The sequence below is a fragment of the Halichoerus grypus genome, chromosome 1, assembly GCF_964656455.1.
Source record: "Halichoerus grypus chromosome 1, mHalGry1.hap1.1, whole genome shotgun sequence".
Taxonomy (NCBI): Eukaryota; Metazoa; Chordata; class Mammalia; order Carnivora; family Phocidae; genus Halichoerus; species Halichoerus grypus.
Genome location: NC_135712.1, coordinates 185,840,430 through 185,951,280, shown reverse-complemented (window position 1 = coordinate 185,951,280; position 110,851 = coordinate 185,840,430). Strand labels below are relative to the sequence as shown.

The window sequence follows — 110,851 nt, the reverse complement described above, 5'->3', positions numbered from 1 at the left end:
GTCTCACATTGAGGTCTCTCAACCATTTGGAGTCTATTTTTGTGTGTGGTGTAAGGAAATGGTCCAGTTTCATTCTTCTACATGTGGCTATCCAGTTTTCCCAACACCATTTGTTGAAGAGACTGTCTTTTTTCCATTGGACATTCTTTCCTGCTTTGTCAAAGATGAGTTGACCATAGAGTTGAGGGTCCATTTCTGGGCTCTCTATTCTGTTCCATTGATCTATGTGTCTGTTTTTGTGCCAGTACCATACTGTCTTGATGATGACAGCTTTGTAATAGAGCTGGAAGTCTGGAATTGTGATGCCACCAGCTTTGCTTTTCTTTTTCAACATTCCTCTGGCTATTCGGGGTCTTTTCTGGTTCCATACAAATTTTAGGATTATTTGTTCCATTTCTTTGAAAAAAGTGGGTGGTATTTTGATGGGGATTGCATTGAATGTGTAGATTGCTCTAGGTAGCATTGACATCTTCACAATGTTTGTTCTTCCAATCCATGAGCATGGAACATTTTTCCATTTCTTTGTGTCTTCCTCAATTTCTTTCATGAGTATTTTATAGTTTTCTGAGTACAGATCCTTGCCTCTTTGGTTAGATTTATTCCTAGGTATCTTATGGTTTTGGGTGCAATTGTAAATGGGATCTACTCCTTAATTTCTCTTTCTTCTGTCTTGTTGTTGGTGTATAGGAATGCCACTGACTTCTGTTCATTGATTTTATATCCTGCCACTTTACTGAATTCCTGTATGAGTTCTAGCAGTTTTGGGGTGGAGTCTTTGGGGTTTTCCACATAAAGTATCATATCATCTGCAAAGAGTGAGAGTTTGACTTCTTCTTTGCCGATTTGGATGCCGTTTATTTCTTTTTGTTGTCTGATTGCTGTGGCTAGGACTTCTAATACTATGTTGAATAGCAGTGGTGATAGTGGACATCCCTGCCGCGTTCCTGACCTTAGGGGGAAAGCTCTCAGTTTTTCCCCATTGAGAATGATATTCGCTGTAGGTTTTTCATAGATGGCTTTTATGATATTGAGGTATGTACTCTCTCTGCCTATACTCTGAAGAGTTTTGATCAAGAAAGGATGCTGTACTTTGTCAAATGCTTTTTCTGCATCTATTGAGAGGATCATATGATTCTTGTTCTTTCTTTTGTTAATGTATTGTATCACGTTGATTGATTTGCGGATGTTGAACCAACCTTGCAGCCCAGGAATAAATCCCACTTGGTCGTGGTGAATAATCCTTTTAATGTACTGTTGGATCCTATTGGCTAGTATTTTGGTGAGAATTTTTGCATCCATATTCATCAGGGATATTGGTCTGTAATTCTCCTTTTTGATGGGGTCCTTGTCTGGTTTGGGGATCAAGATAATGGTGGCCTCATAAAACGAGTTTGGAAGTTTTCCTTCCATTTCTATTTTTTGGAACAGTTTCAGAAGAATAGGTATTAATTCTTCTTGAAATGTTTGGTAGAATTCCCCTGGGAAGCCATCTGGCCCTGCGCTTTTGTTTGTTGGGAGATTTTTGATGACTGCTTCAATTTCCTTAGTGGTTATAGGTCTGTTCAGGTTTTTTATTTCTTCCTGGTTCAGTTTTGGTAGTTGATACATCTCTAGGAATGCATCCATTTCTTCCAGGTTATCTAATTTGCTCGCATAGAGTTGCTCATAATATGTTCTTAGAATTGTTTGTATTTCTTTGGTGTTGGTTGTGATCTCTCCTCTTTCATTCATGATTTTGTTGATTTGGGTCATTTCTCTTTTCTTTTTGATAAGTCTGGCCAGGGGTTTATCAATCTTGTTAATTCTTTCAACGAACCAGCTCCTAGTTTCGTTGATCTGTTCTACTTTTCTTTTGGTTTCTATTTCATTGATTTCTGCTCTGATCTTTATTATTTCTCTTCTCCTGCTGGGTTTCGGCTTTATTTGCTGTTCTTTCTCCAGCTCCTTTAGGTGTAGGGTTAGGTTGTGTACTTGAGACCTTTCTTGTTTCTTGAGAAAGGCTTGTATTGCTATATACTTTCCTCTTAGGACTGCCTTTGCTGCATCCCAAAGATTTTGAATAGTTGTGTTTTCATTTTCATTGGTTTCCATGAATTTTTTTAATTCTTCTTTAATTTCCTGGTTGACCCATTCATTCTTTAGTAGGATGATCTTTAGCCTCCAGGTATTTGAGTTCTTTCCAACTTTCCTTTTGTGATTGAGTTCTAGTTTCAAAGCATTGTGGTCTGAAAATATGCAGGGAATGATCCCAATCTTTTGGTACTGGTTGAGACCTGATTTATGACCTAGGATGTGATCGATTCTGGAGAATGTTCCATGGGCACTAGAGAAGAATGTGTATTCCATTGCTTTGGGATGGAATGTTCTGAATATGTCTGTGAAGTCCATTTGGTCCAGTGTGTCATTTAAAGTCTTTATTTCCTTGTTGATCTTTTGCTTAGATGATCTGTCCATTTCAGTGAGGGGGGTGTTAAAGTCCCCCACTATTATTGTATTGTTGTCGATGTGTTTCGTTCCTTTTGTTATTAATTGCCATATATAATTGGCTGCTCCCATGTTAGGGGCATAGATATTTACAATTGTTAGATCTTCTTGTTGGATAGACCCTTTAAGTAGGATATAGTGTCCTTCCTCATCTCTTATTACAGTCTTTGGTTTAAAATCTAATTTGTCTGATAGAAGGATTGCCACCCCAGCTTTCTTTTGGTGTCCATTAGCATGGTAAATGGTTTTCCACCCCCTCACTTTCAATCTGGGGGTGTCTTTGGGTCTAAAATGAGTCTCTTGCAGACAGCATATCGATGGGTCTTGTTTTTTAATCCAATCTGATAGCCTGTGTCTTTTGATTGGGGCATTTAGCCCATTTACATTCAGGGTAACTATTGAAAGATAGGAATTTAGTGCCATTGTATTGCCTGTAAGGTGACTGTTACTGTATATTGTCTGTGTTCCTTTCTGGTCTATGTTGCTTTTAGGCTCTCTCTTTGCTTAGAGGACCCCTTTCAAGATTTCTTGTAGGGCTGGTTTCGTGTTTGGAAATTCCTTTAGTTTTTGTTTGTCCTGGAAGCTTTTGATCTCTCCTTCTATTTTCAATGACAGCCTAGCTGGATATGGTATTCTTGGCTGCATATTTTTCTCATTTAGTGCTCTGAATATATCCTGCCAGTCCTTTCTGGCCTGCCAGGTCTCTGTGGATAGGTCTGTTGCCAATCTAATGTTTCTACCATTGTAGGTTACATATCTCTTCTCCCGGGCTGCTTTCAGGATTTTCTCTTTGTCTCTGAGACTCGTAAGTTTTACTATTAGATGTCAGGGTGTTGACCTATTTTTATTGATTTTGAGAGGGGTTCTCTGTGCTTCCTGGATTTTGATGCCTGTTTCCTTCCCCAAATTAGGGAAGTTCTCTGCTATAATTTGCTCCAGTATACCTTCTGCCCCTCTCTCTCTTTCTTCTTCTTCTGGGATCCCAATTATTCTAATGTTGTTTTGTCTTATGGTATCACTTATCTCTCAAATTCTGCCCTTGTGATCCAGTAGTTGTTTATCTCTCTTTTTCTCAGCTTCTTTATTTTCCATCATTTGGTCTTCTATCTCACTGATTCTCTTCTGCTTCATTTATCCTAGCAGTTAGCACCCCCATATTTGATTGCACCTCATTAATAGCCTTTTTGATTTCAACTTGGTTAGATTTTAGTTCTTTTACTTCTCCAGAAAGGGTTTCTCTAATAACTTCCATGCTTTTTTCAAGCCCAGCTAGTATCTTTAAAGTGATGATTCTGAACTCTAGATCTGACATCGTACTAATGTCCGTATTGAGTAGGTCCCTGGCAGTCGGTACTACCTCTTGTTCTTTTTGTTGAGGTGATTTTTTTCCATCTTGTCATTTTGTCCAGAGGAGAATAGATTAATGAGAGAACAAAATGCTAACAGGGTAACAACATTCCCAGAAAATATACTCTAAACAAATCAGAAAAGACCTGAAGCAGGGGGAAAAGAAAGGGAAAGAGAGAAAAAAGAAAAAGAAAAAAAAAGGAAAAAGAAAAAGATAAAGATAAAAACAAACAAAAACAGACCAAAACAAAAAAAACAGAATACAATCAAATATGATGAGGCTGCTATATAGATCAGTGGCACACACTGGATTTTGGGTATATTTTGGTCTGTTAGAAGAAAGTGCCTCCCAAAATTTTAAAGAAAGAAAAACTTTTATATGTACAAAAATTAGGGTTGATACAATGAAGGGATGAAATATGACTGTAAAGACGGAAATTATAAAAAATTTTATAAAAGGAATTGATAAGAAGTTGTTTGAAAAAAGAAAGAAGAGGATTTAAAAAAAAAGGGAGAGAATGTGATCAGGCAGGGGAGCAGAAAAAAACCATACACTAGAGATTTAGGGTATATTTTGATCTGTTAGAAGAAACTATCTCAAAATTTTAAAGAGAAAACAACTTATATATATATGCCAAAAATACAGGTAACTACTATGAAGGGATAGAATATGACTCTAAAAATGAAAACTAAGAATGTTTTTTAAAAAAGGGATTGATAAGATGTTGGTTGAAAAAGGGAAAAAGAAAAATCCAAAAGAAAAAAAAAAGACAGTTAAAAAAAAAAATTAACTTTGAAAGACTAAAGAATCATGGTAAAAAAAGCCATGGATTCTATGTGCATTATTCCCCTAGCGCTGGAGTTCTGCCGTTCTCATTGATCGGTAAACTTGGTTTTGGCTGGCTGTTCTCGCTGATCTTCTGGGGGAGGGGCCTGTTGCCGTGGTTCCCAAATGTCTTTGCTGGAGGCGGAATTGCCCCGCCCTTGCCTGGTCCGGTCTAAGTAATCTGCTTGGGTTTGCCCTCGGGAGCTTTTGTTCCCTGCAAGCTTTCCGTACAGCTTTGGAGGCGGAGAGTGAAAATGGCGGCCTCCCAATCTCCGCCTCGGAGGAGCCGAGAACTCGGGGTCCCGCTCCTCAGTGAGCCCCCAGAGAAAAGCCGTCAGTCACTCCCGTCTCCCTGGTCTCCGGCCACACTCCGCGCTCACCCAGCCTGTGACCGCGCCTTTCTATCTGGCACCCGACCCCGGGTGGAGTCTCCAAACCCAGCAGATCCCTGCGGTGCGCTCCCGCACCTCTTCTCCCGGGGGAAGAAGGTGAGTCTCCCCGGATCTGCCGCTTGTTGGGTCCCTGCTGGAGGAGCAGTGGCCCGACTGTGCCGTGGATCACGGTTTATAGCAACCCCGAGCTGAGAGCCCGCGCCTGGGCTCCGTCTCTGCAGCCGGCTTCCCTGCTCTGATACCTGGGAGCTCTGCCGCACTCAGGCACCCCCGGTCTTTCTGTGACCCCGAGGGTCCTGAGACCACACTGTCCCACGAGGGTTCCACCCCCCACTTCGCCACCAGAGTGACGTCCCTCAGCGGAGCAGACTTCTAAAAGTTCCAATTTTGTGCTCCGTGGCTCTATCACTTGCCAGAAGCGGCCAATGGGGGCCCCTCCCCCGCCGTCTATCCTCCCGAATATCGTCTCAGATTCACTTCTCCGCGTGTCCTACCTTCCAGAAAGTGGTCGCTTTTCTGTTCAGAGAGTTGTTGCTCTTCTTTTCTTCGATCTCCTGTTGAGTTTGTAGGTGTTCAGAATGGTTTGATCCCTATCAAGCTGAATTCCTGGGACCAGACAAAATCCAGGTCTCCTACTCCTCCCCCATCTTGCTTCCCCCGACTATCTTCCTCCCATTAGAATTTAAGCCCTATGAAAGCAGAGGCTCTTGTCTGTTTCTTCGCTGAAGTCCCATTTTCTAAATCACTGTTCGGCACAAGTAAATGCTCAATAAGTCATTGTTGGATGGGCAAGAGAAGGAGCATGCAACCACTATTTCTATTAATTTATTTGCATATGTCCCCTTATAGTTTGTATTCCTTCCTGTTTCTGTAGAACAAACTGTGCTTTTATTTATTTATTTTTAAGTAGGCTTCATGCCCAATGCCAGGCTTGAACTCATGACCCTGAGATCAAGACATGAGCTGAGATCAACAGTCAGATACTTAACCAACCAAGCCACCTAGACACCCCCAAACTGTGCTTCTTGTTTTGTTTTGTTTTTTAAGATTTTATTCATTTATTTGAGAGAGACTGAGTAAGAGAGAGAGCATGAGTGGGGGAGAGGGGCAAGGGAAGAGAGAAGCAGACTTCCCACTGAGCAGGGAGCCCGACATGGGGCTCAATCCCAGGACCCTGAAATCATGACCTGAGCTGAAGGCAGACCCTTAGCCGACTGAGCCACCCAGGTGCCCCCCAAACTGTGCTTCTAACGTAAAGCTCTTCACCCACACACTGGATGCTATCACCCACTGCTTGCACAGGACATCACTCTGCAATTTTTGCTACCACCTCCTGCACTGTTAATCTTCTCTTCTCTCTACTGGATTATTACCATCAGCATAAAACATGCTATAATATTTTTCATTATTCAAAAATAAAAATTTCTCTGGATTTTACAACCTCCTCCAGATACTGTCCAGTTTCTCTGCTCTGCTTCTTAGGAAAACTCTTTGAATATTGTCTTTGCTCACTGTACCCACTTTCCTCACCTCTGATTCTCTTGAAGCTTCTCCAATCAGACTCTCATTCCCACTACTGCACTGAACTACTCCACTTACCAAGATCACCAAAGATCTCCACGCATTCACTCATTGAACACCTTCTATGTGCCAGGCACGTAGCCATCTGGGTTCTCACAATTGACATGGTGGTAGCTTCTGTGATCAGTAATCTTAGCCATCATCACCTCAATAACTTGGCAGTCCTGTCTCAATCCCTCCTTCTTGAAATACATCTTCTTGGGGCGCCTGGGTGGCTCAGTCGTTAAGCATCTGCCTTCGGCTCAGGTCATGATCCCAGGGTCCTGGGATCAAGCCCCACATCGGGCTCCCTGCTCCGCGGGAAGCCTGCTTCTCCCTCTCCCACTCCCCCTGCTTGTGTTCCCTCTCTCGCTGTATCTCTCTCTGTCAAATAAATAAAATCTTAAAAAAGAAAAAGAAAAAGAAATACATCTTCTTATGCTCCTGAAGGCCCTCCACTCTCCTGATTTTCCTTTTACCTTACTGCTCTTGCTCAGTCTCATTTTCTCAATCCACTTCCTCTTTCTAACTTCCAAATGTTGGGGCACCCCCAGGCTCCGACCTTGAACTTTTTCTCTTCTCTCATATATCCACACTTACTCCCTAGGTAATCTCATTGAGTCCCGAGCTGTAAACATAGTTGACCCTTGAACAACATAACCTTGAACTGCATGGGTCCACTTACACGCAGATTTTTTTCAATAAATATGGCACAGGACTGTAAACGTATTTTCTCTTCCTTATGATTTTCTCTAGCTTACTTTATTGTAAGAATACTGTATATAATACATATAACACAAAAAATATGTGTTAATCGACTGTGTATGTTATCAGTAAGGCTTCCAGCCAATAGTAGGTTATTAGTAGTTAAGTTTTGGGGAAACAAAGCTATACTCGGAATTTTGACCCTGCAGAGATTGGTGCCTGTGTTATTCAAGCTAGTGATTCCAAATTGATTCACCAGAGCCCATGTCAAATATTTTAATCTAGCTACCTACTCTTCCTGGATATCTAATTGGCTTCTCAGTCTCAACAGGTGCACAGCAAAGCACTTAGTTTTCCTCCTCAACCCCATTCCTCTTCAACGGGGTTTTGCTCCAGTTAAAAACCTAGAAACCACCTTGGTTCCTGTTTTTCCTTTATACCCTACATCCAATTGGTCTACAAGTCACTTTTAAAATATACGCAAGGGCACCTGGGTAGAGCAGTCGATTGAGCATCCAACTCTTGGTTTCAGCTCAGGTCATGATCTCAGGATGGTGAGATTGAGCCCTGCGTTGGGATCCATGCTCAGCGGGGTTTCTGCTTGAGATTCTCTCTCCCTCTCCCTCTGCCCACCCCCCGCTCTATCTCACACTCTCTGTCTCTAAAATAAATAAATCTTTTTAAAAATAAGTAAAATAAAATATATGCAAACTGCCAAAGTGTTTAGGAGTGAAGGGTGTTATGTCTGTAACGTACTTTGAAATGGGTAAAGAAAAAAGGAGCAATTGATGGATAAATACAAGGATGGATAGCTGTATGACAATGCAGATATGGTAAGATATTAACGATAGAACTTAGTGATGGGTATATGACTGCACTCTTTCAATTTTCCAACTTTTCAACTCTCCTATATGTTTGAAATTTTTCATAATAAAATGTTGGAGAGAAAAAAACCTGTAAAATCCAATTTCTCACCACCGGAATTCTAGACCAAGTCACTCTCATCTCTCACCTGGACTTTTGTCATCAGCTCTAAATGGTCTCCCTGCTCCCACTCTGGCCTCTTTATAGTCAATTATTTCACACAAAAGCCAGCACAATCTTTTAAATGTAAATAACGTTTATTCCCTTACCCCAAAACTTTCAAGGAAATTCCACATTCGTCAAAATAAGATCTTCAGACCTTACCAAGTTTAAAAGAACCTAAGCCATCTGGTTGCTGACTATATTCCAACATCATCTTTGTAACTGTCCTTACTCTTCTTTTCAGTCAAATTGGGATTTTGTAGTTCCTTAAATATGCTAAGCCTACTTCTGCCTCAGGGCCTCTGCTCTTACTGTTGCCTTGGTCTGAAATATTCTACCCCAAGATATATACATGGTTCCCTCCCTTACTTCATTCAGGTCTCTGGGCAAATATCCTCTGCTCAGAGACAACTTACCTAACCACCCTATAGAAAATAATGCACACCATCACCCCTTCTCCACACCATTCTCTTCACCTTTGCCCGACTTTATTTTTTTTTCCCACACCACTTACTAGTTGACATTATTTTATTTATTTATACTTTGGGTTGTTGTCAGTTTTCCTCACTGGACTGTAAATACCATGAGTAAACATGCCTTATTCAATGTTTATTCAGTGTTGTATTTTCAGCACCTAGAACAGTATACCCAGAATAGGCACTCAAGAACTATTCATATAATGGATACACTGAGTTTTCAAAACAGTTCTAACTGCTTTGCAAGAAATAGGTTTTCAAAATGTTTGGAAGTTCAATTTAGTACAAAATATTTTAAGCTGTTTTCCTGGAAAATATTTTATTTTATGACCTTTCTCATTGATTTGAAGTCAAATTTATTTAACACTTCACAGACACTGGATTACTGTTGTAAACAAGGGAAACCCAATCCCTGCTTTAATGGAATGCATAGTTCCACGAGAGAGGCACTTTTTAAATGATGACTAAGTGTGATCACTATTATAAAAAGGCAAGAAAAAATAATCTCTTTACTGAACAATAACCCACACTAAAAGCTAATTATTTCGAACCATTTCTACTTCTATAAATACTTTCAGGGGAATATGGACAGTTTTAATATTGACCAAATGGACAAAATAAGAAAGGAGTTTGAAATTTTCCAATTATAAATAGACTGTCTAGAACAGAGTCAAGGTAAGAAAGATTTGGCAAGTTTTGATAGGCTGATTCAATATAAATAGTCTCACTATAGTGAGAGCATTTGGCTTTGGACAGTAGTCCAGTTTCAGATGTGTCCAAAACTATTAGCTTGTAGGGACTCGAATTCCTACCATGACCTTGTTACCAAATGGAAGGCAGAAAAGACTGAAGGTCCTGGATTACTGTAGCCACAAATCTCATTAGGGTCAAGATTTCTCCTAGTTGCAACAACAAGAATCCTAATATACTTTCTGAGTGATGAAGGCTCACAAAAGGAAGAAATGGACTACTTATTAATTCTGTCTGCCAAATAGGTACAGAAATGACAAAACCTGATACTTTCAACAGTTGAATACATTTTACCTATTTGATGCGTTTTCTCCCCACACATGAAACTTAAAAAAATGGAAAATGTAGTTGCTATTCAAAAGACAAACATGGGCCCTTTCCCTAAAGTGATTATACTTAAAAACAATCCATTAATACCGGAATTTCCACCTCAAATTATAAAGCAAATTACATATTCTTGTTTCTAACTCAATAGACTCATCTTTTTCTTCCCTTTAATGTTTGTTTTACAGCTGAGTTAAAAAATAGGAGTGTATAATTAAAATCCCCAGATCTGTAATTATAAGCTCTACTGCAGTGTAATTGTTGAGTCTTTTGATGATTCCATCACTAACTGTGACTTTTAAAATTTCCAAATACCACTTCACCATAAAAATCTGATCATTATCAGTCTTCAGTCAATATACTTGACTGACTGGAAAATATTATTTATTTCCATCTATAATTTGTGGCCTACATTGATTCATTGCACTTATTTTAATCAAAGAGGGAAAATAATAAAAGCATAGAAATAGATTTTGATTTGTCATTAAAACGGTGTATCTTTTTTTTCTCCCAAGGCCTAGTATGAAATTTTTAGAAATTATCTTTTATTGGAATTAAAAAAAAATCTTTCCAACAAGTTTTTAAAATGTTGATTTAGGGGTGCCTGGGTGGCTCAGTTGGTTAAGCATCTGCCTTTGGCTCAGGTCATGATCTCAGGGTCCTGGGATGGAGCCCCACATCGGGCTCCCAGCTTAGCGGGGAGTCTGCTTCTCCCTCTCCCTCTCCTTCTGTGCTCTCTCTCTCAAATAAATAAATAAAATCCTTAAAAAATAAATAAATAAAAAATAAAACGCTGATTTAGCTGATCACTTCCTTAGCCTGTTATAAAATTTCCTAAAATTCCCAGTTTGCAAAAGAAAATAAAAGTTTGCTAATGAGGGCTCCTGGGTGGCTCAGTTGCTTAGATCCGGATCCCAGGGTACTGGGATTGAGTCCTACATCAGGCTCCCTGCTCACTGGGGAGTCTGCTTCTTCCTCTGCCCCTTTCCCCCACCTGTGCTCTCTCTCTCTGTCAAATAAACAAAAAAATCTTAAAAAAAAAGATTTAAAAAAGTTTACTAATGGAATGACAATATATAGGTAAGATCTCTATTCTGAGGTTTGTCATTCATTTGGGGGTAACTTGAAAGACATATTATACCCTAAAATGATGATATTAAACCTTTTTTCATGAAAGTAGACAAACCCCTCCCAATCCCATCTTTCCACCTTCCACACAACTTTCCTCCCTCCCCAGCGTCCCGCCATGCTGCTTGTCCTCAAAGCCTGGGCTTATTTTCACAAGGTGCTAATTAACTGTTTCCATAGACAGAATTAGGCACAACACACTTCTTTGACAGATAACTTCTAGGGAATAAGTTTATTTTACCATTAAGAAAGGAAAAGACAGAATACATGTTGAGCAAGAAAACTCTCGCCCTCCAGTTCCTGTTCATGACGGTCAAAGGCATCTGTATTGCCTCAAGAAGTAGGATTTTTTAAGCAGAGTTGAATTGAGACATTCATTTAGAGGCAGTTAGACATCCAAACCTGACTTTCAAGGTAATAAATAATAGAGAAAGCTGCATGCTACCTCCTCCCCACCCCCACTCCCATCACCACTTACTAAGGAAGGTTATGAAGGGCACATGGATGGCAGTGGACAGTGTTTGTCATGTGGATGGGTTGTGACATGGTGAGGTGGGGTAGAGCTGAGACCCGGGGAAGCATCTGGAAGACCTCCATGGGGAGGAGTAGGGAGCGCCTCAAGTCACCCAGGGATCTCATTACTGCAGTGTCAGAAGGGAAGCAGGTTTTCTTTCTGCAGCCAGTTTGTAATCATCCCAGGATGAACCTCAGCCATTGCTGACTTGCCCTTTCTGGACATTTCCTCACTGCCCACTCTCCACTCTGATTGAAATTAATATAGCTGCCCCAGATTTCCTTGGATCAATGTTAACAGCGTATATCTTTCTCTATCTCTTTACTTTTAACCTATTTGAGTTTTTATATTTAAAATACGTTTCTTACAGACAATGTATAGTTGGGCCTTGTTTGTTTTTTATCCACTCTGACAATCTCTGTCATTCAGTTAGTGCATTTAGACCATTTGTGTTATTTGAATTAATATCTACCATGTTTGTAACTCGTTTCTATTCATTGTATTTGTCCCTTGTTTTTTCCTTTTGTTTGTTTTATTTGAACATTTTATATGATTCCTTTTATTTCTTAGCATATGAATTTTACTTCTTTGAAGTTTTGTTTTAGTTACTGTCTCAGTGTTTCCAATATGCCTCCTCAGCTAATCTAAGTATAGCTTCAAAACAACACTATATCACTGTACATATAGCGTAGGTATCTTGTAACAGAATAGTCCCAGTTTTTCCCTCCTGTCACTTACAATATTGCTGTCATTCATTTCACTTATCAATATACTAATATCTTCCAATACATTGTTGCTATTAAAGTTATCTCTTAGATCAATCAAAAATAGAAAAATTATTTTTACTTTCACTTATTTCTTCTTTCATTCTCTTCCTTTCTTTATGTAGATCCATGTTTATGACCTATATTATTTTCCTTCTTGCTGATGAACTTCCTTTAATGTTTCTTGTAGGTCAGGTAGGCTAGAAATTAATTTCCTCAGATTTTGTTTGTCTGAGAATGTTTTAATTTCTCCTTTGCTTTTGAGAGATAATTTCACTGGATATAAACTTCTTAGTTGATTTTTTTCCTGCAACATTTAAAATATTTTATTCTACTTTCTTTTGACTTGCATGGTTTCTAACAAGAAGTATGTTATATTTTTCATCTTTCTTCCTCTATAGGTAAGGTGGGCTCCCCCCCCCCCGTGGTTGCTCTTAAGATTATCTCTTTGTCTTTGTTTTTTGAACCTTTAATATGATTTGCCTATGGGTGTGTGTGCATATATATATGGGTGTGTGTGTGTGTGTGTGTGTGTATGTGTGTGTATATATATATATATATTCCAGATGAGATAAGGCTCCAGAAAAGTCTTTTACCCTGGACAGTAAGCCACTGTTATGGAAAAGGCTTTGGGTTTATTTCATGATTCTCTTCTCCCTTCTATCCCAGAGACACAAGGTGATCTTTCTGGGATCAGCACTGTGAGAACCTAATGGGGTTCCCGCTGGTAAAGCCCCATAGTACTGTGGCACCCAGAAGCAGCTCACTCTCTTGCTACTCCACACTCAGCCTCAAGCAATTCACCAAAATTACTGTATCTTTACACCAGCTATGGTTCTATCAGCTTCTGCTCTAGGTAAGCAGAATTTGGCTGTGATCTTTCCGGATTCACCTGTCCCTCTAGATTATGGAGTGATTGAAAATCAAGTCATTGATTTTCAGTTTGTTCAGGATGAGAGGTCCCACTTTTTCTCCATGTTGGAATCTCCCCTGAACCATAGCGTCAGGGATCTTTAAACATATACAGGAGCAATGGTGGTATGGCTTGAAAAGTCTCAGTCCGGGAACTTAGGTGATCTTATCTAGAGAACTTATCTAGAGATAAAGTAAATCCACTCTTGTCACATTGATTACTATGAGCCAGGTCCTCACCTGAAGTTTCATTTTCCTCATTATAATGACCCCAGATATGCCACATTGAATGTCAATCTTACAGTGGGATCTAGTATAATCTTTCCACTCTGTGCAGTGCTAATTAGGCATTACACGAAATGCTAACAGGTGTCACATTTTATTTAAAAAGTGTTATGGACGAATAATTATAACAAATCTGATTAAACAAACATCTCTCTATTAGAGAACTCTTCAGGGCATTGAATATGCTGTATATTGAGAGGAGATAGGTAGATATCATTCTCCAAAATCATTTGATCACAGACTCTTATTTTCCTCATAGTGTCTCTGGTGGAACTTGGCTTTGTTGGTATGATAGGAAACACACAGGTTTTAGAGTAAAATGGTCACGGGTTTGAACCTCAATTCCATGACATATCCTTTAGGCAAACTGCTTAATCCTATTAGCCTTCTGTTCCTCACCTATGAATTAAAGACATAATAATCTAGTTTGTTGATCCACGAGTTGATATCATAGAAGATAGTAGCATCCAGCTCAAGGATTAACATGGGAATTCAATGATATAAAGTATGGGTGTGTCACATGAAAAGCATTTACAGTCATCATCAACAGCAGGCTCTAAGACAGTGGTGAGCTCTTCCCCAGAGGAGAACCAGTTTTTCTCTGAAACACAGGAAGAATCAATAGGAAGGCTCAAACAAATGAAAGTTGTTGCCCAGTCATGAATGCTTGAATAACACATCTGGTCTGATCTACTGTGTCAGAAGGATGTGTGTGGGAGTGTATCTAAATGTAAGTTTCCACAGCCTATGTCAACACCAAAATGTCATTCCATGTTTGGTAAAATTCACAAAGAACATTTCATGAGCCTTCCAAATATGGCCCAGAAACCAGTTCCCTTCCACGAAAAGTATAGGGCCGGGGCCAGAAGCATTTAATCTGTAAGAGCAAGCATTTAGGAGTCCTTCATCAGAAATGAATTACTTGTGTTAATTGGCTAGTAAGTCATTGTGGTTGCATGTTAGAGTCACAGCTAAATCCTATTGGACTGTGACATGTTTTCCACCCTAAAATGTCAACATGGTGGGTGAGCTGCCATGGAGAACGCCAAGGAAACAATTGTGATATGATATCTGAATCCCATATGGCTGGAGTTGCTCAGTGCTGGATTCAATACTATAATCTTGAACATGTTGATTTGGAGCAATATGCATGATTAGGTGGCTTAATTGCATATTGCAAAGGAAGCTGTGACCTTTCCAGTCCCATCCTGGATGTGGTATTGTGCATTTGGGAGGAGGATGAGACAAATGTGTGTGTGGGAGCTTGGCAACACCAGTGTTTCCTTGTGTAATTACTTGCATGCACTCAATACTTTTAGAAACCCTGTGAACAATGACTCAAATATCAGTGGCCATCTATTGTTTAAAGAACATTCGTCGAAGTCAAGTTGCCTTCAACAAGGATTTAGGAGCATTACCAGTAAACTGTAAATGTTCAAAGTACAGCTTCGACATGAATAGTTATCTAATTTTTAGCCAATTTGGGAAAGTAATACAATATTAAAAATTAAAGATGTAATATTCTTGTCTGTAAATCCACTAGCTAAAAATGTAACGGCCTAACAATGCCACAACCATTCCATATGGCATCAAAAATTAAGACATTAACATAAATCCTGTCATTTGCAAGATATTTTACAGTTTAAAAGCTTATTTCACCTTCATTATGAGAGAAGACAAAGTGGATACTTTTTTCCCAATTTTACAGTTAAAACAGAAAAGCGGAAATGTTAAATGACTTGCAGCCACAAAGTTAGGACTGAAATCCAAGCCTCCTGAAACCAAGTCTATAGTTTCCCACTTCCCCATCCCCATGGTATCTATAATGGGAAGACACCTATTCTGAAAATAAGCGCTTTCCTGGGGCATTATAAAGGCTAAAGATGAGAACCAGAGTTTTGAATTACAAATTAATCACGGGAGAAAAGCTGTACTGTTTCTTGACAATGTGTGTAGCCAAGACCCCAAGAATGAAATGAAATAACTTAGCATCTTTTGTCAAAAGTTACCTAAGGATTAGGCTGGGCTTGTCTTCACAGAGTGGAATGCACTGGAAGAGAAGCAATTACCCAGACAACCCGGCCCTCAATCATTTTCATCTGAAATGTCCTGATAATTGAAGCAAAAGGTATGTTTGCAACTCAAATCGCGGGTATAATTGACCTGATTATCCCTATGGCTTTATATGTGAATGCAGTTACACATAAAACCACCAGGTGTTGATACCCACTGCTCCAACCCATAAATTACCCCCCAAACAGCATCCTTCGGATCCTTGGCCTCTGCTCTGCAAATGACTGTGCCCGGGGCAGTGTCTTCTAGAATATAAATCTCAGTAACTGCCAGAAAATGTATAATAGATACGCTTGAATGAGTGTTACCATGACAAGCCCAAAAGCCCTCATCCAACCCAGGATTTGAGATAAAACTTAAGGCACTGTGCTTCCTTAGCACAGATGTTCTTATAAGATGATTCCCATTAATCATAATAATCATAATAATAATCATTAAATAGACACCATTCATCAAGTGTCTATCATGTCAGGTATAAAGCAAAGAGGTTTGTAAATTTAAACAATAACAATGTTGAGCATTTTCCAAGTGCTTATTAATTACTAGGCACTTACTAGCATTGGCGATTTTATTATTGTTTCCATTTTACTAAGGTTTAGAAAGATTAAGTAACTGGGGTGCCTGGGTGGCTCAGTCGTCTCCGTTTCGGCTCAAGTCGAGATCTCAGGCTCTTCAGCGGGAGCCCCGCATGGGGCTCTGGGCTCAGCTGGGAGTCCGCTCGAGATTCTTTCTCTCCTGCTCCCTCTGCCCCGCCCCCTGCTCATGCACGCGTGCGCGCGCGCGCTCTCTCTTTATCAAATAAATAAATCTTTAAAAAAAAAGTAAGATTAAGTAACTGACTCAAGGTCACACAGCTAATACACTAATATTGCACTGACCAAACTGTGGTTGGCAGTAACTCTACGTCAGTAATGCATTCATATTTAACAGCTCTCCGCTACTGAACACTTTCCATAGGCTGGATACTTTCTCTCTTCGAGTCTCATAATTATCCCATAGAGCAAATGCTGTTATTGTCCTCATGCTAGCAATGAGGAAACTGGGGCTCAGAAGGCAGATGCCCAAGTAACACAGCTAGCAAGTGACAGAGGAGATTTAAAGCTGAGTCTTCCGGATTCTAAAACCTGTTTTCCTTTCATCACACCCTGAAGCTTCCTGATAAGTTAATTTAATACTATAAACTGATATGAAGATAGATGGGATTTTCAAGCTGTGATTAAGCACAGTGTTCGCATAGACTCCCCTACCCAAAAAGCACAGCCTTGGGCTCAGGCTGACCCTCTGGTTTATGGTTCCCTCTACCCTGGGAGCCCCACGAGGGCAGTAATCCTGTCCTTGCTTCCTAGTGCCTTATACAGTATCAGGCTTTTCAACAAATATTTATTTAACTTTTTAAAAATGCAAATGTTTGGGACACCCGGGTGGCTCAGTCAGCTGAGCGAGCGTCTGCCTTCAGCTCAAGTCATGATCTCAGGGTCCTGGGACTGAGCCCCATGTCAGGCTCCCTGCTCAGTGGGGAGTCTGCTCAAGATTCTCTCTCTCCCTCTGCCCCTCCTCCCACTTGTGCTTGTTCTCTCTCTCTCTAAAATAAATGGGCAAATCTTTCAAAAAAATGCAAATACTTATTCTTTACACCTTACGATGGAAGAAGACAGGAAGATGGTTGAAATCCCCCTTTGGCTGATAATTCCCATCCAGGGAACAGAAAGTGCATACACAAAAGGTAACTTGGATTCCTTTTCCCATTCTGCCTGTGCAACCCCACTTATATTGCTCAATGACAGGTAGCAATTTGAAGATTACATAACCGGAGCATACCTTGTCTCATTTCCATTGATTTATCCATATAATCAGATCACTTCAAGCTTTGATATTATTTTTCCAGGAAACTAGTTTTGGCTGTGTTTTTCTTTCTTTCTTTCTTCCTTTCTTTCTTTCCTTTTTTTTTTGTTTGTTTGTTTGTTTGTTTGACACCCACCCAGCCACCCCTCTGAAGCTCATTCTTTTGCAAATCGAACAAGCATATATCCTGCAAGGAAGGAATTTCAACAAGAATAATGATAGTCTCAACCTCAAATGGAAAAGTATATTCTCTTATGCTATAACGTTGTAGAGACAGATATTAACTCATTTAGTTTTGCCTTTATCTGCAGATTTATTTATGCTCTGAAACGATTCATAATTGAACTGTTTCTAAAGCTATCTAGAACTGGTCTCTGATACAGTTATGATAATGTGACCATCTTTCCTACAGTTTTTTATTGTCTGTAATTTGACTACAATAGTGCTGAATATTGAAGTATAAATATATTTATTATAGTAACAACTACTGTGTGTTAATTGCTTGTTAAGGGCCAAGCACTAAGATGGTACTTTGCATACATTATCTCGTTGGATCTTCTTACCAACCCCTGAATGAGGGGGTATTATTATGATTATTAATCTCTTTGTACAGAAAAGAAACCTGGGGGGGGGGGCACCGGGGTGGCTCAGTCGGTTAAGCATCTGCCTTCAGCTCAGGTCTGATCTCAGGGTCCTGGGATTGAGCCCCTCATCGGGCTCCCTGCTCGACGGGAAGCCTGTTACTCCCTCTCCCACTCCCCCTGCTTGTGTTCCCTCTCTCACTGTCTCTCTCTCTCTCTGTCAAATAAATAAATAACTCTTAAAAAAAAAAAAGAAAAGAAAACCGAAGTGCAAAAAAGTCAAGTAATTTACCCAAGGTCCTGCTGCTACTCACTGGGAGAGCTGTAGTTCACAACCTGGGTACGTCAGATCTCAAAACCTGTGCTTAGAACAGCTCTGATGTACACCTCACCAAAACGAAAACAAACACAACAACAACGAAAACCAGTAAGTACTACTTGAATGATCTTTGCTGCCTTTTGCTGTTTAGGCTTATAACAAAAATCAAATGAAGAACGAGCATGAGAGCATTTTGCACTTAACTGAGGCTGAAAGCAATTTTAAAATCCGACAATAGCAAGATTTAGCAATAGCCTCCTAATGGATATCCTTTGTCTCCCTAGAATCTGTTCTCCCCAGAGCACTTAGAGCGGTTCTTTTATTTTTTTTATTTTTATTTTTTTAATATTTTATTTTTTTATTTGACAGAGAGAGAGTGAAAGCACAAGTTGGGAGACAGAGAGAGGGGAAGTAGGTTCCCTGCCAAGCAGGGAGCCCGACATGGGACTCGATTCCAGGACTCTGGGATCATGACCTGAGCCGAAGGCAGCTTCTTAACCGACTGAGTCACTCAGGTGCCCCTAGAGCGGTTCTTTTAAAATGTAAGTAAATCCTATCCCTCTTCCACAAAACCCCCAGTGGTTTCTTACATATGGGAGGTGGATTTAAATGTCCCCAATTCCTTAGTCTTCCCTTTATTCATGCCCTTTGCCGTGTGGGGTTGCAGTTGCTTCCATTAAAAGCAGTGTCTACGTCTCTACCCTATATAACAAGGACATGGGACTTGCTTTTACCAAGGAGATGTGAGCAGAGTCCTTGAAATGTGCATGTGGAGTTGTGCGTGTCCTCAGTGTTAAAGGAGAACGAAATGTAGGAGAAACAGACCGGAACCCCACCCAAAGCCCAGAGCCAAACCAGGCTAGATCAGCTAACTACCAGCCAATCCACAGACACGTGAGCAAGAAAAAAAATGCTTATTGTTGAATGCCACTGAGTTTTGAGGTGGTTTGTTATACAGCACTGTTGCAGCTAATGGTAAATAATGCCTTACCTTCCTCAGAATACATCCAAAATTCTAGCTATTTCCCCTCAGGCTTTATAAGGCCTCCCTCTGGGAACACTTCACTTGCCATTCCTTCTCGCTCACTCCTCTCAGCCACAGAAACCTCTTGCTGTTTTTTCAAAGCATCTTAATGTGCTTTACAAAGTATTTGATATTATTTGATGCCCTTAATCACTGGATGAGATTCTTAGGCAATAGGAAATTATGATCCCATTTTGCAGATGTAAACACTGTAGATCCAAACCTTGCAAAAGGAGATACAACTATTTAATGATAGTACTGGGGTCAGCCATCTGTCCACTAACATTGATGAAACCCCAGATCCTGTTTGTGTATGTTTTACTTTGGACAAATGACTTAACCCCTCTCTGTTCTCATTTTTTATCATCTATTCAGTTAGTTTCATCTGTAAGTTTTAGCTATAAGGTTTATCGATAGGGTTTTATCTATTTTCCTAGTAGGCTATTTTTAAAGTATGTAAACAACTGTATTCTAAATGATGGGTTTAAAAAGTTAAGGAGGGGCTGTACTGTATCTCCACATACAAACTGGTACAAACATTTAACTGAATCTAAATTATGGGATGCAAAGAAGACCAGACAATTCAAGCCAAGGAGAGAGTGTATCAGGGAAACTGCTTGCTGGAAGGTAGAGTTTGAGATGCACAGACCCCTTTGCTCCACTCCCCTCTGGATGCTCCCTGCCTCACACTCTCCCAGCCACCCTGGTACTTGGTTTTATGACATGCTAATTTTCAAACTTCTAGGCTTTTGCGGATCGTGTTTCCTTTGACAGAATGTCCTTGCCCTTGAGTCCTCTTGAAGGATTGTTAGCTTGTTGGCAGGCCTCTCGCAAGCTTTCTGAGTTTGAATCCTCCTCTGGGTTACAACTGCCAACAACCTCTGTGTAGCCCGGATCACCATGATACCAACATAACTAACAATGATTTAGTACTGACTGGCTACCAGGGACTCTTCCAAGCACTTTGTGTACTTAATACAGTCTAGGAGGCAGATTTTGTTCTTACTCCCATTTTACAGGTGACAAAAATTAGAACAGAGAGGTTAAGTCATCCCCTCAAAATAATACGTACAAAACCAGGACCTGAACCCAGACAGTTCGGCTCCAGAGTCCGTCCTCTTAACCACGATTTCATACTGCCTGTCATGATTCACCACGACTGATCATGGAGCTATCTATTCATCCTATCAGTTTTGGAATCTCTTAAAGCTGGGAGCCAATTCAGGTTCACCTACATAAGACCCTTTGGTGGGAATCACATATTGCTCTTAAAGACTTCATTACTCAACATGGCAAGCAGCGTGAGCTTCATGTTCACATTGGTTCTCCGAGCTCTCAAGTCCCATGAGGGTCATGCAGAGGGGCCCAGGCGAATGCTGTGCAGGCAGTGGGTTTGCATCTGATTTGAGAAACCCTGACCTTAGGAAGACTAAATCTTCTAAAATGAGCAGTTAGTCTACTTGAACACTGCCCCAGAGGGAGACAATAACTTTATTATATGAGGTGCTAAATAAAACTTCCTAATATGGCTCATAGGCTTTGCAGGCTCTGTCCTCCACCCCTGTCACAGTCTAATCTCTCACTACACTTCCCCTTCAGCTCCTGCCACTTTGGCTTTCTCTCAGCCCCCACTTCTCCTCACCATGCCCCTTCTTGCCACAGGGCCTTTGCGCATGCTGTTCCCTCTACCTGGAGTTCTCGCTTTCCCTTCATCTATTTAGTTTCTATTAATTTTGAAGGTTGCTTCTTCATGTAGCTCTTCCTCAGGAAAGATTTACTAAGTCAAATGTCTTCTTTAGGTGCTCTCATACCCCCATGGACCTCTCTTTCATGGCTTTTATTACATTTACAATTTTATATTTGTGTGTATTCACTTGATTAATATAACTCCCTATGAACCAGTAAACACCATGAGGGCAAGGACCATGTTCTGCCACCAGAGTCCCAGTGCCTTGCCCTGCGCCCCAAGAGGTAGCTATAAAATAAATGGATCGTGATGTCCCCAAAGATTTTTAGACTGTCTGGCACATAATGGTATCCCAATGAGAGGTTGCTAAATTAATAATATATGGTGAGGGGCGCCTGGGTGGCTCAGTCGGTTAAGCGTCTGCCTTCAGCTCAGGTCATGATCTCAGGGTCCTGGGATCGAGCCCTGCATTGGGCTCCCTGCTCGGTGGGGAGCCTGTTTCTCCCTTTCCCTCTGCCCCTCCCCCTCGCTCATGCTTTCTCTCACTCTCTCAAATAAATAAATAAAATTTAAAAAAATAACATATGGTGGGAGATAAGAAGGGAGGGAATGATAGTTTCATCTTAAAACCATTGTGTTACCAAGTAATAATACTGTTTGTCTACATACCTCCCACTGATGTGGAGATCTATGGGACAGCACAAATGGATGGGTTACAGGATTTGCACTAATAACAGAGAAGTATGAAGTGAGACAGACACAGTGATTATGGCAACCCATGTATGTTCAGAGGCATTTTCCAGAAGAGGGCTGGCATTTTCAATGGCAAAATTTGGGAAAGCTAAAACATCTTGGAGGAAACACAAAACTTTATTTTTAATAAGGATTTCTGCAATGTATTTGCCAAGCACAAAGGAAAAGCACACAAAATACTTAGAGCTCCTTTTTTAATTCGAAGTCTTAAAATCAGTTGAGTTGGCTTGGTAGGATCATCAAGAACTGTGAGGGGTCCGACAACGTACTGTACCTACAAGCTAACAAGTTAACCTGTTACAGCTTCATTGATATGCTGGCAGAACCACACGGCACCTGGGTCAGAGACTGTGCTGGTTAATTTTATGTGTCCATGACTGGGCGCAGACATTTGCCCAAATGTTATTCAGGATGTGTCTGTGAGGGTGTATCTGAAGAAGATTAACATTTAAATTAGGGCCCTTGAATTAAGACAGAATGCTATGGGCCCTTTCGGCGGTTCGCTGGTGCCTCCCCTGTCCTCACCCGGCCGAAGCCCGGGGAACCAGAGCGAGACGCGGGTACCACATGCCGACGCAAGCTGACGGCCCTCGACTACCACAACCCGGCTGCCTTCAACTGCAAAGATGAAACAGAATTTAGAAACTTTATTGTTTGGCTTGAAGACCAGAAAATCAGACACTACAAGATTGAAGACCGAGGTAATTTAAGAAACATCCACAGCAGTGACTGGCCCAAGTTCTTTTAAAAGTATCTCAAAGATGTTAACTGTCCTTTCAAGATTCAAGATCGACAAGAAGCAATTGACTGGCTTCTTGGTTTAGCTGTTAGTCTTGAATATGGAGATAATGCTGAAAAATACAAGGACTTGGTACCTGGTAAGACAAAAAATGCTGACAATGCTGCTAAAAATGCAGAGCCATTGGTCAACTTGGATGTAACCAATCCTGATTTTAAGGCTGGTGTAATGGCTCTGGCCGACCTTCTTCAGATTCAGCGTCATGATGATTACCTGGCAATGCTTAAGGCAATTTGCATTTCCGTCCAGGAGCGCCTGACCCAGGATGCAGTTGCTAAAGCAAATCAAACGGAAGAGGGCTTGCCTGTTGCTTTAGACAAACACATTCTTGGTTTTGACACAGGAGATGCAGTTCTTAATGAAGCTGCTCAAATTCTGAGATTGCTGCATATAGAAGAGCTCAGAGAGCTACAGACAAAAATTAATGAAGCCATAGTAGCTGTTCAGGCAATTATTGCCGATCCACAGACCACAGGCTGGGGAAAGTTGGAAGATGAACATCTTAGGATTTCATCTTCTCACCTACTTACAATTGGGAAACATGTACGCTCTGGCATGTGTTTGGAAATCAAATGTCACATTTTCGAGGGAAGAATCCTAGAAAACTGACTATGTTCTCGAGATTTACCATCATTGCTTTTTCTTTAATAAAGTTCAGGAAAGTGGAAAAAAAAAAAAAAGACAGAATGCTATGGACTGAATTGTGTTCCCCCAATTTCATATGTTGAAACTAACCTCCAGTGTGACAATATCTGGAAATGGGATCTTTAGGAGATAATTAAGGTTAAACAAGGTTACAAGGGTGGGGCCCTTACTTTTTTTTTCTCTTTAACATGTTTAGAAATGTGTATCAGGGGGGCGCCTGGGTGGCTCAGTCGGTTAAGCATCTGCCTTCAGCTTGGGTCATGATCCCAGAGTCCTGGGATTGAGTCCCACATCAAGCTCCCTGCTCAGTGGGAAGTCTGCTTCTCCCTCTCCCTCTACCCCTCCCCCCTGCTCGCACTCTCTCTCACTCTCTCTCTCTCTCATAAATAAATAAAATCTTAAAAAAAAAAGAAATGTGTAGCAGATGCTCAGTATTCTGCCCCCATTCCATCCATACTCACCTCAACTATGTGCAGGAGACCACTGAGAGCATTTACAGCTCAGCCCAGGTGGCAGCTTGGCCTGCACACAGAGCAAGCCAGAGTGCCAGAGAGTTCATGCCCCTGGAGGCATCCCTCAACCAATGACCAGCAGGGACCTACCTGGGGGTTAAACACCTTGGCTTCCTCTACTTCAGTGTCGGTAACTCAGGAGAGGTGCTTCTACCTGGGATCCCTGTGTTCCCCAGCAGGACTGAGCTCCAGTTGTCGTAGGTGCTAACAAGCTCGGTAACACACTCTAGCATCTGCCTTCCACTCCTCTCATTTCCTTATCCCCCTACTGGTGTTTCCCGGGATCACCATCCCAAATAAATGCCTTGTGCTTGAACCCTTCTCTTTAGGTTCCAGTTCCAGGAGAATCCAAACTAAGATGACATGGTAGAATCATTTTGGGTTTTTTGCAAGGTACACAAAACATAAAGAATATTTCAGTGGCCACTCATGGTAAGAGAAAAGCATCAGGGAAATCAGGCAGCCATCTTTGGTTTGCACTGAACTTTGGAAAAGTCTTCTGGTTGGCCTTGGATCCCTGCTCACTTCTCTGGCTTCATCTCTCCCTTCTCCCCTCTTTGCACTTTCTGTTCCGATTACCCTGACCTCCTTTCCACTTCTCTATGTCACCTCTGGACAATTACATACGTAAACAAGCTTCTAAAATTTGTTTTGCTTTCCAAAATTCTATTCATCCTTCAGTTGCCTTTAAAATACCACTCACTTCAGGAGCGCCTGTCTGGCTCAGTCAGTAGAGCATGCAACTCTTGATCTTGGGGTTGTGGGTTCAAGCCCCATGTTGGGTGTAGAGATTACTTAAAAATAAAATCTTTGGGCCGCCTGGGTGGCTCAGTCAGTTGAGCTTCTGACTCTTGGTTTCGGCTCAGGTCATGATCAAGGAGTCATAAGCTCGAGCCCTGCATTGGGCTCCGTGCTCAGCACAGAGTCTGCTTCTCTCTCTCTCCCTCTCCCTCTGACCCTCCCCCACTTGCTCACTCTCTAAATAAATAAATAAATAAAATCTTTAAAAAATATAAAATAAAACATCACTCCCTTCAAAAGCCTGCCCTGCCCTGCCCATGTTGGATTAGATACTCCTTCTCAATGTTTGCATGCCATCCTATCATGACATGTGACGTGTTATATTATTGCCGTTCACTTGTGTGACTCCCCAGGGAACCATAAACTCTGACTGCAAGAAATGTGTTTATCCTGAACACTAAATAAGCACCTAATACATACTTGTTAAATGAATAATAAGTAATATTAATGACTATAGAATATTCTTTCACATGAATTTTTTTAAAAAAATATTTATTTAAGTAATCTCTGCACCCAACGTGAGGCTCGAACTCATGACCAGGAGATCAAGAGTCGAATGCTCTTCCAACTGAGCCAGCCAGGTGCCCCTCCCACAAATTTTTCTATTTAATCCTCACAACTCTAGGGCGAGGGATACTACTGTTATCATCTGAATGATGCACAAAACCAAACTAAGACACAGAAAGCCCAAATGGCCTTAAATTTTACAGCTAATAAATGGCAGCAGGATTTGAACCCCAAACTTGCTGGATATCTTTAAATAATGAAGATAAGCTCATGATTCAGAGTAAACTTTTTTGGGCTAAAAACTGGAAAAAACAAAAGTCCTCAGAATTTCAAATTTTGAGAAAACCCTCACCAAACTGATAGCAATAGTTCTGGGAAGAAATGAGAGGGACACATCAGGAATGAAATTTTGAATCAAGCAGACTTTGACTTAGATACCCATTCTGCATCTAACTGACCCCATGACCACTTGGGCAAGCAACTCATCTTCTCGGAAGCTAGACGTCAACTGTGGCTTGATAAGAAGTCCCTCTGGGGCAACCAGGTGGGGAGCAGATCACTGTATTTAAGAGATAAGTGATCGGGATTAGTGATCATTATTTTAATGAAGATTTGCCACTTGCTCTCATAAGAAATGATTTTCTCAAAAGAAAAGATTTCTTTTCACATGAAGTCATTGTAAGTTTCACTGGACACAATGCATAAAATTCTGGGTAAAAATGGCTCCCTAAATGACAGTGTTCTACACAACATGTATCTAACTGCAGTGCCAGGAAATGACCCCATGCTCGAAGTCACAACGCACTCAGAGACAAAAGTCATTACATGCTCCGTTGAGCTGGGCTACTTTGACTCTATTTTCCTATCTTTCCCTCTCTTTCATTTGTTCTCCCTTCCCCCTTAATTTCAGCTGGGCCTTTCCCTGATGGTAAAACTTTGGCTAAGGTGGCACAAGGCTAGACTCCCAAAACCTCTTTGGAAAATCAAAGATTAAGATAGTGCCCCAAATTCGGGTCCTGTTGCTTCTCCATTCCCCAGTTAAAACTCTGTTCTGATTTAGTGGGTCAAGCAAATACGGAGTGCTTCGGAGGTAGGCCAGATATTATTAGGTAATCATTCTTTGCAATGCACGACAAAACGTAACAAAATACTGCAGTGGCCATTCACAGTTAGAGAATGTATGTAAGCTCTGACCCGGTGATGAATAGGGCCCCGTGCCTGCTTCTTCTCCCTCAGGCCAGGCATTCCCATCTAATAGGAGGCGTGATGTATCCAGGAAGAGCAACAAAGCAGTCCGTGCCCTGCCATATCCCTCCAGCTCTTATGGTTCCCTGCACACGGGCTCAGCTTTCATCTGCCAGGATCTGCACTTTTTTGCCTGATGGCCTGAGGTGCTGGAGAATTAATGATCCTCTTGCAGCTGCTGCTTCTTTTTGACTCTCAGTTATTTCGTGAACCTGTCTCTAAAGATGGTTGCAAACCTCTTTCTGGTCATAGATATTTTCATCATCCTCTTCCCTATGCCAACAAATTCCCTTCTGCTTCCAAATGTGTGCTTTAGGTCACCATGTAGCACTTCCATGTAAGAAGTGCTCTGATGGGCGCCTGGGTGGATCAGTTGGCTAAGCATCCGACTCTTGATTTTGGCTCAGGTTGTGATCTCAGGATCGTGGGATCGAGCCCAATGTGGAGTCCTATGTCAGACTCCCTGCTCAGAGCCGAATCTGCTTCCCCTCTGCCCCTCCCCCACATTCTCTCTCTCTCAAATAAATAAATACATCTTCAAAAAAATAAAAAAGTGATCTGGTAATTTCTGAACCATGAAATTTATAAATGGAAAATTTTATTTATTCAAAATTTGTTCTCCATAGCTGAAATTTGCATCCTGTTAGGCATTAGGGGCATGTATTGGGGTGGGGAGTTGTGGTTATTTAGCAAAGTATGACGCTAGATAGAATAACAGCCCCACCCCAAGGATGTCCACTTCCTAATCTCCAGAGACTCTGAATATGTTACCTTACATGGTACACGGGACTTTCTTTGCAAATGTGATTAAGAGTCTTGAGATGGGAGATTATCCTGGGTTATCTGGATGAGTCCAAGGTAATCACAAGGATCCTTAAACATGGAAGAGGGAAGAAGAGAGTCAGAAGGAGATGTGAAGCTGATATGAGGAATTCTTAATCTCAGGAAACAAACTGAGGGTTGCTGGAGTGGGGGGTGGGGTGGGAGGGATGGGGTGACTGGGTGATGGACACTGGGGAGGGTATGTGCTCTGGTAAGTGCTGTGAATTGTGCAAGACTGTTGAATCTCAGATCTATACCTCTGAAACAAATAATGCAATATATGTTAAGAAAGAAAAAAAAAAAGAAGGAGAATGTAGCAGGAGGGGAAGAATGAAGGGGGGGAAATCGGAGGGGTAGACGAACTATGAGAGACGATGGACTCTGAAAAACAAACTGAGGGTTCTAGAGGGGAGGGGGGTGGGAGGATGGGTTAGCCTGGTGATGGGTATTGAGGAGGGCACGTTCTGCATGGAGCACTGGGTGTTATGCACAAACAATGAATCATGGAACACTACATCTAAAACTAATGATGTAATGTATGGGGATTAACATAACAATAAAAAAATTTAAAAAAAAAAAAAGAAGGAGATGTGAAGGATAGTCAGAGAGAGGCACCTTTGCTGGCTTTTTAGATGGAGGAAGGGAATCACGAGCCAAGGAATGTGGGTGGCCTCTAGACGCTGGGAAAGACAAAGAAATGGATTTACCCTACAGACTCAGAAGAAAAGGCAGCCATGCCAACTCTTTGATTTTAGCCCAGTGAGACATGTCAGATTCCCAACTGCAGAACTGTAAGGTGAAATACTTCTGGTGTCTTAGGGCACTCCCAAGTTTGTGGTAATTTGTTACAGGTAATTATAGAAGAACGTATTAATTAGCATGCTTGACACGATTGAGCTACCCATAGTGGGGGTGACAATGTGCTAAAACTGAAATCAAGTGGCATCACTGCTTTTCTCAAAGTCTTCTAGCAGTTTTCATCTCACACAGAGGGAAAGCCACATTCGTACACTGGCCTTCAGGCCCCACATGACAGGTAAGCCCCCCGGGGTCTACCTGGCTCATATACTACCACTCTCGTGCTAACCCCCTCTGCTCCAGCCATACAAGCCCTTTTGTTCCTTAAACATAGCAAGCAGGTCCTGCCACAGGGCCTTTGCCCTTACAATACTCTGTCCAAACTGCACTTTCCCTAGATATCCGCATGTCCCATTTGCTCACTTTCTTGGGACTCTGATATAATGTCCCTGAATGAGAGAGGTCTTCCCAGGCCACCCTTACATAAAAATAGCAACATCTGCCACTCCTGCATGCACTTCCGAGCTCAGGAAGCGTCATATATTATTTATTTATTTCCTGCCTCCTCCCTCCTACCTCAAATACAAGCCTCACGAAATTGGGAACTTTCATCTGTTTGTTCCCGCTGTATCCGCAGAAGCAAGAACAGTGTCTGACCACAGTGGGCATGTGTTAAATATTTGTTGAGTGAATAACTGAATAAATGAATGAATAAGATGATTCTCTTTTTGCTAATTGAAGGAGATTGGTTAGATCCTACTGACCTATTCATCAAGACTATTATTTTGTGGCATCGTATGCATTTGAAAACTTGCAACTAAATAGATGTCATTTCATTAGTTCAGATTTTCTATTCAGTTCTACAGTTTGAGCAAAGTCACCAATGGCTTCTGCGTTCGATGATGCCTCACTGTTATCACATTAAAGAATGAATTGATTCTAAACTTTCTTTAACATATATTTGTATGCTGAGACTTAGGAATACTTAGCTTTTCGTTAAAGGTATTTTCTGAAACACAGCTCAATACCCTGAACATAATCTCTAGAAAAGAAGAGAATAATTTTCAGAACATAATCAACCAAGTTGTTAAATAAGTAGAGTTGGCATTTTATTATGCATTTCCGATCAGAATAGTTCCATAGTAAACTCCACTTTCTGCAATTAAATCAATAAATCAAAATAGAAAGGATTAAATTGATGGTAGTCCCATGGTGGGTCATAGGGAGTAATTGTGAAAAAATACTTAAAGCTATGTTAAAATGCTGGTACATGACTTCATCAAATGATGGAAATTGAGGGGCGCCTGGGTGGCTCAGTCGTTAAGCATCTGCCTTCGGCTCAGGTCATGATCCCAGGGTCCTGGGATGGAGCCCCATATCGGGCTCCCTGCTTGGTGAGCCTGCTTCTCTCTCTCCCTCTGCTGCTCCCCCTGCTTGTGCTCTCTCTCTCTCTCTCTCTGTCAAATAAATAAATAAAATCTTTAAAAAAAATGATGGAAATTGAGAGGCTACATCTTTTTACCCAAGGACAAGAGGATATTTGAAAAAACTGGTTGAACTTCTTTAATGGAGATTGTAAAATAATGGGCAAGTGCTGGGTAGAAGATATCTGGGAGTAGTGGGGACTGCAGTGGAAATGAAAGTTTGTTCCCACCTAAATGGGGGAAGCCCCCACTCAGCCCATATGGGAATGTGGACTGAGTTGTCAGATGTTCTTGTTTTTTTGTGAGGATCCTAAAATGAATATTTTTATGTGAAACCTGATATTCAAAACAACTTGTAGGCCAAGTGCAACTGAGAGTCTCTAGTTCATGATTCTAGGTTTAAGACAAAAATCTTCACCCAAACACAAAAAAAGTCAAAAATAGAACAAATTAAACTGAAAAAAAAATCTTTCTTAGAATTTTTTCTTTTTTAAGTAATCTCTACATTCAACGTGAGGCTCAAACTTACAACCCTGAGATCAAGAGTTGTATGCTCTACCAACTGAGCCAACTAGCTGCCCCTCTAGTAACCACATTTTTTAAAAGATTTTTAAAAGAAGTTAAAATTAATTTTAATATTATATTTTATTTAACTCAATGCATTCAAAGTATCATCATTTTAACATATAATCAACATTTTAAAATGTTAATATTTTATATTATCTTACATCTGTGAAATCTTCAAAATCTAGTGTTTTATATTTACAGCATATCTCAATTCAGACTAGCCATATTCAAGTGGGTAATAACCATAAGTGGATGGTGGTCGCCATGTTGGACAGCGCAGCTATAGAAGTTTGTTGCTCTTTTTGCAAATATTATTATTTATTTTTATTGGAAATATCAAATTTAATGATTCCTAACTAAGAAATTGGAAATTATCTCAGAGAGGTTTTTTTTTTCAGTTTTAAGATATCCATCATTTATTCTTAGAATATTAAGCATATTTACATGACTTTTTTGGGGCAATAATGACAGTTTGGCTTTTACTCAATGCTCAAAGTGACCAATTCTAAAACAAATGGTTAAGTTCATCAGTTGAGTTATTTTATGAAACCCATCCATGCAATAGTGAGAAAAAAATCACTTAATGTCTTGGTATTATGCATTCAATATTTGGGTAACTGATTTTTAAATTTTGGGGTTTGATTTTTTAGTATAAATGTAAAGCATACTCGTTCTTTGAAAATCAGACAATATAAAGTAAATAAAGTAACAAATTTTTAATCTCCTCATTCCTATCTCTGCTACTCTACCACCACTTCCCCTCTCAGTCTCCAAAAATAACCACTGTTAAATCTTTGGTACATATTCTTCCAGAATCTTCTATGCCTGTTTGCATGTGAATATAGAGAAAATTTTTTAGGGACTGTTTTGTTTTCACAGTTTTAGGACATCCTGTCTCCACTCCACAGTCTACCATAGATGACATTTTTACCTACACATCAGAACACATAGATTTGCCTTTTTTCTTTAATGGCTCCAATGTCTGTAGTAGGTCCATAGGGCCATTTATTCAATCTTCTATTGATGAACATGTAGGATGCCACTAGCTTTTGCTACTACAAATAAACCTACATTATTATGTGGGTATTTCAATAAAGTAGGTTCCCAGAGGTGGACTGCTGGTTCTGACATCACAATTTCAAACGCTGGTGAATATTGCCAAATCGCCCTCCAGAGACCTTACACTGATTTATACTCATATTAACTGCATCTGAGAGGACATTTTGATTAAAATGTAGTCTTTCCAATGTGGCAGGGCCCAGAGCACTAGACAACTTCTAAGACCAATCCTGAGAAGTTACAAAGGAGAGTAAAAGCAAACCAAATGATTATTTCAAAGCTATGTGATAGGAGATACCAGCCTGGGGCAGCAGCCTACATGAAAAGCAAATGAAAAAAGGGGATCATGTACTTGAGTCTGTCGCCTCTTTAGAGACACTTTGTTCCAGCCTGACTTCTGGATAAGCAGACTTCTCTGTGGAAACACTCTGTCTCTAGGCGCCCTGTGTACACTTCCTCATGACATAATTCTTGCTAACCCTTCAGTAAAGTGACACCTTCTTTCAAAAAGACAGAAGGTCCAATAAGGAGATTTGCTTGAGCAAGGAGGAAAAGTCTCCACTTCATCTTCCCCTACGTGCAAAGGCCTCCCAAACCCTGGTAAATCTGGGGTGGCCAGAATTCGTGGAAACTCTTCAAAAAATGGTCAGCTTGCTACACTCATCATTTTCAAAAGGATTCAGTTTAAAAATGACTTCAGGTCACCAAGGTATATTGTCTTGCCCTGTTCTATGTGTTTATCCCTCCCAAACTTGGAATAAGACCCAGAATCCCCGCTTACCAAGTTTTCAGAGGGCTTCCAAGTTGCTAGGTGAAGTAAGCATGCAGCCAGATAGAGGTAAGATGCAAAAACAGTTTAATAATTGGCCAAAAGCCAATAGAACGCAAGCCAATACATTTAAGTTACAATTTGGGGTGGAAATCAGCTTTAGGGCCACTGATGGAAAGGACCTGGCTGACTGAATGGAGGGTTGACCTAAAAAAATCTCTGGGGGCAGCAAATAGGTGACCCACAGGCTGAATACAACCTGCAGATCACATGGTTAAATGCACGAGGATTCTTAGAAATTTGAAGTTCAGGATCGTTTGATCGGCCCAGCCCCCTACAATTTGCCACACTTCCCACCCCTTCCTGCTGCATCCCACAGCTTCTCACAGTCGCCTGCCTGGTGCCTACGGGCATTCAGGTTGGCTATCTCCGACTTAGTGCTTTCAGTCCACTGCTACCTCAAGAGGACTCGACTGTTGTTATGATTCCCTAAATAGGATTATGCAATCTCAGGCATGTTCAATAAAAGGAGAATGTTGGGAACAGTAAAGATGGTGTTTCCGACCAGATTTTGCCCTGCTCCGTCTTTTCGGCTTTTCAGAGGATCATTTGCAAATGTCCAGGGAGTGACCGTATGGATGTGACTCCAAGCCATACCTGGGGCAGGACGGTTGAAAAGAAGATGTTATCAGGGACTCTTGCATTGGTTCCTTTCTCTCTAGCTTCCAGCAACCCCTACTCCATTAAACCACCGCAGTCTCACGCCTGAACCACTGCCACAGCCTGACTGCCTAGGCTCGTGTGTCCTGCTCTCTCCTCACCCAGCCCCAGACTCTGCTCATGTCAGCATTGTACCTCCCAGCTCTTTCCTGAATCTACACCCTCTTATCTCAGTCTGCTCCAATGCGCCATCATTTCCAGCCTGGACCAATTGCCTGCCCAGTGGCTTCTTGACAACCATACTCTGTCCTCTCCAATGCATTTCCCAGCCTGCACACAGCAATCTCTTCAAACATAAGCATAGGGGCGCCTGGGTGGCTCAGATGGTTAAGCGTCTGCCTTTTGCTCAGGTCATGATCTCCAGGTCTTGGGATGGAGCCCAATGTTGGGCTCCCAGCTCAGCGGGGAGTCTGCTTCTCCCTCTCCCTCTGCCCCTTCCCCCCGCTTGTACTCTCTCTCTCTCTCTCTCAAATGAATAAATAAAATCCTTAAAAAATAAATAAAACACAAGCATAATGTTGCCTTCCCTTGTCACCGATGCCCCCACCACACTGGTCTCCTCTCTGCCCTCAAACACCGCCTGGTCCCCGCCCATCTGAGAACCTTTGCTCTGGGAGTTTTCCACCTTTGGCATACTTTTCCTCCCAGGATTCACCCTAGTTTGCCTCCTTCTCAACGTGAAATGTCTCACCTCAATGTCACCTCTTTGAGATGTCTTCTTGATCGCCGTGGCAGAAACTCGCACTTCCCCTTGCTTTCTACGGCCTTTTCCTAGATTTTCACAGCCTTCTTTTTCAGTGCTGGCAATGCTTCATCTATTTGGTAACATGTTTGGTGTCTAGCTCCTCCACTGGGATGTAATTCCTGGGCAGAGATTCTAGTTGTTTTGTTCAAGGCTGACTCCCCTTTGCACAGAACACATACATACCGCCTAGCTCCTTAAAAGCCCTTATATAAGTCAGAGACATAAAGGCAGAATGGTGATTTCCAGAGGCTGGGGGCAGGGTGGGGGAAGGCGGGGAGGCAGGAACGGGGAGTTATTGTTTCATGGGTTCGGAGTTTCTGTGTTGCAAGATGAAAAGTTTCCGGAGACGGTGGCGATTTTGCACAGCACTGTGAATATGCGTAACGCCCCTGAGCTGTACCCTTAAAACCAGTTAAGATGGTGAATTTTATATTATGTATATTTTCCCACAATTAAATTTTTGTTCAAATGCTTTTTTAAAAACGCTTAACACCTCTCCATTGCTCTGTAGATCAAGACCAAAATTCTTACTTTGTTCTGTAGGATCGGCAGGTTTGGCCATATGTTTGCTGCAGCCGCTCTACCTCATATATTTTCAAAGACATCAGGCTTCTTCCTCCTCAGGTGCCTGCTGATTCATCTACCTGGGACGGTCAGATCTTCACACGACTCTGTTTCCTTGTTCAGTTCTAAGGCTCAGTGACTCATTAGCTGCCTGCCTTCCCCGACTCCTCATCTCATGTGGAGGCTCACACCCCTACCCCCCCTTTTCTATCGTCCTCATAGCACTTACTACCAGCTGAAGTTAGTTGATTTGGTTTCTCATCTGTTGCTGGCCTCACCCGCGGCACTGTCAGTTATATTAGTTCAGAGACTCTGGGTGTGTTGTTTCCCAGTATCCCAGGCATCTAGAATAGCACCGGCGCCCGTCGGCATTCAAGTAATTGTCAGATAGCGGAATGAATAAAGCGTTCTTGGGAGGCAGTGGTTACTATTCTATTTTACAGATGAGAAAATGGAGGTCCAGGGAGGTTTTGTCACCTGCTCAAGGACCCACATCCTGTAAGGGACAGAGCTAGAATAAAAAAAAATAATAAAATAAATTTAAAAAAAAAACAGATTTGGCTCAAATTGGTTGTCTGTGCCCTAGCTCTTCTTCTCTATTCCACTTGCTAGCTCCGTCATCTGCTCCAGGACGCCTTGGAGAAACTGTGCCATTTGTCACAGAAGCCAAAGCAGCAAATGGTTCTGCCTGTTACGCGTGCGTGCACACACGCACACACATGTACGCTCATGGACATGTACAAACACCAGACACATACTTACAAGATAAAAATCAGCTCTCTTTTCCTAATGTAGAATAATCTCATTCATCCAGATATTTAACAAAATACAACAGAATTAAGACAACTATTCCAGCGATCAGTTGAAACAAAAAGGCTCATGGTTAAAGAAAATGCTCATTCATTTATTTGTTCATTCAAGTCCCTGTTATTTATTGTGCTCTGGGAATGCCAACAGCTGAGGAAAAACAGACCATGTAGAACCACAAGCCCTTTGGGCTAAAGCACATCACGTATGCTGCATTTCATTGTTTCTCAAAGGACCACCTGCACCCAGTCTCCAATGGTTTGGGTATTAGTAACCCTAGTTTACAGATGAGAAAACAAGCACAGATAGGGTAAACGAATTGACAGGGGGGCTAGAACAAGAACCCTCTTAATCCCTCAATGTAATAAACTTAATTCTTGACCACTTTTAAGCTCTTTGTCACAGTGCTGGAACATACAAGACCCTCACTACTCCAGGTGTGGTCTGTGGACCAGCATCATCAGCATCACCTGGGAGTTTATTAGAAATGCAAATTCTTGGATCCAACGCCAGACCTACTATGTCAAAATCAGCATTTTAATAAAATCCTCAGGTAGTCATGTGCACATGAAAGTTTGAGAAGTATGCTTCAGATCACTGATGAGTACAAACACAAAAAGCAAGGTAATCCTAGTATCTTTCTCCCACAATTTTCTAGAATTTTCTTTCTTAGTATGCAGTTACTTCTGTCTGAAAACCTCAAAACGCCATTGAGCGTGATGGGAATAAATCCTAGTGTCTGCTGCCACCTTGTGGTGAGAAGTATTTGCAGGCAGAATTTGCTCTTCGGGAAATGGGGAAATGTTCGAAGGGAAGGACGGACCAGGCACTCAACTTTTTCAGCCATGAGAGACCGCTATAAAATTCTGTGATATAATAAAATAGCCTTGGGCTGTACTATAAGATGGCCAAATAACAACTGGGCTTTTTAATATGTGTCCCCTGGGGCCGAGAGAGTATTTATCAGCTCTAGCTGAGAGATGTAAAAAAAAGCTGGGATCATTGGTATTCCTCCGGGTCTTTCCTCTTTGGTATTCAAACATGCACATCTGAATGTGATAATCAATTGGTGTGTGATTATTTTATTACCAACCCAAAAGGTAGTGATTAGAAAATCAGGTTACCTTTTCTGCATTGGCCTTGCCCAGGAATCTAGAACACGTGTTCCACGAATTGAACTGGAATTTCCCACCATTCTGTCAAATGCATCATTCCCAACCTCTGTGAAGTTGGTAAACAGGGCCAGTCCCACAAATGATGTCTCTCACACCTTCAAGGGAATAAGAAAGCGATTCCAAAAATTTCCTACGTACTTTCCCCAAAACAGCCCAGAAGTTAAAAGTGCCTCTGGCCCTCAATGATTTGTTTTTGTAGTTTGGGAGCTCAAGAGCTGAAGAAATCCAAAGCAGCTACTACAGGTGGACTTGATAGCGATGGACCAGCCTCAGCTGTATCTTCCAGAGTCTTCTAAGGGTGCCTGTGGAAGAGTTGGTCAGTACCGAAGACTCCAGCAACCCAGAAAGAAAAATGGCCCGTTCAAAAGGAAGGGGATTGAAAGGTAGGCCGATGGGATTCGTTTTCTTTTCTGTTGAGTGAGATTCTTTGGATTTTGCATTACACAATATTCATTGTGATGATTAGAAAAGGGAGCATCTCTTTTTCAGCATTGCCTTTAGAAATGAACACTCTGGATTGGGGGGCGGGGGAGGCACCGCATTTCTACATAGGTCAGGAAGCCTACTGCCACAACGGACGCCTGATTTTATGAGTGTAATCGTAATGGGGAAAACCTTTCCTTTCCACCTGAATTTGAGTTTTAATGTGGCATGTGAGGCAAAAATAAGCACAGTCTCAGAATTTTAGATATCACGTGTCCCGTGCAAGTACTATGATTTTGAAAATTCAATAGTATATTCTTTGAGATGAGTCCATTATCAATGCTTTCTGTTCTCTTGCCCAGCAATATGCACTGAAATATGTACTAATTGTATTTCACGCTGTGCATGCTCTTTAATGTAATGTTAAAACTGTCTTATACCTGGTATTTCCTGTCAAAGGAAAAACCGTAAAGACAGGCAATGAAATACTCCAAACATGGGGCGCCTGGGTGGCTCAGATGGTTAAGCGTCTGCCTTCGGCTCAGGTCATGATCCCAGGGTCCTGGGATTGAGCCCCATGTCTGGCTCCTGGCTCGGTGGGGAACCTGCTTCTCCCTCTCCCTCTGTCTCTCCCCTGCTCATGCTCTCTCTCTCTCTCTGTATCTCTCTGTCTCAAATGAATAAATAAAATCTTTTAAAAAAAAAAAAAAGAAATACTCCAAACATAATACATTTTAATTTGGAAAATCAACAAGATGATTTATTTTCCAATTTCTTTTGGCTTCTTTCTTACCAGGTTCATGAGCAATAGCTCAGACATGTAAAAATGAGGTATTTTGATGAGGCCTGAATCCTCCAACACCAAACTTCTGAACTTCCACGGACAAAATGAAATATTGCAGAGATTTCCACTTTCAATAATAAAAAGAGTTTAAAGGGGGAAGCAACTCTACAAAGTACATCCATTACCAATCAAGATATTTGAAAACTTAAGAAGGGAAGGGTTCTTTTCAAAACAGAAATTGCAACAGTTCTATTCCAAGGCCCTGGAGCAAAATCACCTTAGTTATGTTTTAATAGATTGGGAATGAGGGTGGAGGGGATGCAGTGGGAGATGCATTCTAGAGATTCAGAATACTTAGAGCTGGGCTTTTAACCTGAGGGATTACGTGGATGGCCTTTGGGGTTCTTGAGCCTCCTGAAGTTGTATTTTCATTGTTTTGGGGGTGTGTGTGTGTATGTGTGTGTGTGTGTGTATTTATGGTAGTAGAAATTGATGGCTTTATTAAATGATTCTCACAGGGCTCTAGTGAAGATTAATCCTAGCCCATAAATGGTCTTTGGGCAAATTAGAAAATGGCACTCCTGGGGCGCTTGGGTGGCTCAGTCGTTAAGCATCTGCCTTCGGCTCAGGTCATGATCCCAGGGTCCTGGGATCGAGCCCCGCATCGGGCTCCCTGCTCAGCAGGAAGCCTGCTTCTCCCTCTCCCTCTCCCCCTCCCCCTGCTTGTGTTCCCTCTCTTGCTGTCTCTCTCTCTCTGTCAAATAAATAAAATCTTTAAAAAAAAATTTAAAAAAAAAGAAAATGGCACTCCATCCTCAAGACACTTTACTGCCATCTGCCAGAAAGTTATAGTTACTTAGAGCCTATGATGACTAAATGGAATAGCACCCCTAGCGTTTCTGTGTGTGTGTGTAACTGGTGGACAGCCTGTGTTCAGTCCCGAAAGGGATAGCTGGCTAGCCCACAGGCTCCCCCCTCCTTCTTTCGACCTCCTGCTTGAGTTCCCTCCTTGCCTTTTACTTTTTTCCTTCACTCATCTGATCCACATATTAATAAAAGCTATTATTTATTAGGTTCTAAGCCCATGAATTATTTCTTTTTTATGCCCACATTTCTGAAAACAGTATACCCATTTTCAAATGAGAAAACCTAAGCTTAAAGAGGTTAAATAACATGCCCAAGATCACACAGCTAGGAAGTGTGGTGCTGGGTTGAACAAGACCATTGAAGTCCAGTGCCTGGGCTCTTCTGAACGACTTCCCATGTATAATTATAGAAAAGTTGAATGATTTAGCTCCAGTTTAGAACAGTATTTTCTTGAAGGATGGTCTATGTGCTATTGGCAGTACTTGAGATATTTTAGGTACTATATGAAGAATATTTTTTAATAGTTATGAGTTTATTTTAATCTGTCTTAGAAATATATGTTACATTTACTGCAAACATAATATAACATAACATAATAGAAAACCTGGGATTTCATCCAGAGAAAAGAAGATCTATGTTCCTACAAATACCTGTACACAAATGTTTATGTGTGTGTTCATATTAGCCCCAAACTGGAAACAATCCAAATGTCTTTCAATGAGTAAAGTAAAAAATGCCCTCACAAAGTCCTAGCATAGAGGGGCGTCCCAACATTAGGCAGATAATTACATCTGAGGAAGAGTATTAGCTAAATAATGGTATCATGGTATAGATGATGTTTCTTCTAGAATGGTGAGTAACACAGACACTGGGATCAGATCACCTGTACTAAGTTATTTAATCTTTCAAGGCTTTAATCTCTTCATTTGTAAAACAGAGATGACAGGACGAGGGGTAAATTACATAAAACACAAGGAAGAACTTAGAAGAGTGCTTAGTGCATAGAACGCTATTAAGAAACATTATCTGTATTTTTTTTTTTAGATGTTTGTTTAGAGCGTGTGAGTGGGGGGAGGGGCAGAGGGAGAGGGAGAGAGAGAATCTCAAGCAGACTCCTGCTGAGTGTGGAGCCTGACACGGGGCTCCATCCAATGACCCTGAGATCATGACCTGAGCCAAAATCAAGAGTCAGATGCTCAACCAACTGAGCCACCCAGACGCCCTCATTATCTGTTTGTATTACTAAAATAGGCCCAAATGATGAAGATGGTGTATGACTATTTGGAATCTTAGAAATAAGAGTTTAGAGTTATTCTCTCTAAATGAGTGTTTTATGTACATGCATCATTTATGGGGCCTTGGAGACTACAGACCTTATTAACTACCCTAGCCGTCGCTCATCTCTCATCACTGTAGACCGGAAGCTACCAAACCCAGTAAAAACTACATCCAACCATCATTGAAAGGAGGTTACCAATTTGTCAATATGTGTTCTAACAGTCAGAGACCTGGATTAAAATCTGCATTCTATGCTCTCTGTGTTTCAGTTTAGTCATTAGTGAAGTGAAGATGATAGTGTAACCTACCTCTTACGGAGCTATGAGGATAAAATGAAGTAGGGGTCAGAACGCGCATAACTACTGATTTGGTTCTTGGTGTTCATTTTTATTTTTTTGGAATTGGATCATTTGTTCGCAATTCAAGTTTGGATTTTGATGATTTAAATTTCTTGTTTTTGACTTTTCAATTTCCTTAACACAAATTCTTTTTTATATTGTTTAGGTGGCATAGAGCTGTGTCCACCAACTTGGTAAAACAAAACGTATTGGTCCCCAAAGATGAATCATCTGCTGACAGTGACACGGAATTTCATGAAAGCCAGCAAAACCAAAAAAAAACTATGATGAAGAAAGTGAAGACTGTTTTGGGAAGGATGCTGTCCTACAAATGGAGAAGCAAGTCGGCAAGTGTCAGCAGAGGGGCCTCCACTAACCATAAGGAAACCTTCCTTTCCAACCCACAGAGCCTTCTTCCTAGAATTGTCAAGGAGCTTCCAGCCCCCAGGTTATTTACCAAACCAAGAATGAGAAAGCTGTCACAGAATGGTAATCAAAGGCAATTTACGGTTAAGTGTCAAGGCCAAGAGGAATAGTGAAGTTAAGATGACTTTCCTTGCTACCCCAAACTGTGGCTTCTCCTGGGAGCTTGTCTGAAATGCAGAATCTCAGGCCCCGCCTGGGTCTACAGAGTCAGAATCTGCATTGTAGAAAGAGCCCCGGGTGACTTGCCTGTACATACATTTTGGAAAGCTCTGAATTACATTGTCTTTGAGGTCCCTCCCAGTGCAATTGGTGGCCTAACTGTTCTAAAGTCACTTTTTATTTAAATATGCATATACAGGCATATATATATATATATATATACACATTAAAAAATTAAAATAAGGTGGGCTTTTTCTTTTATTTTGTTTCTGGAAAAAGTAGTAATACAGCCCTTCAAATAGCTATTTCCAACAGTGGAGAGTGTAGGGAGAATTCTATGAATAAAATTTATGATTGGCAAGTCAGAACAGACATTTTATTTTATTGTATCTACTTCCTATGTACCTTGTGGAAGAATCAGCATTTGAAATGTTAACTTGAAGTCTTTTTTGCAATGTAGTAATGCTGTTGTAGGGCGGGGCAGGGAGGGTCCTATGAGTTATGACTAACAATACCACTAATATTCACATTCTTCTCTGTAGCTTTTCTAAGTTAATAAACTTGATTTTTTTAGAGCAGTTTTAGGTTTACTAGAAAAATTGAATGGAAGATACAGAGATTAACTTTCCATATACCCTCTCTCCTTACCCCACCCACCCCTATTAACATCTTGCCCTAATATGACAAACCCATCATGTTATGTCCTATATCCACCATTACAGTGTCATACAGGACAAATTCACTGCCCTAAATATCCTGTGTAGCTTCTTAATGTCCTTTATAGAAGAGCATCCAGAAACCTATATGGCCCTTCCAGTACATGTAGGGAATCCACACACAATCCCACATTTCGCACAAAGATAAGGCTGCGTACCTGATGAGTACTTTTTCCTCATCTGTGTGCATTGGCTTATTTTCATCTTAGTTGGAATAACCAATCTCTATACCAAGATTTCTTCGGAAAATCTGTCTTTCAGGACACAGCTCTAACATTATTACGCTCTCAAACGTGGCCCAATGATAGTGGCTCTTCCCCGTTGACCCTCGCAACATTTTTTTTTTTTTTTAAAGATTTTATTTATTTATTTGAGACAGAGAGAATGAGAGAGAGAGAGCACATGAGAGGGGGGAGGGTCAGAGGGAGAAGCAGGCTCCCTGCCGAGCAGGGAGCCCAACGCGGGACTCGATCCAGGGACTCCAGGATCATGACCTGAGCCGAAGGCAGTCGCTTAACCAACTGAGCCACCCAGGCGCCCGACCCTCGCAACATTTTTAACAAATATTTGCTAAATACTTATTATGTGCTTGCCAAACTATTAGGGATAGAGTAGCAGATAGAGCAGACATGGTCCCTGCCCTCACAAAGTCCTAGCATAGAGGGGCGTCCCAACATTAGGCAGATAATTACATCTGACATGAAGTATCAGCACAGGGCCTTGTGGAAACCCATCACAGGTGCTCTAACTTTAGGGGAAGGGGCTCCAGAGAGGCCTCCCTGAGGAAGGGACAACTCAGTTGAGATTTGAAGGACAACTGGAGTCAGACAAGGAAAGAGTGGGAAGAGTTTTCCAGGAGGAAGGGAGAGCATATTCACATCGCAATATAAAGAGAACACAGGGTATAGTAAGGAAATGAAAGTAATTCAGCCAGGGAAAGGCTGGTGAATAAGGTGGTCAGGATGTTGTAAGTCACATTAACAATTTTTAACTTTCTCCTAAGAATTTTTAATTTTTTGCTAAGAAAGCATCACATACTTTCAAGCTGGGGATTTATATAATCTGATTTGCATTTTTGAAAGATAGCTCAGGCTGCAGAGCAGAGACTGGTTGGGAGGAGGGCCATTGCAGATGCAGGAAGAACAATAAGAAGCTCCTACATTTCAGGCAAGGAAGGATAGTGTCTTAGTTAGTTGCGGCAGTCGGGATGGGGAGGTAAAGGGAGAAGCATTCATAGGTAGAAGTTGTAAGATTTGGGGAAGAGCTGGATAGTAGAGGGCAGGGAGAGGGAAGAGTCCCTGGGTTGAGCACCTGCTCTGAGGACAGAGCCCCCATTCACTGATTAGGAGCCACCACTTCTAGCAAAGTCCTTATCAATGGACCCCAAGCAAGACAAGATAGTTGTATGTGTGAGCACAGCAGGAAGGCACTGAAACAAGAGTCAATGCTCCTGTCAATCCTTTTGACAATATGAAATAAAAGCCTCATTTCCTGCCCACTTATTTTTAATGAAAAGGAGAATAACCTCAAATTTAATGCCTTTTGCAGGCAATAACATGGTTTTGTTTTTACCATATTAATTTTAATGCTTATTTATGACACTGGTTTTTGATTTATGCTGATGTCTTAAAGTTACATTTATAAAAGCATTTATAGTGTTAAGACTTGAACTGATAGAAAGAAAAATATTAAGGAGGCCGGGGTTCACATGGCCCCTGGAAAATGAGAAAAACGACGAATGTGGTAATGTGATGGCAGAGCCTTGAGCCACATGGCTGGAGAATGAGTCACTTTAAACATTTCTTCAATCAATAACAAGTACTCAAGGGATCATCTTACACAACAGAAGGTTACTTTTTCTAATTCCACAATAGTTAAAGGAAAAAGTAACAAAGGGCAAAACTGAAGTCTCAAAGAGATGTAACCACCTTCGCCAGAACAGGTTGGTGACCACTGAGGTCATGACCACAAGAAAAGGCAAATGTGTGCAGGAACAAGTATAAGATTAGAAAAAGCAAACCCATTTTTTATCTTTAACCCCAAGGAAAAAAGCTACTGAGGTAGCATGGGATGTGGTCTTTTCTGAATACTGTCTAATAAGAAAGTTTATCGTTGTGGGGTACCTGGGTGGCTCCGTCCATTAAGCGTCTGCCTTTGGCTCAGGTCATGATCCCAGGGTCCTGGGATCCAGCCCTGCTCAGCAGGGAACCTGCTTCTCCCTGTCCCTCTGCCCCTCCCCCCATGCTCTCTCTCTATCTCCCTCAAATAAATAAATAAAATCTTAAAAAAAAAAAAAAAGAAAAGAAAAAGCTTATCATTGAGATCCTTACAGGTTCTCTCCCCCCTCCCTTCTCTCTAAGCGACTATACAACTTGATGTTGTAGAAGCAGAGACAGAGGCGATAACCCAAGGAAATACACTGCTCCGGGCCAGGAGAACCACCAAGCGGTTATCTGTGACGTCCCTTCCTTCAGGACTGCAAAAGGTACAACGCTAAAACAAACTCGCCTCTAAAGACTTATATACAAGTTGATGTTTAGGGGTATAGTAAAGGCCAAGTTCTCATAATAAAGCCTTCATGTCTGCTGCTTGCATCCTTCTGTCCAAGACTTGAGGACACAGCAAGCGGGCTTTCCGGGTCTGATTCCTCTACTTCTGAGCTCAGATGGTTCTACTTTTACTATCGTCAGGGCAACAGTGGAGTTCTGAGCTTTATACTGACTCTTCAACTATTCAACTATCAAGTTACAACTATATTAGCATCAGGTCAATCACGCATGCTGCTTGGAGAGAAATTCTAGACCAGCACTGCCTAGTAGAACTTTGAGGATGCAAGTATACACTATCCAATATAGTAGCCATTAAACACATGTGACTTTTTTTTTTTTAAAGATTTATTTATTTTTTTATTTGAGAGAGAGCACAAGTGGGAGGGGCAGAGGGAGAGGGAAAGAGAATCTCAAGCAGACTCTGTGCTGTGCACAAAGCCCCACGCAGGGCTCGATCTCATGACCCTAAGATCACGACATGAGCCAAAACCGAGAGTCAGATACTTAACTGACTGCGGCACCCAGGCACCCCAAATGTGACTTTTGAACCTGAAATGTGGCCAGTGCAATTAAAAAGTTGGATTTTTACTTCATTGTAATTGAAATTAAAAGATAGTCACATGTAAAGACAGTGTGGCAGTAGAAAATCCAAGAGCGTCCAAACCAAAGCCTGTCCTTATCTGTGCATATGTAAACTTCAGCCTAAATTGTCCAAACTATTTTTTTAAATCACCTGAACTTTTTCTATTTTTGAATACAACAAACGGCTCTGAAGCTGACTTTGTTCCAATTTTAAGTACTTTGGAAATATCAACTCAGATAAAAATTATAACAGTCCTATAAGGTAGGTAGCAATAAGGGTATCTGGCTGGCTCAGTCGGAAGAGCATGGGACTTTTGACCTTGGGTTTATAAATTTGAGCCCCACATTGGGGGGTAGAGATTATGTAAAAATAAAATCTTTTTAAAAAAAGAAAAAAAAGGTAGGTAGCAATACTATCTTATTTTAGGGATGGTACTGAGAGGTTACCTTATTTTAGGGATGGTACTGAGAGGTTAAATACTTTGCTTAGATAAGTGGGAGAGATAGGTTTCAGACCCAGGAAGATCTGGCTCTAGAGTCCTTACTCTTAATTACTTTGCTAAATACTAATTGTACTGTCCAAAATGGTAGCCACTAGGTATATGTGACTATTTAATTAAAATTAAAGTTCACTTCCTCAGTTGCACTAACTGCATTTTAAGTTGCTAGATAATGACATGTGGCTTGTGGCTGTTGTATTAGCAAGTAAGGAAAATTTCTGTTTTTGCAGAAAGTTCTATTGAACAGAGCTGCTCTAGAGTATCATTGTCAGAAGGCACCAGTATTAGTTTTGAATTTTGCCTTTTGTGTGCCAGGTTCACATTTGCTGCATTCCTATTATGTCCAGGGCGATTTCTAGGTTTGGGGGCTCTAAGGGTGATCCAATAGACATAGTTCTGTTCTGTGAAATTTACGATCTAGTAAGGGGGATAGATATTAAACCGCAGCTCTGCAGAGCACTGAGGTAAGGATAACCTTTTGAATAAGTGGCACTGGGACAAGTAGATGTTCATATGGGAAAAAAGAAATTTGATCCCTATCTCACACCATATACAAAAATTCATTCCTATTGGGTTATAGATAAAGTGCGGAAAAGGTAAAACCTTAAAGCTTGTGGAGGATGATAGAAATGACTTCAGTATAGAGAAATACTTCTTAGGACACAAATATCACTGACCATAAAAGGAAAAAATGGATACATCTGGTTACAGTAGGATTGCTGTTCAGCAAAAGACTTTAAACGTTGTCAACTGGCTGCAAAAGGTCTTATTTAGGGGCGCCTGGGTGGCTCAGTCAGTTAAGCAACTGCCTTCGGCTCAGGTTATGATCTCAGGGTCCTGGGATCGAGTCCTGCATTGGGCTCCTTGCTGGGCGGGGAGCCTGCTTCTTCCTCTGCCTGCCGCTCCCCCTGCTTGTGCTCACTCTCTCTGGCAAGTAAATAAATAAAATCTTAAAAAAAAAAAGGGGGGGGCGGGGTTTGTTTAGCTCTTGGAATGATCTCAGTTTGTCACATTTAAAAATGAGAATATTTGAAACAGATCTGGATTTTAAGCCTTCTTTTGAAAAATAGGATTTGGAAACATTAGGCCCACAATTCCGTGCAGAGGCTGCCCCTTGGCAGGAGGCACATTCTCTCCAGTTTACCACCAGCCACAACGGGTCCTGTTTTACACAACCTTCCTGGACCATCCAGGCATTTGACTCTACAATAGTGGTATTCAACAAGCACAGAAATAACTTAGGAATTACCACATGTGCTAAGTGTTCAGTAGGAAAAAGTACTGGGTTTTATGGGAAAGAAAAACGAGGAGTCCAACTATATATAGATAGATGGATTGGGGAGGGTCCTGCAAGTGACAGGTGAGCCTGGGCAAGTTGGCAGGGCAGAGTGGTGGGTCAGCAGACTCGTTTGTAAACTCAGACACAGGGTAGGTCGTAGATGTGGTCCCACATCCCACGTTGTGCCGGTTTCACAATAGTCTCAATGCGAGTTACTAAGCACAAGGGGAAGGAAGAGTAAACCCAGTAAGACTAAAAAGGACCTATTAGCCAGGAGCCATGACTTAGGAATGATTTCCAATAGCAACACTATTAAGACAGGTGCTTAGAAGAAGCAAGCCAGGGAAGCAAGGAAAAGTTATCAGGCTTGGGGTGAAAAGAACCCAGAGCCTTCTTTTTATGTTTGGAGACATGTCTGCCATGAAAATAAGGAAACCTGCAGAAAAGAGACCAAATTAACAACTAGATCCAGTGATAATGAGCTTTCTGGGGCACTGGTCCTCAGCAGCCCCACACTCTCACTGTGCTCAGTGACTGCAATTTCTTCTTTATCCCCTTGTGAGTGACCTGCTTTTTTCCTGACACTGTATAACATTCTTTCAGAACCAGACGATCTCATTTCTCTGCACCCTATAGATCTCTTCAAAGAGAGCTCTGGGCACAAAGGAGATACATGGGGCGTGGAGAATAATATGACTATGCTCTCCAACCCAGCGTTGTTATGTGGCAAATGTTCAGTTTATAAGAGAATGTCCCAAGGGTGAGAATTCTTATTTAAGCACTGTCACAGAAATATTGTTGGTACTTCTTAATCTGATGTGTTTTTGCATTTTTATGATAGGTTCCGTATTCATCAAAAAAGAGATCACACTTTCCAGCACTTAAAAAAAAGAAGCGTGGCATGGAAAACATCCTCCGAAAATCAGATTTGACAGTAGGAAAACTTCAAATGCAGGTAGTGGACAAAGGCTTTTACTTTGTGTTTCAGAAGCATTGCAGAGGGCCGAGTTTAACTGAATGCACAGCCCTGCTAGACAGCATGGTTGTGGGAGGAAATTAATGATTAGATTAGCACGAAGAAATAATGTTAGTAGGGGGCATCCTGAGAGTGACTAAAGGATTGCTAAGGGCATCTAGGATGATGCTGTGTGCCTCATAAATATTAAGTGAATTCAATTAAAATGAAGGCATGCACAAAGGCTTCTTTTGGGAAGAAATGAGATTGTCTTTACCACTGGGTGGTAAATGCATGTTTTCTTGCTCTGTTTGCCATGACTTGAATTAGAATAATACTTTGGGATTTGCAAAACGTCCACCAATTCCTGAAGTTGTCTCTCGGGAAAAAACCACCATCCCTTTGGTTTTGACAAGGGTCGGGCCTGGTTAGTACTTGGATGGGAGACAAGGCTTTCCAAAATATGGCTACATTTCTTTGCATCTGTCTGTCATAGGTGGATGACCTCATAGAAACAGTGACAGATAAATCCATGAAGTTATTGGCCCAAAGACATGCTGAGCTTCAACAGTGTGAATTTCTAGGGGACGAAATTCTTCAGTCTTCGAAGCAGTTCCAGAGGATATCCAAGAGAACCATGAGGAAGTATAAATTGAAAAATGTATGTTTCCCATGTACCTGTTGCTGCTTCTGATTTAGTTCCTGACTGCCTAAGAGTTATTTTTATAGGAATTCTTATCTTTTGGTTCATAAACCTGAATACATCTCTCTAGTGAATTAATCAGTTGGGGAGATGGATATTTCTTAGAATATTCTGTCCAACAGTCCTTAAAAAAAATCCTTTTTTGAAAAAATGATTTTTAATTCTGACTCAATGTTAGCAAATTTTTGCTTCATAATTCTTACTAATATTGGAAAACAGAAACATTTATCAGGGCATAGCAATTCTGCAGAGAAATTTCTCCCAGGATTTGCCAGATGAAATTAGAGGAATCATTTAAAGGTATTATGACACTTTTAATATGACTACTACTGAGTTAAATTTAAACTTCCATATTTAAAGATAAGAATTCTCATTAAAATTACAAAAACGTAACATTGTTTAAGGTATGATTCATGTAAAGTGTCATGTTTCCGAACTAAAATAAATGGATAAGGATGGAACCTAACAAGTATTGAACATTAAATTCACTACTTAAGAAAATTACAAGTGATTCAGCCTTAGCTTCATTTTTAAGATCATGAAATCCTTTATGCAAGACCGACCATCTTTTTTTTTTTTTTTTTTTTTTAAGATTTTATTTTTTTGACAGAGAGAGATATAGTGAGAGAGGGAACACAAGCAGGGGGAGTGGCAGGCAGAGGGAAAAGGAGAAGCCGGCTCCCCAGTGAGCTGGGAGCCCGATGTGGGGCTCGATCCCAGGACCCTGAGATCATGACCTGAGCCGAAGGCAGACGCTTAACCGACTGAGCCACCCAGGTGCCCCAAGACCAACCATCTTAATAGTCTATTTTTCTGAGACAACTTTTTCTTTGTCAATATGTTTTTTCTACTGAAAATGACTCCTAAATAATGGAACAGTAGAAGAAAACATATCATCAAAACATTTAACAACCACACTGCTTAAGCATTACGGAGAGAGATCTAGAAGGCAATGCATATTGATTTAATTTGCATCTTGTAATTACCTCTTATACCACTGATTGTTAGGATCGGGCAACCTCTCCCCAAATGAGCACATACCACAAACATTTTGTACATAATTTCACAAGTTCACAGCCCTCATGAAGCCTATTCATGAACTCCATTTTCAAAGATGGTAACAATTTCCAGATGGACTCATTTTTTTCACGTACATCCTAGAAATGCCACTTTCTCACAATCTTCAACTTATTTTATAAATGAACCAGTCTTACCAGTTAAAAACTACCTAGAATACTAATGAGCACAAACATATCTGGCTTGAAAACATTTTATTAAACATTTTTGGATATCGCTTCCTACCTTTTAAGTTTAAGAATAAAAAAGACATTTCAATACAAACAAATTTATACTGAAGTTTTTTTCCTTTGTGTAAAGAAATAGGAATGAACTGTGCATTAGTATTTAAAATCAAAGTAGTCTACTGCCAAAACTTTAAATAGCTCAAGAGCACAACAAATTCTAAACGCACTAGGAGCATGTTGTTACTTCCGCCTTCTTGGGAACGGTGAACCATTAGTCTGTTTATGGCTTAGGATCTGTTTCCATGGTGCTTTCTTGAGCTTCTTCTACCTCTGAGAGCTTTTCATCATCTGCAATTGAGAAAGAACCATAAAACTTTAGTCAAATTTGCTTAAATTATATGTTTATGAATACATGACAACATTTTTATCCTTTATGAGCCGATATGTCTAAAACAAAGATGGCAAAATGGCAGCCTATGACTGTCATCAGCCCACACAGTGTTTGGTTTTAAAAGTGCTGTTTTGGTTTTTGGTGTTTATTAGTTAAGTCAAAATGTAAAATTTATGTGATAGAATACATTAAAAAAAAATCTAGGTTTTAGGTTTTTCTTAAAAACAATAAGGAGGTCAGATAACATCGAAATTTCCAATGGGCTGATACAAATTAGTATTGACTAATACAAAGAGCAAGTCTCCAGTTCCCCAAAGCACCTTCCATTCATGGACTATGCAAATGTGCTTATGCACTAATTACTCCACTCACTTACTGCTGCCTGCCTGGGTCCTGAATTGTTACTTTATAGCAATAAACTATAATAAACCAAGAAGAATTCCAAATCTATCATCCCTGAATTTCTCTTAATGTGAACTATTGGACATGTATTTTAAATGATATATTTCTGCATATATGCAGAAAGCTGAACAGCATGAACACTTTTAACATCATCCTGCTATACTCCTGTTCTGAAACTGAAGGTGTACTCTCTCAATAAGATGTATTATTTTAGAAGGCACGCCCCTGGATCACTTAAAAGTCTTGATAAAAATTCATTCTGTGACTATTTCTACTTACTTTCTAGCGTTTGCTGAAGTTCGTGGATGGTACTAAGGAGAACGTGAAACTGTTTCCGTCTCAATTCCAGCTGTGTTAATGAGAAAAAAATTAATACACATTGATCTATACACATATACATATCATAGAGACCAATGTATGTGTACAAATACCTTATCTTCAACACTTTCTTTAATATGTGAAAGATGCTCTAGTTCCTTTCCCAGAGACTCTAGCTCCCTGAAAATAATAAAACAGTGTTATAGCTTGCTAGTTGGGGGAACAGAAGTCACAATTAATACCTAACTTTTTAGTTACTAAAGAGTTTAAAAATTAAAAAAAAATAAAATAAAAATTAAAAAAAAAAGATAAGAAGTTATTACACTCCATTATGATGAAACTTTGAAGCTAGGGATGATCTCTTCTTAAATTCTAAGTATGTACTTTTTAAATTAAAATCAAATTTTCTAGATAATTTTTAAAACCTAAGAAAACACAGATAAATAGAATATCACACCACAAGAATTGATAACTTTTAACATTTTATCATACTTATTTAACCAAAAAAAGTCTTCTTTTTTCCCCCTTGGTAAAAGAAATAAAACATTGCAGATTAACTTGAAATCCTCTTGGAACCTTATTGGCTATCCTCTATCTCAGACCTTTTTCCTCCTCTATTCCCCACTCAGGCAATCACTCTATCACTCCAATCCTTTTTCATACACATATTTGTCTCTTTAAATAATATACAGTATTAGTATATAATGGGGGGAGTTAACTTCTATAAATGTTATTCTGCATCTGTTAGAGAAACTTAGGAATAACTTAAAATTCATTATGTCTTCTGTTTTTCTTTTCACTGATTATGTTTTTCAGATCTGAGTTTTTATTTTTTTATTTTTTTTTTTAAAGATTTTTATTTATTTATTTAAGAGACAGAGAGCGAGAGCACTAGCACAAGCTAGGGGAGGCAGAAGGAGAAGCAGACTCCTCACTGAGCAGGGAGCCCGACACTGGACTCGATCCCAGGACCCTAGGATCATGACCTGAGCTGAAGGCAGACACTTAACAGACTAAGCCACTCAGGCGCCCCTGAGATCTGAGTTTAACAAGTGTATATCTAAAAAAAAAAGTGTATATCTAGTTTGTTCTTTTAAACTGTTCATTTAGTATTCTACTATATATATAGTATACCATATTTTATCTATTTTCATTTGATATATATATAATATGCATTTAGTTTAGAACTAGAGACAGTAAGATCGGAGGAAGGAAAAACTCAATCAAGTGGTATTAGAATATGTAATCTGGAAGATCTGACCCCTTCTTCTGAAACACATTATGTACTCCCATAAAAATGGAATGCATAGGCTAGTATGTAAACATTTATATAGAAAGACTGGTTCCTTTCAAAGTAAACTCTAAACTTACTTTAATGTCTCATGCCGGTCTGGATGGTGCTGGATCACTTTCGCCAAAGCATCGTATTCTGAAAGATACAAAAATATTTACCAAATTAAGGTTTTTTTTGAACATGGATATGAGAAAAAAGGTATATCACCGGTCTCTCCTAATCACTTTCTCAGTGCATAAAGAAATGAAAACACTGAAGGATGGAAAGAGTACTGCCAATATCACTTGGTTCAACAATAACTACAATGATACATGATTTCAAAACTGTTCCAAACAAGGTCTTTTGCTCCCACTCTGTTTTTCCATTTACCTATCCCTGGGCAGGATATAAGAGGCCAGCATAGGAGAAGTGAACTTAAGCCATTCATTGATCATTAAGTGGACTGATTCTGAAGAGGATCTTATTCACTATTTGCCCAACAAAGAGAAGACCAGCGAGGTCAATATATCCTACCATTCATTTCAGATCTTAACAGTGGCAAATTACACTTCTCATTCTCATTCTAAAGGTAAAGATTTCAGAAATTGAGAAACAATTTAAAATTCAGAAATGATAAAATTCCTTCCTTCTTTTCCACTGAGGCCTCCAAGTTTCCCTGTTATTTCCTGTTAACCTTGAAATGATGAATGCCAGCATTCATTTAAAAGCCTCAACTAGGGGCTCATTGGGTGTCTGCCTTCAGCTCGGGTCCTGATCCCAGGATCCTGGGATGGAGCCTCGCATCGGGCTCCCTACCCAGCGGGAAGCCTCCCTCTCCCTCTGCCCCTGCTTGTGTTCCCTCTCTCGCTGTGTCTCTCTCTGTCACATAAATAAATAAAAATAAAATCTTTAAAAAAATGAATAAATAAAAGCCTCAACTAATTGAGAAAAACACTATGAAACCTTTTTAAATGATTTTAGAATTGATAATAATTATTATATAAGTTGGTATATCCCCTTTTGTAAATTGGTCACTGAACTTGACCACATGTATTTTTGAATGAGTTCAAAAACCAATTTTTTAAAATAAGGAGTTAAATATCTCAATTGGCTCATTGAAAAGTAAAATTTATTGTTTTGAAAATCAGCATTTTAAGTCAATAAAAGTGTGACTTTTAATAAAAATATTTTGGATTACAAAATAATACATGATCAGTCCAGGGGTGACAAAAGAAAAAAAAAAAGATCCCAAGCCATAAAAACCCACAGCCCCAAAATAACCATTAACATTTTCTATTTCCTTCTAGTTTTTTATATATAGGTCACAATTGTGATTATGCATCATATTTTTTATCTTCCTTTCTTTCAGTTTACATTATAGGAGGAACAATGCCCCGGCCATTAAAATTATTTTGAAATAGTTTTTATGGACTGCAACGAGGACATACCCTAATTAAAAAACAAAAGAGGAGTGCCTGGCTGGCTCAGTCAGTTAAGCATCTGCCTTCAGCTCAGGTCATGATCCCAGGACCCCGGGATGGAGCCCCACATTGGGCTCCCTGATCAGTGGGGAGCCTGCTTCTCCCTCTCCCTCTGCTGCTCCCCCTGCTTGTAATCTCTCCCTCTCTCTGTCAAATAAATGAATAAAATCTTAAAAACAAAAAAACAAAAAAAACAAAAGAGAGTAGGACAAAGCTAAATTTTAAATGTTTGCTTGTTTTGTACTTAATAAAAACTCATGGGACTTAAATTATTTTCTTTTTCCTGGAAAGTAACTCCATGAAACAAACAAACAACCATTAAAACCTTAGGTCTAGTGTACTTGTGTGAACTGCCTTTGCTGATTAACCATAACATTACTTAGGGCAAAGGGGTCTGAAGACAGTAAAAAAAAAAATGAATACTTAAGAAATATTTGGATTAGGGGTGCCTGGGTGGCTCAGTCATTAAGCGTCTGCCTTTGGCTCAGGTCATGGTCCCAGGGTCCTGGGATCCAACCCCACATTGGGCTCCTTGCTCAGCAGGAAGCCTGCTTCTCCCTCTCCCACTCCCCCGTTTGTGTTCCTTCTCTCGCTGTGTCCCTCCCTCTCTGTCAAATAAATAAATAAATAATCGTTAAAAAAAAATATTTGTATTAAAAAAAAGAAATATTTGGATAATCAATACAATCCAGCAAAAATTTAAAAAAAGGTTTTTCAGCATAGCCTTCGTCCTCCACTATTTTAAAGAATAATATAGTTTTAAAGAATTAAGTTTAGCTCTTAATTCTTTTTAATAATTCAGATTGATTCTTGCTGAAGATTTTACCACACAGCATTAAAAGCTGCATGAAAATAGTATTCAGTAATAAAGCATTTGCACACTAAATCCCACAAAACCCTTACCTTGGCGGTTTTTTCGTATTCGCTTTGCTTGAAGAATTTGTTTTTTGCACTCAGCAATTTTTTCATGTGCTCCAGCAATGCTACATTCTATATGAAAAGGTTTTTTTTAAAGACAGTTGCAACAACATGTATAATTTTCATCCATTTTCAATTTTAAAATGTGTTTTTAAATTAAGTTCCATTGCTAATAAAATAGATGCTGGTGTTTAAAAAATAGCTACAACCCAAAATACTGTAATCATATCAGAATACATTTTTGTAGCTAACATTTACTATATTCTTTCTATTAACATTGTCATTGTTATTATTTTACCACTAACCAAAGAAAAATGCTAGTATATATTGTCTCCTTTAGACCATAAAAATTAAAATTTTACATGGACACATTAATTTCTTTAAGTTTCTTTACCTATTTCTTTGTAAATTTTTTCATAATTTTCCATTTCTCTGAGATTCATATCATATACAAGCAAAGTTTTGCCCATTGAAAATTCACACTGGGACAGTGTGCTCAGCATACGTTGGTACTGGCTATATCTAATGGAAAAGAGAGAAACAGAATAAAGATTTTTGTGAAATACCAAAGTTGAACTATTATATATTACAGTGCAGGCAGAACTATCAAGTTCTGAGAGAATCATGTGCTTTATTTAAAATAATTTAGGAGCGCCTGGGTGACTCAGTTGGTTAGGCAGCTGCCTTCGGCTCAGGTCATGATCCTGGAGTCCCTGGATCGAGTCCCACATCGGGCTCCCTGCTCGGCAGGGAGTCTGCTTCTCCCTCTGACCCTCCCCCCTCTCATGTGCTCTCTCTCATTCTCTCTCTCTCAAATAAATAAATAAAATCTTTAAAAAAACAAATAAATAAAATAAAATAATTTAGAACATCTTTCTCTTATGTTTAATTTTTCCTAATGGGATGTACTTAGATTTATAAACTGCTTTAGTTATAAGTGCAAAGATGGGACTGCTGTTCTTATCAATATAAGCTTAATTCAAACAACTACTTGTTTAAATTTTGTTTAAAATACTTTTAAAAATGTTTTAATCAAGGGGTGCTTGGATGGCTCAGTTGGTTAAGCGTCTGCCTTTGGCTCAGGTCATGATCTCAGGGTCCTGGGATCCAGTCCCGTGTGGGGCTCTCTGCTCAGTGGTGAGTCTGCTCTCCCTCCCTCTCTCTCTCTCAAATAAATAAAATTTAAAAAAAAAGTCTTAAGATGGTTTTTTATTCTCACAACTTTATTTTCACAATTTTTTCACTCTTTACAATGATTTATGTGAAAAGCTAATTCAAATGAGCGAAATTTTTCTAAGGCAAAAAAAGTTATTAAATATATATAAAACCTTGCAATCCATAAAAACTTTTTATGAGCTTATTAAAGAAAGAAAATTGGGGCACCTGGCTGACTCAGTCGGTAGTGCAGGTGACTCTTGATCTCAGAGTCTTGAGTTCAAGCCCCACACTGGGCCTAGAGCTTACTTAAAAAAAGGGTTGTTGGAGGGGAGGGTGGTGGGGGATGGAGTAACTAGGTGATGGACATTGGGGAGAGTATGTGGTGTAATGACCACTGGGTATTATATAAGACTGATGAATCACGGACTTGTACCCCTGAAACATAATATAGCTTATGTTAATTAATTGAATTTAAATTTTAAAAAAGAAAAAGTAATGCAATAAAGACTGACTCAAATATTTTATGTAAAAAAAATTTTTTTTAAAGAAAAAGAAAATTTCATTTAGATATTTTGTCTAACTAAATGCTAAAAGTGACCAAATTAATGAGACAGAATTTAATCCTTATTTCTTACCACTACACCTTCTGCACATTTTAATAAACATAAAGCAGGCCTGTGAAAGAAATAAGGGCCAGAAAAATCTACACTTGATTAACCCAGAGTTGCCTCCATAGGACATCTGAAGGTGAGTGAAAATCTGAAATACTGACAGGGCTGTTGTATACACGGTCTAAACTTTGATCAGGACATCGGCGTAGAAACAACAGTGAGATGAAATACCCCTCTTCCTGGGACCCGGAGTTGCACCATTTAATGAAACTTTTCACGAGCAGATTGATTCTCCGATCATCTCCAGCGCCGTCTCCATCAATTAGGAGACGCTTCCGTATGACTTCATCTGGAGAGAAGAAGAACAACGTGAATTAAAACGATGGTCTGGCTCTTGCTGACTTTCAGGGACAAATAACCAATATCACAACTTATTCATTCATCCAAAAGAAAACCATTGAGACGCAAATATACTTCAAGCCACTAAACTGTATACTTACAATGGTTAAGATGGCAAATTTTATGTTTTGTAGGCTTTACAACAACTTATGTATATATTTTTATGTCAATATAAAGACAGTTATTTAGTGACTATTGTGTGCAGGCATTGTATTAGGGGTCAGGGTTATCAATGCGCTCACGGAACTAGAATTCTACTCCTGGGGTGCTGAGTAGAAATAGTTTTCAGGTATCACCAAGGAAATAAGCCCATAGTTTTTGGAGAACTTTGTTTTGGAAAAACCTGTTCAGACGGAAGGAAGGCTGAAGTGTTCCTATCTCTGACTAGTGTGAGGTAGTGGTGAAAGGCACAGAAGAAAAGATTTGAAAGTTGTAGTGGCAGATCGGGTGAAAAGAATGAGTGATGGGTCAGAGAACCGGGAATGGATTTGTCAAAAAAAAAAAAAAAAAGCAAAGTGTAATTTAGTTCTTACACCTGTAATGTTTCTTTCCCCATGAAGACTTTTTTTTCTTTTTTAACAAGTCTGTTTCACTTTTGCTTCAAGGGAAAGAAAAGGAAAATGAAATCAAAGAGTAATGATGAGTAATAAGTGGGGCTCCAATCTGCCTGCCTGGCCGTGCTCTTGCTGGACAATAATGCTGGATCATAACAAGAGAAAGGCAGATTGAAACCCAATAAAACATAATTTTTTTAAAAGATTTATTTATTTATTTGAGAGAGAGAGAGCTCATGCGCATGGGGGAAAGGAGAGAATCCCTAAGCAGACTCTCCACTGAGCAGCAAGCCCGAACAAGGGCTGGATCCCATGATCCATGAGATCATGACCTGAGCCAAAACCAAGAGTCCGAGGCTTAACCCACTGAGCCACCCAGGTACCCCAAACATAATTTTCATATCAGATTGGCAAAGATCAAAATACCCAATAGAAAGTGTTGGCAAGGATACTGAGAAATTGCACTTACATACACTGATGGAATGTAGACTGGTAGGCTCTTTCTGGGACAAATGGGCTATCACAAACAAGATTTCAAATGCATTTATCTTTTCGACCCCAGAACTCCAATTCAAGGAATTCATCCCATAGATACCATGTGCATCCATCCACAAAGATAAATGTAAAGAGATGTTCTTAGTGCTGTTTGTAGTAGAAAGACTGCAAACCTAAACATTACCAGTAAGAGACTGGCTAGATTATGAAACCTTCATCTAATATAATATGATGCAGCCAATAGTGTGTATGTATATACCAATAGCAAGAAATCTTTGGTACAAGAAGTGAAATGAAAACAAAACAGGGGCAAAGAAGCACAGAGTTTGCGGTCATTTGTGTAGAAAAGGGGGAGGCTTTGTGTATGTCTGTGTGTGTGCATTTATGTATGTATGTATTCAGAGACAATCTTTGGAAAGAACACAAGAAACTGGTAATAGTGGTTTCTTCTGGTGAGCGGGACTACAGAGGGGATGAGAAAAAATTTAATTTTCTATATCATTTCACATAATTGTTTGTTTTTCACCATGTTCGTGCATTATTTTTTAAAAATAAATTTTAAAGTGTGATTAATTCCTGGAGAGCCTGCACAATGAATCAACGGCAAAATCTTTAAACAACAGTTCCTGTGTGTAGGCAGAAGTATTTCTGAGCGCAGGTGCAGCGGAGATAAACTTTGGAAGGCAGGTGGCTGCAGTTTTAAAATCTGTTCTGTGACAACATCGGATAAACATTTTTAGAATTGGGTTTTGTTCTCAGAGGCATGGCTTTGACAGGCAGCTCAAGTTATCAATTCATCAGATATTTTAATTTTACACTGTAAAATACAACCTAATGCTTTCAATTTTTGACCACTGGGGCGCCTGGGTGGCTCAGTCGTTAAGCGTCTGCCTTCGGCTCAGGTCATGATCTCCAGGTCCTGGGATCGAGCCCCGCATCAGGCTCCCTGCTCAGCGGGGAGTCTGCTTCTCCCTCTCCGCCTCTCCCCACTGCTCCTACTCTCTCTCTCTCTCTCTCTGTATCTCTCTGTCTCAAATGAATAAATTAAAAAAAAAAGAATTCTATCAATTTTTGACCACCAACACTATTATTTGAAGAGCCTGAGACAAAACAGTCCTCAAAGAGATTAAAATGCAGAAAATGAACTGATTTTATTTTTTATTACAAACATGCTTTAACTTTGTTAAAAGTAAACATCCAGCAGGTGAGCAGTCTGATGTTTGATGCTGTTCAATTCCTTTCCTTTCTTTTTGTTCAATTTCTTGTTTTCTTATCTCTGCTCTTCCAACCCCCCAACAAATCCCATCTTCCTCCCAGATACCTGGTCATTCTACTTTATTGAGGACCAGCGATAATAGGGAATAGAAAATTGGGAAATGAGTACCCTAATGGGGAAACTATTACCACAGCTCATTTTTCAAGAGATTTTTAGAGTTTGGTGACTAACTAAAAATGGTTCAAGCACATTTTGTGATCATTCCAGCTGTAGAATTAAGATCTGTGTACTTTTATATATGCAATATCCCAATTTTAAAAGTTTTTGAAAAATGTTTAGAACACTGTACAGGCCAAATAAACTTGGGGAAAAGGTTCATGAGGGCCAGTCCCGTGTCTTATTCATTGTTTCCTCCCCAAACTCTCACACTGTGTCTTTACACTTCTCATGTGCAATAAATATTTTTAAACTGGATTTGTGGTGCCTGCCTGGGACCATCTGCCCTCCAAAGAGTTTTGTCTCAATAAAATACTAACAAGGACCAGCAGGCAACCATCTTATTTTCAGGTCCAAAGCAGAGATTTCTCTTCTTGTACAAAAGACATGAATACTTGATCAATGAGCAGATGTGTCCAAGGGTACCAGAGTAGTTCTGAGGATGTGAGATAAAGACCTGAGCTCTTTTGCTCGTGGTGGAGAAATAACGTGCATATGAACACACAAGCAGAGAAGACTGAGATTGTTAAATGAATGACACGGACATGCACTAGAAGATATTAGGACAGCTTCCTTTGGCTTGGGGTAAGAGGGGGAAATGGAATTTGGGCTGCTCTTTTCATACTTAAAAATCATCAGTCACTGGGGCGCCTGGGTGGCTCAGTCAGTTCTAAGTGTCCGAATCTTGGTTTTTTGCTCAGGTCATGATCTCAGGGTCCTGTGATCAAGCCCTACATCAGGCTCCACACTCAGCACAGAGTCTGCTTATCTCTCTCTGCTCCCCACACTGAGTTCTCTCTCTCTTAAATAAATAAACAAAATCTTTGGGGCACCTGGGTGGCTCAGTCAGTTAAGCATCTGCCTTTGGCTCAGGTCATGATCCCAGGGTTCTGGGACTGAACCTCACATCAGGCTCCCTGCTCAGTGGGGAGTCTGCTTCTCCTTCTCCCCCTGCCTGCTTGTGCTCTCTTTCTCTCTTGCTCACTCTTTTTTTTTTTTTAAGATTTTATTTATTTATGTGACAGAGAGACACAGTGAGAGAGGGAACACAAGCAGGGGGAGTGGGAGAGGGAGAAGCGGGCTTCCCGCGGAGCAGGGAGCCCGACGCGGGGCTCGATCCCAGGACCCTGGGATCATGACCTGAGCCGAAGGCAGACGCTTAACGACTGAGCCACCCAGGCGCCCCTTTTGCTCACTCTCTAATAAAAATAAAATACATAAAGAAAATCTTTTAAAAAATCATCAATCAACAAAGCTAAAAGGTATTTTAACAATATTTACCTACACCTCAAATAACATATACCCTTTGGCCCAACAATCCTAGATAAACTTATATGTATGCAAAATGACTATGTCCATCAACAGGGGGCTAGATAAATTTTGGTACAAGAATATAATGGAATACTATGAAGCCATAAAAAAAAAACCCCAAAGAATGAGGAAATGTCTATGTGCTGATAGAGAGAGATCACTTAAGATAACTTGATAAAAGAGCAAGGTGAGGAACAGTATGTATGGCATGTTTTCTTTCACACATAAATGGGGGAGAAATGAGAATATATGCTTATATTCATACAAATATCCTGGAATGATATATAACTAATAAGAGGGGTTACCAAGGGAGAGGGGCAGTGTAAGTGGGATAGAGAACAGGCTGGAAGATGGGGAAATCTCTTTTTACATTATTTGATTTTTGAACCATATAAGCACTCAAAATCTGTTAGCTGTTGTTTGAAAAAGAAAGCTATGATTATGGTGATGGTATCACAGGTGTTTACATATGTCCAGATGCATCAAACTGTACACATAAAATACTCAGTTCTTTGTATAAAATTATCCCTCAATAAAGCCACTTTTAAAAAAAAGAGGGGTGCATGCTGGCTCAGTCGATAGAGCATGCAACTCTTGATCTTGGGGTTGTGAGTTAGAGCCCCACGCTGGATGTAGAGATTACTTAAAAAAGTAAAATCTTTGGGGCACCTGGGTGGTGCAGTCAGTTGAGCAACCGAATCTTGATTTTGGCTCAGGTTGTGATCTCAGGGTTGTGAGATCAAGCCCTATATGGGGCTCTGTGCTCATCGTGGAGTCTACTTAAGACTCTCTCTCCCTTTGCTACCCCCTGCCAAGTAAATAAATCTTAAAAAAAAAAAAAAAAATCTTTAAGTAAATATTTAAAAAGGGAAAAAAAAATTTAAAAGCAAGCTAAAGTCCCTTCCCCGTCCCCACCCCAGACAGGGAGAAAGCTGTGAGCTCCAACAGAGGTGGGGAATGAAAGGCTAGAACATGTATGTGCACATGAGAACGTTAAGGAGGCTGGACAAATCTTGGGACCCAAGTACAGAAAGACAGAGGTCAGAATGTGGGAGTCTGCACTAGTGAATGCCATACCTGTGGACTTGGACTTTGCTGGCAGGCAATTGGGAGTTGCTAAAGATTCAGGAGCAGGACTTTCTAGAAGGATTAAGCTGAGAGCAGTGTACAAAATGGACTGCAGCTGGGAAAAGCCCAAAGGCAGGGAAGCTATTAGGAGGCTCCCAAAAAAACATGCAGTAGAAGCTAAAATGGCATGAAAATTAGAGATTAGAATCACAGGTCCTGGGGCAGGTTAGGACCGAGCAGAGGCTTGGCTAGGAAAAGGCAGGGACCAATGCCTAGGTGCCATGTGTAGGAGTGTGGCAGTCCAATTCTGGTAGCACCATGGATTTCCTGTCCCAGGTCCTTCTCCCAGTTCAGCCCTATCCCTCTTCCTTCTAAGGGCATTTCTTCACAGCCAAACCCTTGGGCCAAAGTAAAAAACTGGGGCCAACGTTCTGGTTAGTCCACAGAGGTTTTACTTTGTGTGTGTGTGGGACCAAGTTTCACTTCATTGGTAAAATGGGAATAAAAGTTCATCTGTAAAATGGGAATAACATATCCACTTGGAAGGAATGCTGTGAAAACTTATAGAAATGAAATTATACAAAGGAGCACAATGCCTTTTCATGGTGGGAAAGAAAAAAAAAAGTTACCTGTATCTTTATGTTAAATTTAATCCACAACTTGTATCATCCTAAAAAATGTTAAAAAGTGAGTGAACACTGTGAAAGGTGTATCTATCTAGATATATCTGTATCTATAGACACATCTGTGTAACCATGTAGATATATATAATGCACTTAGGCATTCAGAGTTTTGCCTAGTTATCATTTCTCCCAATTTGGCTTCTGTCTCAAGCTTCGTATCATAAGGTCACAGTATCTCTAGCTTAAACTGCAGACACAGTTGTTGCCTAGAAAATTCTCTGGGAATAAAAATCCCTGAAATAACATAAATAAAAATACAGAGCACTGCTCCAACAGCAACAAAGTAAAACAAAAGGGAAAGACGCCAGTTTGAAGACAGCTTATTCTTTTTTTTTTTTAAAGATTTTATTTATTTGACAGAGAGAGATAGCGAGAGAGGGAACACAAGCAGGGGGAGTGGGAGAGGGAGAAGCAGGCTTCCCGCATAGCAGGGAGCCTGATGCGGGGCTCATCCCAGGACCCTGGGATCATGACCTGAGCTGAAGGCAGACACTTAACAACTGAGCCACCCTGGCGCCCCAAACAGCCTATTCTTTTTAAATGTAGATGTGATGCTGATGGTTCCTAACACAGATGACATGAGTATTAGTATTTTTATTTTTTATTTTTTTAAAGATATTATTTATTTATTTGACAGAGAGATAGAGAGCACAAGTATGCAGAGTGGCAGGCAGAGGGAAAGGTAGAAGCAGGCTCCCCGCTGAGCAGGGAGCCGGATGCGGGGCTCGATCCCAGGACCCTGGGATCACGACCCGAGCCGAAGGCAGATGCTTAATGACTGAGCCACCCAGGCGCCCCATGAGTATTAGTATTTTTAATGGTACCTCATCAATTAGCGTTAGACTGAACACACCTAAAACATGCTTTGTTTACTATATACATTGAGTTCATAAATTACCATCATGCTTGAAACTCTCCATAAGCAACTTAAATGATAATATTATTAATTCTGGCAGACCTTGGCCTACCCTTTATAAAAACAGTTAAGATGGCTTAGAAACTATTCTAATGATGTTATCAATATCATTCCTTAGTTGTCATGATTGCTTTCTCTACTGACAATGTACATCAATGCCATCTGGAAAAGCTTTTAAAGATTTTATTTATTTGTCAGAGAGAGAAAGGGAGAGAAAGCACAAGCAGAGGGAGAGGCAGGCTCCCCGCTGAGCAGGGAGCCCATGCAGAACTCGATCCCAGGACCCTGGGACCATGACCTGAGCCAAAGGCAGACGCTTAACCAACTGAGCCACCCAGGCATCCCTGGAAAAGCTTTTAACCCCAAATATCTAACATCTGCCCCGAGACTGGCGCTTTCCCACCTGATTTTAGGCTTGTAGGAAGATTTCCTACTGGATTCAGTTACACGTTGTGCTGTTATTATACCTACAAAACGCCTGCCATTCAGAATCACTTTAAAATCAGTTATGACACATATATGCTGATAAGCAAACATTTACTCATCAATTTGGGATACATTTTAGACCCCTCTTTGTCTTATATGCTGACCTATACCTGGGAAAAACTACGTCATTACTTAAGACACTAAATAAGCCTCAAAAAGTCCTTTCAAGGGGTTACATGTTTAATATCCCATTTTCCATAAACAGAGAGGCAGAAGAAATGACTGCTTTATAGCCACTAGACCAACTCTCCTGCTCCAAGCCTCTGGTCAGAGGACACTGCCATTTTAACTGCGTTCTCATTTTACCACAGAAAGGACAATCTCTCATAAACCCAGACTTTCAAAACCCATCATTGTTATTCCCTCACAGTAGCTATTAAAACAAAACAAGTTTTCAGAACATCTTGGAGCAAGTGTTCAAAATAGGAAAAAGGAAAACAATTTGGAAGATAATGGTGGGCCAACTTTCAAGACATTTCTTTACGGATGGGTCAAGGCTCGACAACCAGTAGCAAGAGTGTCACCATTAATGTAACTTCCTCCTAGGGCTAATCTACCCTCAGGTGTGCCTCTCTAAACTGCTAGACCTCACAGCACGGCATTGTCACCTGCTTTTAGGAAAGAGCAATCCTTGGACCTACCAGTGAAGATTAGCATTTTCTTTCTAAAAGCACTTTAGCAAGGAATTCTGTTAGCATGGAAATGCACCATTGTTTTTTTCTTGGTGTTCCTAAACACTCTGGATCCAAACTGAAAACCATGGGAAGGGATAATTTATTTCACACTTTGAGACAGGGTGAATAATAGTGGTGAGCATAGCTGCCTTCCAAAATTAAAAATAAATACATTCTTTGACCTGTCTTCTAGAAGTTATTCCCACAGGTGTGTGAAGACATCTACACAAATATCTCCATTGGAATACTACTTGTAAGAGTAAAAAGCTGAAAATAACTAAATGCTTAAATGTTTAGTAGAGAATTAATATTTTTAAAGATTGTATTTATTTGAGAGAGAGAGAGCGCCCACGAGTCAGTGTGCGCACAAGGGGGGGAGGGGCAGAAGGAGAGGGATAAGCTGACTCCCCACTGAGCAGGGAGCCTGATGTGGGGCTCAATCCCAGGACCCTAAGATCATGACCTGACCCAAAGGCAGATGCTTAACCAAGTGAACCACCCAGGCACCCCGATAATTAATTTTAAAAATATAATCAAATACTACACATTAATACAAAAGAATGAGGTAGAAAGAGCTCCAAGATATGATTACAGAAATAAAACACAGAAGAGTGTGTAAATGTTTGCATAAACTTGTAAAGTATATACACAATGCTTGCAATCGGCTAAGTATGTGTTTTTTTACATATAAATACACTTAATCTACACAATAGCCCTATAAAGTAGATATTACTACCCCTATTTTACCAGTGAAGGAACTGAAAGTTAGCTGCTCAAATTAAATGTCACCAGAAATATGGAGCAGAGCTTTGACTCAAGCTCACAAGTTTGGCACCAGGGAAGGTGCTTTTTACCCTTTATAAAGGCACTTAAAAATCATTATGAAAAGGTACAACAAAAACCAATTTATAGTGACTACCTCTGGGAGGAGAGACTAGCCATGGAAGGTCAAGAGGGGAGGTTTTCACTTGTCACTTGGTGCGTTTTTTTCTTGAATTGTCTGACATGCATTACTTTTCTTTTTAAAAATACTAATAGTGGTTATCTGGAGAGTGAGCTTATTGGTCATTCTGAGGTACTTCACTTCTTCTGCACTATAAGTTCTATTCAATGTTCTTTAATAAATCTATGATGTGTTAACAAGAAACAAGAAAACTGGCTTGACTTGACCTACAAGAGGAGAGACTAGGGCCATGTAAAACCAGTGAGCATGCAGATTCCTTTTAGATTTATCATTGGACCGCCACTGCTCATGGGTTATTAAGCTGAATTACTATGTCTCATTGTTTTAGGTTAGTTAAAATAACACGTAGCCCCTCCTTTCAAGAAGCTTAAAATCACTAAAACAATTTTGAAGGCCAACAACATCAAGAAGTTACAAAGAGGCAGTGGAAAGAACAGTAAATAAGATGGTTTGCTTTCTCCGTGTAAATATTGATCTCTTGTGAGATACTTAGGGCTAGTCTAAATACATGCTAATGTCAATTACTTAAACCAAAATTCAATCAAAAAATTTTTTTTAAAAAGCAAAAAAAATAGTGTTGAGGTCCTTTTGTTTTTCTCTAGATTTACTTAAGTGTTTAGAGTGTGGTGCTAATAAAGTCAAGGTTGAAACTTCAATTTTGCTTTGAAAAACTATTAATCTGGGCTAAAGAAACAGTATTTAATAGTTATACTACATCAGTAACCCCCGTGCTGGCATCACAGCCGAGGGAACAAAGTGGTCAAATCCACTGGCACTAGTGGGAAAAAAAAAAAAAAAAGGCCAAACAAACTCCGTGACCACAAATGTCCAATTGACACTGGACCAGCAACTGAAATAGGAATCACAGAAGCAGCAGGCCCTTATACAGCATTTATACACTCCTATTTGAGGACCATACATCTTGTTTGTTCCTTTCACTGTGGAGAGTGTCCTGGTTTGGACAAGAGATTAAACAGTCAATTTCAAAGTGCTTTACCTGTATTATCACACTTCACCCCCCTTGAAGAAACCCTATAAAGTGTGTATTATTATCTTCTTTTTACAGATGAGTAGTGTCCTCTGCCACAGGAAAATATACACAATCACATTATTAGAAAGTCATAGCACAGTTCCATTATTCTGTCATATTGTTCATAGGCATATTAAAAGCCATTATTTTAAGTTTTAACAAGCATATATCCAAGCATTATACTTTCTAATTAAAAAACAAAAACATATATACAATAGAGTATTACTCAGCCATAAAAAAGGAGATCTTAGTCATTTGCAAAACCACAGATGGACCATGAGAGTATTATGCTAAATGAAACAAGTCAGACAGGGAAAAACAAATACCATATGATTTCACTTATATGTGGCATCTAAAAGACAAATGAACAAACAGTACCAAAAAAAAAACCACAAAAAAACCAGACAGAGAACAGATTAGTGGTTATTAGAGGGACAGGGTTATTGCAGGGTAGGCGAAATGAGGGAAGTGGGTCAACTGTATAGTGATGGATGACAACTAGGCTTATCATGACAATCACTTTGCGGTGCATACGGATATCAAATTACGTTGTACACCTGAAACTGATGTTATATACTTTTACCTCAATTAAAAAAAAAATACTGTCAAAACCAACAAGCTCTATTCAATGGAATGTACAGCCACACCCTGCTCCCTGCCACCTCCTTCTCACCTCCCATCTGTGCTCTGGCACATCGGTGTATGTACCTAATGTTCTCTGCACGGCAAAAGGTGCTTCCGGGAGGCTCAGTCGGTTAAGCGCCTAACTCCTGATTTCGGCTCAGGTCATGATCTCAGGGTCATGAGATTAAGCCCTGCGTTGGCTCGAGTTAGGCGTGGAGCCTGCTTAAGATTCTTTCTCTTTCTCTCTCTCTCAAAAAAAGTGCTTCTGAAATGATTTCTATCAGGGTACTAACACTGTTTAACACCCTTTAAATTAACACATACAAAATACAAACTGTGAACATAGTTTTAAGTTAACAGTGACAACATCTAAACTGTTTTCAGGGGCACCTGGGTTGCTCAGATGGTTAAGCATCTGCCTTCAGCTCAGGTCATGAGCTCCAGGTCCTGGGATCGAGCCCTGCATCGGGCTCCCAACTCCGTGGGGAGTCTGCTTCTCCCTCTCCCCCTGCTTGTGCTCTCTCTCTCAAATGAATAAGTAGAATCTTCAAAACAAAACAAAACCAAAAACTTTTTTAGTTAGTCAAAATGCTGGGGTCGCAACAGGGGAGGAGAGAGACCGGCTTTGCCAAGAACTAGCTATGTGACGGTAAGTCACTCACTTCCTAGGACCTCTATTTTGCCATCTATAAAATGGTACTGTTGGTGATATCTATAGTTCAGTATCCATAGTTAAAAATATCATGTCTCTCTCCTCCCCTCTGAGGAGGGCAGTTCCTCAAATTAGCCAGTGTCCTTGTACAGGGTGCAGGGAATAAAGCACTTCTCCTCTAAGAGCTCCCAGTCCGAATGGATAGGCAAACTTGTATGGAAGGATTACATGAGGGCACAGCATCTTGCCAGGCCCCTCAAATTTGTAAGAGGGCATTAGCTGTCCTTTAAACTCCAGAGACAGGTATTGGTACTTCTCCAAGAACTTTTCAGGATGAGCTATTCAGGCCACTCCTGTCTTCTTTGCTGCCATCATCCTAATCCAAACCCACCCTGACTCTTGGAATACTTCTCGCTGGCCTCCCTGCTTCCATTCTTGCCTTCCTAGAATCCATTCTCTACACAGCAACCCAGAATGATCAAAAAGCGTGGGATCACTAATTTTTCTGCTTAAAATCCTCCAATCATATCTAAGTACCCAGAGAAGACAATCCAATCTCCTTTCCAGGGCTTAGGTGGCTCTCAGCAAGCTCCTGTTTACTTCTCTGACCTCCTTTTCTATCTCACCCCTCATGACCCACCTAGAGACCAACCCTTATCTTATTCTTTAAATTTATTCCTTATCTTCTCTGAAGGGGAGAGCTTATTTTTGCCTCAGGTCTTTGCGTTAGTTATAACCTGTCCTGAATCCTTTCCTGGACTCCACAGGGTTGACGCCTTCAGGCCTTACTCTAAGGGTCACTTTTCAGAGAGGTCATATCTGACTGTTGGCAGCCCTCCCCCATTATGGTCTTTCATATCCCATCCAGTTCATTCTCAGAACTTAAGTAATTTCAGAATTAATTATGTTCTTTCTCAGAAATTATCTTATTACTTATTTGATTGCACACTACTGCTTCTGTCCCCCAAGCAGAAGTTGGGTCTTCCTCGGTAGTTTACTGCTGTAGACAGCGCCTTGAATTGGGCCCAGAAGGTATGCAATACATTGTTAACCTATCATACCCACTACTCACTTCTGCTTGATTTTTACCAAAAGCCCAGTTGAGGAAAACCATGTTTACAGAGGACTGCCTGAAAAAGTTGTACTTCATCCATTCTTCTATGACCTAAGTATTCTTAAAACAAATTAGAACACACACACACACACACACACACACACACACACACCTTGCTCTGAATTGCAGAAGTATTGAGCAGCAGAAGTATTCAGTTAAACCACATGACCTATTGGCTTTAGGATGCCTTTCTAAATTGTGATTTAGCCTTCTTTGACCTAGTCAGGGATGTGCTAAGAAACAGTCCTATGATCATCGGTGCTGATAAGAGGTTAAGGATATGACACTAGCTTTTCTTTATGGGGACCCTAAAGATCAACTAGAAATATCTAGTGTTTTAATCAGAAAGAGCTGTTTGTACTGTGTGTCTAAAGTTGCCTTCTCTCCTGTACACAAGAGCAGAGTGGACCAGGCCCTGGTATGAACTAGTGGAGAAACAACAGTCACTTCTGGCTGTCTTAATTAATGTACCACATTTTACCCACTGCACTCTGAGGATCAACCCACTTCTAACTTCCTCTTGTTTTCCTTCCTCTCAATGCTCTTTTTGCCCTGTTTTCTCATGCATTGATATTTTATGTTTTCACATTATGGTGAACTGCCTTAAATATTTTCTACAATATGTCATTTAAGTGAAATAAGTATTAAGGGCTACAACAGTAATATGCACAAAATAATATAGTTAATAGGTGAAAGATCAACTGGTTCTGGAAAAGAGATGAATATTTGAGGTGGGTCTTGAATAAAAGGCAGTTAACGGCAGAAAAGGGCAATCTGGGGCACCTGGATGGCTCAGTCGTTAAGCGTCTGCCTTTGGCTCAGGTCATGATCCCAGGGTCCTGGGATCGAGCCCCGCATTGGGCTCCCTGCTCAGCAGGAAGCCTGCTTCTCCCTCTCCCACTCCCCCTGCTTGTGTTCCCGGGATCTCTCACTGTGTCTCTCTCTGTCAGATAAATAAATAAAATCTTTAAAAAAAAACAAAGGGCAATCTGCAAATACAGAGATGAAGAAGACACAGTCCTAATCAAAGAAAAATGGAGAGACGAGTAAACCAATTCTTACATTTCATAGTACTTGCTGAACGTTACCATATGTCGGACTCAGTGCAAACCACTATAACTTTTATTACATTTAAACCTCTAAACAACCCTATGAGATAGACTTTATTATTATCCCCATTTATAAAGAATGAAACAGAGGCTCAAAGAGGTTAATTAACCTGCACAAGATCAGACAGCTTGTAAGGGGCAGAGTGGGTACTCCTGTGGCCTCTAACATCCACTCCACTTAAGTCCTGACATCCTACCTCCTCCTCTGTATTCCCTCTTTGTCTGAGCTCCCAATATCTCTCACTAGGACTAGTGCAGCCGTGGCTGAATGCACAGTAGTGAGGAATAAGAACTCTGGAGCCAGACTGCCTGGTTTTGAGCTCAGGCTCTATACCTTACTAACTGCACAGACTTGGGCAAGTTGCTTAACCTCCTCGTGTCCCAGTTTCATTTGTAAAGTGGAGTTAATAATTAGAACACTCCTTGACACGCGATGAATTCTTTATGTTAGAGAGCACATAACTCCTCTCTTCTCTTCCCCTCATCATTCTTCACATAGTACATACAGCATGGTGGTGTTTTTTTGTTTGTTTGTTTGTTTTGTTTTGTTTTGCAATTCTGATCACACAGCACCAATGTTAACTACTCATTCCCATTGCCCTCAGAAATCTCTGGCTATAACTTTTTAAATTCTAGCCAATATTTATCATCTTTTGAGTTTTTCCAACACTTTGGGGCCTTTGCACAAGTGGGTCCCCCCACATGGAACACCAGTCCAACTACAACTATTTATTCTTCAAAAACGGAATTAACAGTAACTGTCTTAGGGAAGCTGTTCTTTGAGAATGGATAAGCAATCTTTGCTACATGCTCCCACAGTTCCCACCCTTGTACTTCCCCTGCGGTAACATTTGCCACCCTTAAAACTAATTATCCAAGGTGTCTTTCCACCAGACTGCAACCTAAGGGGGGGGGGGGGGGGAAGGTCTTGCCTGTTGGTTCTGGACTGTAATCCCAAGACCTAGCCTAGATAGGATAAATAAAACTGAAATGAAGCAAAGTTAGAATTTCCCATGAAGGTCCTGGACCTTTAAGAGCCTCCCACTTCACTACGTGTTATCACAAATTTAGGCCTATTACTCTTCTTCCCATTGCAGGCCCTTTAATGCGGTGATCCTGCCTACCCCCAACTTTTCAGAAGTGGCCTCTCCACAGGCATCTACCCTTACTGGTCACCCTCTCTTCAAATCACACAGCACCCCTAGACATCCCCTTCCCAGATGTTAAAGAACTTCCTTCCTCCTTAACTGAAAACCTTCTTAGGTTCTCCATCCAGTTGCCCATCATGCCTGTCCACCTTTCCCAAGGTGGCACCCTATTTTATTTCTGCTCTCAGTCCATAGATCACCCCCTGGGTCTCTGCACACGTGGGTCCACCTTCCCTAAACTATCCTCACAACTTTCCACAAACCCCTTATCTGCCTGCCGACCCTCCTCCCATTCCTGCCCGACAAACCACCGTCCCCAACACAAATACACAGACAAATCTTTTATTGCCTTGATCTACCCCAGGTGGCCTCACCCCTACACTGGCTCCTCCTAAATCCCCCATGCACACTCTCTGATTGCCCTCCAGATACCCCGTCCACATCTATGCTTTTTAGATATTATCTCTGTCTCTCCCTCCCTACCTCCAGTCCGGGGCTGGTTCTCAGGCCTCATTGCGATCCACACCACTGTCTGGGGGCCCTTCCCAACCTGTCCAGAAGGCTCCTCCGGGTGTCACCCTCTGTACGCTGACACCCTTAGTACTCGCGTCTTGGAACCTCTCCCTCCGTCCGGGCTTGGCCCCAAACTTCCACCCCATCCCTAAAGTCCTCACACCCTCGAGCCCACCACAGGCCCTCCGGCCCCCTGCGGCAGGGTCCCCACCACTTCCTCCCCTTCGCCACTCCTCGGACCCCATATTCTCACCAAGTGCTCCCTCACCACATCCGCCGCTGGCCTGGACCCCTTGCCGGTACCACCCGCCCACGCACCGCTGCCACCATTCCCGGGCCCCCACGTGTGCTCCCAGCCCCCCGGCCATCCTCCCAACACACCCTCCGCAGGCCCAGCGCGGCCTCCGAAGAGCGGGCCGGGAGTCCAAGGGGCTCCGAGGGCGAGCAAGGGTCCGGGGAGAGGCCCGAAGGACCCGGGGGAAGCGTCGGGGAAAGGCCGGCTCTCCGAGGGGTCTGATCGCTGAGGCCGAGGGGCTCCCGGAAGCGGCCGGGGAGGCCGGGGGGCTCGGGGGAAGCCGGGGCGGCCGAGGGGCTCGGGGGAGCAGGCCGGGGTGGCTGCGAGCGGGCCTCACCGTCAGTCACGGCTCCCATGGCGTGCGCGGCGGCGGCGGCGGCGGCGGCGCAAGCTGAGGCGGCGGTTGGCGGCGGCGGAGGTCAAACTCCCACAATGCAGCCGGGTAAACAGCCATGGAGGAGGAGGCGGCGGCGCCCGCGGCCGCCCGCTCCGACGCCTGAGCCGCGCCGCGCCGCCGCCGCCGCCGCCGCCGCGGGATCAGCGCTCCCCGCGCTCCCCGCGCTCCCCGCACTGCCCGGGGGCGGCCGCGGCCGGCGCGTGTGGGGGCGAGGCCAGCGGGCGGCGGCGGCCCTGGCTGCAGCCCCGGCCCCCGCCGCCCCCCCTGCCGCCCCCGCCCGGCCCACGCCCAGAGGCCGCCCCGGAGGCCGCCGCCAGCCGCCAGGTGAGCTCGCTCGGCCGCCGCCGGGGCTGCGGGGGCTGCGGGCCGCCCGACTCCGGGCCCCCGCGCCTTCCCGGGAAAGGGGACCGCCGTCCCCGCCGCGGCATCCCGGCTGCCGCAGCCGGGGGTGGGCTCGTTCCGCGGGGGGGTGGGGGGGGCGGTAGGGGAGGGCGGCGGGGCGCCCGGACCCGGTTGGCCTGGGAGGCGCTCAGGACTAGGAGCCCTGAGGGGGCGCGGCGCGAGGGTCCCTGCGAAGTTGGCGCCCACGCGCACCGGGGCGGGTCTCGAACGCTGGCACTTGCTCCCGGCGCGGTCGGCGAGCCGCGAAGGCCCCGGGTTCCCCTGGGGCCGCCCCCTTCCCTCCCGGGCTCTGGCGGGTGCTCGGCGAGGGGGAAAGAGAAACTTGGAGACCTCCCGGAGGAGTTGTCGGAGCGACCCGGGAGCGCTGTGCCCACCGACCCCCCGGGGCGCCGGGAGCCCGTCGGTGATCTGGATGGGGTGCTTTATTTATTTTTCTCTTTGATTTTGAAAAAAATGGCTTTGTGATTGTCCCCATCTTAAGGGGAAGTTGAAAGTGAAGTGGGGGGGGTGGGGTTGGTGCTCAAGGAGTAACGTCGCCTTGTGTGTAGAGTTAACACATTTCCGGAGTACAGTGTAGATCATATTGGCATCTTTTCCCAAAAGTCACTTTGATTCAACTTCGATGAGTTTCTCGTAAATGGCAACATTTAGGTGGTGAGAGGTGAGAGGAAACAAGAACAAGTACCGCTGATTTGATCTCCAGTGGGATAGATTCAGTTAGCCATAAGGAGCGTGTCTGAGTTTTAACCCAGGTTTGGTAATTTGTTGAACATAAAGTTATTTTCCAGCTTTCCTGTCCCCCCCAAGTACCGTGCCTCTTCACATCCGGGCTGAAGCAGTTATGTGGGTTGGATTTGGTTGTTTCTGGTTCCTTGCGAAACTTGGGTTCATTCTCCTAGTTTTCTCTTAGATCTTTCAAAGAGGAAGAGTTGTAAATGCAAATGTATGGCAGTGAAATGTGTTTAAACTCTGGCTAGAGATCAGTATATTATATGTAAAATTTTATTCACATGTATGAAGTCAAAACTCCAATAATGTTCTTCAAGAATTAGCACCTTTGACTTTTGGCACAAAGGCAAAAAAACCCAAAAATTACTTCGAGTGAAGATTCTGAGGTATAATTTGACCTCCCCAAGGGTGTGAAGCCTCCCTTGGCCTTAAAATAATACTGGTGTAAACTCCGTGTGCATGGGCATCAGGCCCTGTTCATTTTCTTGGTTTTAGAAGGAAAGAAAATACTCTTAACAAACGGGAGACTCGCTTTAAATCTTAGGTACTACACACTGTAAATTGAAACTGTCAATTGATTATCTATATATCCCAACTGCATTTTGGTGGGGATGGTTGCTGTTTAAAAGATAATTGTCAAGTGGTGAAATGATGTTCTGTGTAAGCTACTTGTTACTTCATCTTATCATATAATAATTTTGAAACAGTATCTAGTGATAGTGATTTAAAATAATCTTTGGTGTTGTTTATAGCAGAGTATTACCACCCCTTGTAACTGTTAAATTTTCATGAGACATTCTATCTTGGTATTCATAGATGGAGTCCTGGCCACACACTTTTATATATGTTCATTTTGTAACTTAAAAATGTGGACAGTGCTAGAGATTTTGTAAAGCAATGAGAACAAGAGAGATTTGAAAGACTTTAAAGTTTGAGATATACCTAAAAAATAAACATTTCTGAAAGTTCTTGATCCAAGTGGTTCAAAACATCCAAATTTGAGTCTTCGTGAAAATTTTAAAAATCTGCTTGCGAACCACATAATTTAACTTGCAACTGCATTGACATAGATCTATGTGTTGAACATTTAAGAATTCTCTTAATTGACCTTTTTTCATATCATGTATAGTAAAAGGACATGTTTTAGTAAATTTTAGTAGTCTTTTTTCCATGTAATTATATCTTAATGTGTCCATGAATGTTAAAATAGGAAGGATTCAAGCTCTAGACCATACTAATGTTTCTTTCTTTTTTAGGGAAATCTTTGGGCAGAAAGAAGTAGTAGATTCTAAGCTATAACAAAACTGATTTGGGCTTTGAATTTATATGATCTTAGATTTGGTGATTTTACTCAAGTCATTAGATTGCTGATTTCTTGGAGAGTATGGGAGTCTAGTTATGGAAGTTTGTTTATTTATTTAATATTAGCCTTCTGAAATTATAAAGGATGATGAGAGAGCTGGCTCTAAGGTCTTTTCCCCAGGCCTGTGAAATGATGTAGATATTTCTGCAGTATGTTTTTTATTTTTTTTAATTTATTTTTATTTTTTTAAAGATTTTATTTATTTATTTGACAGAGAGAGACACAGCGAGAGAGGGAACACAAGCAGGGGGAGTGGGAGAGGGAGAAGCAGGCTTCCCACAGAGCAGGGAGCCCGATGTGGGGCTCGATGCCGGGCTCGATCCCAGGATCCTGGGATCATGACCTGAGCCGAAGGCAGATGCTTAACGACTGAGCCACCCAGGCGCCCCTGCAGTATGTGTTTTAGAGCAAAGGTTGTTCTGGTGTCTTTGGACTTTTAGGGGTTCCATGAATGGGCTTCAAGAGATTCCTGAACTCATGTAGTTGCGACCAAACCTTTTTGTGTGTATGTGTCTTTCTAGGGAGAAGGTCTGTGTTATAAAAGAGGTCCAGAGTGGGGCGCCTGGGTGGCTCAGTCGTTAAGCGTCTGCCTTCGGCTCAGGTCATGGTCCCAGGATCCTGGGATCGAGCCCCACATCGGGCTCCCTGCTCCGTGGGAAGCCTGCTTCTCCCTCTCCCACTCCCCCTGCTTGTGTTCCCTCTCTCGCTGTGTCTCTCTCTGTCAAATAAATAAATAAAATCTTAAAAATAAATAAATAAATAAAAAAAATAAAAGAGGTCCAGAGCCCCAAAATGTTAGAGTTGTATGTTTTTATTGAATAAAATGGGAGTTAGAATAATTCTTAAAAGGAAAAAAAGAAAATACAGATCTTTGTGCCCAGTACTTGCTGTTTAAACTTGTCTTTAGCCTAGACATGTGGTCTTAGAGGTGCAAAAACACTTATATTTTGTTGCCACAGCAAAGCATTGCCTGTTGGTTGATAAACCATACACACACATAAAGGGCTTGACATGCTAGTCCTGGGTGCATTGTGGCTGTTTTTAAATTTAAAAATTTAGAGCAGATAGATTGATGGTCAATAAGCAGAGATTTGATCTTGACAACCAGCCCTTGGAGCAAATGGTTCACCCGGCTCCACTCTCTTACTGCTCTCCAGCAAATCTGAAATGTGACTGGGAGGTAATCATTCTAGAAAATCTGTTTTTGCCTTGCCCAAACAGCAGAGCATGATGGGAAAAAGTTTCTCATCAAAACAGACTCAAATTCAAATCTGGCTTCTTTCATTCACTGTACCTACTTAACCTACCTGACCCTCCAGTTCCTCATCTGGATAAAGCCTATGGCAGTAGAGGTGTGAGGAGGCAGGAATGAAGTTTCCTGTGTAAAAAAACCTCTCAACCCCTCATTTGGCCCATGTTAAGGACTTGGCAGCTAGATGTGATAACCACTATTCAACACCGGAATGAACATGTATAAACACGGTACATGGTAATGATATATATTATTTCCCAAAGAATAATGAAAATATTAACAAATTGAAACATTTTTTAAAGATTAGGTTTTCAGAAATGAGTTAGGATTAAGTGGTCCTTACCTTGTAGATATCCGGGGGGGGCGGGGAAAGTTGAAGGAAGATGGTGGTGTACTTGGTAAAGCTGAAGACGTGGGTGCTGGGCATAAAGTGACAGTAACCACCCGCCAGCAACATAGCTGTCTCTTTGTGTAAGATTCCACTTAACTTTTGCTCTTCACTTGTAATTTAAATGAAAAATTTAAACTGAAAAACTGCACTTGTACTTTTCAGCCCATTGTCTCTGAAAGAGTTTGCTCACCTCCTTGTGTTGGGGACCCTCACAGGTACTCCAGGGGCTTCATTAATGGAAGCTACACCTATAACTTTGTCTAGTTCTGGCATTTTTTAAAATGCCTCCACAGTTGGGTACCTGCATCGATTTTTCTCAACAGGGAAAAGAGTCTGGAAGAAATGAATTGTATTTTCCTATCTTTAAACATTGAAAGAAGAGAAGGTATTATGAGTAAGAAGAGAGATACGAATAAAGTACTTAAATGCTTATGGCTGTAAGCGCAAACTTGTTTCCACCGTTTCTGTGGTCTTTTCCTTTCCTTTATTTGTGGTGAGCATTCATGCCCACTGCCTTTAAGTGGGGTAGTGGTATGAACACAAGCTCTGAGTGGTTGTGACGCCCATTTCCTAAGCTTTCTGGTTGTGCTCAGCTTGAGCTATCCAGCCTCTCTCAGTCTGGAGGAGGTGAGCATTAGATGAGATAATAAAAGCAAAAGGCTTTGCTCAGCCCTAGGCCCCTAGTAGAAATACTTAAAGGTGGTAGCCATCTTGAGGATGGTTTTATTCTTGTCTTGTGAAGGAAAAGCTAGTATGTTCTTTTGGAATATTCCTATGTAAGCCTTTAGGGGTCATCCTACTTTGAACTCATAAAAGCCTTTCACATCTTTCTGGTTACCATGGGCAGATACCCCAGCAGCTATAGGACCTATTAGACCTGTCTGCTGTTCTTGGCCGTGGGGTTGCATTCTCTGTTAGGCTGGCAGGTGATATCTAAATCTTAGCTTTTTCAGGGGCCAAACCAACAAGCGTGCCCAGGTTTGGAGCCATGATCCATTCAAAACTACATGATTTCATGGCCTAGAACAGAGATGAGCAAACTTTCTGAAAGGACACCATCGTAAATATTTTCCAGTTTGTCAGTATCCCCTTCCCCACCCCCATATCTCTGTCACACCTGTGCAACTCTACCAGTGTATTTAGAAAGCAGCCAGAGACATAAGCGAATGGCCATGGCTGTGTTCCACCAAAACTTTGTGGACACTGACATTTGAATTTTATATAATTTTTATGTGCCATGAAATAAGTTTTTATTTGTTTGAAACATTTAAAAATGTTAAAGCTCTTCTGGGCTCATGATGTGTACAGCCAGCAGGTGGATTTGACCCCTAGGCCATAGTTTGCTGACTTCTTGCCTAGAAGAATGTTAGACTCCTAAGTCCTATAGGTCTGTGGCATCACCAAGCTATACCACCCACCCCCACCCCCACCACTGCATACACATTGTCATTTGCCTCCTCAAGTATTCCATGCTTTTGGTATGGCAGCATTATCTAAGGCCCCTGTCTTCCTCCATTAGGATGAAACTCCATCAGGTTAGTTCTTCTTAGTTATAGTATGTGGCCTTCCCTTCTTAGCACATGTATCGTTATATCACCAGGAAGTTTTATTTATTGCTAAAAATGTTCTCACCTTGCCCAGTTTTCCATAAAGCTTGATGTTTGAACCCTGTCCTGTGTGATGGTTTTGAAAGGAATCTATGCCTTTGGAGCTGTCTCATGCTTCAAGTTCCTCTTGTCCCCTTTTCCTAGAAAGGATATAACTGATACTAGGCCCTCAGGCTGCTAACTAGACACTCTTACCTTAAGGAAATCTGTATTTGGACTCCCCCACTCTCTTTCTGCATGATGTTTGGTGAAATAAAGCACACAAAGATTCCTCTTGTGCTCTAACCCCTGGAGATTAGCTCCAGGATTGATGTGTGCAGAGCATGTAGATGTCTATGTCTGTGTGTAATTTCATCCGGCCATCACTGAAGCTCTGAGGGCTGCTGCTTTTAGTTTCACCTTTTCTCTCTCTCCTCTCTCGACCCTTCTCTCTTGGTCATTGTATGGGATGCAGATTTGGTGACCTGGTAGTTGCTGTAACTGATTGGTTTATTTTTTGCCTCCCTTCCTGCCTTTTAACATTCTCTACTAATCTGCTTGTTTTGCAGCAAGTGTGTTCTTTTTGGAGTATAACTTTTCAAAACAATATTATGCTGAAGTTATTGGGTATTTTAGAATCTTCCCCCTTCCAATTGTAAACGTAATGTAGTATCAGAGTTATGCATCAGTATTTTAGATATTTATTTATTTATTTTTTTAAAGATTTTTATTTTTGACAGAGAGAGCACAAGCAGGGGAAGCAGCAGGCAGAGGGAGAGGAAGAAGCAGGCTTCCCGCAGAGCAGGGAGCCCGATGCGGGGCTCGATCCCAGGACCCTGGGATCATGACCTGAGCTGAAGGCAGATGCTTAACCGTCTGAGCCACCCACGCGCCCCAGTGTTTTAGATATTTAGAGATAAGATGCAGTTTTAAAAATATTTTGCCATTTTATGTAGATAGTACTAATGTTATTAGTCTTAAATTTTTAAGGGTTTCCTTTTTTTTTAAAAAAAAGGTAAATTTGGTATATATTTTCTAAATGACAATTTGGGCAATATGCATCCAAAGTCACAAATGAAATGGCAAGTCAAAATCTAGAAATTTATCTTAAACAATTGGTCAAATGTGCATAGATGTGTGTACCAGACTGCTCACTGCCTTTTCTTTTTATAATAGCAGAACATTGAAAGTAATCCAAATGTCTATTAATAAAGGATTGATTAGGTCCATTAGGACCTACCCATGCAGTGACATACTGTACAGTCTTTAAAAAGGATGATGTAGGGGGCGCCTTGTTGGCTCAGTCAGTAGAGTGTGCAGACTCTTGATCTTGGGGTTGTGAGTTCGAACCCTACATTGGGAGTAGAGATTACTTTAAAAAATCTTTAAAAAAAAAGTGATGCAGGTCGATATTCTTTGATGTGGAATGATGTTTAGAAGAAGGTAACATGAGAATATAATGTGTGATTTTTTTTTTTTAATGATTTTTTAAAGGTGGGCAAAAGCCCTGTATATAGAAACCTAAAAGAAGGTATCTTAAAGGATATACAGAGTAATACGAACTTGTTATCTCTAGGTAATAAGATTGTGGGTGATTTTTTTAAAAAATGTTTTTCTCAAAAAAAAAAAAACTGTCTTTCTCAATTTTTCTTTTTATGTAGCATGTGCTGCTTTTATAATCAGGAAAAAATAATAAAGCTATTGAAGAATAAATATAGTAATTAAAATATTTCCTATTTGTGGCTAGTTGAACTCTCATGACTGCTTTCATTCATAGTCTGTGTTGTAATAGAAGTGAACTACATTTCTCATATACCTTAAAAATGTTTTCTGTTTTACTAATAAGCAAGAATGTTTTCCATACATTTTTTTTTTTAAGATTTTATTTATTTATTTGACAGAGAGAGACACAGCAAGAGCAGGAACACAAGCAGGGGGAGTGGGAGAGGGAGAAGCAGGCTTCCCGCCGAGCAGGGAGCCCATTGCGGGGCTCTGTCTCAGGACCCCAGGATCATGACCTGAGCCGAAGACAGACGCTTAACGACTGAGCCACCCAAGTGCCCCTGTTTTCCAGACTTTAACAGGAAAGAAAAAAAAATCCATACAGGACTAAATAACAGTTTTCAGAAGAAACGCACTGAAACAGACATTTCATGATAGTATGTTGTGCCTCATTTCTTGCTGTGAAAGATTTTCTTCCATTGAGATTCCTGTAAAATCATTAAGGAGTTCAGATGTATGGAGGCAGTATAGGGTAGTGTTTAAAAGCCTGAGCTCCGCTACTTACTGTCTGTGTTACTTTTAGCCATTTATGGCCTCGGTCTCCTCCTCTATAAAATGTGGGCAATACTGGGGCACCTAGCTGGTTCAGTTGGTAGAGCATGCATGCAACTCTTGATCTCGGGGTCATGAGTTCAAGCCTCATTGGGTGTAAAGCTGAATGAATGAATGAATGAATGAATGAAAATGTAGGCAATACCTCGCTAAGTTGTTGTGAAGATTAAACGAAGCAAGTGCTTAGCAGAGTTCCAGATACTTAGCAGTAACTAAGGAGGAAGAAGTGGTGGGACAAATAAGGGTATATAATAATAATAGTAGTGACAGTGATGATAATAATATTGGTGATGATAATATTGGCTGCTAATATTTCCCTCCTTCTAGAGGCTTGCATGAGGGCAGAGCCTTGTTTGCCACATTCACCAGCCTAAACCCTCTGACCAGACCAGGTACCTTGGCCAAGACAGGAGTGTGGTCTAGGTTCACCTAGTCATCAGTCATGCTCCCTTTAGCGTGCTATCTCTGTGTACACTGTCAAAAAAAAAGTTCCGGGGCTAACAGCTCACTAGCATTTACGGAGTTGTTACTCCGTAAATATTTGTTGTATGGATGGTGACCTAAAGCAAGCATTTCCTTCCTCTTGACAGTGCATGGTGAACTTTTAAAAGAGGGTTTTGGTCATCTTTATAAAGTATATGGAAGAAAATGTCAGGTGCAAAAACTGTTAAAAGGGGAATCTTGTTTTGATTTCTCCTATTTGAATGAATCATACCAATTTTGTTTCACTTTTTTTCTCTTAGCTAGTTACCTCAGTCTTAGCTCAACTCTGTGTGCACCTGCATCCTTGTGGTGTACCTGTGATAATTTTAGAAATTTTTCACTTTATTTTCACTTAAGTTATTTTGGTTGGGGAGTATGTTTTACTTTCCACCCTAAACCCCCAAGTTCTGAGATATATTTCAATGTTTCTATGAAATTAGAAACGTTGACCTGGCTATGAAGAATGAGAAGTATAAAACCACATCTGGCTGTGACATACTTATTTGCAAACACTGGGGCTTTGGATTTGTTTGTAGGAAATTTTAGGAAATGCATGGAATAAAAAAAACGTAGAAATACTATGATAATTGATGAAGTATACCTATCAGTTACATGTTGCACAGTGAGAAGAACCCGCTCCAAAACTTTGTGGCTTACAATAATGACCATTTATTTGCACACAATTAGGGCAGGGTAGTTCTTCCACTGCTCTTGTTTGGCCTGAGGTCACTGATGTGGCTGTTGTCATCTGCAGTCTCCAGTCAGAGCTGATTGGTCTAGGGATCTGTCTAGCTGGGACAGCTCATCGGACCACCACACAATCTCTTCTTCCAGCAGTTAGACTACGTTATCCTCACATGGAGACATTGTGTTTCAAGGTGAAAACTGCAAGGCTTCTTGAGGCCTAGGCTTAGAAGTCACACAGAGTCACTCTGCCACATTCTCTTGGTCAAGGCAAGCCACAAGCCCAGTCCAGAATCAAGGGTTGAAAGTAGGCACCACCTTTTGATGGAAGATGCTGCAAAGTACAGATCACAAGTCATGCTGACAGCAGTTGGCGGGGGGTGGGGGCGTGGCAGCTGTATTGTTGTGGCCATCTTTGTGAAGAGTATGCCCTTTGCTGTTGTATATTAACCCTTGTTTGACATGACTGATAAACTCTGCAGTGAGGCATAGGGTTAAGTGCTTCCCTGTGTTATCTCTTGGGATAAGGGCTTTATGAGGTAGGTACTATTATTACTCCCATTTTAAAGTTGTGATAAGTGAACCTTAGGGAGGTTATGTAACTTGCCCTAGATCTTTTACCTAGTTAGGGGCAGATTCTAAAAGTTATGGGAAGTTTATCCCTGTATCAGTGCTTAAATCCATTGCTAAAGAAATTTGCGTGGATGGGGGGAGCCTATCTTGAGAAATCTCAGAAGGAAAATGCAATATCTTAAAATTTTACATGAATTCTGTATTCTACTCCATGATACATCCCTTTGTTTTACCATAAAACTAGTATTTTAAAATTACTTGTCAAATTTTACCTCCCAAATCTTTGAGAAAATAGATTCTCCTAGACTGAAAATAATAGCTAATCAGCTAAAGGTCTTCGGCTGTAAGTAGTGGAAACAAAATTGGACTGCCCTAAGCAAAAAAGGAGGTTACTGGAAGGATGTGGTGTAGCTCCCCGAATTGACAATAGAGCTGAAGAACCAGGCCTCAGTGGACAGTCTTCACAGGGTGCTGGCCTTATTAACCTTTCCAGCTTTTTGTTAACTCCACCCTCTACTAAGAGTGTATCTCTCGGGGTCAGCCTGGGTCCTGGAAGATGCCTTGTTTCCTGCTTCACCAAGAAAGTGCCTACTGGGGTGGGGGGGTTGTTCCCCAGTAGGGGAGTGAATGCAGGGCTGATAAAACCAACAGATGTCCACTATCTGAACATTTGTGCAAGCTGCTTTGTGCATTATTGATCCCATTTACTATTTGCAACATGCTGATGACCCCTGGTTCACCCCTTTCCCTCTCAACCCCACATGCCTCTAAAGGTTCTTAAGCCCCAGTTTGAGAAGCAGTTTTGTGACTCCGCCATCTCTTTCCATTTCCACTAATAGTAAGTGCTTACCATTCCAAGGGCAATAACGTATTTATCCGTTTTTTACATAGTAATCTTTTCTATCATTTCCCTGATTTTTATTATTTTTTTAAAGATTTATTTATTTATTTTAGATGGGGGAGGGGGAGGGTCAGAGAGAGAGAGAGAGAGAGAATCTCAAGCAGTCTCCATGCCTAGTGTGAGTCCAAAGTGGGGCTCGATCTCATGACCCTGATATGACTTGAACCGAAATCGAGTCGGACGCTTAACCGACTAAGCCAACCAGCACCCCATTTCCCTGATTTTTTTTTTTTTTTTTTAAAGATTTTATTTATTTACTTGAGACAGAATGAGAGAGAGAGAGAGCACATGAGAGGGGGGAGGGTCAGAGGGAGAAGCAGGCTCCCTGCCGAGCAGGGAGCCCGATGCGGGACTCAATCCAGGGACTCCAGGATCATGACCTGAGCCGAAGGCAGTCGCTTAACCAACTGAGCCACCCAGGCGCCCCCCCATTTCCCTGATTTTTAAAAGAAAATCTTATGAACTATAATTTAGCCATTTATTGGTAACAGGGTTCCTGTTAGGAATAGTTTTACCTAGTTCATAGTGATTCCCTTAGGCCACAGTGAGATACAGTTATTGGCCCCTGCCCTGAATGTCCCCACATTATCCTGCTTCTGTTTTTCTGTTTTCTCCACCTGTTCTAGTGGCTTTCATTGTAACCTTGCTAATACTTAAAAATAGATATTTTAAATCTTACAGATTATGGGTCGAAGGAACAACCTACATTTATATAGCCTTTAGCTGTAAGTTAAACCATGTTTCTAGCAGTAAAATGTTGGCGTAAGTACAGTGTGATTTTTTTCAGAGCATTTTCAAGTATATACTCCTATTTTTAATAATCTTTTGAAGTCAGAGAAAAGCATATTTTTCCTGTTTTTCAGCTGAGCAGATGGTTTAGAAAAGGTAAGCAATTTCCCCTGCGATATAGGACTGTTGGCAGGAAAACCTAGGTATTCTGACTACCCATGCCTTTGTTGTGGACGGTTCAAGAAGGCTGGTTTCCCAACTGGAGAAGCCTCTCTTCTGGTTTCTCAGGTTTCTGGGCTGAATTGGAGATGTGTGAATATATATTGGGACACTGGTGTGTAATGGAGGTATCTAGTCCTCACCTTGGCCATTAGTAGCCACTTTTGTTTATTCTTGCTTTGGAGGCCCAGCCTCTTTTTATATCCCCATAGATAGCCAGTTGAGAAGCCAATTTGTCCCACCTCTTCTTGCCATGATTAGCTGGTTTTGAAGTACCTCTTGGAGCCCTTCAGTCTGGCCTTTTTTACTTCCCCACGGTGTAATTACCACCTTGTGGTATAGTCACTTGTCTTCCCAGCCCCTGGACTCTTTTTTTTAAATGGTCTTCTCTGTTTTCTGCTGTTGAGGCCCACCACTACAAGGGATTTTGAGAGGAGTGTTTGACACTTTTGTTTAATTAGGGTCTCCAGAAGGGTTCTGTTAACAATAGGGTTGTATGTTAGGCCCTTCCCCCTTGCTTGTAAAGTTTCACTGTAGTCTGAACCATTAATGTGATCATAGTGTTAATATGGTGGTTCTTATTTAGCCAAAACTTTTTATAGAGACATCTCAAGACTTTTCTGTAGCTTTTAGAACATTGTCCTAACATTTAACACTAATTTTTACATTGTCTTTTTCTAATTTGTTTCAGGTGCTGATTTCTACAGCTTCTAAACATGTTAACACTTAATACTAATCAAAAACTGTCTTTTTCTCTTGCATTTCTAATTGTCTCATGGTCTCATTTTTGCAAGCATTTTGAACCTTTAGAATCCTTGAACTTAATCCTGAAAAGAGTGCTAGCAAAGTTCTTCATTGAAAAATGCATACTTGGGGCACCTGGATGGCTCAGTTGGTTAAGCATTAGACTCTTTTTTTTTTTTTTTTTAAGATTTTATTTATTTATTTGACAGAGACAGAGACAGCGAGAGCAGGAACACAAGCAGGGGGAGTGGGAGAGGGAGAAGCAGGCTCCCCGCTGAGCAGGGAGCCCCATGTGGGACTCGATCCCAGGACTCCGGGACCACGACCGGAGCCGAAGGCAGCCGCCCAACGAGTGAGCCACCCAGGCGCCCAAGCATTCAACTCTTGATTTCGGCTCAGGTTATGATCTCAGGGCCGTGGGATCGAGCTCCATTCTAGGCACAGAGTCTGTTTGTCCCCGTCCCTCTGCTCCTCCTCTCCCTCTCTTTCTTTCTCAAATAAATCTTTTTTTTTTTTTTAAGATTTTATTTATTTATTTGACAGAGAGAGACAGCGAGAGAGGGAACACAAGTAGGGGGAGTGGTAGAGGGAGAAGCAGGCTTCCCGCCGAGCAGGGAGCCCGATGCGGGGCTTGATCCCAGGACCCTGAGATCATGACCTGAGCCAAAGGCAGACGCTTAACAACTGAGCCACCCAGGTGCCCCTCTCAAATAAATCTTAAAAAAAAAAAAGTGCATACTTTTCATCTGTTTATATTTTGTTCACGCTGTTAAGTTTTTTGTTTTTTTTGTTTGTGCTTTGTTTTTTGCTGTTTTTAAGTTTTAGTGTTCTGAACTCAAAGACATTTTTAGTGTTTTGGAACATATGTCCTCTTAGCTGCCCTAAAAAGAGATATTTAAGACTCCATTCGCTGCTCCTTCCACTACCCATCCTGTTGATTATTATTGTTCTGGTAGGTATAACTATAAATCATTTGGAAATCGAAGTTAGAAAAGAGACCATTTGCCATTACATTAGGACAGTTTAAAAGGAGTCACTTGTTCAAATTTACTAGCTTCCTGAAGCTAGTAAAAATGTTTATGGTTTTCAAGATTCCCTGTGAATATATTTCAACACTACAAGACAGTGAGTTAACACGTGTTCAGCTATTATAGATTATGAGAATGGTAGCTCCTAGAAAAGGTAGTATTCCAGTTTTCTGTTTAGAACTGTAATGGAGCTAAACTGAAAAATCAGTTGTCCTAGTAAACAGAAGGCACGATGTGATAGTAGGCAGGTTTCTTAGTGTGTCTGTTGCTTTAGCTAAGAGCCAGCCACGATTGGCTTTCCTTTCCATAGATCTGGTGTCAAGTATTAATCAGCTGTAGACTGGAAAGTTTTTATTGGCTAGCATTTGTAAGTGGAAGAAACACCAGTCTGTTTTTTATCTGTAGTCTCTTAACCATTTAACTGCATATGATATCATCTGTGTGGTGTTCTTAGAGAGAAACAGTTCCTTTAAAAAAAAAAAAACCTGAATTAGTACTGCAGCATATGAAAATAGTGAACGTTGACCTTGAAGAGTCTAAATGATCTAAATTAAGGTTGTGATGTGTACTAGAAAAAAAATTGCATGTTAAAGCTAGTATTCTTGTTTTTCACATTTTGAATAGTTTCTTAATTTTAAAACAAGAGTTATAAAATGTACTGAAAATCTTAAAATACACAAAAGCTAAAAAATATGACTTTGATTTTAAGTTTTAAGAATTCCATAAAAAAAAAAGGGGAGCCTATCAGCTAGGGGCTGAGGCTGGGTCACCTTTAGGGCGCCAGGAAGGAAGAATTTGGCCCTGGCGACCATGGTGTGATGTGGTTCAAGATTCTGCCTGGGATCGGTATCATGGCTGTGTGCTTTGTCATCCCCTGCATAGCTGTGGTGCACATCCACAGGTTCAGTAACGGGGGCAAGGAGAAATGGGTTTCCTATTATCCATATCTGGAGTTTGATGAAAAGAGATAGGCGTGTCTCTGGAGTTAATCATTACTATGCGTCAGAGGATTTGGAGAATATTGATTAAGGAAGCATTTTCCTGACTGTTGAAAAATGACTTGGTTATGCTCATCTACCCCTTCTAGAAGGTTATGCAGTGTATTAATGTAGTACATAATAAAAACAAAAAGTTAAAAAGAATTCCATAAAAAAAAAGAATTACATAAATTAGGTTCTCATGGAAAACTGAAATTTCTGAATGCTTGCAAGGTTTTTGTTTAATAACTTTTTCCTGATTGCAAAAATGAAGTGTTTGATTTGTTAATCTCCTCTTAGAACAGCGAACCGCTAAGAAAAAATAGGTGTTTGTAGAAAAATTGGAAAGTTTCACAAATACACAGAAGCAGATAACAGTTACTCATACTTTTACCACCCAAAGATACCACTACTAATATTTGATGTAGATCCACCCAGCTGGTTATAGAGTTGCCCAATTAAATATCCTTTGGAATGAATGCTTACAAGTAAGGATAATGAAGAGTAGAAATGTATATATAGTGTGGCTCAGTGGGTTAAGTTTCGTTAATCTCACTGCCTCTCAGGTGTTTCCAAAAGCTGAAGACAGGGGCTTCTCCCCCCCAACCCCAGTTTGAGAGAAGAGAGCTATCCTGCCCTTTGGCTAGCCTTGGCTAAAGTGAGGCAGAGGATCTTTTCTGCAGACTTCCCTCTGTCTGCCTAAGTCTTTTATCTTAGCAACTGTTGTTAACTCTGAATGTCTACGGGTTGCAGAGGGAGACATTTGGAGTTCTCGGTGGAGTAGCTTGTTGAATAAGCCACATCAGTTCTTCTTCTTCATCTTTTTTTTTTTTTTTTAAGGTTTTATTTATTTGAGAGGCGGAAAGAGAGCGCGGTGCATGAGAGTGCACAAGCAGGGGGAGCGGCAGGCAGAGGGAGAAGCAGACTCCCCGCTGAGCAGGGAGCCCAGACTTGTGCGGCTCGATCCCAGGACCCCGGGATCATGACCTGAGCCGAAGGCAGACGCTGAACCGACTGAGCCACCCAGGAGCCCCTAAGCCACATCAGTTCTTTTCAGCCCCCTAGAAGAATTCTTTAAATAGGATCTTACTCAAAAGAATGTCCCAATATTCAGAAATAGAGTCACCTTCAGGTTACTTGTACTAAGTGAAAACAAGGCGGAGTGGTTAGACACTCCCAGGTGATTTCAATTAACATCTAACCTCAAATCCAGTCGACTTGATAAAAGAAAAATCCGAAGGAGCTCAGAGCAGATTATGGTATAAGCATATGCCAGTCCTCTCCAGTGGAAAAGAAAAGTGCTAATCTGGTCAGATCTGTTAAAGAGACAGGCAAGGCTGAACAAAGCAGAATTTTCTCATCCTGCTCATCCTTTGCCTTAGTGTAGAAGAAAGATTTAACCCGGGATGAAAGAGAAAGAAGGAAAGATGGGCAGGTGGCTAGTAATAAAAGATGGTTGGCTTTCTTTCTGTGTGCCTTGGCCTAGTGGTAAGCAGATCCCTAGGTCTGAGAAACTAGCCAAGTGAAGTGCCGCACAGGACAACTTCCCCAGGCAGGGATACAGCTTCTTGGTGTTCTGGGTGAAAATACAGCGCTGACTTTGATCCCAAGCTCTTAGTGAGAGGAAACCCAGGGAGAAGTAGGAGGAAGTAGCATCTCTTTGTAAACGTTTTATTCTTGACATGTAACAGACTCCTGCTTAGAGAATTGTGTCAGCCCCTCCATTCTGCCAGCTGTCGTAGCTGTCGTTCGGGAGCGCCCTCCTGTGTTCTCCTACACTGACCAGTTTAAAAGGTGTCATTTCTGCCTGAGAATTATAAGAGCTTACACGCAGTGCTTGGTATGAAGGAATTGCTTTGGAAGATGAATAACCATTGTGATGATAACTGCTATATGCAAAAGAGGGAGATTGATGGTTTTACAAGTCTGTGGTTTGAATTCTTAGGTCTGGCAGGAAACCAAGCCCATTCAGATGGTTCTGGAGACTAATGAAAGGATTATTTTCAGAGGAATGCCAGAGTTAAGGGTGATGTTGGGACTCCTATAATCTGTGGAACCAACCACAATGGAAAGCCATTATCACCATTGGGTCCAAAGGAGCAAAGAGAAGAAATAGCTTTACTGGAGTCCAACGAGAGAGCTGGAGCCACAGAGGGGGGCCCTGGAGGATTCAGCCACTGCCTGAATTTGTAGCCAAGAGCAGAGAGGGAATAAGGAAGCAATACTCCCTCCCCCACTTTCTTTCCTCCCTCTCTCTTTGATCTTCTTCCGGTGCCTTCTACTGGCCAAACCCACCTGGAGGCCCCCTTGCTTTTAACCCAGTGGTTCTACCCATAAAGGTCAAGTCTTTGGGGGCACAGAGCAGGGCCAGAGGGGTGGAAAATTGGTCTGGCGATGGAGAGAGGGCAATCAAATGGAGAATTACTAGCACACACTAGTAGCATATTCATAATTGCACTTTCATCATGTTAAGACATCATTCTCATCTCCTGAAATCCCAAAATAAACCTTAAAGCATGTGAACTATTATGACTCAGTTGTATCTTTTAATATAAATAGTCCAAGCAGTTATCCTACCCTTATCAAATTAATTAAATATTCAAAGAAATAATATGAACAATTCTGAGAAGAATTGGAAAATCACTGAAAGACCTTCTGTTGGGGCATTTTGTTCTTGATTAAAATTAAACTAAGATTTAAAAAAAAATATGCATGTGAACTGTACAAGTGATATATCCTAAAATACAAAAATTGTACTTTTAATCACACATTGGTGAAGGTTTTTTGTTGTTAGAATTAAGCTGCAGCAGTACCCTGGCTGGCTCAGTCCATAGAGCATGCAACTCTTGATCTTGGGGTGATTTCAAGACCCTATTGGGTGTAGAGATTACTTAAAAATAAAATCTTAAAAAAAAAAAAAAAGCTGCAAAAGGGAAGTGGAACTTTTTTTTTTTAAAGTCTCTGCATATTATCCTTTCAGATCTATTTAACTAAGGTGGATAAATTGGCATGAAGATTCTTACTCAGCCAATCTAGAAATACAAGAAAAGATTTTAAGCTAGGGGCGCCTGGGTGGCTCAGTCGTTAAGCGTCTGCCTTCGGCTCAGGTCATGATCCCAGGATCCTGGGATCGAGCCCCTCATCGGGCTCCCTGCTCAACGGGAAGCCTGCTTCTCCCTCTCCCACTCCCCCTGCTTGTGTTCCCTCTCTCGCTGTGTCTCTCTCTGTCAAATAAATAAATAAAATCTTTAAAAAAAAAAAAGATTTTAAGCTATTAAAATGACTTTATTGAGCACTTGGCTTTGAGAGATGTAAAGATAAAAAAGATACTTACTTTGCTTCCCAAAACTTAAAACTAAACAGTGAAGAGAGGTCCACACCCAACTATAATAGTGATAGGTCCTTTAATAGAAGCATCAGATGTGGGATTAATAAGATGGAGAAGTGGTTTAATCTGTCTTTACCAGAGATTTCTTTCCAGTGCCTCACAAATATTTATTAAAAGTTTACACTTGCCATTTTTAGAAATACAGACGATAAAAAGATACCAAAAGGGCCTGAACTCAAGGAGCTGGGGTCAGAGTGAGTCTTTCAATACTGTTTCATCAAGAGCAGCCAGTCTTTTGGTGGCTCCCCAATGCTTCAAGGATGGATGGCATTCAAACCCTTACCATGTCCCTCTGTGGTCTTCTGATCTGGCCCCACCTGTGTCTCTGCCTCCTCAGGTGCTCTGGCCTTTTAGTTCTTCAGTCAAGCCATACTTATTAGAGTCTTTTCTCTTGAGATTTCTTTTGCCTCGGGTGCCAGCTCCACTGTCATCTTAGAACACCTTTTCTGCCTCCTGGTTTCAGTTTAAATGCTGCCTCTTCACAGGATCCTTCCCTGACCTTCCAGATAAAATCCAGGGATCTTATTACTTGTTCTAAAACCCATATATATGGGGCTCCTGGGTGGCTCAGTGGGTCAAGTGTCTGCCTTCAGCTCAGGTCATGATCCCGGGGTCCTGGGATCCAGCCCCTTGTCGGCCTCCCTGCTCAGCGGGGAGCCGCTTCTCCCTCTCCCTCTGACGCTCCCCCTGCTTCTTTTCTCTCTCTCTCTTTCTGTCGAATAAATAAAAATTAAAAAAAACCAAAAACTCATATATAAGCAGGCACTTTGCTCTTCTCCCTCAAACACTTAAATTTATTAGTGTAAATGTTTGATGGGTTTCTTCATTACCAGAATGTAAGTACTATGAGAGCAGGGTACCTGTCTGTTTCACAGCTGTGTCTTCAGTGCCAAGCATGGTGTTTAATAATGGTGCTCAATAAATTGTAGAAAGAAGGAAAAAGAACTGGCTTTTAACCCAGACCCCTACCACTCACCGGCTTGGTGGCTTTTGGTATCTTGCTAATTGGGAGTTAATTTCTTCCTGTAATATGGAGATAATAATGATAATGGCACTTAGTATGTGCTAAGCACTGTGCTTTTGTTATCTCCTCAATTAAACTTCATCATAGAGGTGAAATGACTTGCTTGAGGTCTGTTCATAAATAGAAAACAGGATTTAAATCCTGATCTGTTTAATTTCAAAAACTGATTGCTCTTCTCCATACCTTTATGTGATTGTCCTGGGGGGAAACCTGTAGGGGAGGTCTTTGATACAGGGTAGTAGGATGCTTGCCCATTCTGAGAATATTGACATTCATTAAGATGCATATTTAAACCAGTTTTAGGGAATTGGAGTGTGGGATTAAGTCCATTTAGATGAAAGGGTAAGTGACTTCCCCCCCCCCCCACCCCTAGGGGTAAGTGACTTCTAAACAGTCCTGAAGAAGTTAGCTGGGTCCAAAAGCAGAATGTAGTACAAACGCCCCAAGGGAAGAACTGGGGCCAGAGGGTGAAGAGCCTTGCAGGCTGGGCCAGGGAGTTGCTACTTGCTGTAAAACGCTGTGGGGAGACAACGATGAGTTTTATTTATTGAAAAATATTTTGGAAGTAAGAAGTCCCCTTTAGAGGCCAAAGTGCCCATAGCCTTTTTCCCATTTTGCATTTCTGTAGCAAAGGAAGCATTTTAGTGGTTTCATTCCACTGTAGCACCCAACACAGTAGTGTTTGAAAAAGGAATTAGCAGCATGAAGTAAGGAATGGGGGTTTATGTTTAGTTGTTTGGTACAATTCTGTTGTTTGTTGTTGTTTTTCTGTGAGGGTAGATGGCCTAGCCTAGTTGGGTAGCAGCCTCACACTAGTCACTTCACCTCTTATAGCCTCAGTTTCTCATTTGGAAATTAGAGATAATTAAAATGTCTACCTCATAGGCTTCTTGTGCAACATCCACACAGTGCCTGGCACAAAATAAGCTTTCAGGCAGTGTTAGCTGCTACTGTTATTAATACATATTTCCTGTCCATTCTGGCCCATGCCTCTTGAATGAATGTGCATTGTTTATTTATCAAAGACAGGTTGACTGGGACACAGGAACTGACTTTTTTTTTTTTAAAGATCATGATTTTAGTGTTTACAAAGATAATAAAATTGTCAATGAAAAAAAGACAATGAATCATCTTACTGGGGTAGTCCTAGTATTTCCTAGATATGTTTATGATGAAATGCAAAATGTGAACATGAGCTACTACTTACAGAACCCATTGTGTATGCCAGGGCTGTGCTTTCTATGCATTATCCCTGGGAAGTAGGTTTGATTGTCTATTTTACAGATAAGGATGTTATCTTTCTAAGGTGTTAACAACAGACAACTGTAGAAGGAGACATTAAACCATGTGCTTCTCCAAATCATTTTGTGCTTTTAGCATTGTAAAGGGCTGACTTATCTCCCAACAATTTCAGCAGCTCTGCTGGGAGGAAAAAATGGTAACAGGGCTCTTAATTGTTTTTCTAATCTATTGGATTAATTGGAAGCACCAGGCATAGTGTGCTGTCTAGGTCTAGTACATAGTAGAGGCTCAAGAAATGTTTATTGACTATAAATCTTAAATCAGATTGAGTGAGAAAAAGATGACAGAGAAAAGCAGTATTAGGGGCTGACCTCAGCCTGTTTTCTACTAAAAAACAAAAACAAAAACAAAACAAATCTGAGGTCACCAAAGATTTTAATAGCATAGCATGTTTACACAGACTAACGGGTGAAGTCTGAGGTGACAAATTTTCCTGTGTGTTGCAGGGGATTAACTCCTGTCTGTAGAGTTGTTATCTACAGAAATCTGTTTGCTTCCCAACTAGGTGCCCTCACTGCTCAAGAAGCTCCTGGCTCTATCCTTGTGTTGGGCTAATTAGTTTAGTTTCAGTGAAGAGAAACTATGTGTAACGTTAAAATAAACAAAACATAAATGGGAATGTGTAGTTGCTGTCATAACTCATCACTAATGTATTTCAAAGACAGATCTGACTGATATTTGTATTTTCCTTTAGCTCAGGTAAATTCAGAGTTGACATACCATTTTATGGTAATGAGGGGAGAAAGGAGACTTTCTTGCATAGAAGAGCAAGCATGCTGCATTTAAATCCAGATTTCCTCTCCCCCCCCATAACAACAGAAAACAAAAATCTAAATTTTTTTGGAGGAACTTCATTATGATGAGGCATTTATTAGACATATCAAACCTGAAAGGTGGCCAGCCAGATGGTAGTTTGATTACTAAGCATCCTCTTTATGATTTATCATGTTATACCACAAAATGAAGATAAAGAGATAATTTTGTTAATATACTATAGAAGTAGTTTATGTAGAAATTTTAAAGTATAAAACATTAAAAGACTATGATAAGAGCCAGTGCCCAGACCTTGGTTTCTAATTCCATTCTCCAGTAAAAGGAACCAGACATGACTTAATTCTATGGCTGTGGCAGGGAATAAACAAGATGAGCCTGGAGCATCTTCTAATGCCAGAAAGCACAAAAGTGCTAAAACAAAACAAAACAAAACAAAACACTAAACACACAGTAGTGGGGTATGTCAAATGAACACAGGTGCCTGAAAGAGCGCCTAGTGGGTCAAAGCTGGGACAATTTAAACAACTAAATAATATCATTTTAAATTATAGCATAAGATATAAAATAAATATAAATAAAAGATACAATATACATATGTAGTACAATAATGTTAATATAAATATGTAAAAATATAAAATATTAATATAAAAGGAATATCTGTGTGTCCATACTGATGTAAATAAATGATTGGATAGGTAAGCAAATAGGAAAGAATAGATAAAATCTTCCATGTATAGAAGAATTCCAAATGATTTATGTCAATAATCCTCCAAAAGGAGGTGAAACTAACTGTCCATCCCTTAAATGTGGGCTGTGCTTAGTAACATTCTTCTAAAGAATATAGTATAGAAGGGGGAAAAAAACTTTACAGTGGAGAAACTTGACAGACACTACCCCAGCCTCAAGTTAGCATCAACAATGATAAATGTACACTTGATATGATGTAATGAGAATGGCACTTTATCTCTGTGGTCTTCCTCCTCAAATTCGATAATCCCATTATAATTATGAGAAAACCGTTGGAAACTTGAGACTTTCTATAAAATATCTAACTAGTACTCCTCAAAACTGCTGTCAAGTTCATCAAAAAAGGAGTCTGAGAAACTTTCACAGTCTCGAAGAGGAGTAAAGAGATAGGACAACTAAATGTAATGTGATATCCTGGATGGGATTCTGGACCAGAATAAGGACATTAGGCAAAAACTAAAGAAATCTGAATAAAGTACAGACTTCAGTTCAGAATAATAGGTCAATATTGGTTCATTAGTTGTGACAAATGTAGCATACTAACGGGAGAGGTTAGCAATAGGGGAAACGGGGTGTAGGGTAGAGAGGAACAATGTGTGGTCTTCACAACCTCTCTGTAAACTTAGCATCATTCTAAAATTAAAAGCTTATTTTTACAAAAAGACGGTGGCAAGGACAAGAGTCTGTAGTTCAAGTTTAATTTTCATCATGCTGGGAGCCTGAAGTAAATAAAAAACCTTGGTGTCCTAGGCTGATTATGGTGTAAAGTGGGGCAACTCTTCTTTGCTGTCATCTTGTAAAGCCATGACAGTGTGTTTGCAGAATCAGAGAATGCAGGAATTTTAAATGTTCTCCTATGGAATTTCCTACCGGCATGACTTTTTTTTCCCCTTTGCTTCTGCCGGGTAGCAGTCCCTTGAGTGGCATTTGCTGTCCTAGTTAATCAGAGGGTAGGAGAAATGAAAAACTCTCCTCTTCCCCCTCCTATGAAGTTTCAATGGGCACTGGAAATGTAGGTCAAATTGCATCACTGTAGAAAGGAGCGAACAGGAAGGTATTTATGAAGTGCTGCCAGCCTCTCTTTAGATTCCGAGTTATGATGAGCCAGTGTTGAGCCAGCTTAAGTGTGAGATACATGGAATCAGAGAGTCATGTTTTTGATGTAGTCCCAGAATGTTACATTTAATCGGTGATAAAAAGATTTCTGTCTAAAGCCCTAGTGAGAATAACTTGTACTGGATTTGTTTAATTTGCATCTCCCAGCTTCTAGAATTCTTTTTGTCTCTTATTTATTATTGGTATATTGCAGCAATTTATATTAATTTAGCCAGAGAGATGTTTGAATTGTAGAAACTATTGTTATATGTACATGTTTGGTAATCGTATAAGTCTGATAATGTATTTTGCAAATTACACATAATCATATGCACAGTGGGATCTTCATTAGCATACAGAAATCACGAAATATGTTTTTAAATTAGGTTTCAAGTACACCGTCCCATGGCTTTCTATTTTTTTTTTTTAAGATTTTATTTGTCTGAGAGAGAGAGAGAGAAAGAGGGAGAGAGAGAGAACACGCCCAAGCAGGGGGAGCGGCAGGCAGAGCAGGCTGAGGGAGAAGCAGGTTCCCCGCTGAGCAAGGAGCCAGATGTGGGGCTTGATCCCAGGACCCTGGGATCATGACCTGAGCCGAAGGCAGACGCTTACTGACTGAGCCACCCAGGTGTCCTGGCTTTCTATTTTTTTAATGGCAAAATCTTACGGATTTTAAGATAAGCCTTTAAATACATGTTTGTATTTTTTTTTTTAACATTGTATACTACTTGCCTTTTGTTAAGACATCCAGATGTTTACTGCCCAAATGCTCTCTCTTACTCACATTGTCATGAACAGTAAGCATCCTGACAACAAAACCAATTGTAAAACCTACTCCATTTCTACTCTTTCCTTGCCTCTATTAAGATCCTGGGTAGTTTGTATACAAAATGGGAAATCCAGTGATAAAAAAAAAATAATTGCACAGGTTTGGGTTTTATTTAATCTTACAGGTTGCATAAATTATTCTGTGAAATATGTTTATAATCTAACATACTTTTAGTTATTTTTGACTTTTTATTTTGAAATAATGAAAGATTCACAGGTTGCAAAGGCAGTTCAGAGAGGACCTGGTTACTCTTCACCCAGTTTCTCCCATCAATTACATCTTTCCTATCTATACAGTACAATATCAAAACCAGGAAGGTGACATTGGTATAAAGTATGTGTGTAGTTTTGTGTCATTTTATCTCATGTGTAGATTTATTTAACCACTACCATAATCAAGATATAGAACTATTCCAAAAACAAAAATCTCCCTCATGCTATCCTTTAATGGTTATAGTCATTCCCCTTACCTTCACAACCCCTAACTCCTGGCAACCACTAATCTGTTCTCTAACTCTATAATTTTGTCATTTTGGGAATGTTACATAAATGTGATTTTTTGAGATTGGCATTTTTCATTCAGCATTTTAAAAAAAAATTTTATTTTAAAAGAGGCATCAGTGTTAAACATTTAAAATTTTTATTTATTTTTTAAAAGATTTTATTTGAGACAGAGAGAGAGAGCACAAGCGGGGGGGGGGGGTCAGAGGGAGAAGCAGACTCCCCACTGAGCAGGGAACCTGTCGTGTGGCTTGATCCCGGGACCCCGGGCAGATGCCCAACCCACCGAGCTACCCAGGCACCCCCAAAAATATATTTATTTTTAAAAGAAGTTGTTGTCCAGAGTTTGATTAACTGATTTTCAAACCTGTACTTTTCTAGCTTGGGTGTTCTATAGTCTGTTGCTATATCTGAACAGCAGCGAAAGTTGTATGTGCCGACGTAATAGCTGATGATAGCATTAACCTTACTGCCTACTGTAAAAGATGATACTGCAAAGTTAAAGGGAAAATTACCCCTGGAAAAGCCCATCCCGCCAACAAATTAAATATTGCAACTGTTTTACTGAGCAAGGAGTAAGAAAACCAAATGTATACTTTAGTTATACCAAATAAAGTAACTGACCCACATTTGTGTTCATTTCTTCTTGAAAGAACTTTTCAAAGAGAGACTCTTTGGAACATGATACTGAAATGAATAGCAGTTTAAATATTTGCATTAATTAGATAATGAAAGATCAGAGAATTGCTATACAGATCTTCCTTGACTTATAATGGGGTTACGTCCCAATAAGCCCATCAGAAGTTGACAATGTTATAAGTCGAAGATGCATTTAAAACACCTAACCTGGGGTGCCTGGCTGGCTCAGTATGCAACTTTTGATCTCAGGGTTGTAAGTTTGAGCCCTCACTCAAAAGAGATTATTTAAAAATAAAATCTTAGAAAAAAAAATTTTTTTTAAACGCCTAACCTGCCTAACATCATAGCTTAGCCCAATCGATCTTAAACCTGCTTATATTAGCCTACAGTTGTGCAAAATCATCTGACACAAAGCCTATTTTATAAGAAAATGTTACTATCTCCTGTAATTCATTGAATACTGTGCTGATAGTGAAAACCAGAATGACTCTATGGGGACAGAATGCTTGTGTGTCGGTTGGGGACCCTCATGACTGCAGGGCTGACGGGGGGCTGTGGTGCCTCTGCCCAGCATCACGAGAGAGTCCTACCACAGATAGCTAGCCTGGGAAAGAGCCAAATCCAAAATCCCAAGTATGGTTTCTACGGAATGTGTGTTACTTTCGCACCACTGTAAAGCTGAAAACTCATTAAGTCAAAACATTGTTACGTGAGGGACCTTCTGTATGTGGTTAGTGTGAAATGTAACCATAGAGAGGCCGGTGTCCGCATCAAGTGTCTGCATCCTGGCAACACTGTCGTAGTAGGAAGTGGAGTCCTGTGGTAGATGAAGGATAGGAACAAACAGCCTCGGAAGGAACAGATCTTCCTCAGATGACTGTAGCTTGTTTTCTCACAAAATACAAAAAATATGCTAGGAGCCGTAGGAGGACACATTAGTGTTTGGCTGCACAGAATGGTACCATGGCTCTAGGGAATCCCATGTGGCCAGACCTATGTAACTGAGCAAATAGAAGGTGAGTCCCCAGGCACCATTTTACAGCTCACTAGCAATGAAGGGGGGATGTGTGCATGCACTCCTTGGCTTGCCCAGAATTCATGTTCCTGAAAATTGTGTCAGAGCAGATTTTTTTATAAATGAGATACTCTTATAATTGGCAAATGATCTTTATTTGGCTCTAGCTCCTAACATTTTAGACAGTCTTCCTCCCCGTAGGAAAATATTCTTTGTAGTTAAAATCAGCCTCTACTTACCACTTTAACATTTTTCTTTTTCTTTTCTTTCTTTTCTTTTTTTTTTAAGATTTTGTTTGTTTGAGAGGGGGGAGAGAGGGAACCAGCCAGCAAGCACAAGCTGGTGGGTGGGGGGGGGAGTGCAGGGAGAGGGAGAAGCAGACTCCCCACTGAGCAGGGAGCTAGATCCCAGGACCCTGAGATCATGACCTGAACCAAAGTCAGATGCCTAATGCCCTGAGCCACCACTTTAACATTTTTTTCTGATCATCTTGTTTTCTTCAAGCAGCATATGATTGTATTTGAAGTAGCTGTTAGGATAGAGGAAAAGGGAAGCAATCATTTATCAATCATCAGCTGTATGCCAGGCACTGTGCAAAGTGTATTAAATAACTCTTTGTAGCAAATAAGTCAATTTTCTTGGTCAGATTTACTTAAGAGGCCTGCTGCTCAAAACAGAATATGTATGTTATGTATTACATATATTTTAAGATATATATACTAATTTATATATAAGTAGATAAATTAAAGAATATATATCTATTAATTTGTGTACTCATGAAGCAGTGTGTGAAGTGATATGGAATATAGGGATGTAAGACCTATCCCTCCCATTAGCAGCTCTCTATCCAGATGAGGAAAACCAATTATAAGTAGAAGAAAAATCAGCTAACTACAGGAGTGAAAACTGCTCAGCGCATCAATGCAACATATATAATAAGGCAATCCATAAGTAATTACCAAATAAATCCTTCAGATTATAAATGTAGTTGTTCAGAGGAGGAAAAGATTATTGATCTCTGGGCGCCTGGGTGGCTCAGTCGGTTAAGCGACTGCCTTCGGCTCAGGTCATGATCCTGGAGTCCCGGGATCGAGTCCCGCATCGGGCTCCCTGCTCAGCGGGGAGTCTGCTTCTCCTTCTGATCCTCCTCCCTCTCACGCTCTCTGTCTCTCATTCTCTCTCTCGCAAATAAATAAATAAAATCTTAAAAAAAAAAAAAAATTATTGATCTCTGACCCTTGATTGTGTCACCTGTAAAATGCAGATGATACCTACCTCATAGTGAGAAATGAATAAACTGTATAAGTAAAAGCCTTATTATATATATTGCCTGTTAGTACACCTTTAATAAATCGTAGCTGTACCGTTAATAATGAAAATTATAATAGCAATAGCACTAATGCTGTATTAGGGTGGGCTGACTGTTGCTACACAAAACTTTAGTAGCTTAATAAAATACATGTGCATTTCTCACTCAGGTCACAGATTGGTGTAGGTTGGCAAGGAAGCTCTTGCTTTACCCAGTCATCAAGGGGTGAAGTTTTGTGGCTCTGCCCACCTCTAGGGGCTTGGAGCCCTCTTCATTTTACCAGCCTTAGGGTATGAGAGACTGAGGATCAAAACAAGGAGGTTTATATGGATCAAGCCTAGAAGTGGAACCCAACGTTTCTCTTCATATTTTAAGGACTCACATAGCTACACCTTACTGCAATGGATATTGGGAAGTTTAGTCTAACTGTGTGTTCAGGAAGGTGAAGAATGTGGATATAGGTTGGCATTGACAATCTTTATCTCAAATAATATTTAGAAAGGCTTATTAAAGAAGAGGTACTGTCCCTGGATCTTTTAGAAAAGCCAGTAAAAGTTGTAGTAGGTTGCCCAGCCTGCCTTTATTTAGGTGGCCTTACTTAAAGAGGAAGGGTAGAAGAATTAAAAAACAAACAAAAAAAACAAAAAACCCCACAAAACCCTGCAAGCATTATCAATAAAAATTACAAATTTATCGCACTAGCAGCTGCCTCTACTGTGAGCCATTTGGTAGTGACCTTAGGCAAGCTATTTTACTACTTTAGACCTCCATTTCTCACTTCTAAACCTTCTTCATAGAGCTGTGGGGAACATTAAACAGGACAGTGTGTGTGAAGTACTTAGGACAGGGGCTGGCCCAGAGTAAACACTCAGTAAAAGTTGTTACTGTTATTGGTAGTGTTAATAAGTATGCCTCCAGAGTGAAATACTTGCTAGCTGTTCATTTATTTGACATCTTTCCTAAAGGACTGTGTTAGAATAGCAGAGAAGGATTTGAGCATATTTGTGTGGATTTTAGAATTCTATAACCCTACTCCAGTAACAGGAGATTAATGTCCCTCTGGCTGAATATTGGGGGAGAAACCCTTTCTGTCCCTCCTAGGCTCCCATCTTCCCTGTCAACACCACAGACTTTTTAATTCCCCTATCAAGAGGACAACAGGAGTCATGGACTTTACTTTTCATCCCTCCTTCCCCTTTTTCGACGATAGGTGGATTTGGCTGGGAAGAATGAGGGTAGATGCCAGAACAGCTACATATTGCTCAGGCGTAATTACAAGTTCTTAGCAAGGCAGGAACATCCGCCCCACACACACCCCCTACCCCCAGGCCCACATTATCTTGAGTGGTTGGGTAGCTGTTAGATCCTGGAGTTCCATTGAATTCAATTCTATTCAGCAGGGTTTTATGACCGCTTAGCATATCAGGCCCTGGGGATGCAAGGGTGAAATGTTGCAGACCCTGCCTCGAAGAAGCCCACGGAAGCAGGGAGGTGTGATGACCTGAAGAGATTTATCTGAGTTTGTTTTGAAGGCTGGATGTGAGTTACTTGGAAGGTAGGAAGGAAGGAGTGTAGGGTGGTAGGAACAGCAGGTGGGGAGAAACAGAGGTAGGAATTGCTGTGCAGGGTAGCAGTAGAAGGAACTGTTTTCAGCTCCACGTTAGTATGCGGCTGCCACAGTTCTGCCCCTTTTGGGCCTCATCTCACAAGTCTCAGTTTTTTTCTCTGCTAAAGGAGGATCATAAAAGTTCCTACATCATAGAACTGGGAAGATGAAGTGAGAATGCATGTAAAGGGTTTACTGTGTGTTGAAACTGGGCGCACAGTAAGTGCTTAGTGAATGTCAGCCACTGTTAGTGTCCTGTGCTTTTGTAATAGACCTGCAAATCTACTGACTTGAGCGAGTATTTTGTACAAATTGGAGAATTATTGACAGTTTTACTGTTCTTTTTGTTTTTCCTTTAGGCTAATGGTGAAATAGTGTACTATAGTCACACTTGATGGACAGATGGCTTACCCCTCAGCTAAACAGGCGGTGGGGGGGGGGGGCGGTTAACCTCAGTGAAGCCTGGGAGAAATGGGGCTTGAGATAGGAGAGCCATGTGACCCGAAATGGCAAGGGAAGTGAGGGATGGCTACACTGAAATCTTCCTGAGAAGGGAGGGGCTGGTGCCAGGCACTGGCAGGAAATGGAGGCTCCTTTAACGCAGTTTCGCAGAGGGTCAAGAAAGCCCTATGACTAACTGCGGAGACTAAAATGTATCCTTGAAACCTAGGCCAGAGGTATCGGAGTCCTTACTAGTAAGCGATTTCAGCTCCCTGTTTAGCGGTTATGTTTTCATGCTCTCATTTGGTGTTCAGTGGAGTGACCCTGAGAGCAGGCCCTGTCGCTCAGTAGGTGGGAACACTCCAGCTGACCTTTGAAGAGGTGGATACCCAGAAGCACCGCTGAAAAGTCTGGTTGTGTGGAGTATAGAGTTTCATTCTTAAATTTGCTTTGCCAGGGAGAAAGCCTGTCAGGGTGAAAGCAAGGAAGAGAATGAGTAAACTCAGGGCCACGCTAATTCATATTTTTGGAGAATTACAGGGGACAAGTAATCTGTTTTTAAAATGTTTGGTCTGTGGTGTTTCATGTGGGAGAAGAGCCTGAGGATTATCGCATAGGCTAAAGGTCACACACAGGAGATAGGTGTATAAAGAAAACGAGTGATGCAGCCAGGTGGGAACTTTGAAAAGAATGTGCCCAGTGAGTGACAAGGGGTGGCCCCTGACAGCATCCCAGTTATTCCCCCGTGCAGGGGAGCTGCCCCCTGGTGGCCACATTTTTTAACTTTCCAAGAGAAAAAGGAAATATGGAATTTTATGTAAGCCTTCCCACCTTTTAAATATTAGCGACAAATTCCTTTTTTCCTCTAAGATCGCTAAAGTAACAGAGACAATAAAGTGACCTGTTTTAGGCCTGCAGCGAGCGTCAAACAGTGGAGAGAAAAATGTGCAGTCCAGGCTGCGCAGCTGAATACATGGTCAGCTCTGGTGCCAGGCGCGGTGCCTGGCATGGAGCACATGCTCAGCATGTTTTTGTTGAATAAATAAATGGGGCAAAACTCTGTTGCTAGTCATTCTTTCCATGTGCAGAATGGAGTGATTGGAGTGAGCCTCCCCTCAGCTCTAACTTAGAAGATAGAGGATCCAGTCAGAACTTGTATTGCCCTCCTTGCAGGACCCTCTCTACCCTGTTCTCTTCCCTTTCATGCCCTCTCCAAGCACTTAGGGTACCTAGGGGTTCAAGCTTCTAGATTTTAAGAAGGTTTAAGAAATAAAAAGAAAGTTCATATTGTTACACTTCAGTACAAGACTGATTCAGTTTAGCCTGGTTTTCTTTCCTCTATCATGGTTACTGCATTTTTGTTTAATTTTGACAGACTTGACTGTATAATAAGTGATCCAGATTATAGTGAGGCTCACACAGAATCTTACAAATACATAAAAATGTTCTCCTAGAAAATAAGTCCTTTTCCCTATAAAGGTTGGTATAACATTGCTCATGTAACAGTGTGGGCTTTTCTCTGTTTAAAGATAATGAGAGAATTTTTCTGAACCCTTGGGCATTTCGCAGATCCTTCTTTTACAACAAATTCTGGTGATATCTGCCCTTTTTAAAATAAAAGTTTTTACTGTCTTGAGCAAGATTATTTTTGTTGCACTTATCAAGAATCAGTTAACATTTAAGCTCAGAAGAGCGGAGCCATTTACTTTACAGGTCCGTGGGATTCTTAAACCCTTGGGAAAGGAAATGCTTTGGGCCTCTGGAGGACTGTACCTGGGACAGGAAAGTCCAAGAACAACCCTCCCCCACCCCCCCCAACACAAACTGTTTCCCTTTCTCTCCTCTGGGATTTCATGGCCTCCTGGGTTGGATTCTCTCTGAGCAGCATGTGTATTCTTCTCTTTGCTGACTGGCTTTTTCTTACAGACTGAGAGTGCATGAGGGTAGCTTGCAGCTGAGACCAGAGTAGACCCTCTTCATTCCAAATTCTAGTTCCAAGGAGAACAAATGGAATGTCTCAGTTTGGGTCATGTGTCCAACTTCAGCCAAAACAGAGGAGGAATTTGGAGTCGCATAATACAAATATCATTTGGCAGGGAGTTGAGAATTACGTAGTACTTAGAAAAAAGGGTCACCATGGGCTAGGCAGCTCCTCTAGAGAAGAAAGGCATCTTCTACAGTCTTGCCCCCCCTCCCCCCAAGTAAATATACATATGCATCTCTCAGGACTTTGGAGAAATTCAAGTTATATATTTTTTTCTTTTTTAAAGATTTATTTATTTGAGAGAGAGAGAATCTCAAGCAGATTCCCCTGCTGAGTGCGTAGCCCGATGCGAGCTTGGCTCGATTCCAGGACCCCGAGATCATGACCTGAGCCAAAACCAAGAGTCAGACGCTTAACTGACTGAGCCACCCAGGCGTCCCTATATCTTTTTTATTTACTTCTCTCCCATCTTTGCCTGTCATTTAAAAACTATCTTATTAAAAATTATATTTATTGAATGTTTGTTACATAATAGGTGGTGAATGAATAAAAGCTGTCCAGTTTTATGTTTCTATTCTTCGAAAATACTCTCCAGTCTACCTTTTAAACAATTATCTCTTTGTTGTTTTTTTTTATAAATTTTTTTTTTTTTAATTATCTCTTTGTTTTTGCAAAACAAAATTAAGTTGCTGTTTAGGCAGTTTGGTGTACTGGTAAGGGAACTAAATAACATCAGAGGCCTCCATTCTAGTTCCAATTCCAAACCATTTATTTACTGGGTAATCTTGAGCAAATTATGACCTCTCTCAGTCTGTTTCCTTGCTAGTAAAATGGGGACCCTGACAACAGCTTTTTTGAGCACAATGTTCTTGTGAAGATAAAAAAGAACATATACAAACATAGGATAGTTGTCTTTCTACCCCCTGTTCTAAGAGAAGTTGCTATTTTTAAATGCTTATTTTTAGTAACTGCCACTACCTTTTTTTCCTCTAAGAATAGAGTTTCCCTTAAAGCATTTTTAAGGTATGCAGGCTAGTAAATGGTGAATTCTTTTAAAGGTAAATGCTGTCCTGGGGGCGATCTCACAGCACCCCAGATCTGATGACTTCCTTGCATACTTTGGGGGTAAGGCTGGAGTGTCCTGATGGAAAACGGAAAAATAGCTTGACCTAATGAAATCCTATCAAGCACAGAGTTTAATCCGACGCCAGTGTTGTTTCACCTCCAGTCTGCTCTGAAGGAATCCCTGGCAGCGGGCTGAATGGTTATCTCTAACCTAACATCTTTATTGGCTGTCTCTATCCTGGTGATTTGTAGCTTCCTTTGAGTGATTTTGCATAGCTGTAAAGTGTTTAGGATGCAAAGAAATGAATTTTGGCTCAGGACAGACATGTTGAGCAAGATAGTGGCTTTTATTGGAAATAAGGCAGAAAAAGAACACTAAAATGGAAATCAGAGAAAACTTTTAAAAGATAGGAGACTAGGAAGGAATTAGAAATCTAGGGAAGAGAAACATCTGGCTTATAAAGATTGGAGGAATGATTACTGAATGCTTACATTACTGAATAACATTTTGTGGATGAATGAAACTGAAACTGTTTTAAAAAGGGAGAGGGAAAGGATATGATCCAGGAATAACTTAAGAGCCAATAAAGATAATTATGAATAAATGTTCAAAACATGGTATAGAATTTCAGCTGACTTTCAGAGATGCTTTATTAGTGTCTCAGACCATAGAAATTTTTGGCTTACTATCTTAGAGTGTATGAAAGTAAATAAAAGTTAAGCAAAACAATCTTCTTGCTACCCATCCTTGGTATATAGGGTGTGAGGATCATAGGAAGAGAAGTGTATTAATAGTGAATTTTTCATATGAAATCCCCCTGCCTTGCGCTTTACACCTTGACAGCATCTGCGTCATAGCGTGTCATTACCTGTATTTGCTGTTCTTTCTCTTGTGCTGCATGTCAGACTTGAAAACCGGCTTCATTTCGAACTCTAGTTAGTTAACCTCCAATCCCTTGACTCCTTAACTCAGTGCTCCTCTCCAAATTAATTTTAATAGTAACCACATTCTACTTGAAATATATATGTATGCATAACTATGAAAATACGTGCGTGATGAAACACATAATTCCCTTGTGCTTTTTAGGAGGATGGCTTAATTGAGTTTTTGTTTTCTATTTGTAGTGTTATGATTGCTTTTTTTAAATTGCTGAATAATAAAGGACAGAGTGAGCTCTCCAAATAATAATCTCATTCAGTGTTGTGTGTGTTTTAAATTTGTGATACTGACAGTTTTCATAGGAGCAGGCTTTCTGAATAACCACTTCAAAAATTAAGTGAAAAGTCATTAGTGGCAAATTACACACAATGATTTTAAGCCCCAGGAGGCTTCCCCTATGTACACATTGAATAGTCATTTGTTCTTAGGTTATTGTAAATATAGCCAGTTAAATTCACTGTAAAAAGGAAAAAAAAAAAAAAACAACTGAATTGCATTTGTTGTGAAATTGGTAAAGTGCCTCTAATTTTAACAGTTTGGCATTTCAAAAGACATATAATAATTTTGGAACATCTGGCAGCGAATGAGATTGTAGATTCCTGACTAGCTTTATCCATTGTTTCATCCTTTTTTCCCTTTTCTCTTTTTGTAGATCTGAACAGAATTAAGAAGAAAGAACTTCCACAATCACAGCAGATGAAGATCCACTGGTAAATTGATCAGAATTTTTGGCCTGCCCTCCAAAGAAAAGGTAACTGGCTGTCCCAACATAGCACAGCCGAATAAATGCAGTGCTTCTGGTTATAATAGAGTTTGACTTTTACCAAAGGATGATAGTTTAAATTAAAGTTCAGGGTATCTGAATAAGATCTCCAGTATAACCCTGAAATGATGATCTTAGTAATATGAAATGACAGTGAATTTAAGAGTACAATATTTTTTGTTGTGTGTTTGTCAAAAGAAAAAGTGCTAAATAACCACCCCCAACTTATTAACACTGTAGGAGGACTTTGGAGATAGGAACATTTCCCACTCTCCATCTCTATCTACCTTTTCCTAGGAATTTATCCAAAGACATGCTCTTGTGTTTCTGTTCAGTTCCACTTTCCCTCACTCCTGTTTTCTTCTCTCTGTAAGGAATGCCGACCCAGCTGCTCAGAGCAGGGAAGATCCTAAGCAAATTTTAAAATAGGCAGGAGTTCTTCAGACACACGCTCTGGGCCCAGTGCCTTTGCCCAGATCGCCAGGCAATGTGTGCTCATGAGCAGTCCTAGATCACTACAAAAATAGCAGCCACTATTAATTGAGTTTCTCACTACATATTTGCCATTGTGCATTTAATATTTGGGGGGGAGGGCAGTAATTTTCACATACTGTGAAAAAGAGGAAGAAATTCCTGGAGGAATTTTTATTACAACAACAAAAAAAGTCCATTTTCCCATCTACTCCTGAAAGGAATGAGGGAGCTTGAATTTAAGATGCAGTTTAAGATGAGTCACTGAGGGATAAAACTGAACATGATCCAAATAGGGAAGACCAAAGGAGTTTCAGCTTCTGAAATGGATCAACTTGTATATTTAGGCAACAAATGCAGTGCTTCAAACAGTTTTAGGCAACTGTAGCAAAGATGGAAACATTTTGAACAACATGAATGTTCATCCTCAGAGATAACATTTTGAACATTACAAACAAACAGGAGCTTCAGGGAGGATGTAGCAGTTCTGTTTAGGTGCTTAGAACAAGTGACTGGATAACTCTGAAGTCTCTACCTTCAAAAGGGCCCTTAAAATTTTCGACCTAAAGCTGAAAGGCCAGCATTTCAGAAGTATCCTTCAGGGATCATCAAAGTCATCACAAAGGATGGCATTCATTGTGGAATGTCTGGAAAGTGCCAGAAAAGCAGCATTTTCCTAGATGGTGGTGAGCAACTGGCAGTGGTGGGGGGGAATGGGGGGGGAGGGGAGGTAGAGAGAAAACACATTTGACTGAAATGCTAAAGGAGCTCTTTAGTCTGTAGTTGTTCATTGAGCTTCTACTGTGAGCAGAGGGATTGCCCTTGAAGAGGAAAAGAGAATAGGAGGTGGTTTTCACAGGCTACAATTATGACTTATTCTTTTTTGAGTAGTATTCAGATGAAAGATTAATTTGATACCAGGAAGTCAATGACAAGGGGCAGGGAAGGAAGAAGCATAACAAACTCAAGTCCTCAGGAAGAAGTGTGACAAACTCAAGTCCAGACAGGTAGAGGAATGAAATGGGCCAGGTAGAACTGCGAGGAACTGTCAAATTCATGACCAGTCTGAAAGGGCAGCCCCTTTTCAGTGCCAGCTGATTATAGGCCCAGTACCCATTCAGCAAATGTTTCTTGAGTGCCCACCTATGTCATGTTGTGCTCTCTGGGCATTGGGGATTAATTAGTAAATCAGAGGGACAAAAGTTCCTGCCATTGTGCCACCTACTTTTTCATGGAGAGAAACAGATAATAGAAAATCTAGTAAGTAAATATAGTATACTAGATGATGATAATTGGTTAGAAAAAGCAAGTCAGGGTAATGAGAATCAGGTGTGCTGATGAGGGGTGGACTTGCAGCATTAAATAGGGTGTCAAGGGGATGCCTGGGTGGCTCAGTCGGTTAAGCACCTGCCTTCAGCTTGGGTCATGATCCCAGGGTCCTGGGATTGAGTCCCGCATCAGACTCCCTGCTCAGCGGAGAGCCTGCTTCTCCCTCTGCCTGCTGTCTCTCCCTGTTTGTGCTCTCTCTCTCTCTGACAAATAAATAAATAAAATCTTCAAAAAAAAAAAAAATAAATAAATAAATAGGGTGTCAGGGTAGGCTTTTTGAGAAGGTGAGATTTGTGCATTAACGATGAAGGAGTGAACATTTCGTGCAAAGGCCTAAAGCAGGAGTCTGCCTGGGCCTTCCGAGAAAGGAGAGGGCCAGAGCTGCATGAGCAGGCAGGAGAATGATAGTGAATAAAGTCAGACAGGTACAAGACCGGTGGGTACAGCCTTAAAGGCCATCCCCCAGGCCTTTTATTCTGGGAGGAGAGGAAGGCCACTGGAAGGTTCTGAGTAGAGGAATGGCTTGATCTGACTTGTTGTTTTTTTTTTTTAAGATTTTATTTATTTCTTTGACAGAGAGAGAGCACGCGTGTGTACAAACGGGGAGTGGCAGGCAGAAGGAGAGAGAGGCAGGCTCCCTACAGAGCAGGGAGCCTGATGCAGGACTCAATCCCCGGACCCGGATCCCACCGGGGCTCGTGACCTGAGCCCAAGGCAGACGCTCAACCGACTGAGCCAGCCAGGCACCCCTGTGACTTCTGTTTTAATAAAAGTGCTGTGGCCACTATATTGAGATAGGCTCAAGGGGGCAAGGGTAAAAACCAGTTAAGCTGTGGGTATTGTAATAAGCCAGGCAAATTTTTAAGGGAACTGAACTTGACTTCAATTATTTTCCTTGAGTTTTTCAATGATAGCAACTAATTTAAGAAAGAAAACAGTTTGAGTAAACCTAAATAAGTCTGGGATTCTGCCATCTGCTGACAGTTTGCTACCTCACCTATAGAAGTGGAGAAGGAATTCAAAGGGTGAGAACTTCGGGGCAGGCTAAATTGGGGAGGGTAAGAGTTGATTTGAAACTCATGTGAAAGCTTGACTTTGTTTAGCTGGTAAAGCTGAAGGAAGGGAAAGATAATGGCATGCAACTATTCATGATAGCCAAAAGGTAGCAACAACCTAAATGTCCATCACTGATGAATAGATAAATTGTGGTACTTCTACACAATGGGATATTATTTAGCCATAAAGAGGAATAAATTATAGATATGTGCTCCAACATGGATGAACCTTGAAAACATTATGCTAACTGAGAGAAGCCAGACACAAAAGACCACATATTGTGTGGTTTTAATTATGTGAAATATCTAATATAGGCAAATCTATTGAGACAAAACAGATGTGGTTCCTACAGGCTGGAGGAGGGATGGGTGAAGGGGAGTGACTGCTTAATGGGTACAGGGTTTCCTTTTGGGGTGGTGAAAATGTTCTGGAACCACATAGTGATGATGGTTATAGCATGCTGTGTATGTACTAAATGCCACTAAGTTATACACTTTAAAGTGGTTAAAATTGTGAATTTTATGTTTTGTGAATTTTGCCTCAATTAAAGAAAAAAGAATGGTACGCAGAAAAACATTTGAGGGATGTCTATTTTAGGTCCTGTTTAGCTCAAGTGGAGACTTTGTAAGGGGGACAGATGGGTGGTAAAGCTGGAAAAAGGATGTTGGGCCAGGTAATGAAAGGTGTTGCCTGCTAAGCCAAGGAGTTTACAGTCTTTTCTGTTGGCAGCTGTGAAGTATAGCAGCGTATATTCCATGAGAAAGAATGAGACTGAAGAGGGGCACCTGGGTTAAGCAGCTGCTTTCAGCTCAGGTCATGATCCCAGAGTCCTGGTATCGAGCCCCATGTCGGGCTCCCTGCTCAGTGGAGAGCCTGCTTCTCCTTCTCCCTCTGCCTGCCTCTCTGCCTACTTGTGCTCTCTCTCTCTCTTTGTCAAATAAATAAATAAAATCTTAAAAAAAAAATGAGACTGAAGAGAGGTTGGTACTTTGGGAATCCCAGCTTCTGTGTTTCAAAGCAAAATAAATGGATTCTGGCCTTATCAGTCTGTGATAATTGCTATTCACTTGGTAAAATTTTGTGACAATCATACAAAGGTCTCAAACAAAATTAATTTAGAGTTTCTCCTTTAAAAAATATCCATATTATAGTTCCTGGTTTTATAAAAGGTTGTTGTTAAAAAAATTAAGGTAACTATGTGAGGGGAATGGGATGTGTCAACTAACCTTACTGTAATCATTTTGCAATAAGTGTATCAAAATATCATGCACATCTTAAACTTACATGTTATATGCCAATTATAATCCAATAAAGTTGGAAGAATTGAAACATTATGTAAATATATATGTTAATAAAAAGTCCCTTTAATTACATTCTTTCACTTCCTGTTCCCCATAAGTCCAGAGTTATCTAGACTGTTTTCTATGCATAGACTTGTCATCTTTATCACTTACTGTTTCACAAAAATAGGCACATATTATGTACAGTATTTTGCATGTTGCTTTTAAAAATTTTTACCTTAGCTGTCTTTCCACTTCTTTCTTTTGGACTGCTACATTATATGCTAACTTCATTTGTAAAAACAAACAAAAAATGAAAAGCAAATGCTATTTACCTCTATTACAAAGAGGATGAGGTATCATAAAATATAAAAGTAGCTAACAATGAGTGCTTACTATGTGACAAGTGCTGTTCTAAGCATATTACATAATTGACTCCTTGTAACAACTTCATAAGGTAGGATACTGTTATAGTACTGCATAGATGAGGTGTAGATACTGTTACAGTCCTGTTAGAAGCTAACTGAGGCAGAGACAAAACCTGTCCTGTTAAGGTCCAGAGTTAGGCAGTGGCAGAGATGGGCTCCAGGACAAGTTTCAGCTCCCACTGATGGTTGTCCTGAGGGACCTTGTGGCCAATGGTGTGAGAGCGTAGAGATTTTTCAGAAGTCAATCTGGAATTTTGTGTGAAATTTTCCAAGTTTAATGTTGGCTTTAAAAAAATTTTTTTTAAATTGAGCTATAATTCAAATACCACAGATTTACCCATTTAATAGTTTTTAATATAGTCATAGTGTTGTATAACTGTCACCTCTATGTAGGTCTGAACATTTTCATCACTCCCAAAGGAGGACCTTATTTCCATTAAGCAGTAACTCCTCATTTTCCTCTCCCCTCAGGTCCTAAAAGCCACCCATTTGTTTTCTGTGTGTATAGATTGGCCTATTCTGGACATTTTATATAAATGAGATCATATAATATGTGGCCTTTTGTGTCTGGCTTCTTTTACTTAGCTTGTTTTTCAGGCTCATCTACTCATCTATGTTGTAGCATGTATCAGTACTTTACTCCTTTTGATGGCTGAATAATAGTCCATTGTGTAGATATGCACAATTTTATTCATTCATCAATTGATGGGCACTTGGATTGCTTCTACCTTTTAACTATTGTAAGTAATGCTGTTATGAACATTGGTGCACAAATCTCTGTTTGAGTCCTTGCTTTCAAATCTTTTGAGTATATACCTAGAAGCAGAATTATAGGATCTTATTGTAAATCTGTGTTTAACCTTTTGAGGGACTGCCAAACTGTTTTCCACAGGAGTTGTACCAACAATGTACAAGAATTCCAGTTTTTCTGCATCTTTGCCAAGACTTGTTATTTTCAGTTTTATTTTGATAATAGACATCCTAATGGTTGGGAATTGGTATCTATTGTGGATTTTATATGTATTTCTCTCTCTCTCTCTTTTTTTAAAGATTTTATTCATATGACAAAGGGGGGGAGAGAGAGTGCGCACGCACAAGCCGGGGGAGCAGCAGGAAGAGGGAGAAGCAGACTCCCTGCTGAGCAGGGAACCTGATATAGGGCTTGATCCCAGGATCCTGGGATCATGACTTGAGCCGGAGGCAGATGCTTAACCCACTGAGCTACCCAGGCGCCCCCATATATGTATTTCTCTAATGAAAAATGATATTAGGTATCCTTTCATTTGCTTGTTGGTTATTTGTGTTATCTTTTTGGACAAATGTCTGTTGAGATCCTTTGCCAATTTTGAAAATTAGATTATTTGCCTCCCCCTCCCTTTTTGGATTGTAAGAATTCTTTATACATTCTAGATACAAGTCCCTTATTAGATACAAGATTTGCAAAAATTTTCTCCCTTTGGGTTGTCTTTTTACTTTCTTAAAGGTGTCCTTTGAAGCACAAAGGTGTAATGGTTTTGGTGA

The 110,851-nt window shown here is 40.8% G+C and overlaps 3 protein-coding genes and 2 pseudogenes across 5 annotated transcripts; 4 read left to right on the top strand and 1 right to left on the bottom strand.

Moving 5' to 3' along the window:
* The first annotated feature begins 14,826 nt into the window (after window positions 1–14,826).
* LOC118519228 (RNA transcription, translation and transport factor protein pseudogene) lies at window positions 14,827–23,068 on the top strand (annotated as a pseudogene).
* A 12,921-nt stretch (window positions 23,069–35,989) lies between these two features.
* On the top strand, window positions 35,990–47,281 carry C1H3orf49 (chromosome 1 C3orf49 homolog). The gene is made up of 5 exons (XM_036066489.2): window positions 35,990–36,114; window positions 39,588–39,910; window positions 43,083–43,207; window positions 46,474–46,587; window positions 47,084–47,281. The coding sequence occupies exons 1-5, from the start codon at window positions 35,990–35,992 to the stop codon at window positions 47,279–47,281; spliced, it is 885 nt and encodes a 294-aa protein (XP_035922382.1).
* A 1,265-nt stretch (window positions 47,282–48,546) lies between these two features.
* THOC7 (THO complex subunit 7) lies at window positions 48,547–71,054 on the bottom strand. 3 transcript variants are annotated; one of them, XM_036066116.2, is made up of 8 exons: window positions 70,891–71,054; window positions 55,318–55,435; window positions 53,712–53,839; window positions 53,303–53,389; window positions 51,017–51,074; window positions 49,759–49,825; window positions 49,607–49,676; window positions 48,547–48,882 (listed from the first exon to the last, which is right to left on the bottom strand). In XM_036066116.2, the coding sequence occupies exons 1-8, from the start codon at window positions 70,907–70,909 to the stop codon at window positions 48,815–48,817; spliced, it is 615 nt and encodes a 204-aa protein (XP_035922009.1). In that variant the 5' UTR covers window positions 70,910–71,054; the 3' UTR covers window positions 48,547–48,814. The 3 variants fall into 3 exon arrangements, with proteins under 3 accessions (XP_035922009.1, XP_035921920.1, XP_035922067.1); XM_036066027.2 differs by lacking the exon at window positions 70,891–71,054 and adding an exon at window positions 70,512–70,534; XM_036066174.2 differs by lacking the exon at window positions 70,891–71,054 and having other exon boundaries at window positions 55,248–55,388.
* On the top strand, window positions 70,908–110,612 carry LOC144379562 (uncharacterized). The gene is made up of 3 exons (XM_078059209.1): window positions 70,908–71,274; window positions 104,656–104,754; window positions 110,381–110,612. Exons 1-2 carry the CDS (start codon window positions 70,908–70,910, stop codon window positions 104,715–104,717), a joined length of 429 nt encoding a protein of 142 aa, XP_077915335.1. The 3' UTR covers window positions 104,718–104,754; window positions 110,381–110,612.
* On the top strand, window positions 85,150–85,432 carry LOC118518789 (NADH dehydrogenase [ubiquinone] 1 alpha subcomplex subunit 1 pseudogene; annotated as a pseudogene).
* Window positions 110,613–110,851: the final 239 nt, after the last annotated feature.

What these genes read in the sequence shown, in the direction of transcription:
- C1H3orf49 (XM_036066489.2), top strand. Translation starts at nt 35,990, where the DNA reads ATGGACCAGCCTCAGCTGTATCTTCCAGAGTCTTCTAAGGGTGCCTGT. An exon ending in GAGAAAGCTGTCACAGAATG is followed by an intron (nt 39,911 to 43,082) that starts GTAATCAAAGGC and finishes CTTCTCTCTAAG; the next exon opens with CGACTATACAACTTGATGTT. An exon ending in TAGGAAAACTTCAAATGCAG is followed by an intron (nt 46,588 to 47,083) that starts GTAGTGGACAAA and finishes TGTCTGTCATAG; the next exon opens with GTGGATGACCTCATAGAAAC.
- LOC144379562 (XM_078059209.1), top strand. Translation starts at nt 70,908, where the DNA reads ATGGCGTGCGCGGCGGCGGCGGCGGCGGCGGCGCAAGCTGAGGCGGCG. An exon ending in AGGCCGCCGCCAGCCGCCAG is followed by an intron (nt 71,275 to 104,655) that starts GTGAGCTCGCTC and finishes CTCTTTTTGTAG; the next exon opens with ATCTGAACAGAATTAAGAAG.
- THOC7 (XM_036066116.2), bottom strand. An exon ending in AAAAATTTACAAAGAAATAG is followed by an intron (nt 53,390 to 53,711) that starts GTAAAGAAACTT and finishes CTTTTCATATAG; the next exon opens with AATGTAGCATTGCTGGAGCA. An exon ending in AATACGAAAAAACCGCCAAG is followed by an intron (nt 51,075 to 53,302) that starts GTAAGGGTTTTG and finishes TGTATCTTTCAG; the next exon opens with AATACGATGCTTTGGCGAAA.